At 42.8% G+C, this 144,179-nt stretch overlaps 1 long non-coding RNA gene across 1 annotated transcript; it reads right to left on the reverse strand.

The window, feature by feature from the left end:
* Nucleotides 1-64,330: 64,330 nt before the first annotated feature.
* Nucleotides 64,331-113,573, reverse strand: LOC147003764 (uncharacterized). The gene is made up of 3 exons (XR_015047535.1): nt 113,525-113,573; nt 112,932-112,992; nt 64,331-64,371 (listed from the first exon to the last, which is right to left on the reverse strand). It is a non-coding gene; the product is annotated as an uncharacterized LOC147003764 (long non-coding RNA).
* Nucleotides 113,574-144,179: the final 30,606 nt, after the last annotated feature.

The following is a 144,179-nucleotide window of genomic DNA, read 5'->3' on the forward strand; positions in this document are numbered from 1 at the left end:
CTTTCCCTCCCTCCTGGGGGAAAAAAGTAAAACAAATAGCTAAATTTTCTTTGGCACTGGAAGAATAAAACAGTACCGAAGGAAAGTGGTTTATAAGAACCTTCCATTTAGAAAGCATTTCTAAACTTTCCTGTCTGAATACTCTCAGCATTTAAATGAAACAATCCATGGGTATTTCAAAAAGTCCAGTCTTGCTTTGATTCCATTTTAAATTATTTCTTCCTAATTTACTTCATTCCATCTCCCCCTTATCCCAGCTCAATTTACCCTTCTGTTAAAAGGACTAATTTTTCTTTCCAGTTTCCTCTGAAGACCACGGTTTACAGATTTCCAATCATTTTAAATACTTTCCACTGGAGCCTCTCTTGGCAATTCCACATCTCTCTTAAGTTGTCTTTCTTTTGAGCAGACTTAAAATTCCTTTTGGAGGAGGAGGAGGGTGATTCACACACAGTGCACGTCTCATACAGATACAGATAAGCAGCACTTGACAGCTACCTGCCTCTGAGAGAGATGAGTTGGGAGTCTTGCTGGATTCCAGCTGACATGGACTCTGTTTCCCCTGTACACTCAAACACAGTTACTCTTCATTCTGTCTTCCATTACTATTTTAACTCCCAAAATAAATTGAGGGACATCAAAATAGTGTTTGAAGAAAGTATTCAGAACTTAATAGGTTAATGTTTCAGGGTTGTTTTTTTTTGTTTGTTTGTTTTCTAAATCTCAGCTGATAATTAAGTATAAAATTGAGCTCTGAGTTTCCTGGGAGCAACACTTCAGGGAAGGAAAGCTATTTTAAGAAACTTTAGATGTAATTTTCTTCAAGTAGGGGAAATGATACCTTCATATGAAGTTTCACATCAAGAATCAGGTGGCTCAATAAATTCTCAGCCTCATGGGGTTTCTACAGTTGCTTTATTAATAATTTTAACTGGATGAATATTAATCACTCTGATTTCTCAGAAACCAATTCTTAGACTCTTTTTTCCTATCTCATTTCTTTATTTTATTTATTGACATTTCAAATGTTACCCCTTCCCAGTTTCCCCTCCACAAATCCCCTATCACCTCCCCCTCCCCCATGAGGGTATTTCCCCACCCGTCCACCTACCTACTCCTGCCTCAGTGCCCTAGCATTCTCCTACCTTGGATCATAGAGCCTCCACAGGACCAAGCGACTCCCCTCCCAGTGATGCCCAATAAGGCAATCCTCTGCTACATATCCAGTTGGAGCCATGAGTCACCCATGTGTATTTTTTGATTGGTGGTTTAGCCCCTGGGAGCTTTGGAGGGTCTGGTTAGTTGATATTGTTGTTCTTCCTATGAGGTTGCAAACCCCTTCAGCTCTTTCAGTCCTTGCCCTAACTTCTCCATTGGGGCCCCTGAGCTCAATTCAAGGTTTGGCTGCATGCATTTGCATATGTAGCGATCAGGCTCTGGCAGAGCCTCTCAGGAGATAACTATATCATAATTCTTAAGCTCTTAGATTGCTCAAAGACATAAGAGCTACACCAGTGGAGCCGAGTGCTGGATCGTCTCAGCTCTTCACACGGGCTTTAACAATACCAGAACTTCCAGACACTGTCTACAGAGAAGCCCCCAGGACTCCTTGCAGACTGGCTTAACCTGTGCCAAGCTGCATACACAATTCATGGTAATTAGAGACAAGGAGGGCAGGCACACAGACCCCAGCCCCTCCAGACCTGTTAGTTGCTCTTGTGTATTATTTGAGCTTCTTCAGACACCCTTGATGAGAGCAAACATCTGAAGAGTCACCACGCTCAATTCAAGCGATTTCTTACTATCTTATTTTAGTTTTGTTGACTCTGAGCCTTCTAACCACTCTAGTTGTTTGTTTTTATAAACCATGCAAACAATAGAGTGTTTCAGAATACTTATTTTTAAAACATGATGCAAATTAACAGAAGTTTATGTTTTAACAATGATTTACCTTTTCATTTTTGCTTTTTCTTGTCACAGAGTCATTGTGCACGGTGCTGGGTTAGAAAGACAATTCCTTCCAAAAATATCATGTATATTGGCCGTAAAGAAAAAAATAAATTGGGCCATTTTATTGGAAAGCAAGCTTCTTAATAGTCTAGAAATAGAATTTAAATGCAAAGTGGTCAGTGCTGAGAAAAGTCCTGATGGTCTCGTGGTTCAGAATCTGGCATAGCAGGAAGCTTGAACTATAAAGTTCAATGTTCTGGGTAAAGGTCCTGGAAGAGGGCCCTCATATGTAAAGGTAGAGTTTGAAAATGGCTGTCAGTCTGTATCAGAGGCCATGGCTTTAGATACTGGTTGAAAGGGCAGAAATGTGAAGACACAGAACTGTAACCAGGGACTAAGCCTAAACACCAACTGGCCCTGTGGCTACCTGAGAGAGCACAGGTAGGTTCAGATTCTAGACAGTTGGAACAAAAGGCTCAGAGGGCATGTACTCCAAACAGGAAAAGGTGTGAGGTGATTTCAAAGATGGCCAACAAATGCTAAAAGGAAGAAGAACTGGGTTTGGAAACGGAAGGTTTGTCATTGGAGATGATCGCACAGATACCAAACCTAATTCTTTTCTGGGTAGGCACAAAAGGAAGCCAGGGAGGCTGGGGGTGGGGGTGGGGTGGGAGTGATTAGCAAGGTGAGATGGATAGAATCGAGAGATTACACTGCTGTCCTCCAGCTTGCAGGCAAGCACCTCTGACTCAACCATCTGCCCAAACCTTGATTAATTCTTTTTAAGACATCTAAAACATTGATGTTGTGAACCATAATAAAATAAATCCTTTGCAATGACTTAAGTTTCTTTTAAAGATGTTTATATGCCAAGTTGAATCTGACAGAGAGCATTATTATTATTATTATTATTATTATTAATTATTTTGTTTTGCTTTTGAGAGAGCATTTTTTTCTTTTTCTTTTCTTTTTTTTTTATTTTTGGTTTTTAGGAGCATGTGAGAGATGCCTTGACAGCTCCTGCTGTGTTACCCACACATGCCCAGTTTCCTCTGGTGTCTCTTGCCCACCCAAGAACACCTTTAGCAGCTGTAAAGCCATATTTTTAAGTTTGTTATGTTAAAATTCTAACTTACTTTGGTACCCATTTAAGCTATTCTTTTAAAAAAAACATCATTACGTTGATTTGTGTACCTTGGCATGCATATGGAATCATTACATTTGTGTATGGCATGGCATGCGTATGGAGCTCAGAGGACACCCTTTAGGAGTCTCTTCTTTTTCTCCAACATGTGGATTCTCAGATTTGATAATTCTTTCATGCAGTTATTTGGGGTAGAATTACAAAACATCCCATTCATAATGAAAGAGGCTATCTCTAGGACATGGCATATCAAGGTATGATTCATAATCGGCACATGGATGTCCACTATGATAGCTCAGCTTCTAGCTGCCTTTGCCTCAGCCTACTGCCCCAGAAAGCCTTCCCTTGCACCACAGAGAGAATCAGACACTTCCTAACAGACTTCCACACTTCATGAAACCCTTTCCCATTGTGCACAGATCAGTGGATTGTCATCAGTTCCTCTGAAGGGTAAAGACCACACTGCTGGACATAGTGGGACCATGACAAAAGTTGCTAGAGAGACGGGCATTGATTTAGAAAGCCCTGGAGTTTCTCTGTCAGGCAGTTTTCCCGCTGAGATCATATCTAAGAGATGAGTAATGAGGTCAAACAGTTTGTGAACAAAGCAAAGGCTCATTGATTTCCTGCCAAGGCCATCAGATACCATGGGCATACACTTCATCTTTGTTTTTGCGATGAGATCTCCAATACCCAGGTGCCCTTGAACTCACTGTGTGGCTCAGGGTGATCGTGAGCTTAGGATCCTCCTGCTCCAATCTCTTGAGTGCTGGGATTGCAGGTGGTACCCATCACAACTGCCCCACTTTATATGAATCTGGGGCTTGAGCACCGGGCTGCATGGAGCTAGGCGACGGCTCTACCGAATGAGCTACAGCCCAGCTCAGCTCATCACCTTATAAACCTACTTATTTGATCACTTCTATACATCCCAACCATTGCCCAATTTGGTTTAGAAGTTCAAGCCAAAGAGAAACTTTCCATCTTGCTGAACTTTCCATCACACAGCTGACATTCTCTGTCCTGCTTGCTATGGGCTGGTGAGCGGCATTAATTTGGTTTCTCCACCATTTCTCAAGTCTCAACGTCTGCTGAATCAAGAGAGCCAGGGAGGAAGGGAAGGGAGGGACACACGCATGTGCTTGTATTCACCAAGCATCTCAGAAGTAACTTAATAGGGCTCAGGTTGTCTGTGTCTTACTAATCAGTTTCATTCTGGGGGCTGTTTGCACAGCACTTCTAACGCATTTCTAATAAATTAAAATGGGCTGAAGTGGTAAAATACACCAAAGATACAGCAAGCAGTCTGCAGACTGCACAGAGAGGCCATTATGCTAAGAGGAAGTAGGAAAAGCAATCGTAAAATTTTGAAAAATTATGCAATAACTGTGTGCTCATTGCCCATCTGTATCCATTACAATGATCTACTTCATAGACATATAAATAGAATGGGGAAGTCTCGGATCTGCCGTGTTCTAACTTCAGTGGGTGAAATTCAATTAGTCTTCAATAAAGGAAATCAGATGGATGCCAACATTTGTCTCTATGCCTCTTTATGAACTTTTAAAGTTACTCATTGAGTTTCTTTCCTGTTCTTCCCGTTTTTCTTCTCAGAAAGCCTCTTTTGTGGCGAGACAAGAAAGGACAATTGCTTGGGTCTGCTGAGGAGGAGGGGTGGCACCATGCTTGGTGGGGGCATTAAGTTCCGCAATCCCACCTTCCCTGAGCACTCCACCAAGCTCCACCAGGACAACATCCTGTCGAACGTTTGCCAAAGAAAAGGACCACACAGATAAGACCGTAAAATTGCCAGGAACTCAGTACAGGTTTTACCACATGCTGATCAAAAGGGCTTAACCAAGATGGGTTTTAATCATATTTGGGCACTAGAGAGTTCTCAGGCTCAAAGACGTGGTTCTGTGTCTTGTTTCATTTTGGCAAAGCTCTCTTTTCTTCAATAACCCCAGAAAAACAAAGCAGACACAGCAAAGTCTTGATCAATTCTGTAGCTCTGCTCAAACCAAATAGACCACCTGGAGGGGTCTTTCTCTAAGCATCGGGTCTCTATATTTTTGTGATTATTTTTGAAATATACATGCTTATTTAAACAATTGCCCTTTTTGAAACTAAGCCACTTTAAATTGTGCTGGGACTCATACAAATGAGAAAGTTAAAAAAAAAAAGAAGAAGAAAGAAAGAAAAGGCTTAGCTGTGTCTGTTATTATTTTGTAATGCTCAATATCAAAATATGTAGCAAAACTTTTAAAAACCCTAAGTGTGGAAGTTCTTGTTATAGCGTGAAGAAACAGTGTGGCCTAGAGAACTATGGGAAATTAACAACCTTGCCCTGCAAAACAAAATACCCTGTGAGATAGCCTTGCCTCACTGGGCAGACAACACCCTGTTCTTCTTTCTCTTCCTTTTGTCCGTACCCCTTGTTCATTTCCTTGTGCTTATCTCTTTTTCCCGGTTCTTAGCAGAAAACACAGAGGTAGACTGAAAACACCCTAGTTACGTTGACACAATATGACTTGTGTCATAGGGAAAGACAGCTTCCCCTTGCTTGCTAATAAAAGGACCTCAGAACAGCTTTTTTTCTGGGCATTTCTTCTAAGCACCTGCCAAGCGCTTAGAGGCAAAGAAAAGGAAAAGCAAAATTTATCTAATTATCAAATGTTTTTATAGAAAAATAATAACCGTCTCTAAGTAGTAAAGGCATGTTACATAGCTAAAGTTTTGAGAGCAGCCCAACCCAGATGTGTTACCACTGCTAGTAACTCAGGGTCAGATGGGACCTGCACACCCAGTCTGTGTTTAGCTTACCTCAGTGGGGTGTGGGGTCAGGAGGTAATCCTTTAGAAGGTTCTACATGGTAGTCAGACCTGAAGTCAAGTAAGGAAGGACTTGGAAATCAGACCCTTTTTCTATTCTGAACCCCAAATGCATTCTCTCTCTCTCTCTCTCTCTCTCTCTCTCTCTCTCTCTCCATATATATATGTGTGTGTGTGTGTGTGTGTGTGTGTGTGTGTTCCAGCACACATGCACATACTTACCTTTGCCCATATACCCAGCATGCAGAGGACATGTGCCCTGGTCTATCACTCCATCTTATTCCTTTGAGACGGGGTCTCTCGCCTGGGGCCTGGACAATCCTAATGTCTCTGCCTTCCACAGTGTCAGAGTGACAGGTGCTCATGGCCATGCCCAGCTTTTGAAGGAGGACTAAACTTGAACAGCAAGCACTATAGCCCATTGAGCCATCTTCCTGGTTTCTCTTCTGTCTTATTTTATTCAAATTCTGAGAGTGAGTCCTGAGAAAAATGTAAATGAAGAGGAAAGGAGGAACATTCAAAGGAAGAGTTCGTAGGACATAACTCAAGAGATTGCGGGATGGACAAAGACTGGAGAGGATAGAATTGAGAAGAGCAGGGGGTGATAGTCCCCCAAGAAGCTGGCACTTATAGCTAATACCTAAAGTTCCTTTTCCTAATGGGTCCTAAGGAGGGAGCTGGGGAGAACCCCAGAAACTCAAGACAACCAGTGAGACTTACAGGAAATCAAGGATGAGGAGACAGGAGGGCTGAGAGGAATCGAGTCAAAAATCAGGAGCAAGGGAGGGCGGCAGGGTAAAGCACAGCCCAGGAATCTGAGTCAGAGTAGAAACAGCTGCTTGCTTGCCCAGGTGATGCACTGAAAGTCTGTTCCATGGGGCATGTAGATACATCCAGTCAATTCAGAAGGCTCAAGGCAGACCATATAACCACTGAACAGTGGCATCTCTCTACTGAGTCACCAAAAGTCTGTCAGACTCCTTAGGAGTAGTTAAGAAACATCCCCAGAGCCTCGTTCTAATTTTTTTAAAAAAAGATCTCAGAGGGACTCCATACCCCCATCCAAGCTAAAAAGTGTTACTTCAGTCTTCCCCTAAATTCACCTTTGCCTCTTGAAGATGTGATACTTCAGAAGGTCTGGCAACAGTCCCTAAGCTAAGTATCTATTTCACCAAGGCAGCTTGTGCTACAAATATTAGGTGTTCACTCTCCAGCGTCCTCCACAGAGCAACTAGATCAGCCAGTTGGCATCATGGAGCAATGCAGATGAATTCAAGCATTAATTAATGTCTTCAGGTGGCATTGTGGTACTATGACCTCTCTGAGTATCTCTGAGTAAGATCCTTGAGGCTAAAGCATGAGGCACTACAGCCATTGCTTATAACCTGATTCTGAATTTCAGAGGTAAAGCTTCCTCTTCCTCCAGCTCTTCTCCTGGTTAGAGTGTTTGGCAAAGAAGCTTGCATGATCATTTTGTGACATCTGAGAAGTGGGGGTAAAAAAGACAGAGGGGTCAGAGTCCCATATCTCATTCAAAGGCACTTTCTCCAGCAAGGCCCTGTCTCCTACATGTCGCATCCCTTCCTGATGGTGCTACTCCGGGGACCAATCCCATATGGAATATTCAAGATCTAAAACTTATCAGCCAATATACAGTTTTTCAAGTATGCAAATACTATCAGTGTTTTGTTTTAAATTGGTATCTTTGTAAAAGTTGTGCAACTTATTTAATAATACGAAAGAGTAAGGGCAGATAATTCATATATAAGAAGTCTTTGGATATACAAAGGAAAGCATACTATGTTGCAACATATTATGTTAACAAAGTATACAGTATAACAATGGGATACAGGTGAAGAATGTCACCTGTGATATCATAGACTCTCAGTGGCTGAGAGGAGCTTGTGTGCAGGTGGGTTGTTTTGTGTGTGTGTGTGTTGCTATGAACAAATACACAGAAACAACATAGGGATGTTCAAACGAGTGTGTTACATCTTGACAGAGACAGCACAGCAGCTGAGCCGTCAACCAGGGGGCAGAAAAAGGGAGCGCACACTGACTTTGTCCTTTTGCCTTTGTATACAACCTGGGACCCCAGCTCATAGGATTAACTGATTAACCACAGAAGTGAATAATAATAATAAGGACTGTTGGGCTTGCTCAGTGAAGACTCCTGGGGAGGGGGGAGCAAGAAAAGTACCAAGTAAGATAAACTTCTTAAACAGGGGTAGTACCTGCCCTCCCCCTCCTATTTTACTGTGGGATTCTCAGGGAAAGCTTAACAATGTCTCCAAGCCCAGTGCAACCTCTGTGAGGCCAGATACTCTGTCGTGGTTTCCTGGATGACCATTTGGTTTTCAACGCTCTAAAATTTTACAAGTTTCTAATCCCCCACAGTGTCTATAATTATAGCAGCCCTCGGGCAGTAGCATTCAATTAAATGGTCATCGAAGTGAGTTCTGTGGAGGGGCAACTCAAAACACCGAACTGGATTCCTCCAAATGCCAGCGCCTCAATTCCGTCTCATCAAGAACAATTACCGTTGGGTTCTTTTAATAGTAAATTGGACATGGAAATACTGCCTTTGCTGTCAAGACATATTCCCATTTGTCTTCCTAATGAAAGGGCCAACCCTGCTTCCTCCCTAGAACTATGATGAGGGGTGGCTGGGACCAGAAGGCGGGAGCATGCACAGGGGATGACTGACAGACAATGTGTAACATCTCCCTTTATAGATCATATGTGCTGGGTAGGTATGACCACGAGTCAGCTAACCACACCAGATGCCTCTAGATTTGGCAAGCAGCTCGGAAAGCTCCCTGAATTAGGTTCTTCTGTGAGTGCCTGCACACTTTTTGGTTTCAGGCTGGAAGCATCTTGTGGTGCATCTGGCCTGGCCAAACCCAGGAAGTACTGAAACTTATTAAAATTTAAAAACAAACCAAAGTTGTTTGGAATCTTTCAGAGGATTCATGTTGTGTCTGGGGGTGAAGGCATGGGTTCATCTCTGATCTGACATGAAGGCCCTGCATCAGGAACACACAAACAGTGTTGGGCAATTTCATGAAAGAGACACACCCTCTCATTATGTCTTAGGATAATCTCACAAAGTAGCCCCTGTGGGGAACCCAGAGGAATTCCATTAAGCTTTCCCTCTTTCTTCAGTTCTCATTTTTATTAGGTTGCCATAGGAATTTGTGTTTGTGAACAAATGGTTAGGCAGCTCATCGGGAACATTCTGGATGGAAGCTAGGGTACTATGCCCCAGAGTTGAACAGCCTGTGCAGGCTGGACTGCTTCTGGCCCTGCATGTAACTGGCTCTGGCCCACAGCAGACCCTGGAACAGCCCCCAAGCCAACCTATTGCTTGTAACCATCTGGACCACCTGTGGGTAGGCTGACTCACAGGAATGTGAGCAAGGCAATCAGAAACTGGCTAGATCAAACAAATAACCAAACATGAGCCTGATGGTCAATACTGAAGCTTCCAGAACAACCCACCAGGGTGTCATTGCCTACAAATTAAATTTAAATCACAGAAAATAATTATAGAAGTATCTAGACTTGACAGTCACTGAGTAACTATGTTGTCTCACCCCTCCAGTGTTCTCACAAGAGAAAAGAGGCATCAAGATTGCTTTCAGCTATGCAAAGTCAACAAACACTCTGCACAGACCTCCCTATTCTTGCTCAGGGCTGAGACATACACACACACCATGCACACACACACACACACACACACAAACACCATACATACATATACACACATACACACACATACAAAACCATGCATACATATACACATACCATACACATACAAAATCATACATCACACATACACATACTCACACACATACCATGCATACATACATACAAACACCATACATACATACACATAGACACATACATATACACAGAAACACCATGCATACACATACATACAAATCCATGAATACATATACACATCATACACATACAAGCACCATACATACCATACACACACACCATGTATACATATACAAACTATGCACACACACACACAAAACCATGCATATATATATATGTGTGTGTGTGTGTGTGTGTGTGTATATATATACATACATACACACAAATATCATGCATACATATACATACACATATAGACAAAACCATGCATGCATATACACATACCATACACATACAAGCAGCATACATACCATACATACACATATACCATGTATACATATACATACCATGCACACACACACACAAACAAACACACATACACATATATACACACATACCTGATGCATAGAAATATACAATGTGAATAACTGGGAAAGTTACTTTCTAAAAGAATTAACACTTCTTTAGAGAGAGTGGAGGTTATTTTCTATTTTGGTTTTGTTTTGTAGTACTGCTTGCTAAGTGCTCCACCTCTGGGGTACACCTCTCACTTCAGCCCCTCTCTTACTTTTGGAATTTGACACAAGGTCCCACTAAATTGTTTACGCTGGCCTTGAACTTGTTGATTCTCAAATGGTTCTTTAAAAAGTAGGTTTGGGGCCTGTTTGTTGTTTTTCAAGACAGGGTCTCTCTGTGTGTAGCTTTGGCTATCCTGGAACTCGCTCTTTGGACCAGGCTGGCCTTGAACTTACAAGAATCTATCTGCTTCTGCCTCCTCCCAACTGCTAGGATTAAAGGAGTGCACCACCACTGCCCAGCAAGAAGCAGGTTTATTTAATTATGTTATGTTGACATGAATCTTAATCCTGTCAGGTCTACTTAATAAAAAGAGTTTAGAATGTCTGAGAATAGACAACTCAATTTACTTAGGAAGGGGGTGATGGAGACACCTGCTTTTGGAAGTTGAAAGGAGTTGAAGGATGTATGTATCCTGGACAAGGAAAGGAATGAGGATAGGCTGACATGGTGAGCCTCAGACACAGCCTACAAAGATGGCCCTTCTACCATGAGGCTCACATGCAAGGACTTGGGTGTAAGCTGGCCCAAACCATACCCTTCACATAGCCATCTTGGCTTCCTCAAAGGCTTACTGCCTAGACAACCCCTTTCCCCACTTCTTGCTTCACAGTTCTATATTCTTTTCAGGAACATATTTAACAGTGGGGCTACACCCCTTTCCCAAACTCAGAGTCAGTTTCTTGAAAGCAGGGGGCATGTGTTTTACCTGTCTTATGAAAATTGTCTCAGAATAATCGTATTCAATATTTATATTTCCAATATGCAGACTTAACCTGTAACAAGGGTCACACACATGTTGGACATCTCTGTCCCCAAGAACTATGAAACAATCAGAACATAAAGATTTGGGGGGATGCTACCCAGGTGGCTCATTGTATACTGAGTTGCAAATGTCATCATCTTAACCCTTATTTTTCTATTGAAAAATAAGGATGGTATTTGTTCCATCCATTATACAGTGTGCTTACATATGCTTAGAATTGTAAAGATTTTTCTCATGCTTAAAATTCAACATGTGATCACTGTGTTCTCTGAGTCTTTAAAATACGGAGGATAAATTACAAAATGGAAATGGAAATCTGTGTCATATCACTCACTCAGTGCTGGTGTGCCATGCTCTATGAAGAAAGTGTCTACTTGAAATAACATTGAGGCTCTCTGTGATTGGCAGCCTCCAGCCCAAATGGGCTGTGATTGGTAGCAGCCAGCCTGTGCTCACCTGACAGCGGCTACCTGAAAGTCCCCCCCATGGGGATCACACTTCTCAGCTGGCAGCCCTGTCATATCAGAAAGGCAGAGAGACTTCAGTTTCATCCAAACCCAGGTTTCTCCTTCCACACAAGCTTCACAGAACGACACTGTGGTCTGTTCTTTACTTTCAAAACTACCAAAGAGGGAATTTGTAGCTCTACTCTTAGAATCTCCAGTTTCTCTGGCTCTTGTACTTGGATGCTCTTCATTCAAGGTCTAAACTCCCTTAAATGAAGTTTATTTCATCTTCTAAGTTGACTCTGGTACCAGAGAGCTGCTTGCTTGTGACTGAAATTGTCTTTTGCGCACTGAGGGAGCATTAGACAATTGGGCCAAATTTTATAACCTGAGATACAAAAGAAATACGAAAGAAATAATTTGACCCTTTAATTTTTTCCTCTAGAAACTTATTTATGTAAAAACAAGTTTGTAAATAAGAATATAATCTTAGGAATCTGTTGCCCCTTGGGAAACTGTTAGCAAGGGATCCAAATGAGAACATGACACAAAGTAACAAAATTACCCTAGTGTGCTCAGCAGACTTAAAATCCTCAGAGGAGAAGGTAATCAACCTTCAGCTACAGCTCCCACCCATACATTGTAGCTCTCATCTGTCTGTAGCTCTAATTCCATTGGAAAAGACACCCCCTTCTGGCCACCAGGCACACGTGTGGTGCCAGACATAGATGCAGGCAAAACACACATGCACACAAAATAACAAAAATAAAATAAACAGCCATTGGGATAGCTTCTCATTCCCAGGTTGCCCTGTTTTTTGTTTGTTGGGTGCTTTTTTAAGTCTGGGAATAGAATCCAGGGTCTCACACGTACTAGGTCAGCTCTTACACTGCACCGCAGCCGCAATTCATATTCCCATTTTCACATGAGAAACAGCTGTAGATAAGGTACAGATCATGTGTGATTTAAGTGCAGTCAGTCAGTGTACAAACCTGAGATTGTCAGCTCTTTGCCCAAATGTCACGGAAACCACCCGCACTGCTTGATTATAATCATATCAACATGAAAAAGGCATAAAATTGAGGGTTAAATTATGTGGTGGACTAAAATAACTCTAGAAATTTAGAAGAAATAGAATATGGAGTAAGCTAGATGCCTTGGAGAAGACTAACAGAAGGGGAGGGGCTGAGGAGTGTGAACTTTGCTCAAATCTTATATAATTTGCAGCTTCTGGACCTCCCCTCCCGATATGTACTACCCTCAGCCCCAAAGTGAGGGGAAACAGATGTGTCAGTGAGGAACATTATCAGCAATAGTCAGCTGTCATCTGCCCAGGTCCTGGGTGCTCGCCATATGTGAATGGGTGTGTGGCTGGGTGGATCTAGGTACAGGGGACTCTACACAAGTCACCACAGTTATTGCAAGGAGTGTGGGGAGGACAGTTGTTAGTAAAGGACTTGACAAAATTATTATTTTAATACCCCCAAAAGAAAGTAAGTGAATGCTGGACATGGTGGCGCATGCCTTTAATCCCAGCACTTGGGAGGCAGAGGCAGGCGGACTTCTGAGTTCGAGACCAGCCTGGTCTACAAAGTGAATTCCAGGACAGCCAGGGCTATATAGAGAAACCCTGTCTCGAAAAACAAACAAACAAACAAACAAACAAACAAACAAACAAAAAAACAAAAACAAAAAACAAAAAAAGTAAGTGAACTTCTATTACTAATTTAGTGTTTAATGTTTGTAACTTGTTACAATGTTTATAACCTGAGCACCTGGCATATTCCAGAATATTGACAATAAAGTAAGCCTGGAGTCCTGGTCCTTAAACTCTTGAAGATAGTACTCCAGAAACAAGAGGGAACATAGAAGCCAAAGATCCTGTAGGACACCGGGAGCAGGAAGGAATTAAGGAGAGATAACTAACTCCGCTTGTCCGCTGAACGCTTTCCAAAGTGTCTTCAGAGAGCTTTTCTGACCACTCAGGATGGAGTTGGAAAGAAGAAAAAACTCAGTCATGTCTGCATGACCTAAGGGGTGCATGAGCTGCTGATACCAGTGCTTGAATGTGGCTGGGAGGAAAGCAGGCCTCCTCCTGAGGATGGAAGGACCTCTAAAGCAGTGAGCTGACACACCCACAACTCGGCACTCCAGAGGCTGAGACAAGAGGATGTGTATATCCTGGGTTCATAGGGAGATCCTGTTGAACAGGACAGCACAGCACAGCACAGCACAGCAGGGGCCTGTAGCTGTTGAGTTAATCTAATCACGAGTGCCAGTTTGTGCCCCCACATCCCTCCACTTCTCATTCCTAGCCCACCCCTGATGGTGACAGCAGGTGGATACAACTGAGAGAGTTTGAGGTGATTTCAGAGGAGGCTGGAGATGGTGCTGTGGGTCGGCTGTGTGCAGCGGGGTGATAGGGCTGACGGCAGAAGGCTGGCACACTGCCTGCTCTGGGACCTTCAGCCTCTGACTGAGAGTCAGCTTCCTTGCTTCTTGGGGCTCTCTACTTGGGGCAAGCAACACCATTGACTTCTTGAGCTCTGGATGACCACTATGGAACTCAGTCCCCCAAAGTGTATTCAACAAGTTCTCATTAGTTTCTCTCTGTGTGTGTCTCTGTCTGTCTCTGTTTCTCTATATGTCTCTCTGGCCCCTCTCTCTGTCTCTGTTTCTTCTCTCTCTCCCTTCTCTTCTCTTCTCTTCTCTTCTCTTCTCTTCTCTTCTCTTCTCTTCTCTTCTCTTCTCTTCTCTTCTCTTCTCTCTTCTCTTCTCTTCTCTTCTCTTCTCTTCTCTTCTCTTCTCTCTCTCTCTCTCTCTGCATGTGTGTATGTGTTGTGTGTGTATGTTTGTGTGTGACATTTTCTGGAAACCCTAACATAGTAACCAAAATCTTCTTGCACTCAGCCATGAGTTGCCAAAAATCTGCTAATATCAAATTAGTTTCTTCCATGAGTTAAAAAAAAAAAAAAAGATGGTTTAAATATGTTTTCAACAAATAAAGTCCATGGTCTCCTTAATATAACAAACACTGACCAAGGAGCATTTTGTATTAGAAGCTTGAAAAGGGACACAGAACAAAAGGCAGACCATCTCTCGAAGATGCCTACAGGAGCAGCAGACTCTGTGTGGATGGCAGAGGCATGAGTATGAGTGTGGCACCAAAGCTGAGAAAGATGTGGTAGGTGAACAGGAAAGGAGGGCTCACAGTGAAGAACTGGGCAAGGCACAAAGAGCTGTTCTTAAGGGATATGAGTAGTAAGAAGTCTGAGGCCAAGATATAGAGGCCACCTGTCATCCCACCTGTCACTCCACCTGTCACTCTACCTGTCACCCCATCAGTCACCCCACGTGTCACCCCACGTGCCATTCCACCTGCCACCCCATCTGTCACTCCACCTGCCACCCCACCTGTCATTCCACCTGCCACCCCACCTGTCATCCCACCTGCCACCCCACCTGTCATCCCACCTGTCACCCCACCTGTCACCCCACCTGTCACCCCACCTGCCACCCCACCTGTCACCCCACCTGTCACCCCCATGGAACTGACTCTTCCAAGAGGACAGGAAGGAGATCAGGCAGGTTATCTGAAGAAAGATAAAAATTCTGAGATAAGGCAAAACCAGTTTGAGATGTAAATGTGCTAACCTGGAGCTTATCCTATTCTTTGAAACAATTTGGAGACATCATAACATTTTGCTAAACTTTAAGCTATAGTGTTGTAAACCAGAAAATAACCTACCTAACCACAAAGCATAATAGACTAAATTCCATTGCCCCAGCAAGAATGGCAAATGATTCTGGAGTTCATTTTAAGGAAAGAACGGTTGTTTTTAGGAAAATAACCTCATTAAATCTTTGAAGAAGGAACGTGTGGCCCTGGGGGCATGGACTAGAAGATAAAGAGATAGAGGCAAGTTATCAGAAATAACCAGGAAGCATCTAGAAAGCAAGATGCTGCCTAAGCCCTCAGGTTAAATTAAAGCAGAGTTTCTCTGGAGCGTTTTGACATGCACACCAAATCTCCCCACCACTGATCATCACAAAGGAAAGCCATTGTCACCGTTGTTTGGAAGGGATGGTTCCTGGAGAGGAAATATGTGAGGAAGGGATACTGTGTGGGCATTGAGGTGGACATGGGTGATGTAAGAGACGGCAGTAGGGTGTGATGGAAATAACAAAGCCACCTTACACCACAGAGACATCCTGGAGAAGCACCAGATCTCCTAGATTTCCACAGGCAAAGTGACATTCAGACCACTGTGGAGCAAGGTCTGCTTTTGATGTGCGTTCTCCCTTTAGATGCTTAATCCTTCACTTACTCTCCTGCTTCCCCCACTTTGCAACACGTGAGCGCTGTGGTGACAGTCTGGTTGATGGTTTGATTGTCTTAGGGGTGATATGCTCAGATGCAGACATTTGTGTTGGTTTTGTAGTCCCTGGAAATGGATGGACAGTTGGTGTACAGTGTTTGATAAAGCCTCCCAGGACGATCGTTTTCAGGATTTAGGAATTCCCACATGCTCTGCTTCCCCTCTGTCCTCGAATCCAGGAACCCCTGCAGCCTTTCTTCTTAAAAGAAGTTTCTTTCTTGTAGAACCCCATCTTAGTTAGGGTTTCATTGCTGTGAAGAGACATCATGACCAAGGCAACTCTTATAAAGGTCATCATTTAATTGGGGCTGGCTTACAGGTTCAGAAGTTCAGACCATTATCATCAAGGCAGGAAGCATGGCAGCATCCAGGTCAGCATGACAGTAGAAGAGCCAAGCGTTTTTTATCTTGTTCTGAAGGCAGTCAGGAAAAGACTGTCTTTTATAGGCTCTCTTCCACCACAGGCAGAGTTTAAGCATAGGACCTCAAAGCTCAACTCTACAGAGATGGACTTCCTCCAACAAGGCCACACCTCATAATAGTGCCACCTCCCATGGGCCAAGCATACTCAAACCACCACAAGCCCCATTAGTCTCATGGAGATCCAGCAGCACCACTGAGTGTGGTGCTTGCCTCTACAACCCTATGCATTGTTGCTGAGGGCTGGCATGCCTTACCTTTCCTTGCAGTCAGCTCCAGGTCTCTCAAAGATGGAGCTATTTGTCTTCAGCTCCTTCTGATAAAGCACAGGGCCTGGGTATCAATGAGTGTTTCCTGGGACACAGGTTAGCAGGGCAGTGTGTGCACTCCCTTCCAGATGATGTGGCTTCTGATCTGTATCTAGAAGCTTTCTGGGATGGCCAGGAGGGTCTCAAGTGGTGTGGATTTACAGTTGGTAAGGTAGAGTCACTACTAAGCACGTATAAGTGGATGAGTGGGTGAGTGGGTGAGTAGGTAAGTGAGTGAGTGTGTGAGTGAGTAGATGAGTGTATGAGTGAGTAAGTGAGTAGGTGAGTGGGTGGGTGAGTGGGTGAGTGAGTGGGTGAGTGTATGAGTGGGTGAGTAGGTGAGTGTGTGAGTGGTGAGTAGAGACTGATGTCTCCCACATGGTCTTGTTGAACAGTCTTTTTTTCTATCATGTGTGCTTAGCTCTTGTGGGAAGGTGACCTCTGACCTCCCTCCTGCTCACAAAGAACAGGAGGTCCTCTCTCTCCTGCCCTGGGCAGGCAGTGTTTCCCACTGACTCAGTGGCCCCTTCAGTGGTGCTGTATTCTACAGGAGCACAGCACAGGAGACAATGCTGCTGGAGCAGACATTTCCCCACACCTAGAGACCCAGAAGGGAAGCAACCATTCCTGCTAAACTGACTACTTAAAGGTCAAGCATTTCTATAAATAAGGTGAATATTTCTGTGGGTAGAAAGACATCAAGGGCAGCAAATAAGAGGCCTGGGTAGACTTTCTTTTAGAACTTAGAATGTTCCATGGGTGTAGGGCAGAAATACCTGAGCTGTGTTTGTGCATACAGTTATGAGCTGTTCCCAAAGTGCAGAACCAAATCTCCCCGACTCTTGAGTTAGTCACGGACAGATGGAAGCATGCCTCTCCCTGCACTAGGTTTGGGTTGCTAAGGTTAGGGCCTCGGGGAGACATGAAATCATCTTTGTGTGTAGGAAGATGGGATGAGACATCCATGATACAAATGGGCCATTATACAGTGAAGCAAAAATCCACCCCCAAGCTGGGCTACACACAATCTTTCCAGGTTAAAAAGAGGAATGTCAAGATGGAGATAATGGAAATCTACAAGAATGGGGTCCCCAGAGCCAGACTTGTCATCCCCTCTGCTTTCATCTCCTCTAAAATTGGCTCATTACACTGTTGAAAAAATACACCATAGAACCAAGTTATGTTCCAAAAAGATTAAAAAAAAAATATTGCCTTGAGCATGCTGTATACAGGGCATCACCTTCCTCTACAGTTTTGTATACTAAATTAGTTAAGTCAGCTTAGCAATTAGCTGGATCCAGGCAAGCGTCTGTCTTCCCTCTTTGTTGAAAGATGAATCTGTGATTTCATTTGAATATGTTCATATAAAAATGTGTTATCATATTAAACAGTTTATTCAGACAGGCTGCTGCGGGCATCTCCTGCCCTCTGTGACTCCATTGTGATCTCTTTTGTTGTTGCCTATTGCTCAACATGCAGGTGGTGAGGACGGTAATACTTGAAAGAATACCTATATTCTCATCAACTTGCAACAGAGCTGTAGGGCACAATAAAGAGCCAGGATGGGAGTTGATGTAAACACCGGTTTTGCACACCTGTGTCAGTTACACCCACCTACTACAGCACGAAAAGTGAGGGACCCTTCTGCAGGCTCCTGGTTATCTCTATTCTCGGATACAAGCACAACTTGTTGAGACTATGCTGATAGGAAAGACAGCACAGCGGTTCTCAGAGGTGAGCTAATGAACTATATCTATCAACCATATCTATGGTAGTGAGCCTGTGCATCCTGCTTCCTCTGTTGTGGTGAGCATGCACATCCTGCTTCCTCTGTCATGGTGAGCATTCAAGTCTAGCTTCTCTGTGGTAGTGAACATACAGGTTCTCCATTCCCCCTTTGAGTCAACATTCCTCCCACAAGGTTGGAACATGGGCTTAGCTATTATAATCTGTCAACTTAAATAAAAAATGAAGCTAGTTGGACAGGCAGATTTTCTGAAGAGTGCTGGCATTGATTTGGGAAGAACAGAGCATTGCTGTGCAGTTACACATAGCATAGTGAACTCCAGGCAAGTTCAAGAGGCTCAAGGCAAGGGAAGAACATTGGGAGGATGATATCAGATATTTTGGAAAAATAGTCCTTAGCCACAATGATTAATACCAAAAGTTGCATCAGTACAAAACTAAGCAGACAATTGTATGAGCAGAAGTACTTTTGGGACCTTAGGCATTTTGAGTTGAGCAGCACCTGCAATGCCAGCACTATCATGGCTGAGGTTGGAGCTGGGGAGTTGCCTCAGTGTTAAAGCCCTGTGAGGAGCAGAGTTCAGATCCCAAGAACCCCCACAATGCGTCAGGTGGGCGTGGTGGCTATCTGTAATTCCAGTCCTGGAAAAAGGATACAGGGGATCCCCAGAGCAAGCTGGCGAGGGAGAACGGTCATACTGCCAAGCTCTGAGTTTGACTGAGAGACTCTGGCTCAATGAATAATGTTTAAGAAAAATCAAGGAATATTTCTGGCATTAACCTCCAAGCAAACATTCATGCACAGGCTCCACAAACATGTGATTCTGCACACATAAGAAAATGGAAAGAGACAAGAATAAAAGAGGCAGGAAGACTGCAAAGTTGGGAGCCACCCTGGGTTATGATGTAAAATACTGTTTTAGAAAGAAAACTCAATCAACATACAATGAAGTAACTCTTCAATGTTGGGCTGCAGTGGCTTGTGCATCACTAATCAGATGAACATCACCAGAGCCCTTCCTCCCTAAGCTCGGGCTCCAGTCATGTCTGTTTGTGGGGCTGACACCTTTCTTTGTGAGTTGTGACATTCCTTCATAAACTCCTTACTAGGTTCACTTTCTTAACCCGAGGCTGGCTGGTTTGAGCTGAACCCATTGGATAAAGGTGGGCACACATCCAAATGATGACCAGCCATATACAGGATTCAGTAGAGCCATGAGAAAGAGGCCCTGGACTTTAGAGTTTATATGACTAGGACAATTTACACTTGGGACTGTTAGCAGAGGTTGGCCCACAGTATAATGAGCATGTGCATTGACAGGAAGAAAAATGGAGTGGGAAAGGGGCATGGCAGGGGTTGGGGCATGGCCACATTGCCTCTGAGTCTACCACCAAAAGACTTGTATCGAATGATGATGATGGTATTAATCATTGTGGCTAAGGACTTGTATCTTTCATGCTTGAAATTCAGCACCCTTGGTCATCTCAGAGACATTAAGCTGGTGAATATTCTGTTTTACTTAACCACTGTGTGAGTGGTGAATCCCAGCCTGAACTCATAGAAGCTCAAACAAATGTGTCCCTCTCTGGGAGGCTGCACACTTAAAGAAGAAAGATTAAGGCACACACAGACATCTGTCACACTGCAGGACATTTTAGAACATCATTCTCATGAATGTATCAACTGACGGTAGAGCACTCTGACCCCTGCATATGCAGTTGGATGGACATACTGCAAACCATTTTCCACAATTGCTAAGTTTAGGACATCGTAAACGATTGTGGGAACAATTGTTTAGTCTATTCCTAAGAGTGTCTTATCTCAAAGTCTGGTCTGGCTCTCCCCACTTGCTATGGCTAAAGGCTCTTCAACTATTGCTAAAACTTATCTGGCTTAGTAGGTAACTGAGTTTCAATGTCATAAAATAACAAAATGAACCCTCAAGTACACCTACCTTGGTGTTCTCTAATCATGTGGGAGAATAAGATCTTAAAATTTCTGGCTGACTATTCCCTTTTAAAATTTAACTTCATTTTTAAAATTTATTTATGTATTTATGTATTTATTTATTTTTTCATCCTGACCACCACAGTTTCCCCTTCCGCCTCTCCTCCTAGTCCCTTCCACTACCTCCCTTCTTCCCCCTCCCCTATCCACTCCTCCTCCATCTTTCTTCAAAAACAGGCCTCTTCATTCAGGCCTCTTATGGATATCAACCAGTCATGGCATATCAAGTTGCAGTAAGAATAGGTACCTTCTCTCCTATTAATGCTAGATGAGACAACCCAGTAGGAAGAAAGGGTCCCAAAAAGCAGGCAAAAGGGTCAGAGACAGCTGTTGCTCCCAGTTTTAGGAGTCCCAGAAGAAGATCAAGCCACAAAACTGTAACATACGTGCAGAGGGCCTAGGTCAATCCCATGCAGGCTTCCTGGTTGGCAGTTCAGGCTCTCTGAGCCACTATGAGGCCAGGTTAGTTGATTCTGCGGGATTTCTTGTAGTGTCTATGATCCCACTGGCTCCTATAATACTTTTTCCCCATCTCCCACAGGATTCCCCAAGCTCTGCCTGATTTTTGGCTGTGGGTCTCTGATGACAATTAGCACCAACCTATGAGTATAGCTGACTATAATTAGGAATCATTTCATTGACTTTTTTTTTTGTCAGTTGTTTGGTTCTATCCTAGGTCCCTGAGATATCCAGCCTCTGATCCCACCAGGCAATGTGATAAAAGGGTTCCCTCTTATGGCTTGGGTCTCAAGCAGGACTGGTCATTGGTTGGCCATTTCCATGATATCTGCACCAGGTTTACTCCAGCACATCTTTATAGGCAGGACAAATTGTAGGTTAAAGGTTTTGTGACTGAGTTCGAATACCTCTCCTGTCTTGCCTGAACAGGAGATGGCCAGTTCAGGCTCTGTAACTTCCATTGCTAAGAGTCTTAGCTAGGGTCACCTAATAGATAACTGGGAGTTTCCACCTGAGTATTCTATACTTTACATGACTTTTGTCCTGCATTGCCAATCTCCATGGATAGACACACAAATTTACCTCCCCAAGCAGTACAAAGTTTTTGCTTCTTTTGCTAAATTGTGTCGACCCTGGGTGTTAGCATTCTGTTTGAGTCATGACTGGTTTGAAAGGTAGTTTTTTTTCTCCTTTACATTTCTCATCCATTGGCTAATTAAGTATACATATATGTAGAGTGTCCATATCTCCTCTTTCCTCCTTCTTCTCTCCCTAACCCCTTCCCCACCCTCATCCCTACTTTCTTCTCTTGTTATACTCTGCCTATGTCTAGTGTCCAACAGAATTTGATCAGATATGTTGAAACAGGAGCCAGCTATGAGGTTGGGTGGGAGTATAGGAAAGAGAGAGAGAGACCTAGAGAGAGAGAGAGAGAGAGAGAGAGAGAGAGAGAGAGAGAGAGAGAGAGAGAGAGAGAGACCTTGCCGCACAGACCTCAAACCTTCAGTTAAGATCTGACAAAATCTCCTCAAGTGATGTAGACTAAACCTCAAAGTCAGGGGAAGCTGGGCATGGGGCCCGATGACTGTAACCCTTGCACAGGGGAGGCTAAAGCAGGAGGATTCCAAGTTCAAGGCAAGGCTAGCCTGGGTTGCATGATGAGACCCTTATAGAATATATATGACTTATAGGGAGGGAAGGAAGGAAGGAAGGAAGGAAGGAAGGAAGGAAGGAAGGAAGGAAGGAAGGAAGAAAGAAAGGAAGGAAGGAAAGAAGGAAGGAGCAGGCCAAAGATGAACTGCTTCAAGTTGACCATCTAGAACCTGAAAACAACTGAACACTACATCTTCTAATTTAGAAATTCTCTTTTGAACTGAAAGACATCTTCCAGTGTGTAAAAGCTCCATCTACATCTAAAGGACCAATTTTGTAGCTGCTTCTGCTTTCATGGCTAATACCCAAAGCTGTTTTGTCTTAAAACATCCTTCTGTTAGAGAAGTCTATGTTTCTGATGGTTTGTCTCCTTTCAGAAGGTTGAGCAGAGCATGTTGTAGGAATAATTGTAGAAAGAGGTCATGTTGGCGCCAGGTCTCACTACAAACTCACCAAGAAGGAAGCAGTAGCTGGTGTCTCTCTGTGTGCAACACATGCCATGACTACTCAATTCATGAGCGAAACAAATGTGTCTGAGAAGTTGGTTTCAATATCTTTTCATTTAACCTTTCCCCAAATCAAAAGGACTTGAAGATGCATATGAAACAATTTTCAATACAATCTAAGCCCTTCCCCAGAGTGCATTTACATATGTGTAATTGTCAAGCCCGAAATGTAGGACAGTGAATAGGAACACACAGTAAATGTTGGTTATAGCGATAGAGACAGATAGAAAAAAAATGAAGATTATAGATGAGTCAGAGCAGCAGTAAAGTAGGCCATTAATAGGAGGGAGCCCTCACTGAAAGAATACAAACAGGGCAGTAGCTGAGGCAGACTGCTGGCTCCTTGAGGTTTCTGAAGCAATGGCCTCAAAGGGACCATGGGTGGCTCCATTCCCTGTCAGTCTAACGTCTCTGCCACAGGTGTTAGGAAAACATTTTGAATACTTCTGTCCTGGGACTTAGGTAAGTCTTCCTCCTCTTGGGAGGCAGCTGCCTCCAGGAGACTTGATCTGAATTTGATGCTTCCACACTGATTTCCAGCCTTGTCTGTGTCTGGGTGACTCACTTTGCTTAATTTTGGAGATCTGTAATGAATGTTCATTGGCTTGTGGATGAGAGCTTAATGTTCCAGTATTAGCTTTACATATAACATAGGGAAGAATGTGGCTACCATGTAATTAACTCTCAACTACTTCAGAACCAGGGAGAATGCCATATAGACCCCTCCATCCCATCAATAAATAAGAAAACCTCCCAAACTGAAGGAACAGCATAACTATTTAAAAATCCCATCTGTATTCACAAAATATAAGGAATGTTTAAATAAAGTTGGTGGCTCTGTCCCAATAATTGACCTCAGATACTAGAAAATTTAAGTACCTATGGAACTGTGAAAACATTGACCGATTGTGAAGGTCATGAAACATGAAGGGGTATTTTCAGGCATTGAAGCAAATTCTTGCTTGCAATTCTCAGTGTTGGAGGTCACACTCCTGTGCCATTTGATGATGAGGCCATTTTGAAAACTTTATCATTAGACAGTGCCAGCTTTGTTAAAACATTATAGTGTACCTACCCAGACATCTGTGTCATCCATCACCATGTGGAAAGCTGTCATCTATGAGGTCTGTCTTTGACCAAATGTTCTTATGTAGCTCATGAATATGTTTAGAAATTACAAGTGTTCCAGTTCAGTGGCCAATGCTAATGGTTATTCAAGTCTCCTTTAAATTAGGCTATAAATAGGAATATTACATCATTTTAGCAAAGTACGTGTTAACCCACAGGTGACAATGGCTTCTAAGCCACTTAGCCCACACACTCAGCTGCCCATGCTGAAACCTGAGCTTCATCTGCGATAGTCAACTTATCCAGCTCACAGTTGCCTCTTTCAATCTTAGGGCTCAATGGAGAAATTTCTTTTAAAATCTAATTTTACTGAAAAATGTTGTGGCAAAGGAAACTATAATTACCTCTTCACACCAGCTATCATGGGAAATCTATGGACTGCCCTGATAATTTTTCATGTGAATTGGAAATTTTCTATTGCTAAACTAGAGATACGTCTTTGTGATGATGTTATAGAAGCTTCAGTAACTTGGCCTCAAAGGTGGAGAAGACACTTTCTCCCCGGCATAACAGACCCATTTGCAACGGCTGTAATCGGGATACTCTTACCTTGGTGAGACATTTCTGTAGACACTGTTGAATGGAATGGGCGTGCTGTGAGGAGACCCACAGCTTCCCTGTAATCTGAGTGACAGATCAGAAGATTATAAGATTATTAGCTTTTAAAAAAGAAAACAGGCAGGCTGCCTATGAAAAGCAAGAATCAAGGCCCTGTTCTTCTTATTTTTCTTTAACTCATGAGTTCATTGAGAATACAGATCTCTAGATTTGTAACATATTTTTATGAGAAATGGTTACATTCTTCATTGATATCAATGCTACAGAAAAATCACTTCAAAGACAACCCTTCCCTTAGATCTGTTTCTGGGCTGCCTCTAAATGGTGCTATCCTTCCTCATCACACATCACTCTGGAAATGTTTTCTAAGACCTGGCCAGAGGCCTTCGTTGATTCCATATCTGAGGTCCAATCAGGTTAACTCCACAGTTATCAATCTCTCAGTATATGACACAGTGGCCGCATAGGAAGTCTATGTGGAAATAGTAGCCCATATCAATATATGACAACAGAAACTTAATTTTGGATGTAGCATGCAAAGCGCTAAGAGGAAAGCTGCTGCCCTAAGTTGCAGCTTCACTCTGTGTGTCCAGGTCTGTAGTACCAATCTTGGGGGTCTTTACCAGTTAGTCTAAGATTCAGAGTGAAATAAGTGAAGAAGTGGGAAGCAGACGAGCTGCAGCAGGTCTTCCATTATTTTTCTGCATTTATTTAGGAAGTGGGTTTGTGTTCATAGTTTTACTTTGGCAATTACTTGCTTAATTGCTTGGCAAGAAAGTGTTTACAGGTCGAACGTGCTCAAAGGTGCATTAATACTCTTTATGTTTGCGTAAAAATGTTAAAACAGATTTGAGTTCCAACAACATGAACAGTTATAGCTCTACCTAATAAAACTGAGCACCAACTACACCATGAGGTACCTGGAATGAATACAAATGAATATACAAGGCATCTGAGACTCTGTAGCGACAGCTTGACAAAAGAAAAGCATGCCAGGTGTAAGCACACACGTGTAAGCTCAGTACTCTGGAAGCTGAGGCAGGAGGACTGCTCATTTAAGGCCAGCCTGTGCTACATAGTGAGCTCTGGTCTTAAAAACCAAAACGAAGAGAGTTAGGGAAGGAAGCCATGCAAGCAAACACTAAGGCAAAATAAACAGACAAACAATAATGCAACGGAAACAATCCTCTTGCAATTTAGCTGCTCTGGGATTTGGGTGGTGTTACCACAATGATAGCATGGCATAGTGCTAGTGGTGAACATGAACTTATGGGTAGAATCCTGGTGGTGAGAAAGCCTGCCGTCAGACTCAGGCATCGGGGTTTGTTGCTGTACATTTATGGTTTTATAGGAATTTTATTGTAATTCCTGGATGAAACAAAAGTTATTGGCATTCTGCGGGTTCCAATTGCTTTATACTCTGCTGAAGGAATGAGAAGACTTTTGGTAAAACCTATGGCTTTTAGGATTGTTGCACACTGGGTTAGGAGAAGACTGTCTTTAAAATTAAGACTGTTTTCAATCGGTTTTTATTGTTAGTATTACTCTCATTTCCAGTGATTTATAATCTGTGCAGATGAGGAAAGTCATTTGATAACTGTTGAAACTCTAAAATTCCTCTTATTAATCCAAAAAGAATTAGTCAGAAAGTTGTCTTGAGAGACTTGAAGAGCAGTAAGGATGACAGACAGCTGTGCAGCTAAGAGTCCTTCCAACAAGTCTACAGGGACTTGTACCCTCAAAGTGGCCAGCAGAGGAGAGGCCAACGCTATGGCCAGCCAGGACTGCAGACCTGTGGATAGGGGCCAGTGTGGACTCAGCAGGCACAGCCCGCCATGCCTGATCCCACCAGTAACCCAGAGCTCAGTGCCAGAATGGCTATGAGAAGTAAGGGGCAGACTTCCGTTTCTGGAATCTCTGAGACCTCTACTAAGTGCCCAGTGTGGAAATGAGTTCTGTCATAATTCTCAGATGCTTGCTGCTGTTCCCTCTTGCTCTCTCAACAAAGGGCCCTGTAAGGGTGCCTAGAAACTGTGGCATGGGAGAAGACATGTGGCCCAAATGCTGAGCAGACCTGAGTGAGTATCTAGCTGCCTTTGAGAAAACTGGATACTGAGGAGAGTTGTAAAGCTCTGAGCAAGCCCCCCCCCCTAACACTAAGTCTTTTGTTTTGGAAAATATGGCTGTGTTTTAGAATTGGTGAAGGACATTTATTCTAGATCCTTCTCAGATACCAAAATACAATCCCCTCTGAACTGTAAATCAACTCTACAACTATAAAACAATATTCTGTAGTATACATAGCTAGCAGGCTGCTGTGTTTTTAGGGAAACAAGTTCAGAATAAACAGCAGGTTTTTCCCCAACTTTTTTTTTCTGTGAAGCTCATGGATGCAGAGGACTGACTGGGTAGCCATTGCTCATTAAATCATATAGTTAGTCTCAGCACGCCACTTTGATGGACATGGCTCTTTTACATTTTCTATTACATTTATCATTTGTATGGGGATGGGGCATGGGCACATCAAGGTACAAGTGAGGAGGTCAAAAAATGACCTACAAGAGCCAGTTTTTGCCCTTTACCACAGTGTTCCCAGGAATCAAACTAAAGTCATCAGGTTTTGTTGCAAGTGTCTTTTCCCACTAAGCCATTTCACTGGCCCATCACTGGTATTTTAAAGTGAATTGTTGTTAGAAAGTTTTTAAATTTCCACTTTTGTTTCTAGCATGGAACAAATAGTATTACAATGTTTATCCATAGACATGATACCAAGCTGAAAGGGCATTTAGAAGCTCGGGGCTATTTAAAAGTAGAATAAGTCTTGAGACTAACCGGCAGAGAATGACTGGCTTAAACCAGACAAAAGTTGTTTGTTTTTGTTTTTGTTTTTCTCACAGAAATAAGCTTAAATTTTGGGGAAAATCTATTAAACTATAAAATATAAACTTGCTTTGAAAATGGAGAGCCATTCTAGCTGTATTATTTCTCTACTTTTAAAATATATTTTTGTTAACTGAGAATTTCATACAATATGTTCTGAGGATATTCACTCTCCTCTCCTCTCCCACCAATGCTTCTCAGACTTACCCCTGACCTTTCACCCCTCCCAACTTCACATCCTCTTTTTAAAATACAACCCACTGCTGTGTTGCAATGTCCTCCAAGAGAGTAGGGAAGCTACTTAAGCTCAAGAATTAAATAACTCAAAAGATTCAGGAAGTCCCTAAATCTGACCAGATTTACTAGGTCCCTCCCTTCAGTTGTTTACATGGTAAGGACTGCTGAGCAATGCTCTCAGACTAGCCAGACACCTGAAAGAGACAGAGACTGGACAAGTTATCCATGAGAAGATGCTCAGACTATCTCAGCTGCCTACAGGAAGCAAAAAGGAAGAAGAGAGGAAGATAAGAAGATGCTCAGACTGTCTCAGCTGCCTAGAGGAAGCAGAGACCAGTCATACTGCCTGGGAAAGGCTCAGATCAGCTGATCTGTCTGAAAAAGACACTCTTAAACCTGCCAAGCTGCCTGAAAATTGTTCTGAGTTCCAGGGTTCTAGTTTTCATGAGCTGTCACCCCATACTAGGGTGGGCTCTGTTGATACAGCCAGTTGTTTTTGCATTATTGTTGCCCCTGTAAGTAATCCCTCACCCATGTACTGTAAGTAACCCCAATAAAACATTGTTTCACCAGGTTGGACTTTGGCCAGCAGTGTCACACAAGACCTACCAAGTCTAATTTCTACAGCCTGTCTCATGGGCATGAAGGCAGGACCATCCACTGTAGCATGGCAAATCTACCACGGACCACACATTAAAGAAAACAGACCCACCAGTCTCTGGAAGTCATCAAATGTCTATAGCTCCTCAGATAGTGGTGGGAACTAACAGGCCCCTCACCTCTCCTCACAGTCAATACTTTATAAGCATCCAGAGGTTAGGGCTAGCTCCCATTATCATTCATCGCTTGCCAAGAGGCATTGGCTGCCCAACAGAAACTTATCTTCGTGGATCATGTTGGATGACAGAATGGCACCAGTTGAAGGCCACCATACTGGAGGAACTTCTTCCATTGCATACTGTCTTCAAGAAATGAGCTCCATTCCAGGAGAATATTCATCTCTGAGGCACAGGAAAAGCTGTGACAGAGGTGCTACTAAGGCAAGGGACCCAGGCTCACAGCATTGAGCCATTAAAGCCATATTCAATGTCTCAGGACACTTAGATAACTGTGTTTTCTATGAAACCAAGTCTGACAGTAGGTGGTCTCCAGAGTAGCACTATGTCATGACTTGACTCCCTGTTTTAGGACACAAGATGGCAGCTTGGTACAGGGAACACCTTCAGCTTAAGGATTTGAGACATGGTAAAAACAGGCAGGAATCTTGTGGGGCAGTGATCTGTACACAGGCAGACTGGTCCCTGGTTGAGCACAGGCTTTGAACCCCAGAGACCTGGTGGGTGACTCGTGGCCTGCAAGGGACGGCAGGTGTTTGGTCATGCCCCTTGATCCCCTGGCTCCTGTTGCAGCTACAGCCTCCCACAGCCACCCTCTCCCCACAGAGACATGATGTGTGGCCATCAGTAAGGTAGGGCAACGCCCCAAGCCCCTGGTATTCTGTCTGAACTCCACCCCTACAGTTACCACAGAGCAACAGCCAGGTATGCACCTCCCCACAGTTAACTGGCAACAGTCAGATAGGCCTGGCCCAAAATAAAAGGGGCCGCTTGCCCCCTCCTCCCTCTCTTACTCTCTTACTCTTCCTTCTCTCTCCCTTGCTCCCCCTTTCTCCATTCTCTTCTCCCGCCCTCCATGTTGACATGGGTCGCCTCTACTTCTCTACCCTCTCCCACTCTCTGCCTTTCTATAATAAATGCCTTAAATCCATGGACTGTCTCTTCTCATCGGGATCTGCCAAGCAGGTCTTCCTCTAATGAGCTGCATGTCTAACCTCCTGCAGGAGACCTCTCAGCATTCCCAGCCATGGTCACTACCAAGCAAGCAGCCCACTGAGCAAGCCAAAGACTCTCCTCTCGGTGGTAATCAGCCTGAGCCCTCTCTCCCTGCTCTTTTCCCTTTGGCCACAGGCTAGAGCCCGCCTGTGGACCCACACTCTGTTCTCAGCTTTTCCGAGACATCCAACTTTCCAAGACATTCAGCGGCATCTGCTGTGTCCAAGAGCTGGAACCTGCTGTCCCCCCCCCACCCCTGGCCTCTATTCAGGCCCGGGGACCCTGAGTCAACTCAGACAATTCTGCAGGGACCTCAACTGCGCTTCCCCACCTCTGGAGCAGTGTTTCTGTGGCTTCTCACAGCCGACGCCCAACTAGTGGCAGCATGAGGTATGCAGTCAAACTTCCTGAGTCCACCTCTGTGAGTGGCCTGAGCACCGGGCAGGACACCATTTTTAACCCACAGAATCTCTGACTTGGCCCTATCACAGAAGCCTGTCCTGGTTTATCTTACAGCTTTTAGTCCATCACTGAAGGAAACCAAGGCAAAGAACTCAAGGCAGAAACCTAGAGGCAAGGACACAAGTAGACACCGTAAGACATGACTTACTGGTTTGTTCTCCTCAGCTTGCTTGGTTTGCTTTGCTATATATCCCAGAATCACCTGCCCAGGGGTGGTATTTCTCACCATTGGCTGGGGACTTATTACATCAATCATTAGTGGAGAAAATGCTCCTGCTGAAATGTCTACGGACCAATCTGATGGAGGTGACTCCTCAACTGAGCTTCCTTTCCCCAGACTCTGCCCTAACCAGCACAGGGCTCCACCCCAGGGTTCCAGGAGCACATTTCAGGAAGAACTCTCTGACCTTGCCCTGTATCCGGTCATAGGATCTCCACCCAGGAGGACCTTTCGTTAGTATCCTATCCCCCATTAGGAAGGGACCAGAGGATGTGGGATGTGCAGGCTTTGGCAGGTTTTCCTGGTTTAATGCCCTGGCCTCGGATTCTTTTCCATGGCCGTGACGTCCAAGTCTTTATCAAATATAATAACAGAAGCTCTGAAGCTGCCCTTTGCTCCTGTTTTTATTTTCTCATGAAGATGTCTCTGACTCATATGACATGGACTAAGTAAGCCTGCACACACTCTCGCTTTCTCAAAGGGCTCTCGCCACAGAACTTAAGACAGAGAAGAGGGAAATAGTTTTGCTTTGTCCTTTTCTGTACAAGCAAGTAAACAATTTCCTTTCTGTATGAATGGAGTGCTTCAAGTGACCCTTCACATACACACAACATCATACACTGTGTGGTCTGTAATAACGGCTTTCCTACTTAGAACAGATGGCAGTCACCTATGAACCTTACATCATTCACTCCTCTGCTCACTAACAAATGAGGGCGCATCATGCTGGTTCAACGAACAAGGGTGAGGGTAGTCATTCATTCATCCCTTAGTGGAGTTGAGCGAGGGGTGAGGGTGATCAGCTCACTTATCCCTTAGTGGAGTTCTGGGTTACTTTATTTTGGGCACTTAGGAATAATGTGACTGATTTATTCACTGACAGCTTTTGAAGATTATTGTTTTCTGTTTGTAGTGAGATAAGATGAACCTCAGAATCGCCTCTAATTTATTCTCCTGCCTCAGCTTTCAGAGTTCTAGGATAACAGCTTGTGCTACCAGCCTGACTGAAGATTTATTTTCAAGTGATTAAAGTATATTATGCATATACATACACATACATACAACAAACACACTCACACACACTCACACAGATACTCTCACACACACAGTTACACATACACACAATACACATACATACATACAAACAAACACACTCACACAGATACTCTCCCACACACAGTTACACATACACACAATACACACACACACAGTCACACAATACACTTACATACACTCACATAATCACACACTCATACACTCTCACACATACACACACACACACACTCACACAGATATTCTCACACATACACACTCATGGTTACATATACATACATACTCACACATACAATTACACCCTCTCACACACTGTCACACTCAAACATACACTCATTCACATACACACTCACACAGATTCTCACACACACTCACACACACATACACTTAAACACCCTTACATAGGCACACATATACACACACATTCGAACATATATTCTCACACACTCACAAATATTCTCACACATACTCACACTCTCATGGTCATACATACAGTCACACACACACACACACACACACACACTCCCTCGTGTGCACGAGTAAGCATATGCCTACCTATTTTTACCTTAGGCTAATCTGTATATACAACTGGGGGGATTTCCTGGTGGAGAAAGTGACAGAAGCTTAAGTTTTCTCCTTTAAAACTTGCCACTGTTGGTCATGTCTCTCATTAAAGATATATAGAGAGAAATAATGTCCAGGAAGTAAAATAGAGTTACTGAATTCAGCTATGAGCTCCTAGGGAATTTTGACAAGAAGAAATCCGTGCTGTCACCAAGCTAACCTTGAGTTAGATGTCACGTTGCCCGAGATGTTTTCTTGACTCCCAGTGCTGAGAGGTTAGAAGGTGATATGATACTCTGAGGCTTAACATCAGCTACAAAAGCTGTGACATCTTACAAATGAGATCAAGTCATGTTTATCTGAAATTTTGAAATGAAACCCTTGAAATCTATTTGTTAAGTCCCTTGCTGGCTTTAATAAACACAGCCCTGTTGTGATGAAAGAATCCGAGCTTAGAACATCTGATTGGTCCCTGATGGAGCAGCCCCCTTCCTGGCAGTGAGCCCACACTGGGTACTAGAGAAAGGTCCCCTTGATAAGCTCTGAGCTCATTTTGCAGCTCTGAGATCTCAGCTGCAACTGGAGAAGCCTGGGGTGGGTATCATCTCTTCCCAGACTCATCCCTCAGTGAGAGCGGGGATGACCTCAGCAGCCACACCCAGCCCAGCCCAGCCCTTCTGCTTGGACCATGGTTGCACCAGATGGCTCTACACTTTGCGCTGAGAGAAAAAGCATTCCTTTTCTAAAAGCTCTGACCTTTTGTTGTTGTTCTAAACATGAAGACAAATTTCCCATCTTTGCCTTCTGTAATCAGTGTCTACCAATTCTTATTCTCTTTGATGTTTCCCTCCTGAAAGAAGTAGTTGGAGAAAGAGGTGGATTTTTCATTGTTCCGGTGTATCTTCATTGCAGTAACCTACCTCTTCTGTATATACATACATGCACACACACACACACACACACACACACACACACACACACACACACACTACTGCAGTTGCACTGGATACAATTACTGAGACTGTCTAGACACCAGTAGTTGCTTCATAAACACTTTGGACCTCATGGATTCCCTGAGAATAGAAGGTCCCCCCCCCCACATCACCTTTACTCTCTTCTGACTTGCATGGATCCTATTTTCCAGCTCAAAGCATGCATATTGACTCCTCTGCAGGGACCATATTCCTTGGCATTTATTTGGAATGTCTCTTCCAAAGTACGTCTTGGATTTAACATTCCTTTACCCTGTATGAAGTACATGAATTTGTTCTAGAATTTTGCAGAGAATCTTCCACAATTCTCTTCTTTCATGTTATTTGAAGCCCCTGGCTTTCATAACTTATTCTCTTTATAAACGGACCCATTCAATAAATACCCAGTTCAGTTCCCAGGACCTACATATCAGCTCTAGGTCATATGTAATTCCAGTTCCAGAGAATCTAATGCCCTCTTCTGCCAGCAGACACATAAGTGGTGCACAGATACATGTAGACAAAATACCCATATACATAAAATTAACTTAAACATTAATTATGAATAGGGGACAGATAATGTCTCAGTGAAGAGGATCACCTGCTGCCCTTCCAGGGGACCTAAGTTCAGTTTCTAGCACCCATGTTGAACAACTCACAACTACCTATAGTTTTGGCTCCAGGGAATTTGATGACCTCTTCTGGCCTCCAAGGGCACCTGCATACATGTCTTTAGATTTCTGAAGCATCTTACAGAGACAGAAAGACAGAACAAGAGAGTCTCCCCTGGTCTTAAGTGGGACCATGTTTACTGATTATGTGGCAAGGGGGCATAATCTCACCAACAGAAAACTGAGCCATGATCCACGCTAGTGGATAAGAGAATATTTATAGGAAAAGATGGAACCAGAAATAGTTGCAGCACATTTCCTCCCCTAGCCCCACCCTCTTGGCTGCAAAGGAACCTGGGAAATGTAGTCTTTTAAGTGGAAGGTGTCACAGAGTCATTTGAACTACCATGTGCTAGGACTTAGAAGAGTTTTTAGTGCTCCTAATCTCTGAGACATCTCTCCAGCCAAAATTTGCCACCTTTTCAAGTGATAAGCAGGAAGATAAGGTCACTGAAAATAGCAACCATTTCTTTTTTAGCTTCTTATCTCTGGGCTCAAACATATGAATTCAGCCCTCTAAAGCTGATCGGTCGCCCTAAATATGAAATCAGTAAATGGTGATGAAGACCTGGGGACACATCTGTAGTTGTCTGACTGTGGTTGTGAGGGAGTAGATGGTTTCTCAGTAAACTGAGCACAGTATAATAAACCTGCCTTGTGGTCAGCAATAAAGTCTGTGATTATAGAGTAATTGTACAATGTAGGGTCCAGAATTAACCCTGGCTGTAAAGTGTTCAATTCTTTTTTTTTAATTAGGTAATTTCCTCAATTACATTTCCAATGCTATCCAAAAATTCCCAATACACTCCCCCCCCCAGTCCCCCACCCACCCACCCCCATCCCTTGGCCCTGGCATTCCCCTGTACTGGGGCATATAAAGTTGGCAAGTCCAATGGGCCTCTCTTTCCAGTGATGGCCTACTAGGCCATCTTTTGATACAAATGCAGCTAGAGACAAGAGCTCTGGGGTACTGGTTAGTTCATAATAATGATCCACCTATGGGGTTGCAGTTCCCTTTAGCTCCTTGGGTACTTTCTCTAGCTCCTCCATTGGGGGCCCTGTGATCCATCCAATAGCTGACTGTGAGCATCCACTTCTGTGTTTGCTAGGCCTCGGCATTGTCTCACAAGAAACAGCTATATCTGGGTCCTTTCAGATGTTCCAACCGGTAAGAAGGACACATGCTCCACTATGTTCATAGCAGCCTTATTTATAATAGCCAGAAGCTGGAAAGAACCCAGATGCCCCTCAACAGAGGAATGGATACAGAAAATGTGGTACATTTACACAATGGAGTACTACTCAGCTATTAAAAGGAATGAATTTATGAAATTCCTAGGCAAATGGATGGATCTGGAGGGCATCATTCTGAGTAAGGTAACATATTAACAAAGGAACTCACACAATATGTACTCACTGATAAGTGGATATTAGCCCAAAAACTTAGGATACCCAAGATATAAGATACAATTTGTTAAACGCATTTAACTCAAGAAGAACGAAGACCAAAGTGTGGACACTGTGCCCCTTCTTGGAATTGGGAACAAAACACCCATGGAAAGAGTTACAGAGATAAAGTGTTCAATTCTTTATTCCTCCATAGCATCTGCCTTTCCTTCTTAAGTGAGTCAGAGGTGATTTCTGCTGCTTATTGTAGAGGAATTTATTCCATGCAACAATGTGGCTGCTCTGCCAAGGGATCACATTCAAAGACCTGTGTGGACTAGCTGGAATACAGACATTCTCTTACTACACACTTCCAATGCCAAATAATGATGTGTAGTGAAGGGACAGACAAAGTGACAAAATGAGTCAGAGATAGGAGAGTCTACTCAAGAACAGCACAGAGGGAAAGGGTCAGTCAGTTGGGAGTCAGTTCAGTGAGTGCAGTGCAGTGGAGTTGAGTCTGTTCATGAGTTCATGCAGTCAGTACAGGTCACCAGAGGCAGCTGAAGCCAGAGAATAAGAAGGAACCCAGACGATTAAAACACATTGCCAGAATTAGTTGGAGGCCAAGTGGTGGATGACATGCAGGAAGAGCTGCAGTGGACAGCTGTTCTCCCTGGAGATGGCCCACCATCCTGCTTAGCTCTGATGGGTGAGCTCTGGTGAGGCACCACCCCAGAGACTACATCCCAGGATTGCCTCTTACTATTGATGTGCTTTCTCATGGTTGTCATTGCCACACTGCTCGTTCACTTGGCTTGATGTGAGTTGACAACAGGAGACTCTCACTGCCTGGTGTGATTACTTCTGGAGTGATAGCCTACCCTATTAGGTAAATTTCCTGTGGATCAACATGAAAGTGAACTTTCACGAATTAATGCTGTTCAGGTGAATTAATGACTTTATAGAATTCCTGATTGGATTCAAATAATTGTAGGAAGTAAGTTTAAGGAGATGGTTTTAGTTTTGCCAGAAAGATGTAATAAAGTTAGAATCGTGAATAGAATGTGTCTCCTCTTCATAGAACAAGTAAAGGCTTCATAATAAGTAATGCAATGAGCTTTCATAAATTGCACTAAGAAGAGAAATAGTCTTGGGACAGATTTGTGATCAAGGAAAAACATTCTTTCTAGGTCAGATACAAGAGTGAAGTCATAGGTGTACACCATGATAAAACAAGGCCATGTGAAACTGTTGCTTTGAATTTATAATGAGCTTATAGAATGAAACACTACTTTGGCCTTACTATCAGCATCCTATGCAACTCCCCTTTTGTGCAACATTTTATCTATGTGGTAATTTTATAAAAAACTTTTGTCTAAGAAGGTATAAAAAGACTGAGAGAAAAAATGCTCTGATCCATCAACCACATGTATTCATATGTACATATATATGTACAATATATCTATACATGCTATATATGTATGATATATATCTATATATGTATATATACATTCATATATATATATATACACACATATATATACATGTATGTATGTATATATAAGTATTCATAGGCTCTTGTAAAACTGGTGAAACAAGTAGTTGGGTCCAGCTAGTTTTGTATGTGTATGTGTATGTGTGTGTATGCACATGTGTGCATGATTTTCTCTCTATTCTTTTCTTTTTTTGCTGGCCTCCTAAGAGTTAAAGTGGTTCAGAGTTTCTCACCAGGCATTCTTGAGCACTGATGTCAGCAGAGGGGGAGATTCCCTTGCTATTAACACTGACCCCAATTGCCAACACCATACTAGCTGCCTTCCTCAGTTACCTGGAAACTTGGCAGGCTCAACAGTCAAGCAGAGCAATTCAGTCAGAGGCTGAGAGAGAAGCCAGTTTAAATCAATCAACTTGGAGAGGATATTGAGCCAGAACAGATGAGTTGACTAAGCCAGCTAGAGTTCAGAAAGAACTAGAAATAGAGAGCTTATTCAGCAGTAAGTTTATGAGATGACAATCCCATCAGATGAATAAAAGATACTTTTACAGCTTATAATTAGGAATATTGACTAAAGTGATACCAAATCCTGATACAGTAGTAACACTGACCACAGCCTCTGGTGGTCAGGCTATGACCTTAGGTGACACATTGAATTTACCACTTTGACTAAGCCATTCAGTATCTCAACTTCCTATTTTATAAAATGGGATTAATGTCCCAGTTTTTACTTCTATGCCCCCTCACTTCTGCTGAGACAAACAAAGCTTTGTATTCTGCTTGAGAAACATTAGAGAATAGAATCTACCTCTAGGTCTCCACACTTAAAGAGTTAATCCAGTTGGGGATGTCAAGTATCTGACCAAGGAATCATTGCCTAGGAAGGTGGTTCTCCCATGCTAAAGCAATAGGATCAGTCACTATCTCCTTATGAGATCATGTACTTTGCTTCCTAGAACTCCTGCCCTATGTATAGTTACTCCAGGGCTGCCCTGAGGTTCCTTTGGATGCTGGTCACTTCCTATAGTACTTTGGGACTCCTTATTCTTTCTCTAAAGCACCCCTTCCCTTCATGTTGCTGTCTGCTATGTAGTCAACCTCCAAGCCAGTTTAACTCAAATGGCATGACTTTCTCTCTTCTCCACCTTCCTCCTCTGGGAAGCTGCTAAGATTTACAGCTCAGTGGGCCACCTCCAGGGAGCTCACTTGCTCACTGCAGCTCTTTCTGCATGGTGTCTGCTACACTGTGCACACATAAATATCGTTGAACATGAATGAAAGGAGTTACAGAGACAAAGTTTGGAGCTAAGAAGAAAGGATGGATCATCCAGAGCCTACCCCCCCCCGGGGGGGGATCCATCCCATAATCAGCCACCAAACCCAGACACTATTGCACATGCCAGCAAGATTTTGCGAAAGAACCCTGATATAGCTGTCTCCTGTCAGGCTATGTCAATGCCTAGCAAATACAGAGGTGGATGCTCACAGTCATCTATTGGTTGGAACACAGGGCCCCTAATGGAGAAGCTAGAGAAAGTATCCAAGGAGCTGAAGGGGTCTGCAACCCTATAGGTAGAACAACAATATGAACTAACCAGTACTCCCAGAGCTCGTGTCTCTAGGTGCATATGTAGCAGAAGATGGCTTAGTTGGCCATCATTGGGAAGAGAGGCCCCTTGGTCTTGGAAACTATATATGCCCCAGTACAGGGGAATGCCAGGGCCAAGAAATGGGAGTGGGTGGGGAGGGGAGCAGGTGGAGGGGGGAGAGTATAGGGGACTTTCGGGATAACATTTGAAATGTAAATGAAGAAAATATCTAATAAAAATTGGGGAAAAAAGTGAGCAAGAAAAAAAAAGAAAGTGTTGACTTGCTTTGTTATGTGTTTTATATGTGTTGTGTGTGTGTCATCATTGATAACCTAAGTCTACACACACACACACACACACACACACACACACACACAAACAGGCACACACGTACCACAAAACATAAAGAATGAACAGTCTTGCCTTTCTCAGTGACTGCCTGCCTTCAAAAGAACCTCCAAGCTTTGTACTTTGCTGCAGGCAGGTGCCATTCCTCTATACTATTATGTTAATAGGCCTGGGACAAGATGCCACTGTTTTCCTGAGAACTATGCCTTGTTTTTCTGGAATTACTCTATTTGAGTGCATGTTCAAAGAATTTTCTAAAACAGAGTTTGAGGTACATAATCATTTTATTGCCTTGCCTTTTTTAGGAAGACTTTATTACAGCTTCCACTTGCTCACAAGTTTGCTTTTATGGTAGTTGGGGTTGAATATAAGTTTGTTGGTTTTCTCTACTGCTCTGGTGAGAAGTGCAAAGCTGAGAGAAAGCCCCGTTTATTCCTGTATTGCCAGGTTCCATTGGCTGGAGACAGTGAGCGGTCTAAGTAAGGCCTGAGGAGTAGCTGCACCACCTGCTTTAGATAGGAAAGTCATGGAGAACATTCCCACAGAACAAGCTTGCCTGTCTATGATCATTGACTAACTACTGTACATTCTCTCTCAGGGATGAGCTCTGTAAAGATGAATGTTATAGAAAATATCCCCACAGAGAAGCTGCTGATTTAAAAAAAAAAAACAAGCAAACCAAAAAACAATAACAAGACAATCCATCTGTTTGCCAAAACACACACTCGCATAGAACAAAGTACCATTCTTTCCTCTTCAGCATGAATGGAGCGTCACTGCAGAACGTGAGTATTGTCTGTCTTCATAGCACAGTGAGGAGAAGTTTGTGGAATTACCAATGCTGTACATTGTAATGAATATTTTTTTCTGAAAACGTACATCTATAAACTAATTATAACCCACATCAATCCTTTTTTATGAGCCGTGAAGAACAAAAGACCAAGGCATTCTGAAGCTGTATGCCATGGCATGGTCATGGCAGCTGCCATTACAGCACCAACAGATTTAAACTGGGATTCAAATGAGCTGTGTGGTTCCGGGTGAGATGGTTCCATACTGGCATTCAGGACTCTCAATTAACATGGGAAAGATTGATGGCTTCCCCCCTTTGGTGGTCTCTGTGGAGGAGGAAAACAACACAAGTTGCCATTGGACTTTCCGCTCACTCACATCTAACAATTGGCAGGCAGACCACATGAGAAAATTCCTCCACCCAGTAGCTGAGTCTCCATGAGTGTGGCCCATGCACATTCCAAGGCTGATTCTCTGTGATCAGACTCCTCCACAAACAGGCATGCTCTAGGAACACTCCATAACAGAGCCAGTGGAGAAAACATTGCATGGAAGCAACCTTTAGGAACTCCGTCCTTCCAATCAGCTCTAGAATATTTCAAGTCTATTTGATCAGTCACTTCCCACTAGGAAATGAATTACAGATCAAACTGGATCTGATGAGTCTCAGAAAACCTATGAACCAGTCAAGCAGTATGCTAAATGAAAGTTTCAGTGCTTTTACCCCTCCAAATAGATGAAGAGTTATGACCTGTCAGAATCCTGCTACAAGGAACAACTTAGCCCTATGACTGTTTCAGTCGAATATCTGAACTCAACCTAGAGTCTCCTGAGGATGTTATTCATAAAGACACAGTTAATCAAGCTCTGACCTCTCATCAAAATGTCTGTACAAGCCAAGCATTTTGCCAGCAAGAGGAACATGCCAGACCAGAGAAGGCAAGCTAACAAGCCATGTGCCCTGGTTTCAGAACTATGAGCTCTCAGCCCATTTTTTAAAAACTAAAAGATGAAAAAAGACTTGTGTGCTTTTGCATTTACCAAATAGTTGGCTTTTGGTCCATTCAATCAGTGCTTTTATTTATCCTAGGATTTCAATCTATATAAATAGATACTTTTTATTTACTTTAATTTAATTTACCAAAAAGGAAAAAAAAGTCTTCCGTTCTTTCTCATTCTTACCCATTAGAGGAATTCAGATGATGAATGAGTGCCAGAGTCACCCTGGAGAGAGTCCATGGTTGCCACACTGAAATAGAAGAACGTTTTTTTGGAGAAATGGCCTTGTATCAAATGCCAGGCATTTGCTGAAAGCATCAAAGGTCTCAGATGCCTCCTGTACCTCCCCTGCCATCCCATCAGGACTGTGAAAGCTTGTCTACAAATACCAGTAGTTTCCCCGTTGATGGAATGCTTGGCCTGGGAATGGATCTCTTTAGTTTTGTACAGGGGCCTGTCTTCATATCAAAGGGGAACACACTTAACTCCACTTATGTTTACTAACCAGGATGGTAAAAAGGTCCACAGCCTGCCATGTTCCCACATTAAAACAAAAAGCAAACCAATGAGGTTGTTCATCTCCCTGCAGCCACATGTTGACTCTTGTTTGAACATTTGTTGTTAGTTTCTTCTTCTTCTTCTTCTTCTTCTTCTTCTTCTTCTTCTTCTTCTTCTTCTTCTTCTTCTTCTTCTTCTTCTTCTTCCCCTTCTTCTTCTTCTTCCCCTTCTTCTTCTTCTTCCCCTTCCCCTCCTCCTCCTTCTCCTTCTCCTCCTCCTTCCCTTCCTCCTTCTCTCCTCCTCCTCCTCCTTCTAAACCATGATTTATTCAGAGACTGTGAAGATGACTATGAAGCAAGTGTAAGCAGGCTAACATTTCTTCTAAAAGGAAGAGAACGAACTGATAGGGATGGTGAGCTTAGACCTTGCACTCAGCTCTCAGCTTTCGGAGATGAAAATTCCTACCTCATAAAGTCACTGAGGTAGCGCCAGTGCATAGACTTCATGTATCAGGCAGTTTTATTAGTTACTAAATGTTGAGTGGAAAGTGCTTAGTCTTTAAGTAATTACCCTCCTACTATGCTCAGTTTCCTCTATTAACATCTTCCATTGGCCTGGTTGCATGTTAAACTTTAAGCTACTTATTGCGTTTAAAACGGATTATTTGGTGGCTCTGTGGTAGAGAGCAGTAACTGAGAAATCACGAACTTGGATCCCAGCACACACATAAGAAGCTAGGTTTTCCACAGCGTACTCGGACTTCAGCTCTGATGCCTTCTCTGACCTTTCTGTACCTGCTCAAACATGCAGAACACACACACAAATAAATAAAATGGATATATCTTCAAAAAGGCCCATAATTCTACAGAAACAGTTTGAATGCAGGTATGGATATGAACTATAATGTCTGTTATTCAATGTACCATCTCTTAATACTCTTGAGTTAAGTTCATTGACCTCATTTTATAAAGCACCTCAATCAAAGGTCTCCTCAAAACCAATACTAGACTAGCACACAATTTACAAAATATCACCAGTGAAGATTTTCATCTTTAGGTTTTCCAGAAACCACTCACTGAGTGCAAGATGTCCCCAAGAATTACTGAAAGTGAGCATTGAGTAGAAGCAGAACTTTCATCCGGTCTTTCAACTGCTTGTTGGTTGTTTTGGCTTTAAAAAATGGTTTAAAATGGTTTTTAAAAAATGGTTTTAAAAAAAATGGTGCCATGATGAAAAAATTTGGAGTTCTCAAGCATGAGGAGAGATTGGAAATGTCCTTTCTGGGTAGATGATCTCCACAGAGAAAATTAAAACAAAGGAAGAAGAAAGACAAAGTAGTTCTAGAGGAAAACATAGTCAATCTCTGGGCAGGTGGGAAATGGCCCTGTTTCCAGTTACCCAGTTCCTCCAAGCTTGGGGTACAGTTTTAGAGGTATGTAGAAACTTGGAGTTTAATACAATCCATTCCAATTATTATTGAAAATCCTATACTAGTCATTCCAATTGGAAATGATAAAACTACAATTGGATATGGAACATACTCTTCTTGAGTTTGATAGTCAATAAACAACACTCTTGTCTGTCAAATCCTCAGTTCTATGACTTTTCTGTTGATCTTGGGTGACCATGAGATATGTTACAACATACCTCATGATACAACAATGTCTGTCAGAGTAAAACTCAAAACTCTTTTCATCAACATTTAACATTATTCAGCAAGAGTCCATTTCCTCTTCTAGACCTCCCCCATTATCAATGGTCTATGACTTATAGTTTTCAACTTTATATTATAGCAAAAGCAAATCTCACACACACACAAATATATATATATATATATATATATATATATATATATATATATATAAAACCTCTGCTATGCATGGTGAGGTAGATTCCACAACTCAAGAGGCTGAGACAGGCCAACTGGGCTTTTTACATAGTGAGACTATAAAAAACAACAACAAAGCAAGCTGCATGTTACAGAGGTCGGCAGCAATATTGAGCTTTGACTCTGGAAGCCATAAAGTTAAAAGAGGAACCCGTGCTAGGCACCCCTGTGCTGTTGCTAGACTGTGGTGCTTGGTTGTTAGGGCTATTATATGCACTATCTCTGAAGCATTTCCAACTCTGATGGGTGTGTTGGGACATAAACAAGTTATTAGATGGCAAGAATCTGTATTCTCTTGCATAGTAGCTTCCTCCAACTTGGAGGGAAACTTCTTAAAGAAGAAGTGAGTGATATACATTAAGCCAGGTTGCTTACAAGGATCTGAAACAGAAGGGAAGTGGAAACACTCCATCCTACAGGGAAATTTTCTTCTTAAATCAGAAATTAACAACTCAAAATCCTTCAGGAAGTCCCTGAAATTGACCAGATTGACTAGGCATTTTCCTCTCCAAGAGTATATAAGCATTAAAATTGTTGGAAGTCGCTTTCAGATAATCCCAGGGGCCAGGATAAAGCAGACACCAGCTGAGTTACCCATAGACTCAGGCCAACTGAACTACCTGGAAAGGACACTCTCAGCCTGTTGATCTAACTTCAGGCTCAGGGTATTCCAGGTTTCCAGGTTTTGTGAGCTGTTACCCATGCTCGGGTGAGATTTGGTGATGAAGCTCTCTTTGAGTCATTTCTGCTCCTATAAGTTCATTATTAGTATATATATATATATATATATATATATATATATATATATATCTCCTATAAGTAACCTGTCACACATATGTAGTAACCACATAAAACTGTATAGTTTTTCCCTCACAAGGACATCTTGGCAGTTGAGAGCCAAAGAATACCAAAGTCACACAATGCAACAAACCTCACACAAGGTATATTGGGGAAAATACAGAATGGCAGCTGTCACTGACCAGTTAGGGAGATCCAAAGGGATGGGTAGAGTAATCTTATAGGGTTTTTGGAGTGTGGGCAGTGATCTAGTGAAAAAAGCAAGATAATGGCAGAATTACTGCTTTGCCTCCAAATTTAAAACATTGTTTGGCTGTTAACTCTCAGTTGCAGGAGGGGGATATTTTCAAGTCTGGTGTTCAGAGGCTGGCCAGGGGCAGTGTAATTTTCTACTGGCCTGTTGCCCTACAAAAATTCATTGGTTCACTAAGTTGAACTTTGGTCATATCAAGACTTTGGTCTGTTTGGGGCATCCTATCTAGGGTAAGCATACAGTTGTTCATGTCTCCCCAGGGGTAATCATACAGCATCCTTTGTTTCTACCCCCTGAGATCTCTTGGTGTCTTTTTAACATCAATCCATAATCTTGACTTGTCCTGGAACTTTCTTAATAATACATTTGTTGCTGTTTCTTTGAGAGTAGGTCTGGCCTTGTAACCATGGCTGGTCTTAACCTAACAATGTCACTCAGAACAGCCCTTAGCTCACAGTCTTCCTGTATCAGCCTCCCAAGTGCTGGTACTACAGATGTGTAATTTACCACTTGGCACTTAGAAAAATTGTCAATAACAACCAAGACTTCAGGGCTAGGGAGATGACTCAGTGGGTAGGAGTGCTTCTTTTGCAAGCATAAGGCTCTGAGTTCAAATCCACATAAAAATGTAGAAATGGCTGTATATGCCTCTGGGAGTGTGGGCAAGCAAATTCTGGAGGCTTTCTGACATCCAAGCTGGCCAAAAGAATGAACTTCTACTCCATTGAGGCTTTGGTTCAAGTCAGGAGAGATGGTGGAAGAAGATGATTGGAATCCCCCTTAGGCAAATAGGCATCACACACATCTGCACAATATATAAACATACATATGTATATAAACACATATACACATGCAGCACATAAATATGACACAACACATACAACACACACATATACACACAACACATACATATAACACACAAGCAACACACACCTACAGCACACAAACCCATACCTATTCATACATATATAAATCACATATAATACAAATACCATATTCACATGACACACAAATGTAACACATAACTACACATACATGCCACACATATACACAGAAACCTTATAATGTGAGGTTTTAAGTGATAACAGGTTTGATTTTCTTTGATTTCATAGAAAGTATCTTTAATGATGAAGTACAGTGCTTGCTCAGGAGCCTGTGTCATTGATCAAAGGCTCTGAGGTTGTCATTCCAAATCCACCTTTTGCTCAGCATCTAAATCCATCTGAACCTCCCATGCTATGCACTCCCCAGGGTCATGTTCACTGCCCTCCAGGGGACGATTGATGGCATGTTATCCATGTGTGTCAAGGCCTGCCTAGCCCTCTTTGGTAGGAAATCTCTCTACTCACAGCTCTCTTCTAAAGGTAAACAGATTGCTAAGCTTCAATGCCATGGTGGTCAGGAAAGTCTGAGGGCTATAGGAAAATGTGCACACACACACACAGGGAAACGCTGCTCTGTATTTGAACCACGCAAGATATCGTGAAACTCTACAACTGGACGCAAGATACATCTGTGTAGAGCATACTTGTTCCCAGTTCACTGGGAAGCTCTTATGAGACAAACAGTACTATCTCTCCTCAATTGAAAATATTAAATGTTCTGCCGTGTGGGTTTTATACTAGCTTAAACGTTGTAGTAGGAACATAGAATAGATCTTTTCTCTTTATTACAGACAGTAAGTACTCTGTTAAGTGTTATATCCAAAGAGTGTTTCACTCTTTCTGCCCCATTGTGGTCTTGTTTAATACCAACTTCCCAGGCTCAGCCAACTGAAACCGTTGTGTCCTTTGCACTCAAGGATGGCCTTTGAGAGAGATGTACCCCAGCTCTCTTCTGCTGTTATGAAAACTGCCAAGGCAAACACAGCCCAGAAAAATACTAGAGCAATCACAGGAAGGGGCACATCATCTCCTCTCACTGCCCCATTCTCTTGCTGTGACCAAGTCCCCTCCAGTGGGAGGGATCTGGGCAGGGCAGGAAGGAGAGTTCTCAGAGCTGAGTCACCTAGTAACTTGATAAGAAAGTCAGCTGTGACAATTAGGAAAGTCAGCCTTGCAAAGTGGGGTCTTAAGTGACTCATTTGTTTTTTTTTTCTTTTCATATATATATATATATATATATATATATATATATATATATATATATACATACATACATGTATATATACACACACATACATATATAGATACATACATATATATACACACACACATATATATGTGTGTGTATGTGTGTGTCCTCCAGGACCTGGATCATAGGGGCTTTTCCTGATACTTCTGTGTGCAGCAGCCCCTTGCTTCACACTCGCTACACTTTCTTATGGGCTGTCCCCTGGCATCTCAACTTCAGTCATCTCTGGATTCTTCTAGGTCCCTACATAGCACAGCAATGTAACACTGAAATCATTCCAGAGGTCAGAAACCCAAAACCAAGTCAGAGACCTTCTCCATCAAAGGGCATAACTATCCCAGCCAGCCACACACTAAGGAGGGAAAGCCATTTACTTTTATGGACTATAAACCTTAATAAATAATAATTGTCATCATCAGTTATGACCATTCATCCAAAGTGGCTTGAACATTCATAAAAATATCCTTGTTTCTCACCAGCTCGCTTCTGGTGCCAGGAAGACCAGTGTGCTCACTCCCTTCCTTTCAATCATAAACACAGCTTATCTCCTGGGAACAAGACCTTCTCCCAGGCTGTACCTGCACCTCCCATAACCGTAAACATGCAAGTAGATTCGGTGCAGTGGGTGGATATTTCTTCCAAGCTAGTGGAAAATTTGTACGGCCAGTTTTTAGAAACTGGGCAATGAGTACCTGTGAAATCCAGAAATACGTTTCACCACAGTTTTCAAGTGTTTGTCTGACCTCCCTAAATAAGCTTTAAGTTCCTTGTGGGAAGATTCATGTCTTAAATGAATCCTACTCTCTGGAGTGTGGGATGTAATATGCAAATTTCTCTTCCAGGTGTAAAAAGCTATACTACATTGAGTGTCTTTGCATCCGTTAAAATGTGTTACATCCTGTTTGGGCCAGACAATGCAGGTGGGGACGGTGCAGGGTGTGGGGGTGGGGGGAGATGAATGAGCTTCTTCTTCCTCACTTCTCCTTAAGGGCCTGGAAGATGGAGAAACAGGTAGTTGGGGATGATTGATGCCTAGTCTGGGCTAGGTTACAGCAGTACATGGAAGAGGAGTTGAGCTGTAGGTCTGGCTTATGAAGACCTACATAAAAGCTATTATGAAGATAGCTTTTGCAAGATGCTCTGTCAAGCAAGAAGATACTGAGCTGCTATTTTGAGTAGGCAACCCAGTCCTGCATCATGTGTGAACAGATGATCTGGTCTCATGGAAGAGAGGGCAAATCCAGACAGGGTGAGTTGAATGGAGGGAACAGAGAGAAAGGGGAACATGAAGGTGGACTTGCACATTGGGGATCAAAGGTTGAAGGAATCTCTGGTAAAAGGAACCCTGAGGTGTATGTTAACTCTGTCTGCATCATAACACCTCTGGGTGTGTGGCTCCAAGAAGAACACATCAGGCTGTAAGCAAAGTGAAGGTGCTGTGGTCTCTCTCTGACCTGTGGGTGACCACCAGCATTATCCTCCCTGGGCACAAGAGATGGACAGAAAGGAGACCAGTCTACTGTTTGTGTATGTGTCTGATGCATACCAGCACAGCAAGTACTTTATTCAGTGAGCCATATCCCTACCCCCACCCTGTTCCTCTTATAAAAACACTAGTGCTACTGGACTAGGTCCCACCACTCATGACCTCATTCAACCATAATTCCCTCACTAAAGACCTGTCTCCAAATGTGGTCACACTGGACGAGCCTTCAGGGAGGACACAGTTCCTACAGGCTTATTTCTAAAACTGGATATTCAGAGTGACAGCCTTCTAGATGTTTCTCAGTGAGGCCAACTTCCTCCACACCACACGGTTGGAGTATGGTAGAAGTGACCCAGGCAGCCTTGGCAGTGGGAGGCTATTGGAGCTTTCTCTCTTAACACTAGCAAACCTCCTCCAAGTAGGGCATTTTTCATCATTTCCTCTACTAAATAACTGCATTTTATTATTTTTCATGGTGTGTGTGTGTGTGTGTGTGTGTGTGTGTGTGTGTGTGTGTATGTGTGTGTGTGTGTATGCTCCAGAGTCATGGTGGTTCTCAGATTGTTTTTGTCTCCATTTTAATGCCCCTACCTTACAAACAACCTTTATGTTGGGAAATTAGAGCATTATTATCTTAAGGGAATTATTATCTTAAGCCTGGCAGATCAAACTTCTTTCAAGTTGTCAGAGAAGTAAATCATCTCAGCAACCACACAAGTCCTAGAAGTGCAAATTCTCTTAACCATTTGATTACTGAATAGCATCAATACTAGGAGCCCCCATGAATGCTGGATAATGATAGTATATGATACTAATGACAAAGTTCTCTCTGGCTCCAAGGCATGTTAGGAACGGTCTCATTAAAATGTAGCTTCTTGTGATCCCTTCGTTAATACAAATATTAAGAGTTGTGTTGGATTGCTTGCCTAGCTCGTACAGATGCAGGAGAATCACAAGGCCATTTCTGGTTTCCATGGTGAATAAGTGTGAGGCCAGCCTGAGCTACCTGACACCCTGTCTCAAAAAGATTAAATTAAGCTCAAGTTGATAAGCTGGGTTATTTTTTTTTGTATTTATTTATTTATTTATTTATTTATTCATTTATTTTTAGTTCTTTTAATGCTGTGCTGGGAATGGAGCACATGGAGTCTCAGAAAAGCCCAGCAAGTATTTTATCACAGAACTGTGACCCGAGACATTCAGTTAATAACTCTTTAGATGATTCATGTTTCAATTCACAGAATTTTCCTAGCTAGAAGAAGAAAAAAACGGGTGACATAATTTTATTTCCTCTACTGAAAGCGTTTGAAACTGCACATTGTCTTAACCTCTTAGAAGTCAAGACAATGGCCACATGCTTATGTGAGATGGATTCATCATTTCTGATTTGACATTCTCTAGAAAAGGACAAAATTTGCTTGGGAATCAGTAAAGAACGGGGAGGCTGTAGTTCTAGTCCAATTAGCAATCACCCCTATAATGTAGTTCTCAGTTTCAGTAGGAAGACCAATAAAATCTGATACAAATTGTACCACATTTTTACTGTGAGAGGCAGCCCTGGATGATGAGAACATTGGATGCGGTGACTGGTGGTCTTGATGGCTGTTCTAGCCCGTGTCTCCCTGAATCTTTGTTTTTAGTTGCAAACTGAAAGAGTTAAACTCAAGAGATGAAAAGGCATTACATTTCACACTCCTGTCCAACTGACAAGACAGTAAAGTGTCTCAGTATTTATTAATTTATATATTTTTAAACAACTCACAAGTTACCCAGACGGGATCTGCACACATTATTAGCCAAGATTTAGCTCTCAAGTGCTGGGATTACAAGTGTGTACCCCTGCCGCATCAAGCGTAATCAAACATTTTGGAATTCAGGATTTCTTCATAGAGACAAATAAAAATACTAAATATTTATTGGATCGAGATGAAATTTTAAGAAAGTGGCCCAAAATGCTTTTGTGAGTTTTCTGTGGAGAAGTTCACATGGCAGATTAGAACTGTAGCGGTAATGCCTGTGAACTTATGTAGAGCAGAAGTAGACAGCATGTAAGTGTGTGGCCACTTACCCCCACAATTTCACTTGCTTCACATGTGCATTGCTCACTGACCACCTGCAAAGAGCTACAGTTTTGTGTTCTGGGCAGTAAAGGCAGCATCTACACAGGGAGTTAGCTGTCTGTTGCAAGAACTCTCTAGACCAAATTTGTACATACAAGCAAGAGTTTGCCAGAGCTAATCAGATAATTATACCCTAGGCAACCAGCATGCGGGACAAGGGGAACAGTTTTATTTTCTTTGCTTCACATTTCAGCCTTGGTAAAAATTAGGTACCGGGTAAAATCTCAGCCTGGGGGGTGGTTTGCTTCTAATTGCCTGTGTTCACTAAAATAGGTTAGGAGTTTATGAGAATTGAGTTATATTCTATGACACACAGTGAAATGACCTCACATTGAAGCAGCTAGGGGAGACCCTGCACCACCCAGCTCTGCCTTGTGCCCTCCTCCAATACAACAGATCCTGGATCTCTTGGGGAAGTAAGTAGGTGAGGAAGCCCTGTCTCTATGCAGCTTATTATTCTGTTGTTAGATGTGTGGTTTTAACATTGGCTCATATGTAAGCCAGTCTACACCTAATATTTTAATAGAGAAAAGACTAGTTGAAACCTTTAATATCCAACACTCCCCTCTCTGCTTTTTAGAAAATTTTCTATATACTTCTAATGGGCTTTTAAAATATGTGTGACCACCAGAAATAGCCACTTTATTTTAAAAGCTCACTGTTATGGCATGTTTGCTAATCTGACATCAGGGAAAAGTCAAGTTCAAATTTCATGCTTTGGAAAGCAATAAAAATCACCACCTGGAAAATCCAGGGGTGCACTGTTATTCAAAGCAGGTGTGTGGCTGAAGGGATGCAGCACATCTGGGTCAGAAAATCCAGGGTCTCTGAGGGCAGCCACTTTGCACAGGGCCTCTGCCATCAGAGAAGCAGCTTAACAGAACTTGGGCATTCACTGTCTCGAGGAGAAACATCACCAGCTATAGTTAGGATGGCAGTTCAAGCCATTAAACATTGCCTTCATATCAAAGAATTCCCAACAACACACCTGTATGTTTATTATCTCAGAAACTAGGAGGCATGGCTATAAATCGTTTCTACATTTGATTTTTTCCCCTTGACCAAGGTCTGGATCATGAAAAGAAGTGCTATATTCTACCAGAAAGACTTTCCAGTACTCCAAAGCCACCTTGCAAAGTCCCTCTAGAGGGAGCAGATCCTACGGGAATAATTTCTGGACTTGAAGCCATTTACAACATACAAACCACGGACAACACTCTGGAAAGAAAATGGCAGCACTGATGTCATGGTCACATGCAGGTAAAGGGCTAGTTCTGCAGTCACATAGTGCATGGAAGCAGTGTCCCTTCTTCCCAGGGAGAGTTAAGTTCTAGCTTCATTTTACCAGTAGTGTTGACTTAGCTGTGCAGTGTGCATGCTGTCACTTCCAACTCTGCCAAAACCATGACTCCCTGTACACTGTAAAAGGCCCTTTCCATCTCTCAGCACACACAGAGACACACAAACGCAGACACACAAACACACATGCACATGCACACACATACACATGCATGTGCATGCACATATGCACACACTCACAAGTGCATGCACACACTCACAAGTACATATACATGCACATGCACACACACATACATGCACACATGAACACATGCACATGCATGTACACACCTGTAGATGCACACACACACACACACATGAGTGTGTATACACACATGCACATGTCCACACACACACACACACACACACACACACACACACACACGTGCTGCATGGAAAACCTGTTGCATGGACAGAGATGTATACTCCTGACTGTCAGTGAAATGACTATGTTTAAGGCAGGTCTAAAGCTTGCTGCAACTCAGAAGAGCAGAGGGAGGATACCCACCCCAATCTCCTGTCTACAAGACTGTTGATTCTGAGTAAGGATGCATAGGTTAGTTTTCCAGGGTGAAGAACCCTTTGACACTATTTAGGGTTGCTACAAAATGGCAAGGCAAGGCAAGGTAAGCTTGTGCCCAAGACTCTTCTGTATCTTTCGCTCTCAAAAAGAGAGACCTTAAGAAAAGTTTATCTTTCACAAGTAATTTAAAACAGATCATGTAGACTTTCTTTCTGAACACCAAGATGGAGTGGTGGTACCTACACCTCCTTGCTCAGATGTGACAGCCTTCAGGAGAAACGAAGTATTGGTATTCTGCTCTGTGTTTCTGAGAGCTAGCACACACAGAGGAGAGCCCTGTGCATCTCTCACTCCTGCAGAGTTTGGGGGAGCTGATTTGAGTCCCTGTCTCCATAGTGCCTCTCATGCCCAAGGAGTCAGTGGGTACACTATTGTCAAGTCCTGGTGGAAAGCCTGCTCCAAGTAAGCCTTCCCAGAATGGAAAAGTATAAAGAGAATGGGAACTTAAGTGGTTTCTTAGAATTGTTCTTAATTGAGCAGCAAGAGTCTTAAATGCCTGCCACTGATCTCTAATCCACCAAGCTGTGTGTTTAAGACCAGGAGAGGACATCTCCAGGCCCATTCTATCTCCCCATCTCTTCTTCACACCATCTCTCCAGTCTTTATTCAAACCCCACACGAAGAGGGAGAACACTTGCAATTTCTGCTTGACCTGAGGAATGAAGCTGTCAAGTTAGTTCTCTTTTCTTAATAGTTAAGAACAAATCACCAATCGTCACAGTCCAACACCCAGTCCCCTTTTACAACAGCAATAAATCAAAAAGAGCCACACAGTGTGAACCATAGTGATGGCTAAGTTGTGTATTTTGGCCGCTAGAGACCCAGACTTTCAGTTGAGGATCTGGCAGGGGACATAGCTCTGTGTGTGTGTGTGTGTGTGTGTGTGTGTGTGTGTGTGTGTGTGTGTAAGAGAGAGGGGGATACAGGGGGGAGGGAGCTTTAGGTAAAAACTTTAAGTCAGATAGTTAAAGCTCTTGTTTGTCATCATGGCATTGATTGATTGATTGATTTAAACATTGACTTTTGTGTTCATTTCATGTTTGAAAGAAATATGGGATCCAGAGTTCAGTTGGAGTGTGGCTACATGAAAATCAACATGACCTACAGTATAAAAGAAACAAAGTGTGCTAAGGATGCTACATAGATTAGGATTATCAAGGACTCGTCACGATACCTCAGAGCCAGGTTTCCTATGTCTAGGTGTCTTTGCAAGATGCTTCTTGCATGCCACTCCTCAGATGACGTAGGAAGAGACTTGCTCCAGATCATCTCAGAAGCTGATTTTCTCAGGCCACTGAGTCAACTTTTTAAAAGGTTGGTATTATGACCTACAAGTTCAAGTACCCTATTTCAGATGTTTTTAGCACAATACTTGTTTTCTGATATATTATATTAGGTATTGTTAATTAGTATTTTTTTTTAAAAAAAAGCAAACACAAAAGGCCTTAGCTGTGAGGAGAACATAACTGAATGGCCAGTGTTCAGCTGCCTGCCACTGGTTAATCCCTGGTATGGGCTGGAGGAACTGAGTCTGGCAAATTCCCGACTTTACTTTCTTTCGTAAAAAAATAATTGTTTCACACCTGTAATTCAGAGGCCACCAGACTTTTATTAAACATATCAGTGAGTACAGGTGCTGTCCAGCTAGCCTAGCCTGCCTGTGTTCTATGTCTAAGAGTCTACTCTTTGGGCCCTGATTTCCTGACAGCCTGTATCCTGGTGGCATCTGCTGTCACCATGTCCCTTCACCGGTCTCTTCAGGCCCTTTTGTACTCACTGGTGGCTGGATCATTGGATTAATCTCTTGGATGCACTGTTTTCACACTTTTACTTTGCCTCGTGACATTTCAAAAGCAACCATGGCTGCCTCTTGATGGTCAGAAGAAACTTCATTGTATCATCGTAGTCTGAGTAGAAAAGTCGTGTTCTTCAAAACCCCAAGCATGGGAATAAACGTGGGGCTGGAAGAGTTCTATCCTCATGGCTAAAGCAAGGGTTGTCTTTGTCTTACAGAGCTGGGTACTTTCTTTTCACCAGACTGCTTAGCAGGCTCTGGAGAACTGATTCATTACAACAACCCAGCCAGGCAGGCAGTTACGAACAAGGATACTAAATTATTAATTTTCAGTGGGCTAACCACCTCCATGGCTGAGAACAGGATTGACTGTCAGATCTGAACCAGGCACTCCCTTCCTGGTGAGTAGGTCCCCTCCGACACCAGACTGTTTATCAGAGGGTGTGTGGGAGAACAGAGTTGGAAAAAGGAAACCAATTGTTGCCAGAAGGAAATATGTGTCATGCTCACACAACCAGTGCTGACCTTCTCCACCCAAGGACACCACAGAGGAGGTGCAGCTACAATCTTCTAAGTTAAAGCTGCAGGCCCTGGGAGTGAGGTCCTCGATGTATGGACTTTTCTGTGCTTACTTAAAGTGCACACACATCAACACACACTCTCACACACTCTCTCACACACACACTCACACACACTCTCACATACACACTCTCTCACACACATACACACAATCTCTCACACACTCTCACATACTCACACACACATACACCCTTAGACACCCTTACACACACTCACACACAATATATTCACACACACTCACACACACATATACTCACACATTCACACATATAATCACACATGATGGCACATGTGTGTGCTCATGCACACACACACACACATCCACAGTGGGTCACTCTACCATCCCTTTGTAGCTGTTGTTTTTCAGTCTCTGCTTTTCAAGTTCCCTCCCTAAACAAAGTATTTTTTTACACTGCACTATCTTAAAAGGTTAAATTAAATAATTTCTATTATATTTTCTTGGCATTTGTGGTCATTTCATGAATTGTGACTCCATGACCCTGTCTCTAAATATTCAGACTTATCGGAATTCATCATCTTCCTTATCATCATCTTCCTTATCTGTCACCAAATAGCCTTAATCCACTTCTGTATTATTAACCCTTTATTCTTCTAATAGAAACATATTTACCAGGCATTCTACTAACAATACACACTTTTTTTTTTTTTGGATACAAGTGAAGAGGAAAACCAGTAAATTAGGCCATGGCCTTGTTTTTCCTGGATAAAGTGTTGAAAGCATCATTTGAATAACTGCAGTGTGATTTTCTAAGACGTGGGGGAACCTGTCTCGGGTGTCACAAAACAGTAGACACCACAGGTCTGACCTCTTAACCGTAAATGTGCTATGCATAAAGGAGAATGAAGGGCGCTAATAGAATTAAGCTCACCACAGCCAAATGCCACGGGGATGCTTTCTGAGTAACCCAGCCTCCTCAGGAGGGATCTGAGCATGAGAGAAGGACTCATAAGCATCATCCATCCAAAGAAGATTCATATTGCTGGGTTCAGATAAGAGAGGGGACTAAGAGCCAAGGAACATGGCAAGTTTCTAGAAGCTGGGAGAGCAGGAAGGGAGAAGTCCTTTTTCCAGAAAGAAACCCAATCCTGATATTAGCCAAAGCCCGATTGCAGTCCAGTTGTTTTAGAATTCTGACTTCCAGAGTGTTAAGATAATACTTCTGGGTTTGGATAAGATACTTGGTGTGTGGTTCTGGATTGCAGAAGCTGGAAAATTAAATCTGAGTGAGGATTCCACCAGAAGGAGGGGCTGGGAGATGCAGGGGCCATTGGTTTGATTGACAACTGCAGTCTAAGCATGCTTGCAAGTGCTCCCCATGTCTCAAGCTGTAAGAGAGATGGCTTTTTTGAGCACTAAACGACAACTCTAGAGGCACTGTTAGAGGCTATGATACGGACTAGAAAGGGTGCTTTAGAATATGATGGCCAGCATATGATGCATACCTGTCATCTCATCATTAGGAAGGTAGAAACAGGAGGACTCTGAAGCCAGCCTTGGCTATATATATAGGGGATTACATAGGAAAACAAAATTTTTACAACATAAAAGAACTGAGGATTTAAAGTCTCTTCTTTGCCTTCAAGTCCCACTGTCATCTTTTTGATTGCTTTTGTTTCTTTGGTGTATATGAGGTGTGTGTGTGTGTGTGTGTGTGTGTGTGTGTGTGTGTGTGTGTGTTGTTGTTGTTGTTGTTGTTGTTGTTTTATCTGTATGTAATGTGTGTGCGCGTGTGTGATTGCATATGTATGAATTCCTGTGTGCACAATTGTATATGGATGTGCATGTACATTATTGCACACAAGTAAAGGCTTAAAGACACCCTCATGTGTCATCTTCAGGGACAAGGTTGTAGTTCAATATGAATGCCCCCCCCCCAAAGGCTCATGTGTTGAAGGGTTGGTCCCCAGCTGGTGACACTCTTGACATATGTTCATTTCATCAGTGGGGCACTAGGCAGTGGAGCTCAGTGAGAAAAATTCTATCAGGTGGGACCTGCTTTTGAAGGGTGTGTCTTACTTTGGCCCTTCCCTCTCTGTCTCTCTGCTTCCTGTCTTTCTCTGTCTTTCTGTGGTGAGCAGTTCTACCCTACCACACCCCTCCATTATGATGCCCTGCCTGAATACAGACTGTAAAACATGAGGCCAGTGACCATGGAGAGAAACCTCTGAGATGGAGCCAAAAGGATCTTCTTCAATTGTTTCTGGGTTATTTGTCACCAAAGGAAAATACTATTGCATCAGTTGTTAATATTGTAAAAGAAGGAGCAGGATGGGTCCTGGGGGGTCTGAGGAAGCTTTGATATACCCACCACAAATTATCCTTCATCAACTCTCTCATTTCTATCCCAGAAAATCAAGGCCACTGAAGAACCTTGCTTAGGTTGTAAACATGCCTAGATTTGCAGCCCTTCAGCTGTATCATTAGGACAAAGGAAGTCACAGTGTTCCACAAGTCAGAGAGGGCTGCAAAGGCATTTTATTCCCAAGTTGGGTGGGTGTCTGCCAGGTTGCCCAGGAGCCTGTGTTCTGATCACTGCTCACAGTCATGGAGTCTCATGAAAGCAGAGGTGCTGCCTGTAACTCTCACTGTACCCCAGGATCTGTGGCATAGTTATCATTTTTTAGAAGTTGAGGGGGGAAAAAACGTCTTCTGAATATGATTCTCATAAAAAGTTAATTCAAAGAAAGAAAGAGAACTTAGCTGAGGTTCATCAAGAAACAAGGTCATGTTCAAGATGAATGGAAAGGAATCTAGGATGGCAAAAGTGTGTCTGCACGTATATGCATGTATATGTACGTATATGTGATATTTACATTGTGTACACATGTGTGCAATATGTATCTAGGCATGCATGTGTAAGTATATGTGTGCATGTATCACATATATATCTGTGTATGTGTCCATGTACATGAACCTGTGTGTTCAAACACATGAGTGCATATGTATTTCTTTGTACATATATATGTGTATGTGTGCACATGCATGTGTGCTGTGAGTGTGTGCATATATGTATATGTATGTGTGTACATGCATATGTACATATGTATATTTGTGTATGCAAATGTGTATATATGTATGCCTGTGTGTGTATATAATGCTTCTGAGATTAATGGGTGGGGAAGAGCTGAGGGAATAATCAGTAATAAAAACCACATGAATCAGGAATGGTGCTGGGTCTCTATCAATTACAGGTTTTTTGGATTCTTTTCACTAAGAGGAGGCTCCAGTGGTTCCAGGGGTTCCAGGGGTCCCAGGAACCCTGATAGTGAAAGATGCATGGGGAGGTATTTCTTCAGTGCAAACAATTTTTTTCTGTTGGGGTCAACCCTCTCATCCCCCCCCCATTCCTCTTCTTTGAAATGCTCTAGAGAAGTCTCGTGATACTTTCCTGGCCATCCACAAATAGGGCAGGGCAAGACACTGATGAAGAGGAAACAATTTTCCATTTATTTTGCTTTCAGAAATACACTTGTAACTTAGGCCAGGGCTGTGCTATATCAAAGAAACCATAATCCAAAAACCTAACCCCTTTTAAATGATAACCAACTGTATTTTGTTTTCATAAAATAACTATGTTTCCACTCAAGGGGTGGAGTTTCTAGCACTTCCTGTGACCTGTTTACATTTCCTACAGAACCCTCACAAGAAAGACACCAAGGAAAATAGGAAACTTTCTTAAAATTTCATTTTCCCTTTTTAAAGGAGCCTCTCTATTTATTTTTCTGACCTTTTAAAAAAGGATTTTATTTTTAACAACATGGATGTGTCTGTGTGTGGGTCCATGCGTGTAAGGACAGTTGCTCTCTGAGGCCAGAAGAGGGCATTGGATAGCTGGAGTCACTGTGTCTTGTTGGTACTGGGAACTAACTCAAGTTCCTAGCAAGAGCAGTAGGCATGCCTTCAAGGGGTGAGCCAACTCTCTTGCTCCTCCTAACCATTTTGACACCTCAGAAACAAGAACTGCCAAAACAGACTTAGCAACAAACTTCATAACCAAAGTCGTTGTCAGTCTCCAGGGACATCTGGCTGTGTGCTTCAGATGCTGACATGGCCCCGTCATCCACCTTTTTCCTCCAGAGCATCAGATTAGAAAATTAAGATTCAGGGTGAGTCTAAAGGTCCAGGGGTCTGTAAAAAGCCTGAAAGGAAGGGCATGTGACTCACTAGTGAACCAAGTCAGTGATGGAGAAAATCAACAGTTTAGGTGGAAAGTGCATATTGATTTCCTAGATAATCCCACGCTTGCCTTCTGCCTGCTCCCATTGTAGGTGCAGACAGAAGGAGAACAAGAGACTGTTGGTCCTGTTGCTGCAGAACCACGAGAAGGTTGATATCAAAATTTCATGCGACTGAAAGAGGAGAAACCTGGAATCTTGTCAAGCAAATTGTTGTAAGAATGTTCTTGACTTTCCTAGATCCTTAGGAAGCAACAGAGCAGGTCCCAGGCCCCAAACATGGCGATTTTAAATATCTGGGCAGATATCACTGATCCTGAAAGTCCTGCTGGCTTTCTGTATTAGTAACAGAATTCTCAGTTCCTTTTTGCCTCCACACACTTGGGGCTTGAACTGACATTGATCAAGAGGGAAACACCTTCTCCCATCTGGAGGCAAAGCTTACTGGCAAGTTACTTTAAGAGCTTCTAAGCAGCCCTGTCTCGCATCTGCCCAGATGTGATGGTTGATCTTCCTCTTCAACTTGACTGGTTTTGGAATCCCCTAGGAGACAAGCCTTTGGTGCATATGATGGTTTGTATATGCTTGGCCCAGGGAGTAGTGCTGTTGGGAGGAGTGTCCTTGTTGGAGTAGGTGTGGCCTTCTGGGTATGAGCTTTAATATCCTTATTCTAGCTGCCCAGGAGTCAGTCTTCCACTAGCAGCCTAGAGATGAAGATGTAGAACTCTCAGCTCTGTCTGCACTGTGCCTGCCTAGATGCTACCATGCTCTCACCTTGATGATAATGGACTGAACCTGTGACCCTATAATCCAGCTCCAATTAAATGTTGTCCTTTCCTTTATAAGACTTGACTTGGTTGTGGTGTCTGTTCACAGCAGGAAAATCCTAACTAATACAGTGTGTCTATGCAATACTTGCAGGAAGATTTAACGAAGGGAGGAAGACCTATGCCCTAAGCTGTGGTCCCAGACTAATAAAAAAGGAGAAAGCAAGCTGAGAACCAGTATTTCTTTCTTCTTACTCTACTCCTCTCTTCGTTCTACTCTGCTCTGCTTCCTGACTGAAGAAGCAATGTGACATGTGATGGGCCATCCTAGGCTCCTGATATCACATGCTCCCACCATGGACCCTTACCCTTACTGTGAGATTAAATTCGCCTTCTTGCCATAGGTTGCTTCTGGTAGGCGTTTTGTTCCAGTGCTAAGCAACCTAGGCACCCGGGCAACAGGAGCTACTCACCTGGCTGGCAAAAGAACCATTGAATATAGACTCTTCTTCATTCTCCTGAATATAATCAGTCTGATGGGAGGATGTGTTTCGGGTGAGAAGTCCTGAGTCTGGGACTTGGCATTGAGGAGCTCACTGCTAGAACATTTGTAAGCCCAGATTTCTGATCTGACTCTTCATGGGAAGAGGTGCCATTTCCCTCACATCAACCTCTCTTTTATTACTTAACTGGAAAGAGATGTTAATTGTTGGCCTCTCTTGCCCTACTCTCCGTGTCTAGTTCAACAGACCATGATTTCTAGAAAAGATGTGAATGGAATTTGCATATAATAACAAATCCAAGTGATGCCTGGCGGAGCCTGGATTCCAGCTCTGAGCTTGGACTTGACAAAGGGCAAGCAGGTCCTTGACCTTGGCTGTTTGCTCTCATTCATCTGAATTCTCTTCAGATCAGTTCCCCATTCCAGCTGTCTGGCCTCAGCAAATCATAGCCCATGGGCCAAATATGTTCTTTTTGTCTGGTTTTATATTTTTTAAGCTTATTGTAACACATCTGTTAGAAGGTAAATTGAGGCATAATAAAAATTTAAAGAGTGTTTTTGAGCAAGCAGTGATTCATGGGCTGGGCATCTCCAGAACATACGTGGTTTGGGGACCCCTCTGAAGAAGCTCAGGAGAGAGACTTTTATAGGGAGAATGTGGATGGGATACAAAGAAAATATCTGGTTACAGTTGTAAAGCTGTCTTATTTGGTCTACCCCACTATAAACTTACTAGTTATATAACTGAGTTTATTGGCTACTTCTAATTGGTTGAGCTTAATTCTGTTTTTCTTTAATATAACTTTTACAAGAAACAGCTCAAGTTAAGTTTCACTCCTGTTCGAAAATCAAGCCAGGCTGCAGAAACTCATGAGGCCTGAGAGGCCTTGTCTGTATAGGGAGCTCTTCAGGGTCTCCTCTCAATTTTAATTTTGTCTAACATGGTCAAGCTTGTCTCCTTCTACAGAGGTCATGTGTGACTACAGAGGTCATGTATTATCACAGTAGAGGCTGGGGGTGTCAGCAAAGGGGAGTAACAGACTCACTCAGGTGTGAAGGCAGGCAGAACAGTTCTGCTTCCTCCTTAGTGCTCTTTACTTCTAAGCTGCCTATTGGAAGGTAGGTCTTCCAGCCTCATACAATCCTCTCTGGAAATACTAGACATTGTAGGTCAATCCTGAATGCTATCAATTGACGATGAAGAGTAACTATCGTAAGTACTGAGACCCAAAAAACAACTTTCTATCTGGAAATATTTACCAACCCAATCACTCACTGGTAAGCTTGCTGACTCAATGTCCTCTGCTGTTCCATAAGTAAAATCTTTTAATTATCACGAGAGTTTTGCTTCTGGAATTGGTAGCATTCGCTTTATCTGAGGACTAGGCAGGGACTAATCCAGAAGCTGGGTAACTTCTCTGTCTTGGATCCACCATGCAACAGCTCTGTTTGGGAGCCTTGGAAATCCACAGTGAAGGTTCCTTCATAGAAAAGGAAACAACTTCATTATAAGACAACATGGAATGAAGGCCCTACCATATGTTCCTAAGTTACAACCTGGGCTGGACCAGAGCAAAGGGAATGGTGACCATAATCCTTGAACAAAGCCCCCAGACTGCCAGGAGGCACCATTCCCCTGGGGAGAAGGGAATACTACCAGAGGTTATCAGCCTCTGGCATTTTAAGGAAAAAAAAAAGTTTTCAAGCCTGAAAAAGGCTAAGCTATAATTCCATTTCTGTGCTTTAGGAAGTTTCTGGAAAGGAGAGGCAAGGTTTTGTAGTTTTAGGTAAAGAAGGGAGTTGCAGAGATCCCACCGAGTAAGAACAGAACTGGTGATTTTTGTTGAGGAAAAGAGCATGGGACCCTAGGCTGACTCCTGACTGATGCCAGGAAGGAAAAACAACCATGCTAGTGTGTAGGCAGAAGGCTGGCTAGAGCCGAACTCCATGCCCTGTAGAGGGAGGAGGCAGAGCCCCTCCCCACATGGGTTGTATGCATTTGGAGAAGGAGAATGCTGGACACCTCTACGCAGCTGAGCCAGGCTCTACTCTGAAGCATAATGCTCCGGAGGAGGAGGGGCCACAGGTGCTGCCCCAGGTAGGCGAATTCCTCTGAGGGGTGCTGTGCAGAGCAGAGGTATAGGCTGGACTCCCTGATGAGCCAGCCCTATCTATACAATAAGCAGTTGCTATAATAAAGCAACTGGATGAGAGCCCACTTTGAGCAGAGAGAGTTTATTCTTGCTCAAAATCTGAGGGATTTCAAGGCCATTGGGGTTGAGCAAGGCTTGGTAGGAGGAACAGCAGGCCAGTCGGTCGGTCATACTGCATCTGCATTTCTGCACTCTGGAAGCAGAGAGTGAGCAGGAAGTGGGACAGAGCGATGAAACCTTAGCCTCCCCCTGCTCCCTATTCAGCCCCCCCCCCCAACCCACTGTGAGTGATTCACTTCCTCCAGCAAAGCCCATTCTCCTAAAGGTTCAACAACCTTCCCAAGCACCAGCCAGGGTCATGTGTGCAAATCCATGTGCCTTGGGGTGGGGGCATCACAAAATACATTCAAACCACATTATAAATCAAAGACCCCTGAGATTCCACTTTACACCAATCAGAATGGCTAAGATAAAAAACAAAAACAAAACCAGGTGACAGCACATGTTGGAGAGGATGTGAAGAAAGAGGAACACTCCTCCAGTGCTGGTGGGATTGCAAACTGGTACAACCATTCTGGAAATCAATCTGGAGGTTCCTCAGAAAACTGGGAATAGATTTACCTGAAGACCCAGCTATAACATTCTTGGGCATATACCCAAAAGATGCCCTACCATACCAGAGGGGCACATGCTCCACTATGTTCATAGCAGCCTTATCTGTGATAGCCAGAAGCTGCAAAGAACCCAGATGTCCCACTATGGAAGAATGGATAAAGACAATGTGGTTCATTTGCACAATGGAATACTATTCAGGTATTAAGAACGAGGATATCATGAGTTTTGCAGGCAAATGGATGGAACTAGAATATATCATCCTGAGTGAGGTAACTCAGACCCAAAAGGACATGCATGGTATATAGTCACAAATAAGTGGATATAAGCCAAAAAAGTTCAGAATACCTAGGATACAATCCACAGAACTCAAGAAGATTAAGAAGCAGAAGAACCCAAGATGCTTCAATCCCACTTGGGAGGGAGAAGAAAACAATTATGGAAGAAGGAGGGAGAGACCTGGGTAAGAGAGGGGAGGGAGAGGGGAAAGGGGGAACATGATCAGGTATGGGAGGGAGACAGGAGAGAAGCCCTGAGGGCCAGAAGAATGAATGAAAATATGCAACCTTGGGAGTGGGGGTGGCAGGACTCTAGAAAGTACCAGAGACCTGGGAAATCTCAGGACTCAAAGGGAAGGACCTTAGATGAAATGCTCAACAGTGGGGAGAGGGAACTTGTAGAGTCCACCTCCAGTAGAGATAGGCCATCGCACAGTCAAAACCTCTGACCCAGAATTGCTCCTGCCTAAAAGAACTGCAGGGATAAAAATGAAGAAGAACCAGAGGAAAAGGCAGGCCAGTGACCAGCCCAACTTGGGATCCATCTCTAGGGGAGGTCCCAGGGCCTGACACTATTACTGATGCTACGGTGTGCTTACAAACAGGAGCCTAGCATGGCTACCCTCTAAGAGGCCCAACAAGCAGCTGACTGAGACAGATGCAGATACTTACACCCAACCAATGAACTGAAGTCAGGGACCCTGTGGTTGAATTAGGGAAATTCTGGAAGAAGCTGAGGAGGAGGGTGACCCCATAGGAAGACCAGCAATCTCAACTAACCTGGACTCCTGAGATCTCTCAGACACTGAGACACCAACTAGGCAGCATACACTAGCTGGTCTGAGGCCCCCAAAACATATACAGCAGAGGACTGCCTGGTCTGGCTTCAGTGGGAGAAGACCTGCCTAACCCTCGAGAGAATTGAGTCCTCAGGGAGTGGGGAGGTCTGGTGGGGGTTGGGGGGAGGCATCCTCTTGGAAACAGGGGGAGGAAAAATGGGATGTGGAACTGTTGGAGGGCAGACCAGGAGGGGGTAAAAACTGAACTGTAAAAAAAAAAAAAATAAAAGTAATAAAGAAACAATCAAAGGCCCCCACAGGTGTGGGTGCTGTTACATATCGGATGAGATACTGGCCAGGCCTGGCTAATGAGGGAGCAGATGGGATAAGCCTGGGTTCTATGCAGAATTGGGGCGTTTGCCTTTCAGACTAAGACACTTTATGCCCAAAGCATTAGATTTATATTTAATGTGCAGCACATACACATATAAGCAAACTTTTACATTTTCTCAAATTTCGTTACCTCATTTAGATGAGAAAAAAAATCCCTTCATATTATAAAATTCTTGTCAAGATTAAATATAAAACTACATGAAAATGATTCATGTCATATCTAACATGTATGAAACTCTCAGAAGTCACTAAATGTTATTCCTTTTTATCTCTCTGACAATAAAACAAAAAACAAAAGACCTCATAGCCACAAACCTGAATTTAATTTAAAAGTGTGTCCTAAAGGTCACAGCCCTCTCCAGTTCCCACATCCCTTCATTAAACCTCTAAAGAAAGGAAGAAAGAAAGACAGACCAAGAAAAGCAACAACTGCAGAAATTCCTATACCTAACATGGCTTTACAAAGTTGCACAGTAAATTCTTTAAAATCCATGAACTTAAACAATAGACAAAGCAACGGCACAACTGTAAACAAAAAAGGAGGAACGCAGCACCAGTGCCAGGAGGATTTGACTGAATGAATCACACAGAAGGGAATGAAATGTGTGTTCTCTGGTTACACAACACAGCCTCCACCCTCTGAATCAGAGCTGCAAATGACTCCAAAAAAGGTAGACTCTGTCTGCCCCCATGTCAGGGATGCGCGCTCCTCAGGAAGACAGGAACTCAATACGAGGCGCATAGGCCAGTGTACCAGGAGGCAGAGGCAGTGCTATGTTCCTCTACTCTTCCAACACAACAAACACCACCTCTTCTCACCTCTATTTGGAAACCAGACTCCTAGACATGCTGTAAGAAGCTGTGAGGTCACAGGTGTAGGTCTGTATTTAGGATAATTTTAGCCAATGAATGAGAGCTTTGCGAGAAGGTACAAAGGAGCAAACTCAGGTCTGAGACCTTTACTTCTGTCTTTCCCATTATTTTCCACTGGACGGGGTCTCATGTGTCCCACAACATTCTCGAAGGATGACCTTGAATTCCTGATGCTTCTGCCTCAACCTCCTGAGTCACAGGATTGCAGGCATGTGCTACCATGCCTAGTTTAAACAGTACTAGGTGTTGAACCCAGGGATTCAAGCATGTTAGAGAAGCACTCACCAATAGGTCATATTCTCAGCCATGTGCTGTCTTGGTCAAAAATACTGTCTGAATCTCAGCTTAGTGATAAAACTAGGCCACCCAAGATACAGAAGATTTAACTTACACCCACGCATGCACAGGCACGCAAGGATGCGCGCATGCGCGCAACACTGAGCACGTGCAGAGAGCTAGCCTTACTGTCGGGAGCATGATGGGATAGAAATGAACACACACTCTCAAGCTCTCACCTCTAGTAACACCTGCTTCAGTTCCAAAATTCAATTCTAACTTTGTCAGCCATCTCTTTTGGCAGACCTGTGAGATAAAACAGAAATGCCACCTGTTACCAGAGCCCTCAGATTACTGAACAATTGGAGAAAGATAAGGTTGTGCTTTAGACTCTGTCATTCAACAGGGTGAAAGGAGGTGAAGGGTCACTGCTCCAGGGCAGGGTCTGTGTCACGTTCAGGGCCTAAGAATACTTCATGCTCTTGACTCTGCCCCTAAGTCAGCCTGCTTTACCTGAAAGGTAACGCTGCAGGTTTGTACCTGAGTACTTTTTATGAGCCTATCTCCTGATAGTAGAAGAGTTTAGTTGGCCCTGGAGCCACCCCTTCTCTCCTGACTTAAGAACTGTGTGTGGCAACCAGGAACTAAGGGTGGTCTATAGCTAACAACCACAAAGAAACTGAAGCCCTCCTCCCGACAATCACAAGGAACAGAATTATGCCAACACCAGTGTATGCTTGGAAGCTGGCCCTCCCAGCTGAGCCGGTAAGTGCACCGCCTCTGCTGACATTCGATTAGAGCCATGTGAGACCCAAAGTTGGGAATGCATCTCAGCAGTATCTGTTTTCATAACATGCAGAAAATGTGAGATAATAAACGGGTGTGTTGTTTGAAGCAAAGAGAGTTATGGTAACATTGCCATGGCAGTGGGAACAGACACAGATAGGATTAGCAAATCAACTCTGACGGCTCTGCTCGGAACTCTCTTTGCATCGCATTTCAGACCTGGATCCACTTTGCTGTGTATAAAGATTATATTGAGGCAAATTTTATATATCATATCATTTTTCATGCATTGATGATTTTAGTATGTCTTGGGAACGTAAGAGCTCCTTTATATGACAGCCATATGGTACTATCCTATCTGACCAGTGCAGTATAGCACCATCTTTAATATCATCAAACACCCATTGTTCCAGGGTCTCTTATTCTCTTTTGAACGTTGTGCTATGATTATTTGTCTTAGAGTCACTATTGTTGTGATGAAACACTATGACCAAAAGCAACTTGGAGAGGAAAAGGTTTATTTGCCTTTCATACCCTGAGTCACAGTCCATTAAGGAAAGCCAAGGCAAGAACTCAACCGTGCAGAAACGAGTGGCAGGAGCCAATGCAGAGACCATGGAGGAGTGCTGCTTATTGGCTTGCTCTTCATGGATAACTCATCCTGCCTTCTCATAGAACCTAGGACCACCAGCCCAGGGGTGGCACAATCCACAATGGGGTAGGCTCTCCCCCATCAATCACTAATTAAGAAAATGTCCTACAGTCTTGCCTGTAGCTTGATCTTATGAAGGTACTGTCTCACTTGAGGTTCCCTCCTCTCAAATGACTCTACCCTCTGTGTCAATCTCATATGAAACTAGCAAGCAAATTAGTTACTGCTTTGAATAAAAATCTCAATGAGGCCACCTAGGAGTCTGGGCCAGGACAGGCCTTTATATGATAATGAACTAACCCCAGGGTGATGTTTAATTCTAGTGAATCAGTGCCAGGCTGTGAGTCTTGATAGCCAAAGCTACCACTCAGTGAGATGATACAAAAATTGGAATTTTGGAACTGTTTTCTAGGATTGTACTGCTGTTCTCACATGTATTTACTAGTCTCTGTATTATACACATTATCAAGAGGGCTTGAGGTTCTGTGCATAGCTTAGCCTAGGTGACCTTTGAACTTCTGGTAACATCCCAGGCCTGCCAGTCAGTGCTGGCCACTGGACTCTGCTTTTAAGGACCTGAACCTCCATTAGTGTCATCTTCCCAGCCTGCCACATCTGAAGAACTTCACTAGAATGTGGATCAAGTCTACAAGCTTGCAAAGCACACTCATGGTAGATTCCCCAGTAGAAACCTGCAGTAGCCTTTCTGCCCAGACAACTGTTTCCTGGTTGGCGAAACATCTGTTTAACTCTTATATTGGCATGATATTATGAGGAATGTTTCTGTGAATAAACTGAGCACGTTTGAAAGCCAAATCTTGTGTGGACGTCCTAATTACTGAGCACCTTACAGCCAATGTCTCATGCTCTGCACATTAAGGTTCTCATAAAACCGGAGACCTCTAGTCATGTGACATGCCAAGTGGGGAACAGCTGAGGATGAAGAGAGAATCTGAAAGGAACGAAATGGACATGGAAGATGGGTGGGCTGTGAAGATGTAGAGAGAACAGGGGTCAAGAACCATGGAAAGGAAGTTTGCCAGGAACACCATTTATAGCCTTATTTTACTAAAAAGGGAGATTGAGGTCATGACAGTGAAGGGACAATTTTCCTTCTAGTTCTAGTTGAAGTTTAAGTGGTTTTAAGACACCTGGAGGAAGTGGAGAGGAGGTTTGATATCTCACAACAATTAAAGAAGAAAAGACTGAATTTGAGGGAGGGGTGAGTCGGAGGGATCAGGGAGGAATGATGTAATTATATTCTAATTTCAAAAATTAAAAACAGATGGAAACATTTGGGGAAGAGATGTTAAATATAGCAAATTTTAAAATGCCCTTAGTTAATTCAAATGTCTGCATCTTCAGGTTCAAATGATTCCTTGTGTAGTGTTATCGGCAGCACTGAGAAGTGGATTAAGATGAATATATGTTGAGTCACATACAAGTGAATTTCAGATTTTCTTGTGTGCAGGGTGTTTGTGGGTGTGGGTGTGTGCACACACGCACACATGGGTTATGCTTATGCATTGAATACAAGTTCTTTATCACTGAGCTAAAACCCCCTGGCCTAGGCTATTATATTTTTTTATTTGACAAAAAGAAATTGTAGAAGCTTCCAGAGAGAGAATAGATTACAAAACAATCTTTATATGATGAAGTCATTATTAATAGTGAAGACAAGAGAAAGCTATGCTCATATTTGAGGTATTACAAATATGTGCCTATTCTCAAGGTAACAATTTGAGCATTTGTTATGGTAAAGATGAAAAATAATCAAAACCAAGAACAAATGTCAGCCAGGTAGTGATGCCTATCATCATTGAACTACAACCAAAGTGACAGAAAGATGGTGAGTTTGAGGGTTAGCCTGGGCAGTGTGGCAAAATTCATCTCGACTCCTACCTCACCCCCACCCTTAAGGCACAGAACTGTTAAAGTACATGTGACCTTTATATAATGACCATCATCTTTACTAGAAACTCAGCATTAATGAAACACATCTATACCCCACCCCCAATCCCTATCCATAAAGAACAGAACTGCCCTGGTACAGTGATCTTTAGTGAGAATTGTGTTTAGCAGAATTCCAGGGTGAGTGGGAGTCACACTATGAAAGTCATTGGGGTAAAGAACTAAAATGTGGGTTCTGTCTCCATAAGACTCTACTCATAATCAATAATTTAGATAATTTAGAAGTGCTGGAGTTCACAGTGATGGGCCTCAAATGAAGCAGAGAGCTTTCTACCATGGCTTGCATGAATGTTGGCTAATACCTCTCTGGTTTCTCTGCCACAGTGCATCCTGGCATCTTGCCCACATTCTTATCAGCATGAAAAGTCACCACTGTGATAACTTAACAAACCAAGAGTACACAGCTCAGTCCAGTGTCTTGTTTTGTTTCCATAAGGATGGGATATGTTTGTGAACCAAAGCACACCAATGTCTAAGTGTGCTTTGTGAATTTAAAATATGCATCCTGATAATGCTACATACAAAAACCAACACTCTGTATAGAAAAATTTCTGTATAAAAGAAGTGGAAGTCATCATGGAAACCAAACAGAACCATGAGTTGTGAGTTAAGCATGAATAATAGGTGTTACCATGATTGGTAAAAATAACTATTTTATTTATAGAACATTTAGTGCTTATATCTACAGAACACACTGATCCTGCATTTTTTTTTCTAGGTCTTTCTCATGTTATTTCATCCAAATAGCAACTCTATGAGGTTTCTGGCATCATTTTATACATGTAGAGACTAATCCAATTGTACCATGATTGAGGTTAGCACACCAAGAACGCAAGGATTCTGATCCCGAGCCCACCTCCCTAGGGGTCACATATGTTTCCTTGAAACAAAACTTAGAAATTAAAAACATGTAAGATTAAAATGTATATACTTTAAACTCCAATATAACCAGTGACATAACTTTAGTATTTCTACTTTGTAAGTTATGTCAAAAGAGTAAACAGCCACTGCTTTCCTGACAGCAACGCAAAGGCAACAATTGGGGAAACTGAATTCTTGTTTGGGAAAATTATGTGGACGGATGAAGATGTATTTCAGTCAGCAGAGGGCTCTAACTCATCACCCCCAAAGGCAAATAAATAGAAACAATTTTGTTAGGAAGCAATATTACCAATGAAGCAAGTGATGATATTGGCAAAAATAACAAGATCAACCTTTAAGCTCAAATGACATTTGCCTGGAATCAAGTACTGGTTCAGACTCTAAGCTGGGATGAGCCAGGCATAGTGGAGCACACCTAGAATCTGAGCACTCACAAGGTGAAGGCAGGAGGATGAGAAGTAAAAGGGTGTCCTTGGCTACATAAGGAATCTGAGGTCAACCTGAGCTACTACAACTGACATTTCTAATGTTCATATACACACAATATGTTGATGTCTAATATTAATTATATATACTATCTATATTATACAAGTGTGAGAACTTGAGTTCAGATCTCCAACACTCATGTAAAAAGCCAGTGTAGACAAAGATCCCTGTAATCCCAAAGCTGGAGGTGGAGATAGAGACTCCACCTCCACCAGCTGACTGGCTGCCAGGGTACATGAGGAATAAGGTAGAGAGCAATATAATAAAACACCTTGTTGTGTTAAATCTCTCCAACCCAGATATGCCCCAGCAATGAAAACACAACTCAATTAATATGAATACAAGCTGTTAGCCTAGATTGGGCAGATATACCACTACTCTACCATCTTTTCCATGTATGAGACCCCTTAGAACTTCAGCACATTTCTTCAGGCAATGTGCTTCTGCTCTGCTTTTCTTCCTCCTCCTCCTCTTTGTCCTCTCCTTCTTCCATTTTCTCCTTCTATCTCCCTCACCTTCCCTTTTATCTGTCCAATCATCAGCTCTCCTTTATTTTACAAATTAAGGTGGGAAGCAGGTTTACAGGAAATCACCTGAGTGCTGACTCATTGGTTGTTCTTAACCATTCACAGGAGAAAGGAATTATCAAATACAATTATCCCCAGGGCTATCCACAACATTTTCCCCCTTTCTGTCCAATAAAAGACTATTTTATCTCAGATATAATTGAACATAACTATTACTATTTTGTAATTTATAAAGTACAAGAGACATAACACCCAATCCATCATGTTTGTTAATTAAACAGAACCTCTGTCATCTATCCGTACTTAAAAGACTTATAATTCTACATCTGGCTATGTCTTGGCTTTAGATTGAATGCCATCTGAAAACCATCCTCTTAAAACTGTTCCTCTCAAAGTAAAAAGCCTGGGTTGGCTAGGAGACTATGTAGTTTTTCAACCCCATCAGAAATCCAAGAACAACTGATATTAACTGAAAATGTATAGGAAGCCTAAAACAGCTTCCAAAACTTAGCCAATACATAGAGACCGCTGACCACCTGGACAGTCCCTTACTTTAACACGTTGGAGCATTGATCTTCAGCCTACTGGCCAGGGTCATCTGACAGATTTAGAGAAACAGGAATATTAAGGACTAGCCTACTCTGTCTCAGCAGAATCAAGCTGTCCTAACCTATAATTGTGTCCTTTCTTTGGACAGTATTATGTCTGTAGGAGGCAATTCTTGTCTGGTGTTTGTTTCGCCACAACTGGAGTAACTCAAAGATGCTCAGTTTCTTCTTTGAATCCAAAACAGGGAAAGCTGTCAGGAGCAGAATGGTCTCAACACCAAGTAAATAAATAACATTAAGCATCACATTCTGTGACTTCTGATGTTTTTTGAAAACCAGCTATGTGAAGTAATCTAGACTGCTGTCTATTAACTACTCTCAGCAATTTCTAATTAAAATAACTGAAAACACCCTAACAATAAACTCAGAGCCATGAATTTCCTATTTGGCCCTTAACTCATAGGCTTAAATATCTCAGATATGTTTATAATAACAGCAATAGAAGGACTGGATCTAAGCCCTGTACTTCAAAATTTTTAGTATCAAAGACAACCTATAGTAACCACCCCCACCCCAAAGCTTAAGGAACTGGGATGACGACTCTTCATAACTTCTTCAAGCTGAATATGGGTGTTAAGATAGTTTTGAAGGGAGGGGGAAGGGTGTGGAAAAGGGGGAATTGTTTGGCCTTAAGAACGTTCTACCAATGATTGTATTACACTCTGATGTCTGTATCCTGACTAGATCCAGATGAAAAACCAAGATATCAGGTGTTCAGGCAGGTCAGTTCAGCATGTCTGATAATGAAGTTCACCAAGGCTGTATATTCTGTAATATATAAAACTCAAAGCAAAATTTTAGTATCATCAAGATAACCTTTTTGTTTGATTCTTTGAAATCTAGTTCAAAGGAGGTCTCCCTCTATCAAATCTGATCCAAATAACTCTGAAAGATGTTAATACCTGCCCTTCCGGTCCGGCCAGCACCGGGGTAGCTAGGGCACGGAGTTGGCTGACAGCTGCCAGCTACCCCCAAGACCCGCCACGGGATCTTAAGACCTCTGGTGAGTGGAACACAGCTGCTGCTCCAATCCAATCGTGAGGGACCTGAGACTGCATTAATTAGGGAAGCAGAAAACCTGGCCTGAGCAGTCACCATCATCAGAACGCAGCACTCCCACCCCACCCAGTCCTGGGCACCCCAACACACCCGAAAAACTAGACCCGGATTTAAAAGCATATCTCATGATGATGGTAGAGGACATCAAAAAGGACTTTAATAACTCAAAGAAATACAGGAGAACACTGCTAAACAGGTAGAAGACCTTAAAGAGGAAGCACAAAAATCCCTTAAACTATTGCAAGAAAACACGAACAAACAGGTGATGGAATTGAATAAAACCATCCAACACCTAAAAAGGGAAGTGGACACTATAAAGAAAACCCAAAGTGATGCAACGCTGGAGATAGAAAACCTAGGAAAGAAATCTGGAACTATAGATGCAAGCATCAACATCAGAATACAAGAGATGGAAGAGAGAATCTCAGGTGCAGAAGATTCCATAGAGAACATCGGCACAACGATCAAAGAAAATACAAAATGCAAAAGGATCCTAACTCAAAATATCCAGGAAATCCAGGACACAATGAGAAGACCAAACCTACAGATAATAGGAGTAGATGAGAATGAAGATTTTCAACTTAAAGGGCCAGCAAATATCTTCAACAAAATTATAGAAGAAAACTTCCCAAACCTAAAGAAAGAGATGCCCATGAACATACAAGAAGCCTACATAACTCCAAATAGACTGGACCAGAAAAGAAATTCCTCCTGACACATAATAATCAGAACAACAAATGCATTAAATAAAGATAGAATAATAAAAGCAGTAAGGGAAAAAGGTCAAATAACATATAAAGGCAGGCCTATCAGAATTACACCAGACTTTTAACCAGAGACTATGAAAGCCAGAAGATCCTGGACAGATGTTATACAGACCCTAAGAGAACACAAATGCCAGCCCAGGCTACTATACCCAGCCAAACTCTCAATTACCGTAGATGGAGAAACCTAAGTACTCCACGACAAAACCAAATTCACACATTATCTTTCCACAAATCTAGCCCTTCAAAGGCTAATAACAGAAAAAAAAAAAAAAACAATACAAGGACGGAAATCACACCCTAGAAAAAGCAACAAAGTAATCCCTCAACAAACCAAAAAGAAGACAGCCACAAAAACAGAATGCCAACTCTAAAAACAAAAATAATAGGAAGCAACAATTACTTTTCCTTAATATCTCTTAATATCAATGGTCTCAATTCCCCAATAAAAAGACATAGACTAACAGACTGGCTACATAAACTGGATCCAACATTCTGCTGCTTACAGGAAACACATCTCAGGGAAAAAGACAGACACTACCTCAGAGTGAAAGGCTGGAAAACAATTTTCCAAGCAAATGGTCTAAAGAAACAAGCTGGAGTAGCCATTCTAATATCGAATAAAATTGACTTCCAACCCAAAGTTATCAAAAAAGACAAGGAGGGACACTTCATAATCATCAAAGGTAAAATCCTCCAAGAGGAACTCTTAATTCTGAATATCTATGCTCCAAATGCAAGGGCAGCCACATTTATTAAAGAAACTTTAGTAAAGCTCAAAGCACATATTGAACCTCACACAATAATAGTGGGAAACTTCAACACACCACTTTCATCAATGGACAGATCATGGAAACAGAAACTAAACAGGGACACAGTGAAACTAACAGAAGTAATGAAACAAATGGACTTAACAGATATATACAGAACATTTTATCCTAAAACAAAAGGATATACCTTCTTCTCAGCACCTCATGGTACCTTCTCCAAAATTGACCATATAATTGGTCACAAAACAGGCCTCAACAGATACAAAAATATTGAAATCATCCCATGCATCCTATCAGACCACCATGGACAAAGGCTAATCTTCAATAACAACATAAATAATGGAAAGCCAACATTCACGTGGAAACTGAACAACACTCTTCTCAATGATACCTTGGTCAAGGAAGGAATAAAGAAAGAAATTAAAGACTTTTTAAAGTTTAATGAAAATGAAGCCACAACATACCCAAACTTATGGGACACTATGAAAGCATTTCTAAGAGGAAAACTCATAGCTCTGAGTGCCTCCTAAAAGAAACTAGAGAGAGCACACACTAGCAGCTTGACAACACACCTAAAAGTTCTAGAAAAAAAGGAAGCAAATTCACCCAAGAGGAGTAGACGGCAGGGAATAATCAAACTCAGGGGTGAAATCAACCAAGTGGAAACAGGAAGAACTATTCAAAGAATCAACCAAACGAGGAGCTGGTTCTTTGAGAAAATCAACAAGATAGATAAACCCTTAGATAGACTCACTAGAGGGCACAGGGACAGCATCCTAATTAACAAAATCAGAAATGAAAAGGGAGACATAACAACAAACCCTGAAGAAATCCAAAACACCATCAGATTCTTCTATAAAAGGCTATACTCAACAAAACTGGAAAACCTAGACGAAATGGACAAATATCTAGACAGATACCAGGTACCAAAGTTAAACCAGGATCAAGTTAATTATCTAAACAGTCCCATATCCCCTAAAGAAATAGAAGCAGTCATTAATGGTCTCCCAACCAAAAAAGAACAGATGGGTTTAGTGCAGAGTTCGATCAGACCTTCAAAGAAGATCTAATTCCAGTTCTGCACAAACTATTCCACAAAATAGAAGTAGAAGGTACTCTACCCAACTCATTCTATGAAGCCACAATTACTCTGATACCTAAATCACAGAAAGATCCAACAAAGATAGAGAACTTCAGACCAATTTCCCTTTTGAATATAGATGCAAAAATCCTCAATAAAATTCTTGCTAACCGAATCCAAGAACACATTAAAGCAATCATCCATCCTGACCAAGTAGGTTTTATTCCAGGGATTCAGGGATGGTTTAATATACGAAAATCCATCAACGTAATCCATTATATAAACAAACACAAAGACAATAACCACATGATCATCTCGTTAGATGCGGAGAAAGCATTTGACAAAATCCAACACCCATTCATGATAAAAGTCTTGGAAAGATCAGGAATGCAAGGCCTATACCTAAACATGATAAAAGCAATCTATAGCAAACCAGTAGCCAACATTAAGTAAATGGTGAGAAGCTGGAAGCAATCTCACTAAAATTAGGGACTAGACAAGGCTGCCCACTTTCTCCCTACCTATTCAACATTGTACTTGGAGTCCTAGCCAGAGCAATTCGACAACAAAAGGAGATCAAGGGTATACAAATTGGAAAAGAAGAAGTCAAAATATCACTTTTTGCAGAAGATATGATAGTATATAGAAGTGACCCTAAAAATTCCACCAGAGAATTCCTAAACATGATAAACAGCTTCAGTGAAGTAGCTGGATATAAAATTAACTCAAACAGGTCAATGGTCTTTCTCTACACAAAGAATAAACAGGCTGAGAAAGAAATTAGGGAAACAACTCCCTTCTCAATAGTCACAAATATTATAAAATACATTGGCATGACTCTAACTAAGGAAGTGAAAAACCTGTATGATAAGAACTTCAAGTCTCTGAAGAAAGAAATTAAAGAAGATCTCAGAAGATGGAAAGATCTCCCATGCTCATGGATTGGCAGGATTAACATTGTAAAAATGGCTATCTTGCCAAAAGCAATCTACAGATTCAATGCAATCCCCATCAAAATTCCAACTCAATTCTTCAACGAATTAGAAAGAAAAATCTGCAAATTCATCTGGAATAACAAAAAACCTAGGATAGCAAAAACTCTTCTCAAGGATAAAAGAACCTCTGGTGGAATCACCATGCCTGACCTAAAGCTGTACTACAGAACAATTGTGATAAAAACTGCATGGTACTGGTATAGCGACAGAAAAGTAGACCAATGGAATAGAATTGAAGACCCAGAAATGAACCCACACAGCTATGGTCACTTGATCTTCGACAAGGGAGCTAAAACCATCCAGTGGAAAAAAGACAGCATTTTCAACAAATGGTGCTGGCACAACTGGTAGTTATCATGTAGAAGAATGCGAATTGATTCATTCCTATCTCCTTGCACTAAGGTCAAATCTACGTGGATCAAGGAACTTCACATAAAACCAGAGACACTGAAACTTATAGAGGAGAAAGTGGGGAAAAGCCTTGAAGATATGGGTACAGGGGAAAAATTCCTGAATAGAACGGCAATGGCTTGTGCTGTAAGATTGAGAATCAACAAATGGGACCTCATGAAACTGCAAAGCTTCTGCAAGGCAAAAGACACCGTCAATAAGACAAAAAGGCCACGAACAGATTGGGAAAGGATCTTTACCTATCCTTAATCAGATAGAGGACTAATATCCAATATATATAAAGAACTCAAGAAGGTGGACTCCAGAATATCAAATAACCCCATTAAAAAATGGGGCTCAGAGCTAAACAAAGAATTCATACCTGAGGAATACCGAATGGCTGAGAAACACCTGAAAAAATGTTCAGCATCCTTAATCATCAGGGAAATGCAAATCAAAACCACCCTGAGATTCCATCTCATACCAGTGAGAATGGCTAAGATCAAAAATTCAGGTGACAGCAGATGCTGGAGAGGATTTGGAGAAAGAGGAACACTCCTCCACTTTGGTGGGATTGCAAGCTTGTACAACCACTCTAGAAATCAGTCTGGCAGTTTCTCAGAAAATTGGACATGGTACTACCGGAGGATCCTGCAATACCTCTCTTGGGCATATATCCAGAAGATGTTCCAACTAGTAAGAAAGAAACATGCTCCACTATGTTCATAGCAGCCTTATTTATAATAGCCAGAAGCTGGAAAGAACCCAGATGCCCCTCAACAGAGGAATGGATACAGAAATTATGGTACATTTACACAATGGAGTACTACTCAGCTATTAAAAAGAATGAATTTATGAAATTCCTAGCCAAATGGATGGACCTGGAGGGCATCATCTTGAGTGAAATAACACAATCACAAAAGAACTCACACAATATGTATTCACTGATAAGTGGATATTAGCCCAAAACTTAGGATACCCAAGATATAAGATACAATTTGATAAACACATGAAACTCAAGAAGAATGAAGACCAAAGTGTGGACACTGTGCACCTTATTAGAATTGGGAACAAAACACCCAGGGAAGGAGTTACAGAGACAAAGTTCGTAGCTGTGATGAAAGGATGGACCATTTAGAGACTGCCGTATCCAGGGATCCATCCCATAATCAGCTTCTAAACGCTGACACCATTGCATACACTAGCAAGATTTTGCTGAAAGGACCCAAATATAGCTGTCTCTTGTGAGACGATGCCGGGGCCTAGCAAACACAGGAGTGGATGTTCACAGTCAGCTATTGGATGTATCACAGGGCTCCCAATGGAGAAGCTAGAGAAAGTACCCAAGGAGCTAAAGGGATCTTCAACCCTATTGTTGGAACAACATGATGTACTAACCAGAACCCCGGAGCTCTTGTCTCTAGCTGCATATGTATCGAAAGATGGCCTAGTCGGCCATCAATGGAAAGAGAGGCCCATTGGACTTGCAAACTTTATATGCCCCAATATAGGGGAATGCCAGGGCCAAAAGAATGGGAATGGGTGGGTAGGGAAGTGGGGGGCGCTATGGGGGACTTTTGGGATAGCATTGGAAATGTAATTGAGGAAAATATGTAATAAAAATAAAAAAAAGACTAATAATGATAATGATTAATGCAATTTTATTGAATACAAAGTTTTACAAGTACTAAAACACTAACTGAAAAGATGTTATTCTCTACCTTGATGGTAACTCTACCCTACCCCTAATAAACATATATGTACATGTGAAAAAAAAAAAAGAGTACTGGCTGCTCTTCCAGAGGTCTTGAGTTCAATTCCCAGCAACCACATGGTGGCTCACAACCATCTGTAATGGGATCTGATGCCTTCTTCCAGTGTGTCTGAAGAGAGCTACAGTGTACTCATATAAATAAAATTTAAAATAAATAAATCTTAAAAAAAAAAAAAAAAAAGAAATTCCTAGGCAAATGGTCGAACCTGGAGGGCATGATCCTGAGTGAGGTAACCCAATCACAAAAGAACTCAAATGATATGTACTCACTGATAAGTGGATATTAGCCCAGAAACTTAGAATACCCAAGATATAAGTTACAATTTGCAAAACACATGAAACTCAAGAAGAATGAAGACCAAAGTGTGGACACTTTGCCGCTTCTTAGAATTGGGAACAAAACACCCGTGGAAGGAGTTACAGAGACAAAGTTTGGAGCTGATACAAAAGGATGGACCATCTAGAGACTGCCATATCCAGGGATCCATCCCATAATCAGCCTCCAAACGCTGACACCATTGCATACACTAGCAAGATTGTGCTGATAGGACCCTGATATAGCTGTCTCTAGTGAGACTATGCTGGGACCTAGCAAACACATAAGTGGATGCTCACAGTCAGCTATTGGATGGATCACAGGGCCCCCTATGGAGGAGCTAGAGAAAGTACCCAAGGAGCTAAGGGATCTGCAACCCTATAGGTGGAACAACATGATGTACTAACCAGTACCCCGGAGCTCTTGACTCTAGCTGCATATGTATCGAAAGATGGCCTAGTCGGCCATCACTGGAAAGAGAGGCCCATTGGACTTGCAAACTTTATATGCCCCAGTACAGGGGAACGCCAGGGTCAAAAAGTGGGATTGGGTGGGTAGGGGATGGGGGGGAGGGTATGGGGGAGTTTTGGGATAGCATTGGAAATGTAAATGAGGAAAATACCTTAAAAAATGTTAATACCTTAGTCACCTTTTCCAAAACACAAAGACAAATCCTTTTCCCCAAATCAGCATATCCTTCAGCTGGTAACCAGGACAACCTGTAGTTTGTCCTCTGTTCCAGAGGAACAATAAAACAACCACAATATTCAAAATCACACACATTTTAGCCTATTTAGGCCTTTCTAATTTGTCATGTCAGGATATTACCCCCAAATTCCCGTGGAGCCCTCATTAGACAGAATATGAGTTTCCTGTAAGACTTATTAGAGCAATATATCTTTAAAGAAATTAATTCAAATTTCCATTAATACCTGTTATACCATCTAACTGTTGTGTTTGAAAGAACCTAGTGGGGAAACCCCCACTCAATTCTCGTTCAGCATGTACCCAAGAATCACGAGCAGATGACCATCTTGATGTAAGAACACAAGGTAGTTTAATGATGGAGCTCCAGGACCACACATATCTCCCACAGGAGACAGAGGTGTTGACCACATGGTGGAGCCATAATGGCGGATCTCTGGGTCGAAACATATCTCATGCAGGAGACAGTTGTTTCGACCCCGAGGCTTGGAAGCTAGGGACTTTTATATAAAAGGGGAGGAATTGGCGCGGTTTCACATGATTGGTTCATTTAAACATCAACAGACTGTCAGAAGGGTGGGAGATAGGGAGGCAACACGCCAGTCAGGACGTGTAAAGATGGGCCTGCCGGGGCATGTCCTGGCCTGTTCGGCTATGTTCTCAACCCCAGGTTTTAAAGCTCACAAACAACTCTTTGGGCTATTTGACATAAATTACATGAATCACATGTCTCAAGTTTTATTTCCTTTCATGCTCTCTACCAGGAGCCATAGACATTTATTTAACTAATACCTATTATAATATCTGTTGTGCTCTCTACCTGGAGCCACAGACTTCTATTAATTAATATCTGCTCATAGCCTGTGATTATCACTGCTCTCTGTATTTGGAGTCAGTTACTAATACTCCCTATCTAGTTCCAAACCACAGGTGAAATTTATCATAATTAATAAGCTCTCTGCCAAGAGCAGCCATCCTGTCTGTTGTGCTCTCTACCAGGAGCCACAGATGTTAATTTATACCTTCTATCTGTTGTACTCTCTATCAGGAGCCACAGTCATTTATTTAACTAATACCTATTATAATATCTATCTGTTATGCTCTCTACTTGGAGCCACAGACTTCTATTAATTAATACCTGTTGATAGCAGGTGATTATCACTGCTCTCTCTACTTAGAGTCAGTGACTAATATTCCCTATCTGGTTCTGAACTGCAGGTGAAATTTCCCATCTTTAAGTACTACACCTGCTTATATTAGGCAGCTTGTCAAACCAGGTTTTAAACTCAAAATTCCTGTGGAGCCCACATTAGACAGAATATGAGTATCCTGTAAGACTTATTAGACCAAGATATTTTTATACCATCTTTAAGTATCAAAAGGTTATATTTCTCTCTTTATGTCAATGAATTTCCTGGTCCAGAGCCCTTTGTACCCTTGTCTCCCAATTCTGTATTGACAGGGAGAAGCTGAGTGTAAAAGACCCGAGTTGTCTGTGTCCCTGTTTGGAAGTGGGGGGAGGCAAGGTGGGGAGCGAAGGATACAGGGAAGCAAACACAGAAAGGCTCTCTCAGGCATAGATGCCTCTCTGCTGTTCTCTGTAGGCCCCTCAAACCCAGTCAGCTTCAAATCCACCCTGCTGCAGCCTATATCGTTGCCCAAGCCCCATTCAGGTGTTGGGGGGGGGGGGCAATGAATTTTATCTCACGTTAGTAAGTTCAAATCAATATGTTGGGTGCCATTTTGTTGTGTTAAATCTCTCCAACCCAGATATGCCCTGGCAATGAAAACACAACTCAATTAATATGAATACATGCTGTTAGCCTAGATTGGGCAGATATACCACTACTCTACCATCTTTTCCATATATGAGACCCCTCGGAACTTGCAGTTTTTCCAGGCAATGTGCTTCTGCTCTGCTTTTCTTCTTCTTCCTCCTCCTCCTCCTCCTCTTTGTCCTCTCCCTCTTCCATTTTCTCCTTCTTATCTCCCTCACCTTCTGCTCCACCTTCCCTTTTATCTGCCCAATCATCAGCTCTCCTTTATTTTACAAATTAAGGTGGGAAGCAGATTTACAGGAAATCACCTGAGTGCTGACTCATTCCTTGTTCTCAACCACTCACAGGAGAAAGAAATTAACATCAAATATAATTAGCCCCAGGGCTATCCACAACACACCTGATGTCCTCCTTGCCCTTTACAGGTACATGCACATACATATGAGCATACATACACACACACACACACACACACACACAGAGAGAGAGAGAGAGAGAGAGAGAGAGAATGTTTTAGAAAAAAAATATTATTAACAACTTTTAAGCTCGAGTCATATAATGAAGTTCCTGGTTTTCACATTAAAGACATCAGTGAATGAACTAAGAAACATGGGTTGGCATTGAGCACATAGACATGATGATTGGCTGAAGCAGTCAGCTGTCCAGATTGAATAGCAATGGGGAAGAAAACCAGAAGACACCATAGAACAGACTGACCAAAATTAAATGCAAATACATCAAAAACATAAAATTATTCAAAATTCCAAGAGAACTTCTTTAAAAGTTCATTTTCAATTAGGTGCGTGGGTATACACACATTGTGCCCATGGTAACCAGAGGTGTTAAAACTCCTGGTACTTGAATTAGGGGTGATTATAAAAAAAAAAAAAAAGAATTAAAGAGAAAAAGTCCTTTAAGGGTTCCCCAGTATGTGTTTGAAAACATTACTGCTGTGCATTTCAACATACTGTCATGTTCTGCTGCTGTTTTTCCCAAAACATGATGTTCTGTTCTTATTTTGACATGGTTAAATGTTCTTCGAAAATAAGAAAATCATAAGCACCCAACGTGGGAAGCAATAAGGTAGGGGAAAGTCACAGAAAAAAATAATAAAGGAAGTCTTTATCCAGTCAATGAAATGCGTGTGTAGCTGGTCATGTGACCCAGCCACCTTCCCAAGAACAGCTCTTTATGTGTTGCTGGCTCGGCCTGTTCCCTGTGCCTTGTCACCTCTTGTTGATTCCATGAGGACAAGGGATCCAGGTAACACTTCCTGTCATAGGTGCTTTGCTGTCCACATCCTAAGTTTTATTACTTATGTAAAATTGTTTAAATTGTTCAGTCGGTATGTTTTCCTATCTGGGAAACTGTGTGTTTTGATTCTAAAGGAAATAAATCACAACTTTTCCATTAAAATAAATGGAAATTGTTTTTCCATCTAGCTTTGTAGCTAATGGCAGTGTTTGGGGAATGAATTAGTCACAGTGTGGCTAGGTGTCGTGGTTTATCTCTCCCGCTAGAATATGAACTGCATGCCTGACTCATAGCTGACACCCATACCGTTTCTTGAATGAACGATTAGTGAAAATTAACACGTTCAATTGCTTAGCTGGAGTTGAGCAACCAAGAGTAAGTGAAGAAAGGCAGACTAGAACAAATCCGCCATGGATTTGCGTAGCTGGTGGATCCATTCCCTCTCTGAAACTGAGAACTGAACAACAACACAGAGTCTGGAGATATCCCATGACATTTCAACCAGGGATGGCTCTCTTTGCACAACTGCAGAAGACAACACCATTTTGTGGACGCTTCTGTCCACCTGAACACTGAAAGGAAGTAGCTAGCTGGTGTACCCACAGTGAGGCTGTGTAGCAGTGAAGGAAGGCACTAGAGAGAAGACTAAGTGATGAGACTCAAATAGAGGTTAGCCACTGTAAGTGCCCAGGTCCCCAAGGCTCATGAGGATCCCAGATAGAGCTCTTGCTAAACCTAAGGCTGTCAGAAGCCACTGACAGAGACAGTTCCTCCATTTCTATCCATTTGGATAGAAAGGAAGCTGGCCACATAAAAATGCCCAGGCTCTCCTCCTCATTCCAACTTCCTGTCAGTGTCTCCTATTGGCCAAATGCTGTGGAAAGTCATAGCAAGGAAGGGTTCTACTTGATAACTTCCAGACACACCAATCCTGTAGGTGCCGAGAGACATGGAAAAAGGCTCCAAGCCGGAGGGCAGTGAGGGGCATTGAGCATGTAGGTGCTACCTACAGAAAAAAACAGCACAGTACACCAAAGGCCACTCATTTGCTTCACATTTTTCTAACTCTTACCCTGTTGGCTTGCATCTGGATGGGCAGGCTTTCAACTAAGGTGTTTTGTATGATGTGGTTACAAGCCTAAATGGTTAACTGTGACTGCCTGATATTGTGGTAGTAAAGGAAAACACACTCTCTCATACACATACACTCTCTCTCACATACACAAACACACACTCTCTCTCACACACATACAAACACACTCACACACAAACACACACACACACATGCAAGCCCACATACTCACATGAGCTCTCTCTCTCTCATTCTCTCTCTCTCTCTCTCTCTCTCTCACACACACACACACAAATACACATACAGAAACACCCACACATGCACACATATATGCATACACACACACACAGAGTCCTAATATCCTCCTACACTGTCATCTAAGTGGTCTTAGTAAACACAGAACTCCATCTGAGGTTTTCTAAAAAGCACCAAAACTTAAAGTTTTGATTTGCCATAAAACTTTAGGCCAGTGTGTACTGTGGCCAGGGTCAGAGTGGAAAGGAAAGAGTTAATTTTGTCTCTGTTGGTAAAGTTTAGAGACCTTCATCCAGCCTCTTACATATTCTGACTGTGCCACAGCCCAACTCAGTCTCCAAAGAGCTGAAGTTGAATTGTGAACAGCATTCAGACTGAATCGCCACTTGTTTTTAACCAAGGTTGTTTTTGTTTCATTCAGCTGCCCTTTAAATACTAAATTGCAAGGACAGCTTGAATTTCAAAAGCAGCCATCATACTGACTGTGGCCCTCAAAGAATCTGGCCCTCTTCTTTTGGTCTTTCTTTCCCTTTCTGAGAAAGAAGGCAATATATGTTTTATCTCTCCTCACTTCTAGACCTAGCTTTCCATACCTGGGTTGAACTATTGGCTTTATGTTTCTAACCAAGCAAGGGATGGTAAGCACCACTCACCTCTAGAGAAAAATTACAGAAATGTATTGGGTGATTACATTGTATCCCGCATGTAAAATACTATGTGTTAGCTCAAGCCTTACAAATCCAGGCTGGGGAGATGGCTCAGTAGGTAAAGTGCTTCCTTCCCAAGCCTGAGAACACACGTTCATATCCTCAGCACCCACATAACAAGCTGGATGTGACAGCACATTACTGTAATCCCAGGTCTCAGAGATAGAAACAGGAAGGTCCCCTGGGCTTGTTGCCCAGCCTAACTGATTCAGCAAGTTCTAGGTTCAGTGAGAGACCCAGTCTCAAAGAAAAGGTGGAGAATGACCCAAATGGGAAGAGAAATCAAATCTTTCAAGATGATCTACAATGGCTTTAGAACACAAAATTAAGTTTTCATAATGTACCAGAATATTAGAGCAACCTCAGAAAGACTAAAAGCAAGTAGAACAAAATTAATAATAATAATAACAATAATAAAATGGCTAAGAGCTGAAATATGAGAAGACGTAGAAAAAGAAGTTGAATAAGTTCTACGTACTTAGGGTTAAAGGACCTACCTAAAGAAGAGTTTAGAGAATATATGTGTGTGTGTGTGTGTGTGTGTTGGGGTGGAGTCTGTTGTGTCTGAATACAATGTTTCCTTTACCCATTCATCTATTGATGGACATCTAGACTGGTTCTATTTCTAGGCTACAAACATGGCTAGACAGGTACTTCTAAATGTTAAAGAAGCCCAGTATGTTCAATGAAAATACAGGTAAAGGAGGCTACATCTGTATTCAATAAAATCAAAATGTTGGAAGCACAAATAAAACCATTGCTCATACCCTAGAGATCTCTGATAGGATCATTGAGTCCATCTTAGAACTGTGGGTATCAGGAGGCAGTGGGATAACATAGGCTTCTGAAGTAAAGCATCAACTAAGATTCAGTCAGATGTAGTGATACACCCCTACAGCATCAGCAGTCAGGGGACAAAGATAATGGAATCATATCTTTAAGGACAGCCTTTCTACTCAGCAATTTGAGGTTAGCCAGGGCTACATAGAGAGGTCTTAAGTAAAACAAAACAAAATGCTAGTATCCAGTAAAGCTATCCTTCATTGTATGTTTGTGTGTATGCACATGTACACATGCAGGTGTCTATATGTGCCTGTTGTGTGCAGGCCAGAGGTTGATGCCAGGTGTCCTCCTTGATAACTATCCATATTAGTTTTTGACATAAGGTCTCTCATTGAACCAGAACTTACCAGTTCTGTCTAGCAAGTCTCAGGGACATTCCTATCTCTATCTCCCTTGGCATTACAGACACATAACTCTGTACTCAGCTTTTACATATGGGGGTGCTGGGGATTGATCTCAAAAGGGCCCTGCTTATGCAGACTTAACTAAGTTAGTCATCCCCAACCCCGTGTTAGTATAAAATTTAAAGCAATCCCAAGGGACAAGTATTCAGGGAAGTACTGAAGCAACCACTAGAAAAAAAATAACTCTTAAAATACAGTTTAAAAACAATTTTAAAATGTAGTGTAATAGTGTCATGATGTGGAAAAAATTATTTAAGAGATTCAGTAAAGCAGTGGGCAGAGGAACAAAACAGATGTTGCATCTCTAACATAAGTAGCAAATAGCAGATATTGGTACAATCATGTCAACATCAGTGTTAAACACAAATTGTTGCAAGGCAGGTGGCTTTATTCCTTTTTTTTCCACAGGTCTTCCTCTGGGAAAAACTAAATTTCCACTCTTTCTGAGGCACCAAGCGCATTATGTGAAGGCCACCTTAATAGTCTGGACCTCTGTAAAGACTATTTCTGGGCTGGAGAGATTGCTCCGTGGGTGAAAGGCTTGAGAACAAGCCTCATGACCTTGGTTGGATCCCCAGAACCCACAGTTAAGGAAAGAACAGACTTCTGAAAGTCGTTCTCTGACATACATATGCATGCCATGGCATGTGTGTGCTTGCCCCTCGCCCTGCTCCCACAAATAATCATAGCAGACTCTATTTTTAAGTGAGGTCCCATTGTTTACTAGGGTGAAGACTTTAATACATGAATCTGTAGGTGGAAGGACCACATTTAATCTATAACAATTACTTTCTTAATATTGTCCCTAAGTGTTAACCATCAGATGCAGTCGGTTCAGCTAGGTCAGGGTGAGAGTGAAAAAGGCTGAGCTCTGGGCTTCATTGGGAAAGGGCAACTTCCTCTCCTGCATCTTTCATCTCCTCCCTACTTTCCACAAAGCACTCTATTGGAGATACCACAAACCAAGGAGGTCCATGGCAGAGGAGAGTCCCTGCCCAGGGCAGGACCCAGGGCACTTCTCTTGAGTCATCTTGGTAAAGGCTGGCCCTAATTCTATTTGTATATGGCTCAACCTCAAACACCAGCTATAGATGAGTACTTTAATTTAGGGCAATGAGTGGCATTTGTGGTCATCCTCCCCTGGAGAAACCGGAATCTTTGTTTTCTGGCAAACAGACAGCTTAGCGTGTGTCTTTACTTAAAGGTTTTCCTTAGGAAGGGTGAATGGGGCCTTTCAGAAGAGACGGAGCAGTTAGAAATTCTAGGCAATCCTAATATATGAAGAAAACCAAAGATACATCTCACACCATCAGCTTATGAATATGTATGGCTTTCTGCTGTGGCAATCTCTCAGCCACAGAATCACAGCGAATTAGAATGTTTTTCCTGGGGAAAAGTGCCCATCGTAGTGAGAAGAAAACACAAAGTCCTGGTGCTGTTGGTTGTAAACCCACCCCTTCTTTATAAATGAGCTGAGAAACCAAGTAAAAGCTGCAGATTCGTGCAGTGAATTCAGACAGATTTGAATTTCAGATCTGCCCCGGTGGCCAACATATGAGATGTCTGTATTCAGGGTAGAGCTTTTTTTCCATCTTTTTTTTGGCAAGAATACCGACTGTTGGATTATTTGCTTTGCATATTTTTTATACTTGAACCAGCATATATAGAATATCTTTAAACAGATATGCATTTATCTTCAAAGAATGAAGTACTCACTGGACTGGATAAAAGTGTAAGGAATAGCTTGCTCTCAGCCCCTCCCAGCTGTTAGGAGAGATCTGGGAGATTTTCTCTACCTTTTCCACTGCGTGGGTCCCATAAAGAAACATATATACTCTTTCCCCCAAATGGGACTTCTTAGAGCAGCATTTCTGGAATTTATTTTGCTGCCCAGAGGCCAAGCTACCAAATCTATTTCCCACACTGTATACCTCTTACATGTTACACGGACTCAGGGTGGGCCTGGCTGGAAAGAACACAGACTCTGAACTCAGAGTATCTGGCTGGAATTGAAAACCTTCATTTCTCAACTGCTCAGTGAACACACAATTTCAATGCCTGGCCTGGTTTCCTTATAATGTGTGTGTGTGTGTGTGTGTGTGTGTGTGGTGTGTAGGGTATCCATGTATAAACATGTATTTGTGTAGAGGTATAGAGATCAGATGCCCACCACAGACGTCTTCCTCAATAACTCTCTATCTTATTTTTTGAGCTAGCATCACTAACTAAACCTGAAATTCACCAGTTTTGCTAGACAGTCTTGGGGCTTCATGCTTGCACTTTTCTGAGTCATCTCTTTAAGCCTTGGTTTCCTCCTTTCTAAAGTGAAGTGGCTCCTGTGGGTGTTTGAGAGAGTAACAACAACTACAGAATGTGTCTCAGAGAAAGGTCAAAGCACAAAAGAAAAAGAAAGTGCCCGCCAGAGAAAGTTGCAGAAGGACAGAGAAGGAAGACATTCTGCATTGAGAGAAATGTGTTACAGAGGCCCCACAGTCCTCAAAGCAAGCTTCAAGCTAACTGCATCCACAGAGTATGATGTGCACCACAGAACCGCCCACATGCTCATGTGATGGACCTCACTTGTTTTGCTCAGAAGCCCTAAGGAGGGGGCATCACTACCTCCATCATGTAGGAGCTGAGTAAAGTAATTTATTCAAAGCCACAGAACATATACAGTGTGGAGCCAGGAATGAAAATTAGGTCTGTCTGACTCCAAAGCCTGTGGTTTCCTGTTACAACAAACTGTGTCAAGTAATAATATCAACAATGATAATAATAAACGTCTTGACCCCATCAAGTCCTGGGGGAGGCTGGCTGTGCTTTCAGAATGTCAGCCTTCCTCTACTCAGGCTTGCTTCTCATCCCAGTGTCTGTCCTGATGCAGGTGATCATCAGGTCTCAGTGATGGACTTCCCCAGATCCCAGCTTGATCCATTCTTCCCCTCCTCAGCCCACTTGGAATTCAGAGTCTCCTTTTTGCACCCACACCCACTCTCATCATCCCCCTTGCTCATGCTGCCAAGATGGCATCTGCTGCCAAGATGGTGTCTGCACTCTGTCCTGTTTTCCTGGAAAACTAAGACAAGACACTTGGTCCAGAGAACAGAGTCTTCAATCCACACATCCATTTTTCTACTTGAGATCTCAGCATCTCTGGGAGCCCTGTCATGTGCACCCAGCTTGGCTTAGGGACTCAGGGGCCTCCTTGACTAAGGTCACCAGTTCCTCAAGGCTGTCTGTATCGCCCCGTTACCATTGGTAACAACCTCTATTTGGTTCAACTCATCACATAACTGTCTTCTCCATCAGAGTCTGTTTTGAAGGAGTGTGCATCTAGGGCCGTGAGTCCCTAATACTTCATATGACCTCCACCACATCGTAGGAGCCCAATAAGCATTTCTCGGTTCTGCCCGGCATGGGGGTCCATCTGTTCACTATTACACGATTAACACAATCGACAGTGTAATTATGCCCTGAGCAATTTGCACTCAGTTCTGACCTGGGAATCAGTGAACTCGTCTTAAGAGAGTTTCTGGTGACTACGCTTTAAATGAGGATAATGATGTAATAGGAATAGAACTTTTTAAAAGGGCAGCACTCAAAAAGTCAAAAGCTGAGTTTTATCTTCCAAAATCTATGATGCCTTAGCTCCTTCATGCAAATGCTGTTTCAATTATAATCAAGCCCTCTGCTTAATTTGAAGAAATGTCCAATTTGTTATCATTTATTTCTTTCCTTCTATCATCTTAGGACCTTTAAAAAAAAAAAAACAACTAATGCCCGTCTTCCACATTCCCCAAGTAATGGATACAACATTATCCAAAGTTTATTCAAACTTATCTGAACCTTTCGGGGCTAGAAATTAGGTGGGAACTATTTTCTTCATGAGATTTCTAGTGCTTTTTGGCTTTGAACTGGCTGGAAATGAAACAAGAATAGCTTTTCTTGCGGTATTTTGGTTTCTCCTCCCAACCCAAACCAGGAAGTTCAGAGACGCACAAAAATTAAAAGAAAGGGGAAAAGTTAACTCAACTTTTTGAACTCCATACATGACTTAGGTTCGATTTCAGTTTGAGGCAAAGGTTCAGCTGAGAGCTCATTGTATCCAAACCGCTTGGCCCGTCCACTGAAATCACTGGTAGAAACATATATAGAAGAATATGGAGAACTGATAGTCTGTAGGGTCATTGTGTCAACTGCATGATCTGTGGGAACAGTGTGCTGAAGAAGTTCACAGGGTGGCAATTGTAGTAAGCGCAAGACACAGAGGACGGGCGCACTCCCATCTCATTATCCATGCCTTTGCTTCTCTTTCTCCTACCATTTATCTACCTGCCACTTCTAGCTAACTACTTACCACATCGACCTTTTATCTAGCTGTCACCTATCTATCACCTATATCTGTCTCCTATCTGCCTACTCTCTTTCTGGATCACCTATTATTTATCATATGTAGCTAGCTATCATCTTTATCTACCTATTTATCATCTATCATTTATCCCTCTATCATATCTAGCCAGCTAGCACTGATTTTATAATTCTAATTGTCCATTTTCTGTCATCTATTTGGATCTTGTTTATCTGCCAATTATCTGTATCCATCATCTATCATCTATCTATCCATCTATCATCTACCTATCTATCCTCTGCCTATCTATCTATCTATCTATCTATCTATCTATCTATCTATCTACCTATCTACCTACCAACCTATCATATCTATGTCAATCTATCATCTTCACACAACATATAATGCATAATATAATTGTAACTCTAACAATACGACTGTTGTCTAATCTGAGTTTCTTATTTCATTCTTTGGGAAACATAAGATAGATCTGTTTCAACTACTGCACAGAACCAAAAACGAGATGCTGTGCTGATCTGCTTAGATACAGTCAATCCAGAATCCCATGAGAATGTTTGCCTAGACTCTGAAGGAACAAAAACCAGATTCTATGCCCACATAGTTACTATAAGAGCAATTGGGTTTTATGAATGGTAGAGAAACCAAGTTTGCTCTGAACTGTGAGGCATAACAGGTCAAGCTGTTTTTCTCTTAGTCTGTATGTCTCACCTATAGTCTTAGCACTGGAGAGGCTGAGGCAGAAAGATGAACATGAGTCTGAAGCCAGCCTGAGAGACCCCTCTCAAAAATAGTCAAGCATGAAATCATTTTTTTTTTCACTAAAGAACATTTTTTGGGCCACTCATGTGGCTCCAAAGGCTCACTTACCAGTGACTTAGGAACATTGGTCAGACCTGTCTGCACATGATGATGTTTTAGTAAGAACTATGCCATCTGATGTTAGAATCTTCACTTCATTGTGTGTGTGTGTGTGTTTAAAGATCTATTTATTATATTTATATGAGTACACTGTAGCTGTTTTCAGGTACACCAGAAGAGGGCATCAGATCCTATTACAGATGGTTGTGAGCCACCATGTGGTTGCTGGGAATTGAACGGAGGACCTCTGGAAGAGCAGTCAGTGCTCTTAACTGCTGAGCCATCTCTCCAAGTCCCCTCATTGTGTGTTTTTATTTCAGGGACTTTGACCTTAGGTATGGTCCTGAGGTGTTTAAGGATGAACATTTCAAGTACACTTGTATTTCACATGGCACATCTCTAGGCACATTATCTGTTAAACATGCTAATGGCTTGTTTCAAATATATATATTTTCACCTATCTATCTGTTTAAATGTTAACTACCTACCACAGTTATCGATCTACCAAAATTTTCAGGGTAAATGGGGACTAAAGTTTTAGTGATATTCTGAGGTATTTCTTGTGTTTAATGTAGGAGACCCTTTCAGAGATCATAAATGCACTGTTGAAATGAAAGGTAGATCACCAGCACTGGTCATCTCCTCTGAATATTTTAGAACAATCATATTCAATATAATATACCTAACTAACCTGGCACAAACCCCAGCAGTGCCTTGTAGAGGGCGAAATGAAGGCAGCCGTGGGCAGACCTCAGCCAGACATTTCTAGCTATTGCATGAGACAAAAGCCTCGGTAGGGTTTGTCTGAGAAGAAACAGCGTCAGCCCAAGGTGCATGGCAGATTCTGCTCTTGACTATGGTGAGGGTGGACAACTTCTGGCCACCCTTTATTTCTTGAAAGCTTCAGGTCCCTTCTTGGTGGCCATGCTTCTAGGCTAGCCATGTGACGTCTCTGCTTCTGTGAAGAGGACAGGAGGACCTTCTGTAGAACTGCCTTCAGTGCCAGGAGAGCGGGATGCCAGGATTTTCAAGGAAAGTGGATTTCCCTTGTGTGTTCTGGCTTACAGAATTTGTCTCATTCATTTTAGGAATAAATTGTCTCACCTTCTAAACAGCAGAATAGGCCAAGCCCAACAGTCAAAGGCTTGTTTCTCTTGGTGATTCTGAACACCTTCAGGATGGGAGTTGGGTGGAAAATACAAATAAAGAACAAGGAGGCTGACTTGTCTTCCTGCAGCAGAGACTTCATCTGTCCACTGCTCACTTCCATTGTGAAAAAAAAATTTTTTTTTTCGTTTAGGATATGAAGTGTTGGTAGGGTAACTGAATCTGAGACATCTTTATTCAAAATGGAAAACAGACACTAGATGAACAAAGCAATGCCTACATCCATGTCTGACTCGAAAGCAGGATACAGACAAGGCTCAGTCAGTGAAGTGTGTTCAGTCTCCAGAGCACTCATAAAAAAGATGGATGGAGTGGTGTGCTTTTGTAAGCCTAACAGTTGTATGAAGGGTTCGAGATATATGGACCCCTCAAAGCTCTCTGTAGAGCTAGCCTAGCCTAGCTGATGAAATTCAGACAGAGTGGCCATTTCACACAAAGACTGGAAGGCACCTGAGGAAGGACAGCTAATGTTGTCCTCAGACCTCACACAAGGCAGGCAGAAGGGACCCTGACAGCTGAAGGATATTCGAGCCTCATAGGCAGTTAAGTTCTTGAGGACCCTAGCTACTTTATTATGTGTTTCTAATACTGTCAGTTTATATATACAATCAGGGGTCTCATTCCTCTCCATACATGTTTCTACATGTACATACATGTTTGTGTAGTCCTGCAATCTGAGTTTGTAGACACACAAAAGAGACACACAAAAGAACCCTCAGAGAGAATCCACAGCAGGTTCTACATAATGATCTGCATTTACCATTAAGATGCCAAAATGCCAGAAATTAAAGAAAATGGAAACGCAAGGGTTATGTGAAAGCAAAGAAATCATCATGACTAGAACCAAAGACTTTTGATGGTTATCTTCTGGCAGGTGAAATCAATATGTCTGTTACTTCTTTCTCTTTTTTAATGGAAAGAGTCAGATGGCCACCTTTTCTTCTGTTGACGTGATAACTATCCCGATATCCCACAACTATGTAGTGGTATTTCCAGAGTACATTGGGGAAAGATGTTTTAAGAGAACTGTACTGCGAGGTAGTAATGGATTTTAATGCTGTTTTGGAAACCAGGTACCACGTGCTTTTTCTAATGAAATATAGATTGTGGGGCTACTTTTAAGTTAAAAGACTAGCTCAGTCAAGCCACCATTTATTTGCTTGCTTGTTTTCCTTTGCTGTTATGAAGATCAAACCCAGGGCCTTGCAAATACTAGACGAGCCATCAGCTACCAGGGACACCCTAGGCCTCCCAACAGTAGTATGAGCAGCAAGTTCCTTGAAGACAAAGACACCCATAATTCCAAGACTCAGGAGGTAGAAGAAGGAAGATCAGAAGTTCAAGGCCACTCTGTGCTACACAGCCATCCTGAATTTCTTGAGATTCTATCTCAAAGAACAAACTAACCATTAATACACATGATATAATCTTAACAGTGACAGAAGAGCCTAGAAGGGTTGAGAAGCCCACCTCACACCCCCACTGTTCCCCTGTTAACAGTCTAACCTGGGTTCAGATGTCACTTTTGTCATTTCACAGAGAAACTTTTGACTTTGACTCATTCATAAATAGATCCAAGCTACACATTTTCAGAGTTTGGTCTCTCTGCTGCAACCAATGCTTCTTGGTGTTTACTCAATTCTTTCCCCCCTAGTTCCTTCTAAAATGACTTAGAGAGACTAAGTCTTAACCAAGCAACATGAAAAACCAGAAACCCGTAAGCTGAAAGGCTAGGTGTCAGGTTGCAGGGTGCACAAATGGAATGACCTTTATGTACTTTAAATTGTTCCTGGCCAGGATTTGGAAAATAAAACTCATGTTATAATTACATCTATTTCCCAAAATTATTGTACCATACTTGAAACCTTCAGTTTGGAAGGAAGAAAACCTCCCAAGGGACTGAATTCATAAGGGAGCAGTATGTCCTGTGTCTCAGAAGAGCCGGCTTGCTGTCCCTCTTCACCTGATTGTGTGGAGCAAATGCAGGAGTTGTGTTGCCACACCTGAGCCTGTGGTACGATGGCTTTCAACCAGTGGGCTGCATTCAAAAGATCTCACATGGATTGGTCTAGAAGGACTGTGGACATCTCAAAAGTCCCAGTGAGATTCGGTTATACTATTCCATGTGGCACAAGTACCTGGGATGCATCCTAGGAATTCCAGGCTATCTCCAGAGCTGTCTCACTACTGAGGACCACCTCTCACAGTGCTTGAAGGGACTGCAAGCTGCCAGGTAAGCCTGCCCAGCTAGAACACTGATGAACCTCAATAATGACCAGAGCTGAAAGACAGTGCAAGATGGCAGTTACATCTTGAGGGTGACCAACAGCCTCCTGGATTAACAGTCCATTCAATAGTATGGAATCCATACCTGGTGCTGACCTTAGCTGACCAGCAATGGCTGGTGAGGCCATAAAACCTACAGAATGAGACCACCCTCATGTTTCTAACCAGGATCAGTGCTAGCTGCAATCTAAATAAGTGTCTTCATATCCTCAGATAAGCGCTGCTCTCACCCCTCACTGAAGAAGCATCTTTTTTTTTTTTTAATAACAGACTGGGATAATTTTCTATATAAAAGCCAAAATTGGTCAAAATGCAGAGACCAGATGTTGGTGGAGTCCGCATCCCCAATTATATATTCCCTGTGTCTAAGGCTCAAGGAACATCATGGGAGAAGGGGAAGAGAGGTTTTAAGAGCCAGAGGACCAAGACCTGTGCTTGAAAGTAGGTCTCTGAGGAGGTACAAAAGGGTGTGCGCATGGAAGAGGGAAGAGCTGGGAGTTGGGGAAGGAGTGAGAATGAATCTAATCAGGGTACATTGAATGAAAATCTCAAAGAACTAACAGATCATTGTTATTTTTTCTTTAAACTACAGGACTAATTCCCAAGCAGGCTGAAAGGTCTAGGAAAGTTCACAGACCATCATTATGACATAATAATTCCCTCCTTACTGTGGAATAACAGCACAGGCCATTTGTTCTGTACCTGGAACACCGATGAGCTGTGTATACGTCGGTAAATGAGTCTGTTTCTTGTTGCTGTTTTGTGGAATCTGGTAAGTAACCTGCCCTATCTTTGCTGTCTTTCACTCCCTCAACTCTTCTACCCCATCAACAGCAGACAAGCTGCCACTCTGCAATGTGTGTGTGTGTGCCACCACTCTGCAGTGTGTGTATGTGTGTGGGGGGTGGAGGGGGGGTGTTAGCTTCAGTACTCCTGTCTTCTCTGTCCCTAACCTTCACCACAGCTCAGATGCAGCACACAGAGGTCACACAGGCAAGGGCAGTAGCCACAAGCTTTAAGTTCATAGCCCAGAAATCACCATAACTCCTCAGTCATAAATCAACGGGTGGAAGAAGCCAGCACAGCACCCCATAGGTCCTTAGCAGAACGGAACAGAAGGTGTTCCTTAGAGCATTCTGTGAAGATGATTACTGACTCTTTGGGAAAGTCAGTTGGAGTAAGTGCCTGGTTCCGCCACAGGAAGAATGTTGCTTTTCTCAGAACATGGCAGGCTTGTGCAAGGGGCTTAGAACCAGGCCATCATAGAACTAGTGCCAAATCCTGCCTACACAAGCTTAGTAAACGTAGATTTTAGCTTCCTAAGTTTAAATTTCTTCATCTGTGAAAAGCGAAGACCTATCTCCCAAGGACCCTTGTTGTGAGAACGACAGTTCCAGACCCTGTGGATGAAGCCCTTCTTCCCTTGTTCTTGTTTGGTGAGTTCTCTGCTAAAACACTCCCAAACCATATGACACCACCTGCCTCGCTGGCATCTCCTCTCTGCCCCACCCACACTGTGATGTACTTACTGTCTCTTGCAATCCTAGCACCTCGATAAGATGTTTTGATTTTATGTCGTGCCACAGGGTTGTCTGTATTTTAAATAAAATCAACAGTTTCAGCCTAGTGCAACTTAATTCCACAAATGTCTATGGGAACCACCTGTGGTGGCACGGGGTTCGGGGGAGAGAAGGACATGAAGCTTACTCTAGGCCAGCATCCTGAAGAGACTCCTCCCAAGGCTCTGCAAGTACCAGTGCCTCCGAAGAATTCCTCTCTCTCTATCTCTGCCTCTCTGTCTTTCTATCTCTGTCTCTTTCTCTCCCTCCCTTTTTCCTCACTGCAGCTCTCCCTCTCTCTTCCCCCTCTCTCGCCTCTGTAGTTCCCTCTCCTCCCTCTCTCTTCCCCCTCACTGCTTTCTGTCTTCACAGTCAAGCTGGGCAGGTTATCAAATGTGGTAGAACAGCCATGGGAACTCTAACACCCCAGGCTCCCACCAGGACATCAGCTCTCAGAATACCTGTTGCCTGTCTGAGCTCAGCTTAATCCACCTAATAAGCTGCTATAGTCCTTTCCCCTTTCCTGGTCAAAAAATAGTTTGTCTTCCATTGAATTTAAGAGACTAAAAAAAAATTGGTAAATCTATATTGCTCCATAAACAGTGCCTTGAAAAGTCGGTTCCAATTCTGGGCAATTTTCTGTAATCATGTGTACTTAAGTGAAATCTACATTATCATCGTAGCAGCTGCCATGGAAACGATTCTTTTAGCCTGCAGCTATTAGATCCACCCTGGTGCCAGAACTTGGTTGTCAGCACTAGGGGAAGCAATTTAATCAGTTTCTTTTTACAGTGACTCCTCCGGACACTCTGCTCCTATTAACACTTTTGCCTCCTGTTTTGTTTTCCTTTCCTGACTCCCGAAGTTTGCCTCTGAGTGGAAATGAAAACAATTTCAATAATGAGAAATTTTAGCTTGTTGCTAAAAATATCCTAGGGTCTCAGCAGGGGAGGCGATCTCTCAGCCACTTGCAACAAAGATGACCTCTGCCAGGCTTGGCCTCCATCTGCTAGTGAGCTTTTCCCTGGGCTCAAAAACAAACAACCAGTTCATCTGGCCTCCCTCCTTGAATGGAGGCAGGGAACGTTCTGTACAGGAAAGGCTTTTCCCAACGGAGCTCACAGAAGCATTTAATGCACAGGAAGCAGGCGTTGCTTTTAGTTACAGGTGCCCAAGTGGCCCAATTTTAGTGTTCTTAGCCCTGAGAACTCAGAACATCAAGGTTATTCATAGACTCGTAGTAGGGCAGTAGAACGCTTTATCATCTTAAAAATAAAACCATGCACTAAGTCTCTCTCTCCCAGGATCACAGGGATACATTCCCATGTTAGAAATCATCAAGTAAGCTGAAGCTTGGAAATGAATCCCAAGTCCAGAAAACGTATTTAAAAATCTCCTTCCTGTCTGGAAATAAAGGTTACACGGCCGACCCAACACTCTGAAATATGAAACCACATGGTCTTGACCTAGGTAGGTATCACTACTGTTTGGAAGCATGCCATGCTCCCTCTTCCACATAGAGAAACTGAGGCAAAACACCACAGGAAACTGTGAGGATTAAGACCCAGAGGCTCTTCAGGGTCTCTTCAGGCTGATAGCTAAGTTCCCATAGCAAGGGCACAGAGTTCCTCCATAGAACTGCAGGACATAGTCAGGGGTTCAAAACTTCACAAAGCAAAGCGATGACTCTCTACAGTACCTGATATTAGGAGATTTAATCTGGATCAATTCCCAGTGTAGCCAGTCCTATGGGCTTTACCATCAATAAACCCAATTCTTTACCAGGATGGTGTTCCATGGGTTACAGTACATTGTGTGCATGGATTTGAATGGAACAGAGGAGGTTCCATCAGCCACTGATGTGTGCCACACTGAATCCAGTTCTCCACTGCTGAGCCCCCTGCCTGCCCAGGGGGGCCAGTTACCCTGAACCAGAGACCCTCTCTCTGATCTTCCAGCTCTCAGTTGCACATGGATCACTCGAATTTGGCTGTGTCCCAATCCCTGGTGGAGTACAAGGTATGCTGGAAAGATGCCCAAGGTCTATACCCCATAAACATGCTGTGCAGCCATTTAATTCCTCTCTCCCTTGCCCTAGCTGGTTGTCCACCACACCTCTGCTCTTGCGGGGTACTTCGGAAAGGTCTGACTTGAGCTCTCTTCCTACACTCCCTTAAAGGTCTTGTTCTACCCTGAAGAGTCAGGAACTCTCCAGCTTCATGATTTTTCTGTGTGATATTTTTATTAATTTATTCTTTGTATAGTTAAATTTGATTGTCAGTCTCAGTAAATTAAGAAACATGTTGTGTGCTAGGGACTTGTGTGTGTGTGTGAAAGTGCTTCCAGAGAGGATTAACTGTGGGGGAGACCAACTCTGAATATGGTCTCAGAGTAAATAAAAATGAGAAAAAGTAGAAGTCAGCTGAGCATCAGCATCCTGCTTTCTGGGCTGCCTGATCCACCAGGATGTGAGCAAGCCTTCTTGTGTTCCTACTACAAGGTCTTTCCTACCACGGTAGACAGTATCTCCTAATCTCCTGAACCGTGAGCCAAAACCCCTCCTTCCTAACTTTTTGCCTAGGCTACAGGCACTTGGACACAGGAAAAGAAAAGCAACTGGCGCACCTTGGGAGGAAGAAGTCCGACTCTGCCTTAACACAGATCCTCAGTTATCTAAGGCTTCACAGCATCACCACGCACAACGAAAGGTTAGAGGCCATGAAGATCAAGCACCTTTACTGCCTTGCTTTCCTCAAAGAACTATCATTGTTACAAAACTACCAAGACTGTGAAGAGAGAAAGTGCTAGACTGAAATACAAATCTTAAGGATAGAAACATTGTTTTTATGTCAGGCAATACTGTCTCACCAGACACTGCCCGCTGGCCTAGTCCTCACTGCGAACTCACAGAAATCTCCAAGCTTAAGCTTCCTGGTTGCCTAAATTGCAGTCATGTTCCACAGTACCCAACATGATTTTGACTTTTTAAAATTTAGAATACATCATCCACTCAACCTTAATTTTTATTTTCATTCTTTTGTCTTTTTCCTTTTTTTTTTTTTTTATTTAACAAATGGCATTAAATGTGAGCATCAGATTTCCATAGATGCTGCTCCATGCCATTTGGGTCATTTTCCTTGCTGCCTTGTCATTTCCTTGCATCCATCCCAGTACTTTAGATCCTTTCCCTTTCAATCCATGATACTACCCTACTTCACAATAAAGGATAAATGGATGTCCATGAGTCTACAGTAGCTAACCTGCTGGCAAGCAAGCCAAGCACTTTGTATATAATTCTGATTCAACTCTAAGGCCCTAAACCTTAGAGAGCTTCCTAAGGGAAGATGTGATTCAGCCAGCCTTAGACCCACTAAAACCTGCTCTGCTCACTCATTTTCCCTGAAGTTCACGATCTCCATGGTGACACCCACCCCACCCCCTTGTCTTATACAATTTTACACTATTATCCATTTGGTTCAAGGGTAGGATTTCTCTTTTTAAAAGTATTGTAAGATATGTAAGGGCATTCATCGAAAGTTTAGAAGTAAGGTCAGCCCCAACTACCTGAAACTAAAGCTAAAAACAGGTTTTTAGTAAAACAAAAAAACAACTTGCTCAAGACTTTGAAGAGAAAAACATAGCCACGTAAGTATCACATAGCTTGACCATTGTATATGAACCAATAGATTCAGAAAAGTCCAGTGGCGAATGCTGGGGATTGAAAACAATGCTCTCACGGAATTTACATACCAGTTGCATCATACAGACTGAGCAGGTTCCATCTATACGTTTAGAAATAGGTAGATACACATATATGTGCATAAAAATAATGAAAAAAAAAGAGGCCATGATGTAAAAGAGAACAGGGAAGGAGTGTGTGGGAAAGTTTGGATGGAGGAAGGGGAAGTGGGGAAGGGGGAATAATGCAATTATATTATAATCTCAAAAAAAAAACTTTTTTTTTTTTTTTGGTTTTTCGAGACAGGGTTTCTCTGTATAGCCCTGGCTGTCCTGGAACTCACTTTGTGAACCAGGCTGGCCTCGAACTCAGAAATCTGCCTACCTCTGCCTCCCAAGTGCTGAGATTAAAGGCGTGCACCACCACACCTGGCAAAAAAAAAAAAAAAATCTTTTAAAGATTGTGGTTTTAGCCAGGCATGCTAGTGTGCATTTTTAATCTCAGTGTGTGAGAGGCTAAGACAGGTGTATTTCTGTGAGTTTGAGACCAGCCTGGTCTACAGAGTGAGTTCCAGGATAGCTGGGGCTATGTAGAAAGAATCTGTCTCAATAAACAAAGCCAAACAAACCCCCAGAACAAATAAAAAACAGATTCTGATTTGAACAAGTCTATTCAGGTAGACGTAGAAGCATCAGGGCTTTGGTGAGCACGGCCAAGCGCCTGTTCATACTCTCTCACCACACAAGCCCTTCCGTGTTTTGTTCACATATGGCTTAGGAATATAACCGAGATGGAGGCCTGGCTCTCAAAGGCTGCAATGCTCCAGCCTCTCCCCAGCTCGTGCACTGCACACTACAGCAGCACGGGACCTGGCTCTCAAAGGCTGCAATGCTCCAGTCTCTTCCCAGCTCGTGTACTGCACACTACAGCAGCACGGGACCTGGCTCTCAAAGGCTGCAATGCTCCAGTCTCTCCAGTACACCACAGCAGCACAGGGCATTGTTCAGCTTTACTTATGCTTTTGAAATATGAAATAAATTTCTCTTTGGGAAATACTAAAGGAAATACTGGGAAAGATTAGGTAAGGGAAGGGACTTTTTTTTACTTTAAAAAAGCAAGTACCTCCACTCGGGAGTGTATCAGGATTGTTTCCTTCGGAACCTGTGAAATTTCACCTCTTTTATACAAATAGATATTAGACTATACCCTTCATACGTACTTTCCAAACTAATTTGGTTAGAAATGATGAGATTGAAGGCTGCACTGCTCAGTTTGACCTTGGTATGTTCTGCAGTTAGAGAGCAGGCTACAGTAAGAAAATCATCCCTCCGGAAGGGGGATTGGATCCTTTCGCTTTTTTAAGGATAGTCATCCAGTGTCTCTTGAGTAGAAGAAAAATCAATAATGCATTTCAACTTATTTGGCGTCTACAACTTTGCAATTATATATACCCTATTCTAGTAGCAAGAATGACACACTGTGTGGAAGAGAGTACAGTGGCCACCTTTGTTTACCCAGAAGCCATTTCTTCCCTCTGTGCTAATCGGACTCTTTATTTCATTTATTTCTTTTTGGAGGGGGGCAGTCAGAATGTTCATACTTAATGAGTCATGAAATTTTTAAATTGTTTTATGTATGTGTCGGTGTACACATTCAGTGTGTGTGTGTGTGTGTGTGTGTGTGTGTGTGTGTGTAGGCTAGAGGACAACTTTCTAGAATGGGTTCTTGGCTTCCTCTCTGTTAAGGCAGTGCTCTCTACGCTGTGCTGATGAGTCCAGGGTAGTAGTCAAAATGAGCTAATAAAATACCTACAGAAGAGCTACACGGATACCAGATACCCTCTTAGAGCAACAACAGTCCCTTTGCTCTTAATTTGCTGATGGTCAAAATCACGATGCAGTGAGCTAGTGTTGGGTGTAAGGTTAGAGTTCTGTAGGCTCATCCGCTGAGCTTCTGACAGCCTTTTTATTGTTGAGGGATGTGTCTCTTAGCTTAGGCTATCACTCTTTTCTTCAAACTGCGCACGTGATGGGAAGGCCCATTCGGAAGCAGCCTCTCTAGGTGGTTTGCTTGTCGTGTGGGCAGCTGGGGCTGTGTAGGTTTTCCCATGTGTGCCTATGTGTGAATTCGTGTCTGGAGGTGTTTATGTGTGTGCTTTTGTATGGAGGTCAGAGAACAGCTTTGAGTGTCTGTCATTCCTTAGGCATGTTCCATTTTCCTTTGAGACAGGGTCTCACATTTGCTTGGAATTCCACAGAGTTGGCTCAGCTGACTGGCTTGCAAGCTTCTACCAGTCCCTGCCACCTGCCTTGTCTTGCCATGATGGGATTCCAAGCACATGCTGTCATGGACAGATCTTTATGCATTCTGGGGAACCCAAACTCAAGTCCTCACACTTGCAAGGCCAGCCCTCCTTCCCTGACCTATAAATTGGCAATAAATTGACCTATGCTCACCGAGTTCTCATACAGACAGGGAAGTTATCCAACTGAACATCTTTACACATCAATAGCCAGATAATTCTGAAGACCAAAAATCCAGAACATTTCCTTTACTATAGGGATCTGAGAGACTACCATTTCAGGGTCAAGGATTTCATGATCCAATAGATGCTCCAAGGACTCTGACCAACTATTGTTACATAGAAGACATTGCAGCACAGTCATAATCAGCCCTTTGAGATTAGCTCTGAAGTAACTGTCTGATTACTCAGGATTCCATCAGCTCTGGTCATTGCCAGTCTGCTGCCCACAAATTCAGCGTGTTCCAAACAGTAAAAGACAGAAGCACCTGGAATAAGGCTCATCACCAAGAGCTTGGATGCAGCAGCCACCACCAACGGCATACAGCTTAAAGGTGTCCATTTTAATTGACCTTTTTCTGATCTGCAGCTCTAAAGCCACCTCTTACTTAAGCTTAAGAGGAAAATACACAGCTCAGGGTGGCCACCATTCCCAATTTGTCTGAGACAAAGTGTTTCCCATCAGGGAGGAAGCTTAGCACTAACACTGGAATAGTTAATTACAGGCAATTTAGTAGTTGGTCGCCTATAAAATATTGTGTTAAATTGTGTGTGCACCTGTGTGCTTGAACTAGGGCGTTGCTGGGCTAGGTGCACTGGGAAGATAATTGGTATGCATGGAATTCAAGCACAAAGCAAAGTGACTTGTTCAACTAGGGAAACAAATACTTCCTCCACTTTCTGGTTTTGTGCTTTTCTCTCTTTTTTTTTCCCACTTTCTCTTAAGGCAGAAACTTTAGTGGGATGGCTCAACACAGATGCCTGCCAGCAAGCCGGTGCCTGAGCTCCAAGTCAAGGACACAGGGTGACAGTTATAAGAGAGAACTCACTGCTGCAAGTTGCCCTCTGACCTCTGCTTACACACGGTGCCATGCGAATACATGCAAACAAGTAAATAAATAACCACATGGAAGTCACTTTTAAAAACTCAGTGGAGTTTTAGAATTCAACTCCACGTCACATGCAATCTTCAGGGATCCTATGTGAGAATCCAAAGTTTTCAGTGTGTCCTGGTACATTTGAGTGTCTGAGAATATTTTCACCCAAGAAGTAACATCCTTACCATGCTCATATTGACCCTACATGTGTGCCACGATCTGAAACTGTCCACTGGCAAAGATTCCTGACTGCATCATCTGTAATCCACTAGCTTTGCTGCAGAATAAGAAGCCACAGGGGACCCTGCTGCTGCACAGCGAAGCCAATGCTGACAGGTGCAATGAATCTTCCCGACCTCAGCCTGACCCTGACCACACTTCATCTTCATCTACCTTGACCTCTTAAATGTTAGACCAACCTGTTCTAGAGCAGCCATGTGATTCATGTAAATCAGAGATTCCCCCAGTCTCCTCACCACCTGGAAGCTCTGGCTACTTCAATGACAAGCTTCAGGACTTGTTGGTCTATCTGAAATCCTTACAGTGAGATGTTCTCTAAATTATTAGTTGTGTTTTAGGGAAAGACAAGAGTGCGCCCTGGAATTAACAAGCCACCCTCAAAGTCAACAAGAAAAGCACAAAGTGTTAGCAAATTGCACACTAGCAACTGCTTGAAGGCAGTGAGGTAATTCTTGATTTAATTTTCTCTAATCTATCAGCAGAACCACAAAAATATATTTAACATTGTGACAATTGTAAATGGAACTGAGTTGTGGTTTAATCAATAACTCTCCACCAGGGAGCTGTAATTGAGTTTTGCTCACTGGGTAGAAAACATTGCTCAGATTCCCCTATTTATGGGGCTTTTACCCTAAAGAGTCAGAAAGGTTTCGTTAGCGTGTTTCTATTGATTATCTTGCATTCGTATTTCCTTCACTGATTCAGATATAAGATTTTCCCACTTATCATAGCATAAAGAATTTCCAGAAATTTCATATTGCTTTGACTCTGCTCACATTATCCCAGCATATTTTCCTGACACCGTATTCATGTTAGCAAAATGTCCTTTAATAACAGTGCTGCTTCTCAGAACTTAATGTTAATGAATCCTGAAGCTGTATTTAAAGGGAGGGGGGCGGAGTCCTGGCCTAACCCTTTCCACCTCTGCTCAGATTTCATCTTCATAGATTCTTCCCTTGATGTGTAGATTTTTACGTGTAAACCACAAGATTTACTAGCATTTCTTCCTATAGGAATTCAGTTGCGGTTATTATTCTAATTTTTCAATATAAAGACTTAGAAATCTTACATCTTGCCTTTGACCTTATTGCCCACATAAGTAACTTCCTCCTTCCCATGCAACCCACAGAGCTGTGACTTGTGGTTACACCAGTATGCCAGGCACTGCTAGAATGGCTGTATAAGTATTATTCACAGATGACCTATGAGAAATGCTATGTTCATGTTTGTTTCTGCTTCGTGTGTGTGTGTGTGTGTGTGTGTGTGTGTGTGTGTGTGAGAGAGAGAGAGAGAGAGAGAGAGAGGGAGGGAGGGAGAGAGAGAGAGAGGGAGAGAGAGGGAGAGAGAGAGAAAGCGGGTACACACAAGTTCAAAACTGCAGGTGGACCACGCACACACACACACACACACAAACACACCTTTTTTTTGGGGGGGGGGGAGGCAGGGTCTCTCACTGTCTTGGAGCTTCAGCAAACTGGAGGCATCCACCTGTCTCGGCCCCCTGCAGTACTAGGCTTACAAGCACATGTCACCACAGTCACCTAGTGTTTTACACAGAATCAGAGCACTGAACTCTGACCCTGTGCTTGCAATGGCAAGATCGTTACTGATGCATCTGCCTCCTAGCCCCTTATATATCTGCTTTATATACAACAATGCCTTCCCCTAGAGTTAATAGTTCTCCAGGATTGATTTGTTATGTATTAATCTCTGTACCTCTAAGGTTTTGGTGCTCTGTTAACCTGGTTAACCAGTGAGCTGTTTTCCCAGAATTCCTACTTCTCCCTAGTTCTGGGTTAGGATCAGCCCAAGAGATGCTTTCCACTCTGCCTCTACAGTGACATCAGGCCACCACCAGATATGATGGCAGCACAGAGGAAGAGCTTCCTGGGGCTTTCTGAGTATAACCCACCTCAGGGGCCTCCTGGTATTTAGATTCCTTGCATGACTGGTGAGGGCTGGCTGACACACAGCTCTGATACTTCTCTGCCCTCCAGACTTCCTGTCTAGCCTTCTCTTCTCCTCACAGTCTAAGCCCATAATTATCCCTAAACACCCACAGCAATTGTACTTTCCATGAATGAGTCCTGACTGTCGTTTTGTTGCTGATTCCTCCAAATCTTGAGAACTATAAACTCTTCTCAATGTAAACACATGCTTAGGGTGATTTTTTTTTTATCTCTGCACCTTTTTGTTGTTTTATTTTTTAGGGAACCCCACTTGGGACCTTGAGATTTGTTGGGGCATCATGCTCATGTTCCATTGAGAGTTCCTCTCCAGCTCTATTGTGGAAACTTACTGAAATCTCTCTAATGCATTTTGTATCTTCCTCTACTTGATAGTTTCTTGTTCTGTGATCTGGCCACTGCTGTTTGCAAGTAACTATTGATCTTGCCTCCTTGGGGAAGTTAAACCTGTTTCCTAGAGCCTCTGTTTCTTCTATTTCTTCATGTCCTGTCTTGTTAAAGCAGGGTTCCAGAGGTTGAACACAGCCAGGGCTCTCCTGGAGCTGGCTAGCAGAGAAGCGGAGTTGGTGTCAAGTGAATGATCAGGGCACATGTGCAGGAAGGGCTTGTACTTGGTCACTAGGTATTTGAGCTTTACTGTATGGTTTTGTTTTGCTATGATTGATTTTTCAGAGTCTCACACAAAGATTTAGGAAATCATATTTGTGCCCCGAGCAATCTCACTCAATTAAGAGAAAATTCACACTCACAGTGCCCATGAGAAATGGTCCTTAGTAGTCTGTGGAGTGCATCCTATCGGGTGGTATTCAACCTTGGTGTGGTGGCAAAGGAGGAGGAAGCAGGAGGATCTAGACTGAAGGCCTGCCTGGATAAATACCACATTCACCAAGACCCTTTCTCTAACACAACGCTGAGGATAGAACTCTGTGGAGGCGCACTTGTCTAACATGCCCACCCCTCTGGCTCTAACTCCCAGTGGCACACACATACTCTAGTCAATCTATTAAAAGCCATATTTCATTTGTAGTTTCTTATATAAAAGATACTTGTACATGGATGGGAAAAACGGTTGGAGTTTAAGGGCCAAACGAAAATGTGCACCCTTGCCTAAGCATGTGTATAAAAATGCTGTTTAAAGGAAAGAGATGGGTCTGTTTCCTGACACAGTAATCCTAGGATCTAGCTTTCTGAAAACTAAAGTATTTCATTTAAAAGTCTATATGTTCTGTATTAGAAGGCATGATACAATCTTCACAGAACCGCATATTTAATTCTTATTTTTATCTCTTTCTGTCCTTACTATTTGTTTGTAATTGAAGTCTTAAACATTTCCTTTAAATAGAGGTTCATGAAATTAAGTGTACTGAAAAATCCAAAGGGGGAAGAGAATATGCCCTCTCTGTGTTTGCTTACAGGGAAGAGAACATGCCCTCTCTGTGTTTGCTTACAGGAAAGAGAACATGCCCTCTCTGTGTTTGCTTACAGGGTAGAGAACAAGCCCTCTCTGTGTTTGCTTACAGGGAAGAGAACATGCCCTCTCTGTGTTTGCTTACAGGGAAGAGAACATGCCTTCTCTGTGTTTGCTTACAGGGAAGAGAACATGCCCTCTCTGTGTTTGCTTACAGGGAAGAGAACATGCCCTCTCTGTGTTTACTTACAGGGAAGAGAACATGCCCTCTCTGTGTTTGCTTACAGGGAAGAGAACATACCTTCTCTGTGTTTACTTACAGGGAAGAGAACATGCCCTCTCTGTGTTTGCTTACAGGGAAGAGAACATGCCTTCTCTGTGTTTGCTTACAGGGAAGAGAACATGCCCTCTCTGTTTGCTCACAGGGCACCAAAGTTTTAAGTTGCCAGAGTTTGTCACGTTTCAAACAGATACCAAGCTCAGGTCAAGGCCTGGACTGAGGATGTGAATAAGCAGAAAAACACCCCATTCTTGATGACAAGATCCTTGGAAACTGATAAAGGAGATACACTGATAGTCAGACTTCGTCAAGATGACGCACACCAGAGGCAAACAACAGAGGGAAGCAGGCTGGTGTGGAGCTCACACTGTCCCCAGCACTCAGGAGGTAAGGCAGAAAGATTGCCACCACATCGAGGCCGGTCTGTTCTATATACCAAGTTATACATTAGCCTAGACTGCACATCAAGACTCTCTCTGAAAAACACAAAACAAAACAAAACAAAATAAACAAATTACAAAAGCCAAAAGGAATGGTTTGCAGTGACTCTGATTTCAAGGTTTTGCAATTCCTTAGCCCTGTTGTTGAGTCAGTGGCAGGACATCATAGTGAGAGCTGACCTGCTCACCAGGAACTGACAGACAGAAAGATGAGGGAGATGACCCTCAGTCTCTTTCAGTTCATACCTTTAATAACCCAAAATCTCCCACGAGGCCTCATCTAAAGTTTATAGCTCAGAATTAACCCATGGTCACAGTCATAAAAGGGGGCTTACTTTCACAATGGAAAAGATTGTAGACTATGTCCTCCTAACTATATGACATTCTAGAACAGACAAAATTAAAGACAGCAAAAGATCAATGAGATTCAGGGATGTAGCGGGAGAAAAAAGTGAAGTGTAGGGTATTTAGGGTGATGGAACAAACAACCTTGTATGTTGTCTGTTAAAACCTAGGAAAAGAGTGACTCCTCAAAACAAGTCTACACTGGTATTCTAGTCTAATAGCCACTAGGGAGAAGTCTCATGGATCTACCATGATAGGGGTTCTGGTCATGTGCCCATACCCAGCTCAATTAGGCTTTTTTCTAAACTAGGATAAATAATATGAAGAAAGGTAGAAAAAAAAAACAGGCGAAGGATCACTCCATCTCCTTACCAAATGGACAAATGATGACACTTCTTGTAAAGATTAGGAGCACAGATATCCATGACTTCTGGGTTAAAGACGGCAGTGTGCTTCCACTAAGTTTCCTGAGGTTTCATCCACTCACATGGCAATGCCAGCAGGAACTTGGCAATGTGAGTGGGACTTCTCAGGAGGCTGGTACTAGAGACATAGTTTTGACATCACCACTATTGGAAATAGTATTAAAATTAGGAAAATGAATTTACCATGAACAAGCAAAATAATGAAGATATTTCCATTCCATCTTAGAGAAAAAGGATTCATCTACGTACTATAAAAATATAGTTACTCTGGAAAGCATCATGGGGGTGGGGGACACATAGAACCAAGAACAATGACACATGTTTATGGAAATATAGGGTTTAAGAAGATGGTTCAGCAGTTGAACACTAGCTATTAACACAACAGACTCAGGTGTGGACCCCAGCAACCACATGGTGCCTCACAACTCCAGTTCTAGAGGATCTGGAACTCTCCTTTGGCCTCGAGTATTATACACATGCAGTGCACATACAGACAAATACCCATGGGCATAAAAATAAAACTTAAAGATGTCATAAAGATGACATATTAGTTTGTTTCCTGTCTTAAAATTATTAACAATAATAATGATAAACCAAGGAAGGAAAATATAGGTGCCTTGCAGAGTAAATACTTGAAGGTGACAGAAGGGCGGGAACTTTGGTTTTCCTTAGAAAACCACAGAGTTTACTATTTCTGCTACCAATATGGAGTTCTAGTGAGGTTAATATTCTCTGCAACAGAATTTGGCAACAGAGAAAGGCTGTGGGCAAGAAAATGGAGAAAGGATTCAGATGGAGACGTTCAATTAAGCGGCCCAAGTCTTCATCGCACATAAATATTTAAAACTATAAAAAGAAAAGTGTTACAAATCTTTAGGCAATCAATACAACCCTACTTCCACAATAACACAATTGTCTTTTCGGAAACAATGCTGAGAGTCACTTGGAGCACCCTGCTATCAGGAATGATGTCAGAAGTGAATCTCTCATTATGGATAGATGTTCCATCTAGATAAGAATCCAGAGGCCCACAAATGGCATCCCAAAGGTTTCCCCCCCACCAGATACAATTTTATTATAACAAACAAAAGTTTCATTCAATTCAATATTGTGAAATATTTTCACATTTAAATTTGAAATAAAAGAAAAGACTAAAACCACAAAGTCTAAAATTGTCATAATCTAGAGACAATATAAACAAATCAAGAAGAAACTTATCTTCTATATTAGCCTCATATTTTTATTAGCCATTACTAATGTGTAAGATGATGATATCATTGCTGAACTAACCCCAATTCCAATGACTAAACCCTCACTGGCTTTAAAGGCATTTTGGCAGATTCTTTTTGATTTTATATAAGTAATGAGAGAGATAATTTCTATGACTTCACCAAGATCATTTTACTCTTGGATTCACATTTAGCTAGGCTAATCAGCATAATGCCCCACAGACAAACACATAAGCTAACCTAACCTAGATATTCCCTAGCAGATGTGCCTGCAGGCTAACCTAGTTAGCTGTTTCCCCACAGGTTTGCGGGTAGGCTAACCTAACCCTGATGATCCCTCACAGGTGTGCCTAGAGGCAACACTAACCCAATGACAAGTGTGCCTGAAGGCTTCTCCTGGCAGATTCTAGGTTGACAGCTAACACTAACCATCACAACCCACTGAATGGCAAGGCCTAGAGTCTTCCATGGGTGACGGCAGAGCTTTTGTTCTCAGAATGACTCAGTGAACCAGAAGAGAGCCCCATCTAATTAACCCACACTGTCCTGAGATTCGAACAAGAAAACTTTGGGACTATATGTTACAGAAGCTGGCATAACTCACCATAACCAATACAAAATTTAACATAAACTCTTGAACTTTTTAAAAAGAAAATTCAAATGTTACTAAAAGACACTGGGAAGCTATATTGTATTTCAGATGTAATGTTATAGATGATTATAAAATCAGCCTGTAGAGTCATGCTATCTAAATTAAAATCCTAAAATAGATCATAAAGCATCATAGAAGTGCAGTGCTAAAACTGGAAAGTCATGTGAAAGAATGAAATAGCTTAGAAAACTCGGAAGGGTCCAAGAAAGAGGAACACCTGCTCTAAAACTGTTCATTGGCTTGCACAAATCCTAGCCTGTGGCAGATTTTCAGAGGAGGAAAGGAGCCCAGCATCTCCTAGCTTTGCCTTCTCCTTGGAGGCTTCAGTTCCAAATACATTCCATAAGATACCTTGTATCCCACAGTGCTGCTGAAGAGCCCGCCTGGCTCAAGGTCACAGGCTTACTCTACCCCATGCCATCATCTTGAGGAATTCCCAGCAGTCACGGGGAACTCATCATCCGAATTCCTCCTCACTGTGTAGTACTCAGAACAACTGATACAGCTCTTCATATTAGGAGCCTGGAGACGATCCAAGTTAAAATTTTAAGCTGAAATGATGACCCTGCCTTTGTGTTGTCAGAAAACAGCAGCTAAGGCATCTCCATTCCCAGGCTGCTAAGCACTGGCTATAAAAGTCTAAGACCTGAATTCAACTCAGAACCCATATAAAGTCAGGAGGAAATAACTGACTTCACAAAGTTGTCCTCTGACTGCCCCAGGCACACTGTGCTAATAATTTTTTTCAAAGAGATATTTTCTTCCCAGACATCGTGGAGAATGATATTAAAAAAAAAAAAAAAAACCAAACAGGAAATAAGTAGCAGTTTGCTGTTACAGAAACAATTGAACCATTGTATGTTGCAAGTTGTGGTAATATTCTCTATATTTGAGAAGAACTTCCTATTCAGGTTAAGCAATTGTATACAAGGACAATAAAATTGTGGTTAGTGTGTAACTTTTAAAGAGCAACAAATTCTGGGCTGGGGAAGTGGCTCAGTTGGTAAAATTATTGATTGCCATGCAAGCATCTGAATTTTAGTTCAATCCTTGGTGTGCAGATTAAGAAGCCAGGCAGTGGACTAGAGAGTGCTCGGACAGTAAAAATGCTTACTGCTCTTGCAGAGGATCCAGGGTCAGTCTCTAGCACACACACATGGCACTTCCTGAAGGTCTATAGCTCCTGTTCTGGTATCTCACATCCTTTCTGGCACCTGCATTCTCATTCTCTCTCTCTCTCTCTCTCTCTCTCTCTCTCTCTCTCTCTCTCTCTCTCTCTCTCTCTCTCTCTCTCTCTCTCTCTCTCTCTCGTCATTTCTAATGAACTCAGGTGACTATGGGACAGTCCCTGAGGCTCAGTGACCACCCAGTTTTAGCCTCTTGGTGAGTCTCTAGACCACTGACTGTTTTGGGGGGTTATTTTTGTTGTTGTTGTTGTTTTGTTTTTTAAATGGATGTTTGTTCCTGAGGAGCAACAGCCAAAGTTGACCTCTGCCTTCCACATTATGTTCACATGAGTGCATCTACACACTCAAATACAGTAATACACAGGATTACAAGAGGAAGAATCTCTACATGCTATCTCTTAACAAAGTTGGCTGCAGCAGAAGATCTCCAACAGCAGAGTGCCCTGCTGTAGTTTTATCAAAACATATCTGATCCAGAGAAAGGAAACATTAACCATAGATGAACTTGGCCATCCAGGCACACTTGAGGGGCTAGGATGTACTCATGAAGTTCACAGTCCAGAGATGCTAGCTTAAAAAGAGATGCAGACAAGATTCCAGAGAGTCCCCTTCTCTACCACCTGACCACCACATCACTAAAATGTGATTTACAGCTGCTGTTGCCACCCAGCCCTTAGTACTAGTTATTAAAACATGCTCACATGTGCATGCACACATGGGCGCGCACACACACAAACCTACAAGTCACATTAAAAGGCAAAATAAAGGTTTAAAGAAAGAAAGCAACAGAAGAACAAGACATGACTATGTCAACCATGATGGAATGTGACTTGGGGCTTTAACAGCTGATTTTCAAAGGGCTCTGATGGGCAAAGTCACTGGGAAACACAAGAACTAAGATGAAAAGTCTAAGACTGAACTAAGGTGAGATGTTAGCACCTAAGAGCAGCACAGAAGAGATGAAGAATGGATGTAGTAGCAGTCTGCAAAGAGCTGGGACAAGAATCTCTGACTTTGGTGTACTTCAGTGGACACTTGAAACATAGCACAAAGAGAAGACACTGTGGGGAGCAATCAGAATGCCTAAGAGGGTGTAACAATTATATATATATATATATATATATATATATATATATATATAGAGAGAGAGAGAGAGAGAGAGAGAGAGAGAGAGACAGAGACAGAGACAGAGAGAGACAGAGACAGAGAGAGACAGAGAGAGAGAGAGAGAGAGAGAGAGAGAGAGAGAACCAGCGAGAAAGTGAGGGAAAAAGAAAGCATGAGAGGGAGCAAGTGAGAGCAAGAAAAAGAGAGAAAGAGAGTGCATGAGAGAGTGAGAGAGATAAAGAGAGAGTGAGAGAGAGCTAGAGAAAGTGAGAGAGAAGGAGAGAGGAATACAAGAAATACTTCAATCAATAATGCTTGGGAGGGGGATGCTCACATATGTATTAGACAGTTGATCACAGATGTGGGAGCCTCAGAGAGAAGAGAGAAAGCAGCTCGGATGTCACAGAACTACTGCACTTAGGAATGTTATAACTAAGGGGGAAAATTCGTGAAGAAGGAATAGCAAAAGGCCAAACCCCAGCTTTTCCCCAGAAACCTCTCTGGCAGGAAGATAGTGGGATGAAACATTGATTTTGAGAGAATGTATGAAGGAACGGGACCTTAAATAAACACCAGAAAAGCCAAAGGGCCATGCAGAAGACACAGCCTCTCAGAGTCACCTAAGCAGCAGCATGCTGCCCTCAGAAACACCATGTGTGTCAATTATTTTGGCTTTTCTCTGCCACATCCCATAAAGAACAAATGTAACAGGGAACAATGCAATCAAATCACAAAACAATATATACTTATACATGCATTACATACATACATATACACATACATACACATGTACATATACAGATATGTACCAATATGTACCCTAGTAGTTTAAGTAAGTTGCAGTTTTGTGTTGGCTTTATTCATAGCTACTCTGGATGCATGCAAAGTGTCCCTTCCTGGATCAGACTAAAAGCAAAACCACTCTTAACCAGGAGTGGAAGCCATGGTTCTGACATGAGCTTCCTGCTTTGGCCCTAGGCAGCTCTCTTAGTCCTTTACTAAGTCACCTTTCCTCTAAACCCTTGTCTACCCTGTTCATTCAATTAATCTCATGAATAACCCATTGTCCCAGCATTGTACTTCTCAGCTATACCCTGCTGCTCTTGGGCTCCCCAGGATGGCCTTTGGATAGCAATGTGCACTTTACAAGAGATCCCACTATACACACATACACACACACACACACACACACACACACACACACACACACAGAGAGAGAGAGAGACAGAGAGAGACAGAGAGAGAGAGAGAGAGAGAGAGAGAGAGAGAGAGAGAGAGAGAGAGGAGAGTATCCTCTATGGACAATATTAAAACTTACAGGCTGGTAAGGCCGCTGAGGAGTGGGCATAGGGAGAAAGGAATCAACAGAGAGGTAGTCTTCCTACTCTTGACCACGAAAGCTAACAACGGGATGGTCTGCAGAGGTTTTGGAAAAGTCACTTTCTCCAGCATGGTGAACCACCAGAGTCCTTGAACCTTGTGTTTGATTTGGTCTGGCCTGGCTTTGTTTCTGGTGTAATTTAGCACATGGAAAAGTCCAGAGCTTCAGACACAGAAGGCAGCCCTCTGCATCCACATGAAGTTAAAAACAAACTACACTTTCCTGCTTGCACTACTACGCCAACCATGCCATTTAAAAAACGGAGTGAAAATTTCCCCCACCTTAAAGAAAGGCTGTAAAAGTGTCCTTGTCTACCAACTGCAGGAAGGGGCTCCACTGCTGCTGTCCGTTTCCTAAAGGAGTGAAGCCCCTGCCCCCACAGCCCTGGCTCTCCACTAGAAGGCTGCTTGGTAAATTACAAAGAAGAATGTGGTCTTTTCTGACATTTTGGCTTAGGAGCCCCAAGCACAAACTCACATCATTGCTACCGATGAATGATTTTATTCATTTTTAAGTATTAGTTCTCTTTTATTCAAATACACTTTTAAAGACACCGGGAGGAAATGGAATATGTGTGCTCCAGAAGAGAGATTTACATGAATGACCACATCTACATTAGAAAGATTAAAAATTACCCCGGCTAAAATTCCATCTAAAACTGGACTCGTTTCTCTGATTCCACCCTAGAACATCAAGGTGTGTTCTTGTTTATGGCTCTGTGGGTCTGGTTTGTTTAGGGAGAGGTTCCACTGCATACTGCCACCCACTCTGCCTCAGCACCGAAGACATTCTGAGACGCCTCTTCTTACCTGGAAGTGGATCCACACACTTGGGTACCAGCATGCCTCTCTTCCAAATGTAGTTCAGGAGCTGCTAAAAGAAACCACACAGTGTTAAGACTAAACATTCCTGAGTCTGCCTCAGTGATGGTGGGTTCAACAGCCCAGCCGTTGAGAGAGCAGTTACCGAAATTTTCCAAATAAATAAAGCAAACTAGTTACTTCAGGATGGAGTTCACATCTATATGATTTATAGTCCTGGGAGCTGGCCCATTGAGGCAGAAGGAGCCCAGTGAACCAGCAGTAAACTAGAGGCCACCCAGGCACTGAGAGCTCCCTCCAAGGATGGAGCACATGTCAAGCACTTTCTGAGTCCTTCCTGGGAACTGCTTTGTTGGGGAGCCACTGACTCTTGGAATATCCTACAGATCTCGCTGGTTTGTACTTAATCACTCAGTCTCTAAATGGGTTAATATTAATAGGAAAAATAGGGATCCTATTTAGAGGTTCCTGGCAGCAATCAAATAGAGAAAAAAAATTTATCCCTCCAAAATCAATGTTTGCTTTGCTGAGGGCCTCCTTAGGTGGACACTGGAAACAATTCTGTCTACCAGTTAAGTCACCCTGAAGTCTCTGATGCCAGCCTGTGACACTCAGCCATCCAGAATCAACAGGTCACCGCTGTGAGTGCCTCCAGGATACAGTGGTAACAAAGAATGGAAAACTTCTATATGACGGGGCACCCCTGAGACATACAGATGATAATAAGTGTAAACGCACCCCACAGAATGCTGTCTCCATAACGACCAGTCCCAGTCTCGACTCAGGTACCAATTCCAAAGATCATCACAGCAAGAATTATTCTCCCTGGAGAGTTACTTTGTGCCTCTCTCAGGGACTGCTAATCAAAACACACGCTCCCACATACACAGACACATGCATACACTACATACTATATGTATTATGGACGAATACTTTATGCTTATAGAGAAATTTAAACACACTTAACTTGCTATCCCTGCAGCCATACCTCTCCGCCTGGATACATATTCTACATGTATATACTTGGACAATAAAACATATAAAGGCATAGATTGCTTTTGATTAAATTAGATCATACATTTTTTTCTGGCAAAATGATCACATCCATGCAGATGGATTAGGCATAAATGCATAATACTACTGATTGTTCAGTCCCAGACTTTCATTCAGATTATCGAGTGCCTGTTAAATTAAGTAGTAAGGAAATTTATGCATGCATTGCAAGGCAGCCAAGTGAACTATATTAGTCTAATAGCACGACACAATTTTTTAAATGGCCAATGACATTAGCGATTTATCTTCTTGTTATGGAACGTGTGCCAGAATTTGCAAGCTCCTAGGCAAAGTTTTGTAACTGCTAGTCTGGACCAGGTGCTCTAAGTTTTTTGGTCTGTTACCCAAAGAATTAAAAATAAGGGCTCACACTGAAGTGCAAAAGAATCCAGTTATTCACTTGAACACAGAGTGTTCAGAGTAAAGAAGAACACTGGTTAGGAATAATAGCGCTCACAGGATCATGTGCTTTCAAGAATACATACTAGAACCTAGCGTCCCTTTTTATTCTGTCCAGGGAAAGGTGGGCTTTTGTGATGGGGCATGGTCCGAGTGATCTCTTTCCATAATGCCTCAGAATGAAAACGTACACACAGCCAATTATTTGTAGGCATGAGGTAGTAATAGGATATTCTCCATAAAAGGTTGGCTAGAGGACACAGTTTTGCCTTACTGTGCGTGCAACCTAAGCTAGTGTTTGGATAGGCCCTTATATTCAGCATACCTGGAATACACTTGAGTAAATATGGTCTAAATTTTGTTGTTATCAGGGCAGAGAAACTTACATCATTCCTAGGTTTCTAGGGGTGGTATATGGAAAGGATCCCATGATGAGAGAATGGTGAATCTCCTAGGACGAAGCTCAAAGAAATGGCAAAGTGTTCCTTGGGGTCAGAGTGCAGATGCTAACAGTGTGCTCAGAAAATGTCCACCATAGCCTTCCCATTCCCTGATAGTTACGGCCTGAAGGCTGATTCCCCAGTGAAAATGTTCCTGCTGAGATTAGCTAAACCCGCCTTCTTATTCCAACTGTATATTAGTAACCTTTGCCTCCTTGTTTAGCTGTTTTCCTTTTCAGTTCAGTTGTATACAGCAACCTCATCTCTCAACTCTATATCAAAATATATATAATAAATTCTGAGGTTCCTGGATGCTGCAGTTTCTTCCTCAGAGATCCAACCGACCCAATCATGACTTCTGTCCATATGTCCTTTGTCGGTCTTTTCCTCATTCTCTCACTTTCCCCAGAGAGGCCCAAGTCTGTTGATCCATCTGGCAGAGGTTCTACAGGTCCCATTATAAATACGGAGCCCAAACAGGAGAGACACCCTTGTTGCAGTGTGCTCCTGGGATTTGAAATATGGAGGAGTGGTTGTTACTGCAGCAAAATTTGGCTCACCCTTACTGATCCAGTGAGAGTAAAAGAATCCATTTTCCTCTGGGGTATCCCCACGGTCATCAGTGACATGCCAAGATTGGGCTTAACTATGTAAACACACACACACACACACACACACACACACACAGAGAGAGAGAGAGAGAGAGAGAGAGAGAGAGAGAGAAACAGACAGAAAGACAGACAGAGACAAAGACAGAGAGAGACAAAAATAGAGAGAGACAGAGACAGACAGACACACAGATAGAGACAGACAGACACACAGGCAGACACACAGATTCATACATAGGCATACACACAGATTTATACATATACACACACAGATTTATACATATACACATGCATGCATACACACACATACAGACACAGACACAGATACACACACACACACACGCACACACACACACACATTTGTGTTTTCCTTCTATTTACCCTCAGAATTATCTGAAACTTGGACGAAGGATGTGAACCTGTACGTGATTCTGTTTAGTGATTAAGGATGTAAATGACTGTCACTCAGGAATTTGGCTCACTGAGAGAGCAGTGAAGAGCAAAGACTGAAGGTAGGCAGATCCAGATGTGATTCCCACTTCAGGACATGTCAGCCATGACTCCAGGGTAGTATCTGGACTGTTTCCTTATTTAGAGACTAGGAATACTATCATGTATGCTGTGGGGCTGCTGGAAGGACTGAGTGAACTAGTGAACACTACTAACTAGTTGTATCTGGTCTATTCCCCATTCAGAGATGCAACAACATCATGTAAAAATTATTCAATATGAAAAGCTACAACACACACAGCTTTTCTCCCTAAGCAATACATCATTGACTATTTACATCATTGTTCTAGTGTGCTTTCTGTTGCTGTGATAACCAAAATTAACCTGGAGGAAATAAAAAGGTTTATTTTACATCAGAAATTACAATCAATCATTGACAGAAGAGGCAGGAAGTCCAAGCAGGCACTGAAGCAGAGGCTACAGAGAAGCTCTGCTCACACTGGCTTGCTCAGTCTGCTTTCTTACACTACCCAGCACCACCTGCCCATGGGCGGCACCACCCACAAATGGGTTGGGCCTTCCAACATCAATTATCGATTAAAAAATGCTCCATAGATTTGCCTCCATGCCAATCTGACGGAGGCAGTGCCTCCATGCCAATCTGATGAAGGCAGTGCCTCCATGCCAAGCTGATGGAGGTTTTCTTTTTTTCCCAGATGGTTCCAGCTTATGTCAGGTTAACAAACTATGAACCAGTACAGTTGTGTTCCAAATTATAAGTCATTGAGCAAGGACGCCGATGTCAAATGAGAGAAAATACACAGATACAGCAAGCTCTGTTCCATTTCACACAGGGAACCTGAACAGCTGCAGAATTTTGGGTTTAACCAGGGACAGTAGCATAAAACATGAGTTAAGTAATCAATCAATGGCAGAGAGCCCTGTTAAGAGACTCTCTGGGGAATCGGGTGATGGACAGGAAATCAGAGTAACACACAAACGCAGCTATTGCCCGTCTTGACTACCTGATGTCACACTGTACCATGAGCAAGAATTGAGTGCTGTAATTTAAGGAGAAAAATAAAGTGAAAAAAATTTTAAATATTTTACTTATTCTTTGACAATTTCACATATGCTTATATTTATTGTATGCATACCAACTCACTCCCCAATTCCTCCCAAGTACCCCCTACTTTCATATAACCAACCTAGTCCACTTGGTGCTGCCTGTTGCAGTACTGACGGATCTTATGAAAATGAAATTTAATGTAAAAGAAAAAGATAATGAAAAATGTGATCACCCTCATGATATACAAATGGGCTGAGAAACAGGGATGGAAAGCTGGTCTCTTTCCCTAATTGAAGATAGACATTTAAATTTAGGACTAAAGCAGAAATCAGTGTGTGCACATGACAAAACTGGAATTCTAACAACGGAGTTGCTGTGAAATCTTCCTTTGGGGAATTTGGGCTCCGGGGTGAAATCTACCAAGTTGTAAGATAGTAAGACCTTTCGGTGACGGTGAGGGACACATGGAATGACCTTGGAAGGAAGTGTACAGAAAAACAGGAGATTAGACTTGGAATAACTTTAGGCATTCAGAGAGGAATGGAAGGTGTCACTTAAGGGAGGATAATTCTGGGAGTGTCCGCCTGGACGCTGCAGTGGTGTGAACGCCCATGGGCAGACAGAAAGAGAGCCGGAGGCATCCTCGAAATGTGGTCGAGACACAGACCAGGCATGCTGAAGGACTCCTGAAGAGGTGCTGGATCAGGGAGAGATTGTAGCCCAAGTGAGTCTCAGCAGCTTAGAAAACTCTATAGTGCCTCCTCCGACCTGTGCCTGTGTGTGAAACAGAAACTTCTAGTCCATCTTTTGGTTATTTTCGCTGGGCCACTCTCCAGGGCACTCCAGAAAGCAGAGAGATGTCAGAATCAAAACTCAGCTTGAGGCGTCTGTGAAGCCGGGTGGGAGTTTTCTCGCTCTGGGAAGCCTAAGGATTTGTCTCAAACGTTGAGCTTGGAGTGCCCAGCTCTGTGAATAAATTGACAGGTTTTTTTTTTTAAACCTAAAATAACTGTTCCAACTGTATATTTGCTCTATTTTATAAACATCAGAAGGGCCCCACTGACATCCAAGTGAAAACTCCTCACCTGGGGCCAAAATGGCTTCAGAGCAAAACAACTCTGCTACCAAGGAAAACTGTCCCACCCCGAGCCTTGGGGAACTGGGCAGCGGTGGCCAGAGCTTGTACCTACCTCTGCAAAGCAGCAGAGAAGTTAGTGCCAAGGGGCAATCAGGCATCTAAACTGCAAAGACGCCAGCTCGGGCAACTCTTTTTGCCTACTGGGGTATAGAAGACATCTTCCTCAGTCGCCCTGAGCACAGCCCACCCCCACGCCATATTTGTCTGCTCTCCTTTTTAACAGGCCCTGGGAAAACATCTCCCCCTGTGTGGCCCACAGGCAGTCCATCCCTGTTGGCCTCCTGGTCCCAGGTCTGGGCTGCAAAAAACACAGCAAACAACATACGTTTTGGGCTTTGGAGCTCTATGCTGCCCACACTGGCCAAGGCCAGTTCTTTCAGAGAGTCCTTTATGGCTTGGCAATTACTTCAATGAGAAAGAGAGGCAAGTGCTTCTGAAAAAAAAAAAAATTGCTGGAAGGCCTTAGTGTGTGGGACAGATTGGAGGCACAGGTCATTAGAGATACTAGCCAATGGGGCCGAGCCCCTCACTCCTGTGAGATCAATGGTGTGACACTTTCAGTGCCATGTTATATTTTACAAGTATTATGCCATTTTCTTCTGATTCATCAAACACCCTTTGGTTCATAGATTTCTGTGGCCTGTAATTCCTCATGGGCCCAAAAAGGACACAAAGCTAACATTTACCCATTACATCCACTTGGAGAGTAAGAAGAAAAAACACCCCCTTTAGGAAAGACATAAATTCTGAAAGGAAAAAAATATTTCAAGGGAAGTGTCATGTATTAGTTCACTTGGTTATAATGGCAATATTATCAAATTAGTTTGTGTCACCTCCAACTTTAATATTTTCATTCCGTTCTTTTTCCCCTTAAGTGTGCTAAACAAAGATAATTAATCATTATAGGGGGGTTACTTCTGATGGAGAAAGTTCATAACCAGCGGGTGACAACGTAGGTGGGAGACTTCATGCAGCCGTTTTTTAATATTTTCTTCTCCATGGGTGAGCCAGATAAATGGAGCCAAGGAAATATCACTGAACCAGTTGATGGAACACTGGGAAACGTGGGAGGGAAAGCCAGCATCCGCTGCTATCATGAATGAGCAGAACTAAGACTGTGTCTCTGTCTACACCTCACTGAACCTTTAATGGGCCTCCAAGTGTTCTATAAACAAAGAGTGTGTGTCCAGAGTCCCCAGATGGATTGGATAATCACCATAGTATTGTGCCCTTCCCAGGAAGGGGAAGCGGAATCAAAGTGGATTATTAAGACAGAAAATTGTCTTCATGGTTGCCAAGTGTATTTCTGGAGTATCACAGATAAAAGAAAGTAATGTTAAGAGAGAGAAAGTGGTGAGAGTAGGTACTTTGTAGCCAGAACATTTGGTGTGGGTACCTGGTCCAGCCTCCTGGATACCTGTGTGAATGATGGGAAAGGGTTTAACATCTCCGCACTCCAGTTTCCTCACCCACAAAACAGGGGTAGTAACTCCACCTTCCTCAGAGTCTATTTTAAGGATGGATTGAGTTAATTAGAATTCACCTCTCATGGTAAGCCTTGTATAGGTGGTGAGCATTTTTGCCAAGGGTATTGCAGGTGACATATCGTATGTTTAAGGGAGCAATGAAGACAGGCAGGATGGTGGAATTAACCTGGCAGTTCCGTGTCTTTCTATCGTAGGCTGCTTAAAAAGTAAGTCATTCTTTCATTTGATCTTGTCTCCAGAGTGAGCTTCCCCTACCTTTCTGGAGTGCAGTCTTGGGGAACAGCAAACCTCTGCTTCCTCGAGAGTCTAGTTGTCTTTGTACAGAGCCTTTTTACAGAAAACATTCTCAGCTAGAATGCCCCTGTCTCTTTGCTGGTGCTACCTCACCTTGGATGATAGAACAAAACCCAGTTTTATGTGTGTTCAGTACATTGTGAATGAGACCTCAAAAGGGGAAAGCATTGCCTACTGAGGATCTGGTCTGTGTCCTTCATGCTCGGTGATCTCACTCCATGGTTTGGTCATCCAGGGAGCAAATGAACTTGGCATCCTGGCATAAATATTTCCACCCCACACTTTACCCAGAGGTATACAGTCATGGACCAGAAGCTCCCATCTGCCTTGACTCTTCAAAGCATGATCTGAAGGTCAAAGAAGGAACCGTTCCCCTGATGCACCCTCCTCAATCCCTGGTCCTTCACGCTCCTTGGTGGGATGAGGAATGTGTGACTCAGCCTTAATGTTTCCAATTAAGTATCTTTTCTCATTTGTAAACTAAGAATGCCCAAAAGTTATTTTCCCTCCATGGGAGTTCCTATATCTAACCCTTGACTCCAGACATTACGCTCATCCTTCAGAACCTTTACATTTCCTAAATAAAAAGAAGAGACGTATCTGTCTGTTTCTGATATTTATTTTGGCTCTAGGTACTTTTATTTTGTATTTGCGTTATTATTTTCCGGGAAGCCCACAGCCCAGACCTGTGGACACTCCATTCTGACCTATGGCTTTCTCTCATGCTCTAGACCCACTGAATGACCTGGGAATTCTTTTCTCCCCTGAATGTTATTCCAAGTCAAATTGTGACCCAGGTTTACCCACAGCTCAGACTTCATGGTTCACACATGCTCCCAGAATCATCAATCATACAAAGATAAGCAGATTTCCAAAATTAGACCATTAGAGCTTTAAGATAACAAAATGCCTTTAAAAATACAACAGGAGTCAACAGCCTACAGTGTTCTACTTGCAACAACTTTATAGCATTTTAACTCTGTGCTGTAAACGAATTATGACAGCTGATGAAGCAATCTTTCAAGAAGCTAAGAGCTTAGCTTATGCTGAATGATTTAAGGCTTAGGTTATTCCAGGTGATTTGAGGAGGGAAAAATGTTACCTGTCGGGTATTGAGCAATCCATGGAAAGACCTGGATGAAAAAGACGTGATTGGAATCACAAAACTCTGCTGAGTGGACTAGGAGCTGTGTCCCAGCTCTCACTGTGTCCCAGCTCTCACTGTGGATTCTGTCACTGTCAGGCGGTGTGAATGAGGGTGAAACACCAGGGGGCGACCTGAGAGGCACAGCTTGGTCTCAAGGGCATGACAAACTTGTTGGCTATCACAGCAGAGCTATATTATTCATATTGGCTTCACTTTGGGCAGAACATCACAGGCGGGCACAGACAACACAACACCAAGCATTCTTCCCCTCCCCCACAGCGACTATCATAAGACGTCATTGAGCTACAGTCAGAGGATCACCTTGTCTTCTGACAGTGCCCAATCCAGAGGAAAGCTTCCTGTCCTGGACTCTCTACAGAAGTGTCCATGCCCTCTTGCTGAGGTCCCCTGCAGTTTCATTAACAGACAGAACAGCTTCACCGTGGCCCCCAAAGGTTACTGTCATTGTTACCATGGTCTCAGGAAGGAATCTTGGCCTTTCAGGACTTTTACATTTACTTAAATGCTAGGTATGTTTCCAATTCCAAACTCAGGCGAGCAAATGGGAAGGATCCTGTGAGAACAGAGAAAATGAGAAACTGGTGTTTGGATTTCTCTGCCTCTCGGCAAGACACCGGGAGATTTCCAAAATGTACGAATGAAGTTGAAAGATAAAGGAGAGTACAAAGAAGAGGAAAAGGATGAAGGAAAAACAGGAAAAAAGAGAAGAGAATGTAAATGAAAAAAGGGACGTAGAGACTCATCAAGTGGAGGAGAAAGATGATAGGTAGAAGAAATGGGAGAGAGGAGGAAAAGGGTGTAGGAGAGGAGGAGGAGGAGAAGAGGAGGGCACAAGGCTGGGGGTGGGGGAAGGAAGGGGTTGTGTTACATTTCCCAATGTATGTCTTGGACTTCTTGCTCTTCATCCTTTGGAGTCAGGAACAGACTGGAAGTAAAGCAAGATAGAGCAGAAACTATGGTGTCCCCTGTGCTCTAGGATTCCTGTGAAGATAAAAATTTGACCTCACAGCCCAGAAAAACACAGCAGCTGTGGTTGCAGTGAGGCAAACACTTCTTGTTCAGGGGCTCACCTACCTCACTGGCATGAGGGACAGTCCCACACATCTCAGTAGCAGACTCAGAGCTTCTCACATACCTCATTCCCAACTTCACCCCCATGTTCAGAGTAAAGAGACAAGCCGAGAAGCCCCCTCGCTTATCTTCCCTCATTCCAAACAGATGGCTCTCACACATCCAATTGGTCACACTCAAGTCGTGTGCATGCGTTGCACAACAGAGCAGAGGGCATGCTGGGAAATCAAGGCTTTGAGCTGAGCAAAATACCCAAAGGAAAGAGAGAATGGATGAGGGGAAGGAAGTACCCAAGGATTCTGGACACAGCTCGTTTTGTATTTTTCCTTTATGTAAACATGCCAGTGTGTGTGGATGGCTGGGCCTGAGTTAAGCCTGTAAGATCAACCATTCACGTTCCAAAGCACATAGCCAGTTGTGCCCTCTGTAGTAATCGTCACTAGCAGTAAGTTAGGTCTTTAAGCTTCTACTTGTCAGCCTTGTTCTGTTTCATACACTTCAGTTTCCCAGCCCTGAAGCAGATAGACTAGTAAAGCAAACTATTTCTGCATTCAATAAAGAAGAATTAGGGAAAACACAGTAAGAAATAAAGAAAACCCAACTTGACACAAGTTACATTTGATCCTTTTCATTCTCTGCAGAATGCACATTAGCGGTGGGATGGATGGACAAGTATTTTACAAACAACTAGCAATTTTGTGTATCCTAGGTGGTTCTGTGGGCCAGTTTGCAAAGATGTTAAAAATTATCAAACTGCGTGTTTTCAGTTTATTTTAATTTACTTGTTGAACTTAAATCCAAATTAAGATTTTATTATATAAAATAAAGTGATAATAATTAATTATTATTAATTTTGAGAGATTATTGGTTGAGGGGTTGGTATGGGGAAGGAGGTTGAGTGGAAGCTGCCTGAGATTCATGAAGCAACATTTTAAAAGGTTGGGAAGATGGAATCTATGATCTTCAGCAGAGGATGGCTTGTGGGACTAGGGGACTAAAATAGATAATAAGGACTCCACTGAGTGCTTCATCTCAAACTCGGGAATGATGTGAGAATTAAGGTGGCTTGACAGGCTGAATCTTTCATTGTGATTTGGAGTCATCTTATTGATACTAAGAAGAGGCCACTGAGGATGACCTGAACATGTAGCCAAGGTTGAGTATGGTAAATTACACACTTGAAGTCCTTGCTATCACCACCAGAAAGGGAGAAAAACACAGGTATATTGGGAAGTTTGTAACAAAGATCCTTGGGAAGTAAGGTAATTTTAGGCATGTAACTTCTTCAGGGAAGTGGGTATGCCACACTCCTCTGATTGGTTAGTGCAGGCATATCCAACCTGTGACACACAGGCCACATGAGACTCCAAGGGCAGCAATGACTGTAGCACAACACAAAGTCATAACCTCATTTGGGGAGGTTTTTATTTTTTTGTAACCGGACTGTGTGGTTTTGGGTGTGAACTTTGTAGGGACCATTGTGTCAACATGTTAAAAGGGCAGACACTCCTGGCCACTCATCAGCTTTTACTGCATGGCATGCTCAGAATATTGTACAACTTAGGTTTAATTCTGGATTTTCAAAATGATTTTGTAGTTCCAACTTGGATTTACAAGTGGATATCAGCCAGAAAACTTGGGAATCCAAGATTATTCTCATGCACGCAGTTAGTTTCAGACCATTCTGCACTATGATCTTGTCTCAAAACATACAAAAAGTATGGCTCCATGCTTGACTGATTCACACACACAGACACACACACAGAGACACACACACACAGACAGACACACACACACACACACAGAGAGAGAGAGAGAGAGAGAGAGAGAGAGAGAGAGAACGCACACAAGCACTTGACATGTGAACTTCCAAAGTTATTTACTTTTAATTAATTCTTTGAATTGATAGCATAGATCTTCACTAGACACCTAATTAGTGCTAGACAATGTGTGAAAGTCTGGAGACTCCATGGCTGTTTTGGAGAATAATTTCCTATAGATCAAATTTACAATACACAGATAAATAAAATGATGGTCACCTGAATCATGCACCACCAGCCAGTTCACCTGATTCTATGAAGCCCTTGCTGAAATAGGTTTTCTGTCTCCCATCAGGTCACCTGAGAATAGATCTCTTTAAAAGCAAAACCCAGAACAGGCTGGTGAGTAGGCCCTTAATTTGGTCTCTGATTTTAAGATACAGCAATAAGAAGTAGGAGGAAAATGGATCAGAGGAGATAAATTTGGTTACCACTAATAGAGTAAAGAATCATCTTATAAAGACTCTGAAGATGCTTTACAAAAGGCACATCTACATGGATTGCCAGGGGAAGTGACTGGAAACCATTCCTTCAACAACTCACCTTCCAGTTTGGTCTAGGTTAGCATGGGAGCAGAACCCCCCTGAATTTACAGGATCTACATGCATGAGTGTCAAGACCTGAGCTGGAAGTGTTGCTGCCGCAGCATCAAGGAATCCCCAAGCAGTCAAAATCACCCAACAAAGACCAAGTCTAGAGAAAGTACCCAAGGAGCTAAAGGGGTCTGCAACCCTATAGGAAAAACAATAATATGAACTAACCAGTACCCTCCAGAGCTTGTGTCTCTAGTTGCATATGTAGCAGAGGATAGCCTAGGCGGCCAGCCATCAATGAGAGGAGAGGCCCTTGGTCTTGCGAAGATCATATGCCCCAGTACAAGGGAATACCAGGCCCAGGAAGCGTAATGGGTGGGTTGAGGAGCAGGGTGGGGAGTGGGGGTGAGGAGGGTATAGGGGACTTTTGGAGAGGAAACTAGGAAAGGGGATAGCATTTGAAATGTAAGTGAAGAAAATATCTTTCAAAAAAGACAAAAAAAAAACAACAAAAAAAGCTCTTTCACATTCCATCTGACAAAGTGTTGAGGACCCCCCCCCCCACGAGATTGGTTGTAGCAACGGTCTCATGTGGTCTTCAGCATTGGCAATGAGATGATTCTGGGAAGATTTGGGAAAACACCATATTGCCTCTTGGCAATTCTGTGACCACGGGTATATTATTAGGAGTGTGATGCTGGTCTTAGTTCTAGTAGAACCCAGCCTTCTGGCATGGTGCAATCTCTTCCATCACTAACTCTAGCATCTCTGACTGTCCCTCTCACCTGTTCTCCCCAACCACTTCTATCTCCTTCTTTGTCACCATTATAACCACTGTCACCATTACACTCACCAGCATTATCACCATCATTAACATGACCATCATCACCATCAGCATTACAATCACTTCGGCCCCCATCATCTCCACCACAATTACAATTACCAGCACCGAGACAACCACTACCACCATCTCCGCCATCACCACCAACTCCACCATCACTATTATCATAACCACCATCTCCACCATCCACCACTGATTCTATGATTCTACCACCACCATCATCACCTCTAATCCTTGATACCATCTCCAGGACTCTGCTACTATCCCTGTAACCATCTACACTACTGTAACCACTATTAACCTCACCACCTCCCACCACTTTGGTATCCAGCACCACCACAGCTCCCACCTCCATGGGTGCTTTACTACCTACCACCTCTAAGCCTCCCTCCATTACCAACTCTACCACCCCCCTGGCCTTCAGATCCCCATTGACACAGCATAGACAGAGATTGGGGTTCTCTCATTTGTTGTTTATGACAGAGTTTCACTTTGCTCTTTACATTCATTGGCAACCCCAGGCTATGGGTTGCACTGTGTTCCCCAAGAGATAGACCTAAGCTCTGGCTCTCTGATCCTCAGAACATGAATTTATTCAGAACTAAGCTAACTGTAGATGGAATTACTTAAGACGAGGCTGTACAGGATGGGCCAAGACTTCATAGTACTGCCTCTGAGTGGAAACATAACGTTGCCAGAAAAGCACATTGTGAGATTGGCACCTACAAATTGGGGACCACCAAGGACCGGTGGTCGTTACCAGCAGCTAAAAGAACACAGGGCAGAGTCTCCACAGGATCATCCAGAAGCAAGTGACTTGGCCAGTATCTGCCCTGTGCCTCTGGCCTCCAGCACTGGAAGAGAACTAATGTTTTCTGCTCAAGCCACATGTTTTATGGTAGGTTTTATGTGAGCTCTGGGAAACGAATACACTGTTTTGTGCCTTCTCTTGGGCTCTTCCCCCCTCCTTTTTTTTCCCCCAATTTTGATGTGTTAGCCTTGTTTTATTATTACCACTTAAAAGCCTGGTTGTTTTCTAATGAATGACAGAGAGAAATAGATGGGAGGGAAGGTGGAAGGAGCTGGGCAGAGTAGAGGGAGGGGAAACTGTTATCAGGATATATTAAATGAGAAAAAAATCTCTTATCAATAAAAGGGGGAACGAATACAAGTTGGTGCAGCTGGAGTGATGATTCAGCATTAAGCGTCCTCGATGTCCTCCAGAGGGCCTGCTGGGTTATATTCCCAGGACCAAAGTCATCATTGCTTTTGACTCTAGCTCCAGGGGACCCAGTGACCTCTTCTGGCCTTTGCAGACATTGTACACACTTGGTGATGGATGCTCACACAGATACACACACACATAAATAAAAAGTACACATTAAAACATAATAGGAATTAGCTCTTCTCAATAATGTACATTTTTAGAGCCTGCATGCTGTGCTGTTCCCTTCTGCATCCTGCCTACCATAGATTCCAGAACATTCTAGATTTGCACAGTCTGAATGTGTGGCCTCCCCACTTTATAAGCACAGACTATTAGTAAACATTGGGCCATGACCAGAAATTTGTTTTGGTCTCTTTTCTTCTCTCACCATTCTCTCCTTTACAGCTCCGGCCTCCCACTCAGGAACCCAGTCAGTGTGGCCGCAGGCAGCTACTCTTTCCTTCTGCATCCTGCCTACCATAGATTCCAGAACATTCTAGGTTTGCACAGTCTGAATGTGTGTGATGTATTGCAGTAGGGGAGATTTGGATAGAGAAAATACGGACAGACACACAAAGGACTGACTGTTCGGCATACATCTCATGTAATATGTGATGCTAGTTTTGTGGTTGTCATAAGTCAGTGGTTGCGTCTGGCGAGGACTTCCATCCTGTCCTGCAGAACTCATCCAAATCCTATCACTATGGTAATCAAAATTGTCTACTCATCCTGACATGACCCAGTAACTCCATCACACTGGATTCTCAGAGCTCCGTGGCATGCTGTCTCTCCTCAAGAATGATGGCATGACCAGATGTACATAGCCTGGGGCTTGCCACTCTAGGACAGTTCACAACGTATCTTCTCTTTGCTGTGTCAGCCCTGGACACCGATCTCTCCCTCCTGCTGGCCTCTTCTTCCCTGTAATCTGCCTCTAGTGCTATGATTCCCTCCCTCACTCTGCACTTATGTTTTATATCTGTATAGAGTATATAGATTTTTTTTCCTTTTTGACTCAGTCGATTCAACTCTTCCCTACACATGTACTGTGGTCTGAATGCTTAAATTTCCCCACAGGTGTGTGTGTGTAAATACTTGATCCCCAGGTGGTTCCTGGCAAAGTTATAGAATCTCTAGAAGGTGAACCCTCCTAAAGGAAGTAGGTCAACAAGGGTATGTATGCCTTGAGGGTTCATAATGCAACACTACTTCCTGTCCCACTCTTAACTTCTAAGTACCAAACAGTGTGGCCACCTATTTGGGTTCCTGCTACCGTGTTTCTCTGCCATGGTGAGCTGTAGCACTTCTTAAACTCTGAAACCAAATAAATCTTCTCTCCTGTGAAGTTTTTGTCACATATTTGATATAAAAGGAAAATTAACCCATCTTACTTTTTCCTTTCGGGTCTTTTTTTTTTTTTTTTTATCTTCACAAACTTGTGCCTACCATCAGTACCATACCATATGTCCTGGTTCACTATGCCTCTGATACCTCCCAATGTCTGATACTTAACAGGTATTAGATTTGTGGGAAAGGAGAGACTAATTCCTCTCACACACTGCAACTCTTCATATTTTTATAAAGTTTCCCCACAACAAGCCTGTTTGTGCTGTTTATACTCCTGTGGTCACTGTGTGGCCCAAGATAGAATCTAGTAATTTTGTGAAGTCAGTGTAAATCTGTATCAGCAGTCTCTCAGTTGAAGGATCAAATTAAGATAGAGTCAGATAATGTCAGAAGATGCTATATGTTTCTAATGTAAAAAGTATAGAATTGGCTGTCCTGGAACACACTCTCTAGACCAGCCTGGCCTTGAACTCAGAGATTCACCTGCTTTAGCCTCTCAAGTGCTGGGATTAAAGGTGCCCCTCAACCTGGCTAAAAGTATAATTTTAAAACTGATAAACTTAGAAAGGAAAATGCTTGTGTTGCCTGTCTGATATCCTTGCCTAGTGACTCACCATGCTTCAGGCCAAAGGACTTCAAAGAGAAAGGTGAGAAGAAGAGCAGATTGAACAGCAAAATGGAACTCTCAACTGTGTTTCCCGTCTGTAGTGGGGATCTGCATACAATAACGTTTCTCAACCTCGTGAGAATCTTGGTGAGGGTACAGGAGACAACTCACAGTAAACACTATAGTCTAATTCTTGGTAGAGAGTTAAACATTATATGTTGATTTAAGGAAAAATAGTGTAATAGTGTCTTAGGGGTCACTTAACAGGGCCTCCCCATGACCATGAAGGAAGGGCTTCAGCTGAGGTTAGAAACCCAGACATGAGTCCAATAGCCCTCTCCCGGTGTGTACAGTCCTTGGGTTCTCCCAATGGAGGGGAGCTCAACATGCATCCCGTTTCTTAGGAAGTTCAAGCATGGCGGTCAATGATGTTTTCCCCTTTGCTTTACCCCACTCCTGCGTATCAACTGTCTGAAAGCCAGACCTCTCTGCCTGGCCCTTTTCTCTCCTCAGCTCTTTCAATTCTTCTTTTCCTTGGGCAAACTCCTTATTTGTTTTATGTTCTAAGGTTTCTAGCATGAACATCTGCACCATTCTAGTGACCCTTCTCTGCACCAAACCAACCCTCTGCAATGTGACGGCCTCTTGGAATGTGTTCTCATTTCATGCAAAAGTTTTCTCGTCCCTCACCCCAGAAAAAGGGGAATCACCCGCTCCCCCATGATGCTCTCCAAATATTAAATCCCTCAACATAGATGTGTTACCCATGCAGGTGGATGAGATATACATGCACAACACACAGAGATGCTCACATTTCTATCTTGCTGTGGTCAGGATCCCGAATGTAGGAATAATGTAACACAGAAAGACTGAACTTTAGAAAGAAAACAACTCACAAGAGATCTGAGCAGAAACGTGCTTGTTTTCTAGTGTGCATATAATATAGTCGAGTGAATTAATGCTTTTAAAGAAATGTCACTCCAAAATCAGAGGAGAAAAAAGAAGAAAGAAAGAAAAAAAAAAGAACTGAAAGGAAAGACATCAAAAAGACAAATGACCACAGCAACTACTTGAGGGACTCCTGGCAAAGTGTGTTTGGTTCTGATGGCAACACCTTCTCAAGTGTGAGGTACTTGCATTACATGATTTTTGGCTGATTCCATAAGAGTTTGTGATTACGGAGCTGGAGTAAGAAGGAATGGAAAGCAACTTTGCACTTGGATGAGCAGGAGTGAAACATGGCTGATGTTGGCGACTATACTGTCTCATGCTCTTCTTGCCTTTTCCCTTTCCCATGTGCTGCTTGAGTAGAATCAAGAATCTCGTGTATATAAGGCGAGTACTGAGTCACTGAGCTGTGCCCTCAGCGTGCATCCTTCCTCTCAGCAGATGCAAGGCAGGATTAAGTACACAAGTGGCTGTATGCTGAGAGTGAAGACTATGCATGCAGCTACACTGCCAGTGTCTTGAAGCCATCCCAGCCATGAAGATAGAGATGTACTTTGTCATTGTCAGAGAACAGTCCGACCTTTCATGCTGTTGATAGGCTACAGCTTGCCTGTCTCACTACTGCTAGTAAAGCCAAATTGTGGGTCAGAAACGTGGACATCATTGCTTGATCCAATTTCATTGAAAGCAATATAAGCTTCATACTGGTTTGCACTGATTCTCTATTGTCTTAGTTCACTGGTGTTGTGGTAAAATTCTTAAATAACAAAATCAGCTGGAGGGCGAAAGAGTTTGTTCTGGATTACATTCCCAGGATACAGTCCATGATGAAAGTCAAGGCATCAGGAGCTTGAAGCAGCTGGTGAAACATCACACCAGCCTCCAGGAAGCAGAGATGGATAGATAAACCCATTCATTGGCTCTGCTGCCCTTCTCTGCTTATACATCCAGGATCCCAGTCAAGGATTGGGACTACCCACAGTGGACAGGTTTAACTACCTCAGCTCATTTAATCAGGATATCCCCTGAAGATATGCCCAGTAGTTCATCTGCCACAGATTTGAGATCCTTTCAAGTTGATAGCTCACATTGACCATCATACATGGGTTCTTTCCCTAGAAAGTACAGCCCTTGAAAACAATAAAATAAAGAAAGCATTGCTTAGAGAAGGCAGTGTAGACACCATAGATGGATTGACAGTCAGCCTGGGATTATGGACTGGGATTGAGCACAGGCTAATAGATAAGTGAAGATATCACAGTAGTTGATCCCCCTGCTCCAGCATTAGAATACTAGTCCTAAAAATCCAAACTTTGGCTAATAGGTTTGCATATATGTTATGGTATCCATTTTATCTATGTCACATGTGGATATAAATTGTTTGTTGGTCCAGTGGGGCATTTTCTCCTCTGTTTAGATCTCACCACTTCCTTGCCTCTGCCTGTGCTGACTATAATCAGGGGGTAGGGTTATCTGCAGCTCTGCCCACACTTACTTTGTCAAGGGGAAAAGCTTTCTCCTTAGTGACCACATCCTACTGAGTGTCCAAGCCTTTCACCCCTGTCCTTCCAAGGGCTCCAGATGTCCTTGGCCATTGAATCAAAGATCTTACATAGGCCAGACAGATAGGATGCAGTCTAAAACTGCCAGTTGCTATCTGTAATGCAGCATGCTCTATCAAGAACAAGCAAGCTCTTGCCCAGCCTGAGGCAGTATGAGCAGTGGGACCAGCACTTTCCAACAGAGCGGTGTAAGAGGTGGTGACACTAGTGTTCACCGACCTTCTCAAGACTGTGTTGAGGACTCCGGGCTGCACTCTTCCTTCTCTGGGAATGCTGAGGCATGATGCCACAGAAGAAGCTCACTGCCTCAGCTGATCAGCTAGAACGAGGCTTCTAATACTGAAGGTGAGCCAACTCTACTATTCTCAATTCTACACACCGGGTCATGAAAACCTACATAAGGTTTATAGCAAATATATCTTGTAAGTGAAATTATACAGCTCAATAAAAATGTAGCAGAGCTTGCTTTACTAGGCCACTCTGGATTGTTCTGCCCCCACCCTGTCCTCCCCTTTCTTCTGCATCAGCCATTAAGCTGGAGCCATGACCTTGTATAATATAACTCAATGGAAAAGGACTTTTAACATGTTTAATAGCCGTATGAAATATTACTCCCCTGAGCCTCTGGAATATAAAAGTGGTACCGTATTGGCAACTTAAATTGAAGATTCTTTTGAGTACATGGCTTTGAGTGGAAAAAGACTTGAAGAGAAATGAAATAAACTAAACTTTTGGCTTGGCTTTGCTAAGTTCAGTGATCTCTGTTTACTTTAGACACACTTATAGAAGAGGTGGCAGAGACTCACTTATGTGACAAGCCCCCCACCCCAACTTTCAGGCTCAGATTCCTGTGCCTTTGACTATTGTGTAATCAATAATATTACAGAACGGGTCATTCCGTCCTACCTTCCTCATTCCTGTCTCCTCTGTCCCCTCTGAAAATCTCTGGGAAACATGGTAAAGTACCAAGCCCACGCCCTTTCTCCCACTGGATGGTCAAATGCTATTAATATTTTACTTTAATTGCTTGGGTTTTTTCCTATAAACACATTAAAAATTACAAAGATAGTGTGTGACTACATAGCATTCTTACAAGTAAATCCATCTGAGCTGGGCTTAATGGAACAAACCCATAATCCAGGCACTCGGGGATACATGAGTTCTACCTCAGTCAAGTGTTCCTTAAAACTGCAGCCAAAAACTCTACGTTTTTCATTTTTGACTCTATATACATTATACTAATATGGCTTGTGCTCTCTCTCTCTCTCTCTCCCCTCTCTCTCTGTCTCTCCCTGTCTCTTTCTGTCTCTTCCTCTCTTTCTCCCTCCCTCTCTCTCCTTCTCTGTCTCTTCTTCTCTCTTTTCCGCCTTCCCTCTATCTCCCTCTCCCCTTCTCTCCTCCCCTTCCCTCTCCCCTTCTCTTCTCCCCTTCCCTCTCCCCTTCTCTCCTCTCCCTTCCTCCCTCCCTTCCTCCTTCCCTCTCTGTCTCTCTCTCCACCTCTCCTTCTCCCCTTTGCCTCCCCCTCCCCTTCTCCCCTCTCTCTCTCTCTCTCCACCCCCCCTCCCTCAGGATCTACTGATCTGCATTCTTTGGTACCTGGCTGCTGCATTATAGGTCAGAACATCAGAGCACAGCACAGCCCTCTCCCTCCTTGGGAAGCAATGGTGTATTGTGTGTCTTCTTCCAATTCTGCTATTTCATGCAACTGACAAAAGGTGCATCTTTCTTTTGTTTTTGGACACAGCCATGTGAAAAGGAAATCTGTTTTAAAAACATAAACAAAAAATATGGAGGAGTCTGTAGAGATGGCTCCGTGGTTTACAACATTTGCAGAGAACCTGAGTTTGGTTCCCAGCACCCACACAGAGGCTCACAATCATTATCTATAATGCTAGTACCAAGGACTGTTGCCTCCTGGCCCCTTGGATGCTGTATGCATATGGTGCACATACATACACATATGGATAAACCACTCATACATAGACACTATGCACATGGTATACATAATTATATACATGGGCTTGTACTCTTACACATAAAAATAAAAATAAATCTTTAAAGATTTTGAAATTTTAATAAGTGCCTGCCTGTTCTCTCATTGGAGCAAGGCAAAGACCAGCTCACTGGGATGCATAATTCTTACAGTCAGGAGTGTACTTTGGTCTTTTGTCCCTGATAAGGGGGAAGCTGAGTCATTTTATCTGAGACTCCTGCCAATACTGCAAAACCTTTTGTACTTGTCCTTAGCTGTCTACAGCATCTTCACTATACTGGCCCTGTCAGTTTTCCATGTGATTCTAGACAGAAACCTGTTCTATGGCTGTACACAGGGCAAGGGACACTGAGGCCTGCTCCATCTTACCTTTATTTTCTGAGGAAGAAGACACCAGCTAAATCAGATGACTTGGGAGAGGGGCTGACATGGTTGCCTGCTTCAATGTGACTGATCTGCAAGTGGATTGCACTGGGCACTTCAGATCCTTAATGGATTTTGGGTCTCATGCATATCCATCTATATATCAGGAATGCAGCATTTGTTGACAAACCAAGGACATAGGTGTCCCATCATGCTGACATCACTCCCTTAAAGCAGGACTGAATTACACTTATTCATCTTAATTGACATTTGATTGGAGAGAAGAAGGTAGAACCAGGGAATGAAATACTTCTCCCAAGGCAATCCAAGACAGGAGCTAACAATGGCAGCTGATGCCAGAAAAATCACAGCACAGCAGAGGATGTCTCCAGGTCAGAGCATTGTAAGCAAGCCATTGAAAATTATAGGGAAGAGGGGGCAAGCCAGAGGGAGGCAGGGGAGGACAGGGCAGGGGTGTAGGCAGAGTGCAAACAAGGAGGACAGGCTGGGGTGCTGCCAGTGGGAGGATGGTGGGATGACAGGCTGAAGTGTAGGCAGATAGAGACAGGGAGGTCAGGGCTGGGGTGCAGCCAGAGGGAGGACAGGGATGGCAGACTGGGGTGTCTGTAGGTAGAGGTGTATTCCCAGAGTCCACATCATTCTTGCTGAGTGGCGTGGTTTCACAGCACATGTCTCATCTGGAACATTCCAGATACTCAGTTGCTGACAAATGTGTTTGCCTCTCTGGCCCTAGCCTTCAAAGCTAAATCAACAAGTCTCTCTTAAGATCGATCATTTATGTTTGCTTCTTGGCTCCTCATTTATACCACAGAGGAATCGAACTTTTTCATTTCTTTCTCTCCCCATTGGCCTGGAATCTTCTCAATCTTCTCTCTATTGCCAGCACCCCCCACCCCAGCCCCTAACAAGTTATGAGCAGACAGTAGGCATGGTAGCCAGAGGACGTGAGTGTGGAAAGAACATCACACGAGACTTCAATCCTACAGTTCTTTAAAAGTATATGGAAAATTCCTTTTGGGGCAATGCACATATTTGAATATTTGTATACATATTCCTGTACAATCCAGTGTGTGGGTGGGGACACTGATTGCATGTTGGTGATTGTCCAAGCAGTGGGGCCCTTGTCTTTAGAAGAGTTCAAGAGACTGAAGGTTCTCCACAGCTGCAGTGGTCACTAACCTGATGGAGCTAGAAGTCTCCTGCAACACGGAGCCATCCTCATGAAAAGAACGGAGAGAGACCCATGCCAAGCCTCTTGGTATGCTACAGGCAGGCAGGCTATAACAGATTAGCTCTACCCTTAACAACACGTTTCACTGGGCCTAAGAGAGATGTATGGAAATGTGTCAAGGAAAAAAGTGCATAGCCCCAGCTGGCCAGGGCGGCACAGGGCAATCACAGCAATGAGAGCACCGAGCCAGCACCAAGACTCATGGGGCAGCTTCGTTATAAGGATATGATAGACAGGATCATGGAGAAGCTGGGTTGCTCTTGCGATGGGATAGAGCCTTGCCCTTCTTAGATGCTACCTCAAATTTGGATGGAGTCCTTTCTGACTAAAATTAGCTGCCATTTGAGACCATTTAGAGAGCTTGGCAGGGCTAGTTGGTCATCTCATCCCAGTTACCAAGAGAACTGACCTCACTTGTGAGGCAACTTCCAAAAAGCCCAAACCCCCAGTGAATACACAGGGATACACACAGTGGAAGGAGTCTACTACTGTAATCTGAAGGGAGACTCAGTCATCAGTGGGTGGCACAAGACTTTCTGTCCTCCAGTGACCGTCAGGAAAGGTGAGGTTTCAAAGAAGTTGGGGGAAGAGGAAAGAGAAGCAGTGAAAGCTAAAATTCTTTCAAGACAAGTTAAATTTTCCAATCAGGCTTAAGAAAGGTCCACAATGGGGGCTTAATCAGTCAAGCCCTTGCCGAAGACCTGAGTCAGATCCTTAGCATGCACATAAAAAACTGTGCCCGGTGACATATATGTTCTCCCATTGATTAAAAAGGCACATATATATGTGTGTGTGTGTGTGTGTGTGTGTGTATGGTGCAGTGGCTGAAGAAGCCTCTGACGTTGAGGGCTGGCGTCCGGCGTCCACAAACACATGCACATACATATGTTCTCTTCTCTCTCTCTCTCTCTCTCTCTCTCTCTCTCTCTCTCTCTCTCTCTCTCTCTCACACACACACACACACACACACACACACACACACACACACACACAGAGCAGGGTAGGGAAGGGAGAGGGAACCACATAGCTTTGATAGCAGTGAGCCATCAGAGCTCAGTTCATGCATGTGTGTGGTATTTCCCAGAAGCCAAATCTGCCTTGTTTTTAGATACAGCTAGACGCTCCTGGGGGAGCACTGCAGCTTGTTTGTGCCAATGCTGACATTTCCTGGATGTGATCTACCCTTGCTGACCAAATCCTAACCCACCGAATGCCTAGCTCTGTGGAGTCAAAGTCAGTGTAGCCTGGCTGTTTCCATCCAGCAGAAAGATGGTTGTCTGGATTTCTCAGGATTGCTGCTCCTTTGGTCCTCAAATGGCTATGGGAAGTAAGAGGTTATCAGAAAGGGCCCCCAAAGCATGGTACTTGAGAAGGCTGAGTGTGCAGCCAGAGAGAGCATCTGCATTCATTACTCTTCTTATTTCTATGGAAAACAAGTGTGACAGGTTGGACAGAGAGTTGTGCATGCCAGGTTTGGCTTCCAGCACACATGATGCTTAGCTCACAACTGTTTGTAACTCCAGTTCCAGAGAATCACATGCACTCTTCTGGCCTCCCTGTGCAACACACACACACACACACACACACACACACACACACACACACTGCTAAAAATAAAATTGAAAAAGCAAATCTGACCAAAATAATGTAAGAAAGAGGGGAGTGTTTTCTTTTTTTCATTCTTTTTTTTTAATTGGATATTTTCTTCATTTACATTTCAAATGGTATCCCAAAAGTCCCCTATACTCTCCCCCACGCCCTGCTCCCATTTCTTGGTCCTGGCTTTCCCTGTACTGGGGCATATAAAGTTTGCTAGACCAAGGGTCCTCTCTTCCCAATGATGGCCACCTAAGCCATCTTCTGCTACATATGCAGCTAGAGACACGAGTTCTGGGGGTACTGATTAGTTCATATTGTTGTTCCACCTATAGGGTTGCAGACCTCTTCAGCTCTTGGGTACTTTCTCTAGCTCCTACATTGGGGGCCCTGTGTTCCATCCAATAGATGACTATGAGCATCCACTTCTGTATTTGCCAGGCACTGGCCTAGCCTCACAAGAGACAGCTATATCAGGGTCCTTTAAGCAAAATCCTGCTGGCGTATGCAATAGTGTCTGTGTTTGGTGGCTGATTATGGGATGGACCCCTGGGTGGGGCAGTCTCTGGATGGTCCATCCTTTCGTCTTAGCTGTAAACTTTGTCTCTGCAACTCCTTCCATGGATATTTTATTTGCTATTCTAGAGAGGAATGGAGTATCTACGAGTTGGTCTTCCTTCTTGATTTTCTTGTGTTTTGGAAGTTGTATCTTGGGTATTCTAGGTTTCTGGGCTAATATCCACTTATCAGTGAGTGCATATCAAGTGACTTCTTTTGTGATTAGGTTACCTCACTCGGGATGATATCCTCCAGATACATTTGCCCAAGAATTTCATAAATTCATTGTTTTTAATAGCTGAGTAGTACTCCATTGTGTAAATGTACCACATTTTCTGTATCCATTCCTCTGTTGAGGGACATCTGGGTTCTTTCCAGCTTCTGGCTATTATAATAAGGCTGCTATGAACATAGTGGTGCATGTGTCCTTATTACCAGTTGGAACATCTTCTGGGTATATGCCCAGGAGAGGTATTGCTGGATCTACAGGTAGTACTATGTCCAGTTCTGAGGAACTGCCAGACTGATTTCCAGAGTGGTTGTACAAGCTTGCAATCCCACCAGCAATGGAGGAGTGTTCTTCTTTCTCCACATTCTTGCCAGCATCTGCTATCACCTGAATTTTTGATCCTAGCCATGCCATTCTGACTGGTGTGAGGTGGAATCTCAGGGTTGTTTTGATTTGCATTTCCCTGATGATTAAGGATGTTGAACATTTTTTTCAAGCGCTTCTCAGCCCTTCAGTATTCCTTTGTTGAGAATTTTTGTTTAGCTTTGTACCCCATTTTTAATGAGGTTATTTGAATTTCTGGAGTTCAGTTTCTTGAGCTCTTTGAATATATTGGATATTAGTCCCCTATCAGATTTAGGATTGGTCAAAATTATTTCCCAATCTGTTGGTGGCCTTTTTGTCTTATTGACAGTATCTTTTGCCCTACAGAAGCTTTGCAATTTTATGAGGTCCCATTTGTCGATTCTTGATCTTACAGCACAGGCCATTGCTGTTCTGTTTAGGAATTTTCCCCCTATGCCCATATCTTCATGGGTTTTTCCCACTTTCTCCTCTATAAATTTCAGTGTCTCTGGTTTTATGTGGAGGTCTTTGATCCACTTAGACTTGAGCTTTGTACAAGGAGATAAGAATGGATCAATTTCCATTTTTCTACATGGTAACCGCCAGTTGTGCCAGCACCATTTGTTGAAAATGCTGTCTTTTTGCTTTTTTTTTTTTTTTTTTTGGTAACAGTTTGATCATACCTGGACAGCACTCAGGGCAGGCAGAGGGTTGTATGGTGTCTATAGCTGTGAAGAAGAGAAAGGCAAAAGCTGCTGATTAACAAGCAGGCTTTCCAGGACCACATCACATGCGAGGGCGCCACTCACATTCTTCCTGCCTCCTTCAGTTAGAGAGACCGCTTCGGGAACACCCTCACAGACACACCTGGATGTGTCTCTCCTGTAGTTCCCAATGCCATCAGGTTATCATTAAATATTAACAACCACAGCATACAAGAGATGTTGAAAACCGAGAGCATCATGGAGCCTGGAGCCAGCCCTAATGTCCAGAATCAGCCAGTCTCTCTGCACTGCCTCAGTAGAACAAAATGCAGACAGAGCCAGAGCCAGAGAAAATGCCACACTGTGAATACTGTGGACTTCCCACCTGGGGAGGGGAAGCTTTGTTATGGCTTTGATCCACAGCATTTTATTCTAGTCAATGAGAACACAGATGTCCCCTTGTCTGATGCAATGGACTCAAGATCTCAGAGCCATGCAGCCAGAGGACGGTAGGGTAGCGTGCGATCCACAGACCTTCATGATTCCAGTTTTCTCTTTCATCTGTCATCTTCTCAGGTCATAGCTTTTAAATCAGGAGAAGAGAAGAGCAGGAGACTCCATCTCTACCTAAAAATCCATCAATAGGCAAGTGGCTCCATTACCAGCATTCTCTGACATCACAGAGGAAACGGAGCAGTTGCCTGCCTGCTGCATTTTTTTGCTGGAAACCACCCAGAAAAAATTTTTTTCATAGAAAAAAAAACTTTTATTTTTGAGCAGGAAAAAAGAATCTACTGCCCTAACATAACAGGAGAGTAGATCACTTTTTGGGGGGCAGTTCAGGGTACCATGTGCCCAGTCAACATGGTTAGCAGACCCAAGGATGGCTCCACAGACTTGCGTTTTAGGGTAAGGACTTGCTTTTATGAAATTGTTGATGGTGCTGTTACATTCTGAACAGAATGAAGTGGGGGCTTCTGAATTAACTACATGCCTTTAATGTGCACTATATACCAATGTTGGGCCAGAGACACTGCACAGAGACTTAAAAGTTGAATTTGGGTCTACCCTGGGATGATTTTAAACAGATACTTTTACCTTTGTAAAGACCCAGAAAGAAGTTACAATGTGGAGGATGCTGGTAATTACCCACATTGCAGTATTGGGATGTAATAGAAAACATCGAACTCCCTTTCAGCAAGGAAAGAGCAAATGTTCTGCCACATCCTGAACCCCTGTTCAGGAGTCACAGGACTAGATTTCCAGCCTAGAGGCCTGAGGAGGATCTGAGGTGTGTTTGCAGTTCTCCATAATGACTTGCTCAGTATTCATTGAATGTTTGGTTCTGGGGGAGCCAGGGATGCATTTGCCCTGCTCGCATTGCCTGACAGGCACCATACACTCAGTACTTAGCTTCTGGGTGTCTTGAGGAAATGAATGAATGAGGATAGGGAGGCGACTCAGCACATAAAGTGCTGAAACATGCATAAAGCATTCAAACATGAAGACCTAAGTTCCCACACAACCCACATAAAAAGCTGGGTGTTGGGGTGTGCACATGTGGTCCCCATCACTGTGGAGGTACAGAGGAAGTAAATCCCTGTGGCTTTGCAGCCAGCACAACCCAACCAGAGGGGTCCAAGTCCAGAGAGAGACCCCCATCTCAGAATCTCACACACACACACACACACACACACACTCAAAGAATACAAAAAAAGAGAAATGAAGGAATGAAGGATTGAATGGCTGAGTGCTCTACTATCCTCAGATCAGGTTTGAACTATAAATCTCTGAGTAGTTCCCCTTGAACTTAGTATACACATATACTGGCTTAACTCCTACAGAATCTCAGACACACATAAAGAAGCTCTTGGGTCAATATTGAATGCTGTTTCTTAGGTGTACAAGTGTGTCAGGGGCAGGGGACAGTGCAAGACAAGAGAGAAGGGTCCAAGGTTGTGGACAGCCCAGCTCTGTTCTGGAATGCTAAGTGATCAGTGACAATGAACACTTTTGCAGGACGGGGAAGCCCAGACTGTGGTGCCTCTCATCTGACATGAAGAGCTCATACCTCTCTGCTTATCAGAGTCCAGCCAGCACGAGTTACAAGAGATCAGAAGAACAAGACACAGGGGACTGTATATTCAATCTACATCAACAAGGACTTTGTGCCTCTGTGTGCGTGTGTGTGTGTGTGTGTGTGTGTGTCTGTCTGTCTGTTATCCACGTCCACTGAAGGGCCAGGAATCATCCTTGTCTTCATGAGTGTCTTCAAAAATGTTAATATGACTTTTATTCTTCTGCCTTAATTTAAATCTCAGAGCCTTTCTGTCACCCAGCTTCCTGCCCTGCCTTGAAATGACGGGCTTAGAAGGGTTCTGCTCACCACCCCACTATTATTACTGGATAATTGCTCAGCATTTTCCGAAGATAATTAATCTTGCCTTTGAAATGGAAGAAATCCCTAAATTGAGCAGTATCATGAAAGCCATTCTTTCATGTAATTTAGGTCCCATCAGCCGATACCAGCCATTAAGTTCACCCATTTCTGGCTCAAACGCATTGAGGAGAGTTAGCAATAGAGGTATTTTAAATTAAAGAACAAAACCCCAAACCCTGGGGTCTTAATACTGCTGATCTAAATTTCTTCAGGACAGAATGTCCTCTTGTGTGGTTGTCAGAAGTCTGTGGCTCTGGGTGAACCCCACATGGTCACCTTGATAAAGGGCTTTTGTTCAAATGAGTCGTGTCAACCACAAAAACAAGCAAAGGCTTCTGGATGCTTACCAAGACTTGTACAAATCCTGGTCAAAACTGAATGTTTCATTGTATCTTTGAAAAACCAATTCATCCCATTACACAGCTGTCTCATATTCTACTATTTAATATCCACTGGCACTAGCTTGTTTTGTTGCAGGTCTTTTTGGTAAATGAGTAGCCTCGAAGGCTGTAATGTTATGGGGCGTCAGGTTTAGAAGACCCCAGGTACAAGTCCACCATCCTCTCCTCCACCCAAGGGAGTGCCCAAGAGACTTCAGACTGATGGACGTCAGCGTTTCCTCCTGCAAAGTGGAAGGTTTGTGAGGTGGAGACTAAATATGCCTGCAACTCACTTCAAGGGTTGCGAAGCTCTGTTCTAGCAAACCACTTAGTGGTCGAGTTAGATGCTCTCAGTGGCTCTGTGGTTATCTGGAGAGATATTTACCACGTGTCCTGTATCACACAGAGGCTACACTCCACCTTCTAGGAGATCCAGACCCACCATCCAAACAAGTGGGAGGCCTCCTTGGCTTTTTAAAAGATCATTCAGAAATCCTTGGAGATGCAGGGAGCATAAACATTTGAAAACAAGTACACAATGGTCTCTTTGGCGCCCTCTAGGGGCAACTTTCCACCACCTTGTTAATTGTGCAACAGTGCGCAGAGGCGGGCCTGTTGGATGTTAGTGTGGAGACAAACATCTTGTCAGCGATTTCCTCATTTCCTCCTATGGCTTACCAGCAACCTTTCCACATTCTTCGTGTTGATTATTTTATATGACCACAGGATCTCTTTTCTCATGGAAACTTCATCATAAAAGCCTGGACCAAGGGGAAATAAATTAAAACCACCGCTAACAAAATGAAAGCCAGAGACGTTGGTCATATCTATCAGGACTGTTTATTTTGATGCAAGCATTGGAAGGCAATGCTTCGGCCCTGCTTAAGAACACTTCAGATTCATAAACATGTGACTAGAGGTGGTTTCACCCCTTCTGACAAGTGGGGGAGGGATTGTCTTACAAGAGGCTCTAGGTTTAAGAGCATGGAGCTTGGAGTCTAACTGCCTTTGATTTCCAACCATGAATGTCTGCCTTTGGGTAAGTCACCCAACCTCTGTGAAAACGTATAAAATAAGATGGCACTCTCCCCCTCCCCTCAAAAATTGCTTTAAGATTAAAGAGATACGTCCATTTCAATGAGCCACTCCACATGTTAATGGAATGTTTCTACAAACTCAGGACAGTAGACAGGAAGACATTAAGAAGTGAAATTATGAAAGTGTTCATCTGATAGGGTGCTGAAAGCTTCAAATTAGTGAATCCTGGCACCTGTTTAACATTCTACCACACTCACCTCTCTTTCCGTGTTCCGTGGAGCAAACAACAGCAGAGAGGATAAGATGCTACTTGGCACAGCCAGGAAGTAAGGGCTGGCCCCAGACACCATAGCTTCCCAGCTTCATGCTCTCTCCATGCCCAGTAACTGTTGCAGCCAAGATTATTTGACAAGACAGATACATTTCAAGTGGGCTTGCTGTTGCTTCCCTGAAAAGAAGCTTTTAGTTCAACAGCCCATGAGGTGAACACGTCACAGAAAGATCTGTTCCTGAAGTCACTTTCAAGTCAACCACCATTCATCTGAGTTGCAGGGCACAGGGCAGATTCCCTTCCTACAGTATGAGGCTTTTCTATCTGCAGAAACTTTGAGTTGGTTAGTTTCTATTGTCTAGCTTTTCCCCTTAAATGAAACACTTATTCAGGACTCAGACAGTAAGCAAAACTCACAAGCTTCAGGAAACTCCTGAAACATACAGAACTTACAGGTGCCCCCCAGTAAAGGTTATATGCACACGGCTGGAGAGCACAGACTCCCTGACTGGTCTAGGGGCTCACAAGTTGTGTAGAAAGACCCCAGGGAATACAGCTGTTGTGAGTCACCAGCTGTGCTAAAGTGAGACTGCAAGTAGCACAGTTATCCCTGAGACACCAATGCTTCTGTAAGTAGCTCCAATAAACTCACAGGTTCACCAAGCTGCCCCTGAGCGAAGTCATTTGTCTTCTCTCTTGTTGGGGTGTCCTATTTGGGGCAAAGAGAAGTCTGTTCACATCTCCCTGGGAAAAGGCATACAATGTGTGTTAATTACATTTGCCCTGCATTGCTGACCAAAGTCTCTGACTAGAGTAACATGAGGGAAAGTGTATTTTGGCTCCTGTTTCAGAGGACTTCAGTCTACCTTGCAGTTGGAATGGCCTTAGAAGTCTGTGGCACAGGCAATTTTTATTGGAGCCAGCCAGAAGCAGGTGGTGCTGCCAGAACTGGGGCCAGGTATAGCCTTCAAAGAGCTACTGTCAGGCAGTTAGCCCCACTTTCTTGAGGTTCCATAGCCTCCCTCCATCAGCTGGCATGAAAGAATTCAAAGCAGGAGCCTGTGGAAGACACTTTACATTCCAATCCCAGCAGCTGGGAAGAGGAGAAATGACTAAGGGAGGTTTCAAGAGCATGGGAATTCAGAAGAGAAACTTGTCTATTCCTGCTGAGGTGGGCTGTGCCATGCTGGGTGTCTACTGACTTGAACATAAGGCCATCTATCTTCTGAGGGAATGACTAGGAATATCTAGCACAGAGGATGCTGGGAAGACCCTGGGAAGTGTACTCATTGTCACCATGGAGAGCAGATGGGGAGTCCTATGTTCTGTGTTCATAATAAACGCTCTCCAGGACATATGGCCTCTTTCAGGTGACCTCTGCTATCCAAGCAGTGAGACCCCAGAGCCTTTCCAACATAAGGATTTGACACTGAGTCTAGTTTCCAAGGTATTTCCAAGGAGGCAATGGAGTACTTATGAACAGATGGTTTCTGTTGGGGGAGAGTCTGTAGCTCCTGTGGCTGGGGAAACTCAAGACCCTACAGGCAGAGATAAAGGAAGAATTTATTGTTTGGGGCTGGGGGAGACACTTTATCCTTAGACTTGTTGAAGGTATGAAACACAAGGAAACCACCGTGTTTGGAAACATGGAGGTTTTCTGCTACTGAGAGGCATGCCATGTGCATTAAAAAGAGATGCTTTGTAGCCAGGCACAGCAGGGCTCACGTGCAACCACAGCGATGAGTCAGGAGTAAGGACAACAAGATAGCAAGTATCAGTCACTTCTCTTCACCACAACAACTCAAAGTTCCTCTGTCAGGCATCAGATGATATCTCATTTGTCTTATTCATTGCAAGAACATGTGGGGAAACCAAACTTGTAGATATCTTTGCTACCAAAGGACACAAAACAAAGTCTTTTCATGAAATAAAACACAAACACACAATTCTTCTAGTATTTGGTAGTGTTCCCTTTCAGATGCAGTGTTGAAACAAACAAACAAACAAATAAATAAATATAATATA

Source organism: Mus caroli, unplaced genomic scaffold (genome assembly GCF_978045245.1).
Source record: "Mus caroli unplaced genomic scaffold, Mus_caroli_1 scaffold_7, whole genome shotgun sequence".
Classification (NCBI taxonomy): Eukaryota; Metazoa; Chordata; class Mammalia; order Rodentia; family Muridae; genus Mus; species Mus caroli.